The 104,003-nt window shown below is 39.2% G+C and overlaps 3 protein-coding genes across 3 annotated transcripts; 2 read left to right on the top strand and 1 right to left on the bottom strand.

Moving 5' to 3' along the window:
- Positions 1 to 12,891: 12,891 nt before the first annotated feature.
- On the bottom strand, positions 12,892 to 34,879 carry LOC135465590 (phosphatidylinositol 4,5-bisphosphate 3-kinase catalytic subunit alpha isoform-like). The gene is made up of 21 exons (XM_064742852.1): positions 34,744 to 34,879; positions 32,272 to 32,724; positions 31,545 to 31,754; positions 29,545 to 29,798; positions 28,957 to 29,074; positions 28,185 to 28,303; positions 27,635 to 27,820; positions 26,620 to 26,761; positions 25,564 to 25,736; positions 24,141 to 24,250; positions 23,098 to 23,179; positions 22,666 to 22,830; positions 22,199 to 22,302; positions 21,658 to 21,811; positions 21,007 to 21,122; positions 19,944 to 20,065; positions 18,820 to 18,898; positions 18,010 to 18,177; positions 17,535 to 17,652; positions 15,642 to 15,793; positions 12,892 to 15,235 (listed from the first exon to the last, which is right to left on the bottom strand). The coding sequence occupies exons 2-21, from the start codon at positions 32,615 to 32,617 to the stop codon at positions 14,965 to 14,967; spliced, it is 3,189 nt and encodes a 1,062-aa protein (XP_064598922.1). The 5' UTR covers positions 32,618 to 32,724; positions 34,744 to 34,879; the 3' UTR covers positions 12,892 to 14,964.
- Positions 34,880 to 37,623: 2,744 nt separating this feature from the next.
- LOC135465844 (uncharacterized) lies at positions 37,624 to 101,177 on the top strand. Its single transcript, XM_064743207.1, has 5 exons — positions 37,624 to 37,752; positions 44,202 to 44,965; positions 67,993 to 68,211; positions 68,927 to 69,123; positions 99,967 to 101,177. Exons 1-3 carry the CDS (start codon positions 37,734 to 37,736, stop codon positions 68,191 to 68,193), a joined length of 984 nt encoding a protein of 327 aa, XP_064599277.1. The 5' UTR covers positions 37,624 to 37,733; the 3' UTR covers positions 68,194 to 68,211; positions 68,927 to 69,123; positions 99,967 to 101,177.
- LOC135465493 (zinc finger matrin-type protein 3-like) lies at positions 68,379 to 100,244 on the top strand. Its single transcript, XM_064742732.1, has 3 exons — positions 68,379 to 68,401; positions 68,927 to 69,123; positions 99,967 to 100,244. Exons 1-3 carry the CDS (start codon positions 68,379 to 68,381, stop codon positions 100,242 to 100,244), a joined length of 498 nt encoding a protein of 165 aa, XP_064598802.1.
- Positions 101,178 to 104,003: the final 2,826 nt, after the last annotated feature.

Below are 104,003 nucleotides of genomic sequence, written 5' to 3'. Positions count from 1 at the left end.
GTGAGTGCTTGGGGTTTAACGTCGTGCTCAACAATTTTTCAGTCATATGACGACGAAGGAATCCTTAGGGTGTATGTAATGTACCTCCTCGTTGCAGGACGGATTTCCACCGCTCTTTTATCTAGTGCTGCTTCATTGAGACGACTTACCGAAGGCAAGTAATTGCCCCGCCCGAGCCATTATGCTGATATGGGTCAACCAGTCGTTGCACTATCCCCTTCATGCTGAATGTCAAGCGAGGAAATAACAACTTGCTCTTTTAAAGTCTTAGGTGTGACTCGACCCAGGATTGATCCTGGATCTACCACTCCCGAAGCGGGACGCTCTACCAACTGTGCTATCCGGGTAGTTGTCTGGCCATATTGGGCAGGTTCCTTAAATTGTCAGGGCTACAATCACATGTGGAAAAGCTGAATCTTCATGGATCTGGTTTTATGACAACTTCAGAATTAATTTCAACCAAGGACGCGCAGTTAGACTGGGTTAGAGATTTCCGCATAATATAAATACATTTTTCCCCATCCAAGGTGAACGAAATCTTTAAAATAAATTATCTAGTTAAGCTTGAAGGACTTCAGCTGGAATTTGACAGGTGAAAACTAAGAAATTTAGTTCTCCTTCGTCATATACAAGTTAACACACATGCTTACAATCCTACGTTTCCCAACGCCCAGTTATTTCAAGCAAACACCAATCTCTGAATTTGTATGAAATGCAAAATATAGAATATATTAGGGCAAATGTATTGAATTTATTTATTTATTTGATTGGTGTTTTACGCCGTACTCAAGAATATTTCACTTATACGACGGCGGCCGGCATTATGGTGGGTGGAAACCGGGCAGAGCCCGGGGGAAACCCACGACCATCCGCAGTTTTGCGGCAGACCTTCCCACTTACGGCCGGAGAGGAAGCCAGCATGAGCTGGACTTGAACTCACAGCGACCGCATTGGTGAAAGACTCCTGGGTCATTACGCTGCGCTAGCGCGCTAACCAACTGAGCCACGGAGGCCCCCAAATGTATTGAAATTTAGATTCCAGTTAAGGAGGACTTCGTATGGTGAGTGCCGGTAATTGTATTCACAGCCTTAAAATCTCTTTGGTAAAGCCTTTCATCAATATTTTGCTATCTGGGGATTAAAATTGGATGAACATCATCAAACAACATTCACCAGTACCAAATGACTTGAACTAAATGGGCTCTGATTACCGCCAGCATATTGTATTAAGACATTCCAAAACTCTTTTGGATAGATATGTCTAAAGCCCGGAGAATTATCAGATAAAAATTTTTGGAATGAGCCAACATTATATAATCTATGCGTCGAAACAGACATTCATATACCAACCGTCAACCAAAATGCACATTCCCGGTCAATAATCGCACGGTTAATTCCTAAAGCAACCTTTAACACAAACCACCGAAGAGCTAAGAAAGAACAAAGTAGGGCCTACGAAATTAGGACGGAATAAAGCAAAGAGAAGTACTCAATGCTCACGTGAGGAATGTACATTTAAACTGGTATATTGATATTGACAGACTTATATTGATATTGACAGATTTATATTGATATTGACAGATTTATATTGATATTGACAGATTTATAGTGATATTGACAGATTTATATTGATATTGACAGATTTATATTGATATTGACAGATTTATATTGATTTTGGTAGATATTGGTTCATCAAACGTTTTCACTTTCAGTGAAGTTTTCTCGCTTACGCTGAGATCAGGGAATACATGATATATATTGTGGGATTAGGAGACACGCAACAAATCAGACTATCAATTACAAAAAAACGTGAATTACGGGGTATTTCCTTATCAATTCTTCAGGGTACCGAAGCCAAATTTAATACTCCATTAACGTAATGAAAAGGAAAGGATTTAATGGCTTGAGGTTAGTTGTCTATATTGAATAATTACTCACTCAACAAAGTAACCGTGCATACATACAAATGTGCTCTTCTTCCATTTTCGAATACGTACTGTTATGTTTTTTCTATTCCACTCTATAGAACAACCTATTGTCAAAGAGCAGATACTTCTATTGGAAATCAATTTAAAGCTCTGAACAGTTTCATTTATTCCGAGATACGTAAGTCACGTACATAAGATACATAAGGTCGGCCACTAAATCTGGATTAATTAATAAAGCAGTATTCCAGAAATACTTTAAAAAGTCAACACCGATTATCGATAAAATAAATAGCAAACCTTCGTCAGTACCTAGCCACTCATTTGGTGACGCCATTTTGCAATGTTAAAGCTATCTAGAGGGGCGACACAAAACCTAGGATCTCTCTCATACCATCGGTCTTAAACAATGTGACAATTAGAAAATACTAACAAAAACGCCTGATACCCAACCAAAGAGTGTCAGCTCCGTTCCATGTTCAAAGGCCCTATGTGTCTGTTAGCATGGCTGTCGCCCAGTGCTATTCATGGACAAAAGCGTCGTGTTTTAGCTGTCTTGCTCGTCCTCGACATGTGTGGGTGTAAGTATTTGGCCTCGCTGCCTGTACAGAGTTCAGGGAATTTACAAAATATAGCAGGACCCTCTGAATGATAACAGATTCTTTCATTCACATATTCGGGAAGATAAATCTGACTTTGCTAATGAAAAAAATAATGCAAAGACTTTATGTTCAATTTAAACTTAAAATTACTGAAATGAGAAGTTACGTGAGAGAAAACCACGATTGCTTTAAAGCTGAAATCTGGGCGTTAAAAATCGTTTAACTTTAACAGTAAACATTGAGAGACAGGGCAAATCTACACTCTAATTTACATAGCATATAATGAAGGACATGCAGAATAAAGAGTAAAACCAGAGCAGCGACGGCCGTGTCGCAAATGGCCACACGTAACCGGTGAAAAACGGCTTCTTGTCAGTTTACCTCAGTCAGGATTTTATTCTAACTGTTTAAATGTGTAAATGTATAAATAGTAGCATTTTAACACCTCCTTAGCGCCGTGGCTTACGCAGAATTAGTCAAAACAAAAATCCAAGAGATGTAAATTGCAAGTCCATACCTCACGGAATGCAGGTCCAACATAGAGAAACGACTGCAATTTTCTACTGAAGCTGTGTATATTTCAGCTAATTTCCCAAAATACCTAACAACCTTCAGGAGCTAGTAGCCCTCCGACATGCACAAAACAAATTTCAAAAGTTTGAAAATGAGTAAATTATCGCTGGACCAAGACACGTACCGATCCACCTTTCATCCCCTTACTTGAACCAATCAGTTGGCTAGTTAGTACGTGAACATCTCAAGTCATCCGAGATTCGACATAAAGTACCTGAGCCTATCTTAGTTAAAGTGCTCATTACTGTTCATATAACGATTTTTTTAATAGCCAGAAGAAATTCTCTGTCGAGCTTAATGAGAGATCCACAAATGTAGGATAATGCACGGAGGAAATCGACGAACCGTTGATCAAAGAACCTTAAACATCAGTTTGTGACCTGATATGTGATTTTTGAGCTGAAAGTTGACGTAGTTTGGCTGTAATCCGTCAGACAATTGGCGTCGTTCTTGGTCTCAAGCTATTGGGGAAAAGACTGCATAAACAAGTAAGTGTTTTATACAACATCGACGGTTAAACGTGCACTTGATGCCCTCGGGGTATCCTCTAACGAGCCGTTTGATACACTTCAAAGTAATTTGGTGGTCAGTCGTTATCAAGAGTTATACTAGCAAGGTTGTACCTAGAAATGGGACTTGCAGTTCAGGTCTGTCTAATTATCCACTCTGTAATTTACCTCAAGTTGAGAAAGAGTCTTTTCAAGAAAATGTACACGTTCATTTCTACATATCTATATACGTTCCGATCAGCTATATGGAGAATTACCTCCACTGGGGCAGTCAGAAATCGATGTACATCTAGGATTTCAAACATTCTAGAGTTTTTCCTTCTCTGTATTATTTACGATCTCCTGTTGGATTCCTAAGCCAAGATAAGATCTCATGAATCAATGATTATGGTTTTTGCATTACAACGCTGTATTTCAGCCATATCGTCACGAGAATAATTTCGAATAAGGTAATAGTGTATGGGTTTTCGGGGTGAAAAGGTTGGAATGATTAATGCTATAAGCCATACTGGGCATCCACTGGGCAGCTTGATGCCCCACACACGTCAAACCCACTTGGGTCTCTTCGAGACATACCATGTCAACAAGAATTATAGCTAATGGCCGGATGAATTCCATCCAGTTTATTATGGGCTTATGGGTCCCATTTACCCTGCCAAATGCGGCGAATATATGGTGGAATATTTGAACTATATATATATATATATATATATATATATATATATATATATATATATATATATATATATATATATATATATATATATATATATATATATATATATATATGCACCAAGAATATTGTTTAAATTCGATGTTGAGTACAATAATTGATTCAAGTTTAGCATTTATATATTACATCGTAAGAGTAGCATGTTAAGCAGCGATAAGACAATGTTTTTAGTTTAATCATATATATCTTATTAATAAATCATTACACTGAAGAATGCTTCTTACATCTGGATCAGTGTCTGCAATCTATGCCTCTAAACTGACATTCGTATACCAGCCGTCAACCAATAAAGACGTTCCAGGTCAATAATCACAATGCCAATTCCCAAAACGCCGTATAAAGCAAACCACCAAAGAACTAAGAAAGTGTATAAAGCACAAGTCCGAAAACTTCTAACCTACACGTTGCGCACAAATGGCTGTTGAGAAAGAAATGTAAACAATCCCCAGCGTGATGTCCACAGCCACAACATGCACTGTCCGATTTCTGTCTTGCAAACATGTGTGCTTTTAGCTGGCAACAACCAAGATGAAATTGCATTCGGATATTTTCTACATGACTCAGCCTATAGTAATATTTTGGAACTTCTCCTGGGTGAAAAGAATAGGACCTCAGTCCATTAGGCAAACTTGTCGTAAAGGACGACTAACCTACAGCTCTCCTGTGTGGGCCCGGGGAATATAATAGGCTCACACCTTCTTGTGTGAGAGAGAACAAGGGAGCGATCTGTTTTCCTTGGGTGGCGACCCATCATTTCCGAGGATGGGATACTGGTGGCTGAGGGTGTGTTGGTCTTGCGAGATCCTCACGTCCGACATGCCACTTTGGCCCTTACTTGGAGAAAGACGGGATGTCGGATGGGCTCTGTCCCATTAATCGGCTGGTCGCGTCAAGCCCAACACATGATCCCGTTTTCATTTCTTTTACTTTCTCTGATGTCAAGTTGGTTTTCACCAAATGCTCTTGTTCAGGGTCATTGTGGAAGGCGGTGGCTAATGGGTCAATCGAGTAGATTAAAATTAACCATTGGTGTAACTCAATTCGATAATACCGTGCGTGGAATCCCTGTTTCTATTTTCCGTTGGTCATCCGTTGGTTATTGAAACTTCTGATAAGTTTGGCTCGTTGGAGGCCGTTGATACTTCAACTTCTGGTGCAGACGTGATGGATACAACTCCCAAATAGGGTCGTCCCCAGTCCAAACGTAAATCACCCATACGCCTCCCTCCATAATGTCTTCCCTTAGAGAAAATTCTACAGTGGAACTGTCAAGGTCTTAAGTTAAATTTCACTGAAATAACTAAGCTAGTTCTTTAAATCCAACTGCCCTTTGTCTTCAGGAAACTCACCTGAAGACACCTGGCAAAGATAAAATAACTCATTATAATGAAAAGTTATACACTTTACGGCACTTATTCTAATGAGGCAGAGCGAGCTTGTGGCGGCTCCTCTATCTTCGTGAATAATAATATTATTCACAGTCCTGTTGCCCTCGATACGGAGCTTCAGACTGGGTGTTCGTGTTTCTTTATCGGAATCAATGACTTTATGTTCGGTTTATGTTCTTCTTCATTCCTCGTTATTTCTTTCGCAGATGCATAATTTAAGGGAACAGCTGCTAACTCCTTTTGTAATTATTCGAGATTTTAATGCCCACAATCCCTTTTCAGGTAGTAATAATATAAATGATAAGGGCAAAAGATTAAAAGATTTTTTTTATCTAAACACTAATTGTGTTATTTCAATGATGGTTTAACCACCTATTTACATCCAGGTAATGGTTCATATTCTGCTATCGAACTCACTATCACGGATACATCACTTGTCCCGGATTTTTCTTGGAAGGTGCATGACAATCTCTATGCTAGTGACCATTGTCCTATTGTCCTAGAACATCTCACTTCTAATTCTTTTAGAACGTGTAGCTTGGTGGAAGTTCGATAAAGCAGATTGGATGGCATTTCAGATGTTCTGTGAGGCTGACATCACTCCGGGGAACCTCAATGCCGCAGACGATCCTTTGTTATAATTTAACGAACTTATATTAACGGGAGCTGAAAGAATCATACCTGGAACCACGACAAAAGTAATCCCTGGTACGATAATGACTTTCGCAAAGCCATAAAGAACCGTAAAAAGGCGGAGCGCGGATGTAATCATTGTCCTGATAATAATAATAATTTAAACCAGGTTCGTGTATTTAGAGCTAGGGCTCGTCGATTAATTAAGTCCAAGAGACGATCTTGTTAGCGGAACTTTGTTTCAAGCATTTCGTCAAAAACACCCATGCGTAAGGTCTAGACCATGGTTCAGAAACTTAAGGATAATTACATTGGAACAAAAGCCCAACAGGGTGATAACATTCTAACTTCTCCTCGTGATACCATAAATAAACTGGCTGAAGCAGTATCTCAGAAGACGTCTTCTGAGAATTATTCTTCTAAATTTCATCTTAATAAAAACCACAAAGAGAAAATTAAATTACCCTTTACTTCTAAGAATTTAGAAGACTATAATCGTCGTTTTTCGATCAAAGAGCTTAAAACTGCATTTAAAAAGGCACACGATACTGGGTGCGACCCAGATAATATATATTATAAGCTTTTGAACCATTTATCATCTGAGCCACTTGAGATTCTGTTGGACTTACTTAATATTTGGATAACTGGATAATTTTCCACCGTCATTATTATCGTGTATTATCCCGGTCCTCAAACCGGGTAAAGATCATAATGATCCAAATTATTACCGTCCCATAGCTCTTACCAGCTGCGTGTGTAAGGCTATGGATCGGATGATAAATGATAGACTTGTTTAATTTCTTAAAAGTAACAAGCTTTTATCTAACATTCAATGTTGTTTTCGTCAAGGCCGAGCTACTTTAGATCCCTTGGCACGATTTGAAACGTTTATTCGTGATGGTTTTATTAATAATGAACATGTGTTGTCAATATTTTTTGACCTTGCAAAGGCATACGACACCATATGGGTTTAAAAGGCCACTTACCTCTATTTATATCAGGATTTTTATTTAATCGTAGTTTTAAGGTACGAGTGGGGTCAACTCTTTCTGACTCTCACGAAAAGGAGGTTGATGATTTCCTTATATGCTACCGCGCAAAAAAATATGAATAACATCGAGCGGCAAATGCAGCTTTGTCTTAGTAAGATCGAAAAATTTTCCGACGGTTTTAGATTTTCTACGTCTAAAACCATCAGTGTGCATTTTTGTAATAAACGGAAAATTCATTTAGATCCGAATCTTAAATTTTGTAGGGAGCCAGTTAAAATCGTTGGGCAAAATAAATTTTTAGGGGTTATATTTGATCGCAAATTGTCGTTTATTTCTTGTATAAAAATGCCTAAAGTTAAAAGTTCAAAGGCTCTCGATATAATAAAGTGACTAGCACCGACTGGGGTGCTGACTGATCTCTTTTATTAAATCTATGTCGCTCTCTGGTGAGGTGTAACTTGGTCTATGGGTCCATCATTTACGGTTCCGCAAGGAAGTCATATCTGTTGGATTTGGTCCATCACTAAGGTTTGAGGCTCAGCCTTAGTGCTTTTAGGACCACACCAGTAGAGAGTTTATACGTGGAGGCAAATGAGCCTTCTTTATATAGTCGACGTATAAAACTGAGCCTTCAATACGCTACAAAGCTTAAAGCTCATCCAACAAACCTTGCCTACGACTGTGTTTTCAATCCATCGTATGTAGATAAATTTTATAAGTCCCAATAAATCTCAATAAAATCACTTCGTTCGGTACTCGTATACGGCACCATATGGTGGAGGCTAACATCAAGCAAGAGGAAATAGGTTCGATGTCTTTTCCGGAGTCTCCTTCCTGGCTTCTTCCACAACCTAAACTGATATCTGATCTACGTAAATATAATAGACCCAATATAAATCCTCTTATAATTCAGCAACGTTTTGCTGAAATTAAGGCTAATTATGCTGATTATAAAGTTATATATACCGCTGGATCAAAGTATGGGGATAGAGTTGCGGCTGTCATAAAGCAGCGAGTCTCTTTTCGCCTGCCATTCTCTTCTTCAATCTTCTGCCGAGGCGAGGGCTGTACTCTTGGCCTTATTATATGTTTCTCCTGGGTGTGCCCATAAGGCAATGATATGTAGTGACTAGTTCTCTTGCCTTTCGGCAATACAGAATAATAAATTTAAAAATCCGCTCATTCTTGAAATTTTAGCCTTACAAAGAAAACATAGAAAGAGGTAAACATATTATATTCTGTTGGATACCGAGCCATATTGGTATCTATGGAAACGCAGTCGTGGACAGGGAGGCAAAAGCTGCCCTGAATAAATCCATATCAAGAGATAGACTCCCTTTTGCGGATTTTCGTTCTAATATTCCTACATATATTCGTCGCCTTTGGTAGGTGAATGGGACTTGCAGGTCCATAATAGACTGCATGCCATTGGCTACAATTCTTATACTTGTGGAATCTCTCGTAGAGACCATCTCACCAATGCGGTCGCTGTGAGTTCAAGTCCAGCTCATGCTGGCGGCCGTACGTGAGAAGGTCTGCCAGCAACCTGCGGATGGTCGTGGGTTTCCCCCGGGCTCTGCCCGGTTTCCACCCACCATAATGTTGGCCGCCGTCGTATAAGTGAAATATTCTTCAGTACGGCGTAAAACACCAATCAAAATCAAATCAAAATCAAATCAAATCTCGCAGAGACCAAGTAGATTCAACCAGGTGTCGTATTCTTGTCTAACACACAATTTCATCCTAAATGGGAGCAGTGCCCCAGAGTGTGTTGGATGTGGTGCCATATTAACGTATTCTGGTTGACTGCAGATTTTGCTCATGTTGGACAAAGTTTCTACACTGTCAGCTCTGTATATGATTTGACGACATGGCTGGCGATGCTGTCAGAAAATATTTAAATGCCAACAAAATATAAATTTTCGCTGTCATAAATATTTATAGATAAAAATATACATATAGGTTTCTAAAAAACTATTTTTAAAAATGTAGTGGTTTTCGAGTTTTAACTGCTTTGGTTTTTTCGTATCTGATTTTAAACATTTTTGTTCATGTCCGAACAGTTTTTTTTGTTCTCACTACCATCTCGAAAACCTGAACCGCCTCGTGTTTTCACCGTGTTCTCGCCACGATATGGCTGACATTGCCGATGTGGCGTTAAGCCACACTCATTCATTCATTCACAACAACTGTTTGTGTATGATGGAACGTGTATTCTAGTCCCTGTATAAAAATATGACCGACTCCTTGCTGTTGGTATATTACCCATATTGCCTCTAAGGGAGCGGCTATTACTTACATTAGACACTAGACAGAAAGTCAGCACGAGTTGAACAAGAAATATTATTCTGGCGTTAACCTCTTCTGCGTAATTAAAAGAGTTCACAGTGTATGAAGAGTTCAACATACGACATGAACTAGGATATGTGGTGGAAGCATATATTTATTCTACAAACCCCACTTTCTCATAACCCGCTTACTTACACATCAGTTGCATTTACAGGCATATTTACAGAAGTTTTTTTTACCTGATGCAACTTACCCAGAATTTCTGTACAAGGTGAAACTCATACACAACAGTTTTGTACATTTTGAAACTCATACACCACGGTTCTGTACTTTGTGACACTCATACACAACAGTTGTGAACTTTGTGAGACTCTACATTACAGTTCTGTACTAAGTGGAACTACATGAAATACACCATTCTCTACTTGGTAAAACTCACTGACAGAAGTTCTGTCCTTGGTGAAACTCACTGACAGAAGTTCTGTCCTTGGTGAAACTCACTGACAGAAGTTCTGTCCTTGGTGAAACTCACTGACAGAAGTTCTGCCCTTGGTGAACCTTCTGTACAAATCTTGACAACATTACAGTGTAAATCGCAGTCCTCGTAGCCAATTCTCCACAGCTGTACACTCAATCCCAGTTCTTGTAGCCAATTCTCCACAGCTGTACACCCAACACTGTGGAACCTCTTAAACAATACACAAGTTGGATACGATACTGTCATACATTTAAATCTAACAACGTTCCCTCCATTTTCATTTAACATGGCCTACATAAGAATTCTTCTTTTGTAACTTCTTGTTTTAATGCAAGATCATTCATTTAACCTGACCTATATGAGACTTCCTCTTTTTCTGAATTCTTATTTTAATGCAAGATCATTGATGAGCTAGATAAATTCCAGGAATACTAACCGCACAAAGTTTCCCAGGCCTGTGAATGGCGTGTGTGTAAATAGGAACTTTGAAGCAGCGACCTGCTGCAAATTACATGCTGATGTACATCCTAATTAAGTAATGTACATGTAACTATAAATGCTGTCAACCATACTTTGTGAAGACACAGTGAATCACAAAATGGCACATGAACATTCACTCAACATGTAGTTTTGGTGGTCAAACACAAACCTGATATTACACATGATTCATCCAGTGCATATGATCTTATCCCAATGCGTACCGCCGCATGGGAGCATGTACGTTCTATGGAGGTCCCGACACGATGGGTCATGGACACCACATTAAAGATGAACCAATCTCATGCAAGTGGGAATGGTCTGCGTCAAACACGGCATATAACATGCATGGTGTCATACAAAACAGTCATTGTTTGTACTATGGTCAACCTATCTGCTGTATTAGTTTTGAACGCAATCTTGAAACTGGCGATACTATATACAGCCAACGGCCTAGAAATAACATGTGCGTCAGTTATTAGATTTGATAGGACTGGAGTTTTACGCCGTACTCAAGAATATTCGTATTTCACTTACATGACGGTGGTCAATTACTGGAAGTACCAGCAAATCATTACACAGAACTTACAAGCAATTAAAATTCATCAACTTACAACGGCCAAAAGATGAAAACAATAATTGAGAAATACATCTGATAGAATTGATAAAAATGAAGATAGAGACATTTTAAATTACTACACTTGGGTAACTCAAACAGCCTGTCTTCTTCTATACTTACCAAATAGAGCTTAAAGAGAGAAAATGACAAGAATGAAAAACTAAATGTACATCAAACTTTCTTGCACTGGATGGACTCAAATGCATTTAAGTGTTAATTTTAAGTCCCTAAACCTTGTAAACTGGGCTGTAAGTACAGTTACTGTAGTATCAGAATCTCAGAGTTGCTGAGATCATTGTTCATTTTTCTTCAACTGGAAATCAGATATTGGCATACCTAGTTGAGAAGTACATGCATGAAAACATGATCAACTTCACTGTCAGTCACAAGAAAATAATCCATATACACGTTTTAAAGTATAAAAAATGAGAGTGACATCACTTGTACTCATCATTAACATGTAGTCATATACTTCCAATACTCGAACAGGTTGAGTTTGTCTGAGAATTGCTCATACACTGTTTCCATTGTCTCCTTTCCCTCTAATAGAAGCAAGATGAGATTATGATGGTTAGGGCCATTTTTGCTCGTAAATTTGAACAACCATTAACAGTTTACATAATGACAATGGTAATGTAAATATAACCTTTATCACACAAAACTTCAGTTCGACACCACATCTACATGTACAACAAAATCTTTGGGGACATCGAGTTAAACCTAACATAAGTCGTTAATGATGTCTGGTTGCCCGGCAGCAGACTTAAGGTATCAGCCATTTTAATGTGTAAATAGATCACTGCTTTCGAGCAAGAAGATGGATTTCTAACACCTGTAAATTATTTACTTTTCTTTATTGGCTTACCTTGATAGGTAGTGAATATTTACATTTACACACCCAAGCGTTCAGAAAATAGACAGGTCCTGGACGTTCACTTGTTTGACATACAGGTATTCGCCTACTGTAGTATTCTCACATACATCTAAGCATGCATGCTCTTGTACGTGTTAATATCAATAAATGCAGCTACCCAAAACTTGCTGGAGGGTAATTTTTGTGTTTGTCCACATACCACAGGCAACATGTTAACGTACAAATGCCCATTCTCGGTAATACAATGTACAAGTGTAAAACAGTGCTTATCTGCCAAAGCTAACATTCTAATAATGCTCAAAGAGCCATATGCCAAAATTGTTAAGCCTGAAATGACATTAAATGTCATGTATTACCTAGCCCTGAACAGAGATTAAAGGTGATATGGTACTCACAACAGTATCTCTTGGTCAAAAAAGGCAGTGTGTAGAGAACAAACCTTTCCACAATCAGCTAGTAGTACACTGACTGTATTTGCCCCCCAAACTCACCCCAACAGTCCATTTTAGAGGCAAGTAAAGGTGATAAAACACCTGTTTTGTGCTGAAGCTAAGCTTTCAAACAAACACCTAATATCAGTACAAAAATCTGACAAAATGTGTGACTTGCTGTAAATCTTCAACCTATTAAACCATACAGTGGAATTTATGTATATAATTATTATGAAAACGATTCTAAATACGATTTGTTTGTCCTACAAGTTTCACAAAACTATGCAAATTATTTCTCTACACTCCACAGTTCTCTCAGAATGTTACAAAACATTGGTGGCAGAGGTGGTTGAAAAGGCTAAAGAATTAGGGTAGTCAGGAGTGTTATTATATGTCATACACGGTGGATGATTTTGATTGGCCCCTGGAGTGTCACATGATCATGTTGAAGCAGAGCATGTCCATCGCAGTTTGCAGGAAACTATGCCTCGCTGACCCAAGATCCATGCTCACTGGACTGCAGTTGTACATTCTCAGTTTCTGACGCCCAAATGTCAAATTTTGCTCAAAGAAAAACAAGCTTTTGTTTATAAAACAATACTTGTAGAATTGTTCAGAGAAATACATGTATCGGAATAATGAACTCAATACAGAAATATGAAAAAGGCACAAATATAGATGTAAACCAAAAGAGAAAAGCAGGTGAGTACTGTGCAGCTTTAAGTACAGCAAAATGACAACAAGTCCACTGCAAAATTATTACATCAATTCCATTTCATACATGGAATCATCTAAAAACAAGATTGAATACTCTGCATACTGACAGAATAAAACGACCTATTTACACACGTAAAAACCTCGTGGAATTATCTGCTTCAAACTCGGGCTTCTTCTATATAAGGTAGGATATGTATTTCTTTGGACTTTCCTTTTAATATGGTAATGTTTTCGTGAACTAACAGTTAACAATGGAAAAAATACCAGTTTGTTCCTTAAAATGTCATACTTAACAAACAACAAATATTAAATGTAACCCATTTTTGCTTCTATTAACAGTATTTGTAGGTCCTTCGGTCAATACCACATCTTGCTCAAAATGTCATGTGTATATAAACTCCAAAATTTTAAGATCAGGACAGCTCTAAAAATAAGCCAAAAATGTGCCCCTGAGCCATGGGAAAAATGTCCTGTCATTTTCCGTACATACATGTACCTGTACAGGATAGCGCATGACTTATACTGGTTATTTTTTTTTCACCATACACAGAAAGGAAGCTACTTAACCAAATAATAACCACTAGCTCTGCTGAGTGTTCATGAAACACATACATGTATAACCCCTTTTTTGTGGGGTACAGAAAATCCAAAATACGTTTTTAAGAAAAAGCTAATGCCTCTTTTTCCAAAATTTAATGCCCACAATGAGGAGAACCTGTGTGCAAGTCCCAAATTTGGAAGCTCTAACTTGATTAATTTCTGAAAAATTGTGTCTAGACATGCATGCACACACACAACAAATCACCTGGATAAACAGCACATCAATGGTAAAGTAAACTGAAACTAACTTACAGAGAAAATCCACAAGTGTTCGAATGCGTTACAGGATCATCTATAGACGACGGTTTTCATGCATCCTGGTTTTCAGTTTAAACTATCGTCATAGTTAAGCAGAGAAGTGTCTTCTGGTAAACAGGGCTTATGGAATAATCTCGAATTTCATGAGTTATGATCAACAAAAGCTGTCAATTTTACTCTAAAACCAAGCCCCTGTGCAGGTACCAATCTACGATATGGTAGGTAATGACACAGTGTTCACAATGGCGTGAAATACAGAAGTGAACAGTGTGCACCATACAATCAATGTTCACAATGGCGAGAAATATAAAAGTGAACAGTGTGCACGATACAATCAATGTTCACAATGGCAAGAAATACAAAAGTGAACGATGTGCACGATACAATCAATGTTCACAATGACAAGAAATACAAAAGTGAACGATGTGCACGATACAATCAATGTTCACAATAACAAGAAATACAAAAGTGAACGATGTGCACGATAAAATCAGCATGATCAATGTTCACAATGATCTGGAGTACATAATAATACTACAGCCACATAACAAAACTGTACACAAAAAGGAAAAAAAATGATGCTAATGCTCAGTTCAAAACACATGGACATGATATTGTTGGAAAGACTCCTATAAATAAGATGAATAATGTCATAATTAGGCCAGATTTCTTTTCACAGTAATGAAAACAACATGATAAATTTGTCTGACAGTCTGACTCTTTCCGACAATGACAGAAGTTACTGTGATGACAGGATGAATAATAGTGATATGTACTTAGGAAAACCTTTCCACAGAAGTAAACTTCAAATCATTCCGCTGGAGTAAGCATGTCTACGGTGGTCATATATAGATAATTGCACAGGTTTAGGCCTTGAGAGACTGTCCTAAAACATGGAAGAGGAAGTTCAACTTGGTAGACCAGGCCCCCTTGTGGGCATCTTGCAGTTGTTGATGAAAGTAACTCAAGGCCTCTTGCTCTGTTTGTTCTACTGCCAACGTCTTGCGTAGGTAGCTGATGTCATCCAATGACTGGAGTTCTGGAATGCCACATGATAGCATCATGGTGAAGAGGACGATGAAGAGGTTAGCGTGTTTCCGTAGACACAGATACGCCTGACCGCACAGGCCCTGGAATCTAGAAACAAAGAACAAAGGTCACTACTTAAGCCAATAAGGTCACATGAAAGCATTCAAAGCATTCTGCTAAATGGAACCATCAAGAGGTTAGCATGTTTCCCTGAACAAAGATATACCAGACCACAAAGGCTCTCGAATCTAGAATCTGTGGCTGTCTACATGTCTATCAGCACACAAGGAAAGACCTGCTGAGACAGATTGACCTAGCTGGAGTAGGTTTGTGTACAACACCCTAATGTCATCATTTTGAGGATACATTCTAGAATGTGAGGGTACTGGAGTTTGTGGGTGGAGGAAATCATAAACCAGAAAGGTTCTGGAGGGGTAACCTATGGGGAGATAAGTGACTGTAGCTAACAGAATTAGAAAGTCTCACAGCACCAGAGGAGGAAACTTTCACCTACTTTTTAAACTCTTCACTTTTTTCCGGGTTGTCAGCCCCCCTGGCAATAACCCTTAGGAAATCATCTGTCAGAACAAAGGGAACACGCTCTCTGTTGATCCCAAATTTCTTCTTCTTGTGATTAAGGAAGTGACCAAAATCGATGTGGAAAACCTGTAGCCAACAACAAGACAGTGGTATGTTAGGGAAGCACATACAAATACACAAGTATCTTCTTGAACAATGTTGGTACATGTAGTTAGCCCATTCCTTCTAATTTTTGGGACACCTGGTCTGCTCATTTTAGCCAATATATATAATCATAGTCGGAATATTGAATTTCTTTTTCTCACATGGTTAGACCATCTAATGAACAACACATTCATAAGAAATGTAATATTCTACTTTCAACATATCTGTCCCAAAAATTAGAAGAATTCAACTAGCCAGTTCAACACAAGTGTGTATGTAAGTGTTCAAATAAAACAAGTTCATGCATGTTTGTTTCTATTAGACTTTTCCAAGTTCATAAAAATACCTATAACTACAAAATGGTCCACAGATACATATTTATGTGAACTGCTAATTTCATTTATTTAATAGCTGCTTAACACCAGATGTAGATGTACTTGTATGAAAGTATTTCTCTATTCATGAAAACATGAGAAATGTGGAATATGGAACAAATCCTGTACAGACATGACAGATGAAGGACCTGTCTCTTACAATTCCTTTGTGCGAGTAGCGTAACTTATTTGACAATCGATTTACAAGTCCATTGTACGGTATACAATCTATTGTGGATATAAGCCCTTTGTACAAGTGGCCCTGAATACACAGATTTTGGCTTGTTAAACAAGCATTCTGTAAGTATTGCTTTTACAATACACCTCCCCTCCCGAGCCACAACTCAGACCTGATCAATAACTTGTTGTGGTGTAGATATGGACCAACTTTTCATCCAAATCTAGAAAACTGTTCTTAACAGGACAAACTAAAATCTGGGTGTCTGAAATATCCCCCCTTCAATCCCCCAACATTTGCAAAAATAAAAGAAAAAAACTAAGAAAACCTTCTGTAAGTATTGCTTTTACAATACACCACCCCTCCCGAGCCACAACTCAGACCTGATCAATAACTTGTTGTGGTGTAGATATGGACCAACTTTTCATCCAAATCTAGAAAACTGTTCTTAACAGGACAAACTAAAATTTGGGTGTCTGAAATATCCCCCCTTCAATCCGCCAACATTTGTAAAAATAAAAGAAAAAAACTAAGAAAACCAGAAAATAAATGAATGGATGTCATGTTGCTTAGTTTGGCGTCATATAATGTAGACTGTTTAATGGGCCATTCGTGGCGTGCAGTGAATGCACTACTGGTACATCCAGCTTGAACTGAGAAATGTAGCAATCAGACGAGAATATAGTGTACCTGCACATGAAAATCCATTACTGCACAAAGTACCTGACCGGCAGTAATTATGAGTATAATAATAGGTAAAAATTGGTCAAAAATGGAGCGAGCTTTATCTGCACATGCAAAAGTCATCATGGTGAAGATCTGTATGACATTTTCACTCCAGGTCATACTGAGAAAACTAAAACTACAAGTGATTTGTGACGAACTGCCAAATGAGGTGTAAACCTATAGCCCCTATGGTAATGGTAGCAGACAAATCTTCACACATGTATGTTAATATATATATAGATACATATAGATACCCCCAAAATAAAATCATAATTTTAACCAATCTAAATGTGACAATCTGACCTTCATGCCTGAAAAGCTTTAGCTACATGTAAATGTATGTGCAAATACTACAGTGTTTTCTGAGAGTCAGTGGCTGTACCTCATAATCATTACAGATGACTGAATTCACAGGGGTTTATACACATAGATGAGTATCACGTACCCTCCCATCCTGAGTTACCATGATGTTCTCTGAATGTCTATCTCCAATCCCAAGCACAAATGTAGCCACACAATACCCTGCACAGGACCGTGTGAATGCCTCTATCGCTGCGGAATACCTGCGAATGAGAGGGTACAACAGATGACATGCTTACTCAATGTGAGTTTTTTATTGGACACATCTACAACAAGGCAGTATTCAACTGTGCAATGCCTTGTTCTTGTTTTGTTACTCAATATTCTGTGCTCGTATTAATGCTACCACATTACTTCATAACCATAGCTTTAACACAAAAAAAGAAAATAAAACAGAGACCTATTTTGAGGGTGTTTATCACAGTTTTATCAAGTTTAATAAGAAAACAAATACATGTATATCTTGTCAAGGCCTACTTGTACATTTGTATGGGTACGTATTTACATTAACAATAGCCGGTTTCTCTTTAGTCTTGAAGAATTAGCCTTTGAGTACTCACTTCTCCCCACGGTTATGTTCTTTGATCCACTTGTGCAGCTGGGAGCTGTCCACCTGCATAGCACCCCCTAAAGCACGCTTCTGAATTGCCATGACCGTCTGGGAATTTCTCACCAATTCTATAAGACCAACATCTTTCCCCGTCGACAGACATCCATACGGAATCAACCTAGCAAACAGAAACAGACAAGACTGCATGTGGAATTAGCTCAAAGTGAAAAACAGAAAAGAATGGATATGGAAATAGCTCAGAGTGAAAAACTGAAAAATAAACTGTGAAAGGAAATATCCTAGAAAAATTGAAAACAAGCTAAAAAATTGTACATACTGTTAAACAATGCACATCTATATTAAACATTCGCCAATCTAGACTCACCTTATCAAGGTTTGCAACATTGTTCTCTGTGATACATGTCTCACCAGTATTTTATACAAGAACAAAGCATTTATGAAAGGAGGCCAGCATTTGCAAGAGTCAATCAAATAAAGAATTAAAAACAAATGTAACTTTTTCAGTACATGTACACGTATGTTCTCAGCAGCTGAAAACTCTGAATTGCGCTGACTACCTGCAAAGTATACATGTGTAATTTATCTTGAAAACGTGGAATACTGTGCGTGAGCTGTACTGAAATACTGAACTGCCATAAATGCCTGAAATGTTCAGAATTCCTGAAAACTCTTGCTCTGTCAAATCAATAAGGACATCTTTTATTTTCGATAGTTAAGAGACAAATCGTAGACTTGAGCCGTATGAATACCAACAAGCTGCTATTTCTGACACAAATGTAGCAATGGGCCTGAGACATACCGGAGATCTACACCCTCGCTCTGCCATATGTTGTCCATGATCCGCAACACCTGAAGAGTCAGCATGTCCTGACGCAGGTCTGAAATACAATGAAACATGGATCAATACTCAATAAGTTATTAACTTGATCAGAAATGTTTATATACCACAAATCAACTCAGTAAACCTAAAACGCACAGTATCAATCAACTTGCCTAGTTGAGGTGATAGGGTCAATTCTATCAGAACTGGGAAAATCTTCGAGGGTAAAAACTCAAGGCCAGTCTATAATGCTGATCCCAAACATGCAAGCCTTCACATAGATCTACAGTACAGACTAACATACAGCTGTGAGTCAGGAACAAGTTTATGCACAAAACTTAGAGCCATGTGAACTACAGGCCTGCTCTGAATTGCCTCCCTTGTTAGGACAGAGACTATGATTTTTTTTTTTTTTTTTTTTGATTGGTGTTTTACGCTGTACTCAAGAATATTTCACTTATACGACGGCGGCCAGCATTATGGTGGGTGGAAACCGGGCAGAGCCCGGGGGAAACCCACGACCATCCGCAGGTTGCTGACAGACCTTCTCACGTACGGCCGGAAAGGAAGCCAGCATGAGCTGGACTTGAACTCACAGCGACTGCATTGGTGAGAGACTCCTGGGTCATTACGCTGCGCTAGCGCTTTGACCGACTGAGCCACGGAGGCCCCCAGAGACTATGACAAAATGCGACTAGTTTTTGAGACATGAAACCACCATGCAGTACGTAGGTTATTTCACGACACAGACAAATATTTTCTAGGCAACAAAATGTGAAAAAAAGAAAAGATATCAGCCTTTGGGAGTTGCAGATGTCAAGACATCTTGAATGAAGTCCATTCAACCTACCCACAGGTTACTTCTAACACGCACCTTTAACGAGAGAGTTACCTCAAGAGAGGTCATTCAGTACAGCCCTATTTAGACTACTTGATTTCATAAAATGACCTAAATGACTTGAAAAAAAAAATAAATGGGGTTATTCCAAATCCCAAATGTGAAAAAAATGATAAAGGAAACATTTAGCTACGTTGTACATACGGTAAGTAAGTCTAACTGCCAAACACCAATCACAGGAATGAATTAAAACTTGACAACTCACCATCTCCATTTTTGAACATGAGTCTGTAGTCTGAGTACCAAAGGTCGGCCATTGGGTCTGGGTTGTGCCAGACTAAAGACAGGGGCCTCTTCTTAGACTGGTGAACCTTGCATTTGGGAATACTGTGTCATAGAAAGCATATGATTTGAAGAATAAAAGCTGTAGTTTTCTACAGGATCAGACAGCACTTTGAAAAAACAAATTCTACAGTCTACAAATGATTATGGGTGTTCAATAAAGCTTGTCGCACATGCATGTAACTGACAAACCAGAAGACTGTAGACAAGGGTGAAAAATAATACCTAGTATAACACATCACTTTCTCATTGGTGTTTACTGCCATAAATCTTCTAATTTTTAGGACAGATATCAGCAGTGTTTAAGGCAAAGAATTAGATTTCCCTCCCAGTTGTGTGGAAAAGTAAAGCATGTTGTTCATCAGACGGACTAACCATGTGACAAAAAAAGAAACTAAATATTCCTGCTACAATTACATGTATATTGGCTAAAAAGAGCAGACCAGGCGTCCTTAAAATTAAGAGAATTAGCTACTGAAAGATTTTTTAGGCGGAGAAAAGCCCCAGGCCTTCACCAAGTACATGTATAAAAGCACCTGACAAATCTTCTAGCTTAAAGCTGAGCCATACAATCAAAAGCTGTGTAGGCTTGCAAACTCACAGGTTAGAGGCCAACTGGGTGTAGTCAGTGATCTTGTAACAAAGCTGATAAAACATTCATTGTTAAATTCCCTTCAACCATGTTTTTGATTTTATTTTCAACAAGACAACGTTTGACTTTATAACTCTTGGTCATAAAATCAACTAAGAAAGGGCCTTTTAGACAAAAGCTATCCAATATATGAGTGACATTTGTCACTGAGCTACAAATATTTCACTTCTGTGTAAATTTATGGTTAGTATTATGGGTGGAGCGATTAGCAAGAAACTGATGAACGTTCTCACAAAGAGAGACCTGTCAAATATCAATGTTCGCAAGGGACGACAATATGAGGAAGTTATTTACTATCAATGACTGTCATGACCTAGTCCAAAGCCTGACTTACAAGAGGTCGCCGAGAATGTGCGAGTTGTTGAGAGGTGATGTAAAACTCTGCAGAGCTTCCTGGTAGTCATTCTGTTTCATGTGTTCTAACAACAGCTTCTTCTGTTCTTCTAGGTTCTGCAACAAGACAGTAGAGAATGAATGACAACACACGAAATATTAGCTCCGGTTCTATGTGAGTATAAGCTAGCTGATGCGTAAAAACTGTGGCAGTAGCTTTACCAGTCAGAAATGGCATAACCTGGCTAACTACAAGCAGATGTCATAAAAGCAGGACCGAGTAGTGCATCATGTCATCATGTGAAACCAATGTAATAGCCAAAATGTTCTACATAGACTAAGGTACATGTAATAAACCTGGGTAATAAAACTGATATATTTATTCGAATGTTGATCAATGCCATGGATGTAGAAATGTTTCGCTTATATGACAGCAGTCATACACAGCCAACAAAAATTAAATAATTCATCACGAATACCCTATAATGAAAGCCAGTGAATCTTTAAATTCCTTGTCAAAGTGAAAATCATGAATTAAACCCATGCATCATGTACCAATGGTTTGAAAGCAATGATAAATGACATACTAAATATAAAGCAATAAGACCTGCACATATCTGAAGAATCCCTCAACCATTGTAGTTCTACTTACATCTTTGCCCTTGAATGTATCTGTGAGGTTTGTGAGTTTGTCCTGGGCCTCCACTTGTCTGATCAGGGACTTGATGTACGCCCCGCACCCCCGGCAGTACGCCTCCAGTATCAGACCAAACCGTATCCGGATACTTGTCTGGTGAAGCTCAGACCTGTACATCATCATATACACATATAACCACTGCACAGGTTTTAAACTAAAATGCTATGCGAAAAACAACAGTTTCTTCACAGCAATATGTAAGCGGTATGTACTGTACTTCTTTTTACAGTTTTTAGGACACATAGAGTCATATAGGACACATAAAATGGAATCAAGAGCCAATTTTATTTCTACAATAAAGACACAAGAGTCTGAATGAATGATAATGGATTATTACCACATCATCAATGTTTCAGCCACAATGTGGAGATCAAGAACTGGAACGGATCCACAGTAATAAGCTGGAGATGCCATCATGTGTACAGTCAGCTGCTATACTCCTCAAAGTTAGAAAAGTAACTTGAAAAGTACATGCTGATGACAGTAGGTTACTTACTTCAAATGCCAGAAGAAAAAATGCCCTATTTTCTGGTTGAGCAATGCCCTTTTGATCAGGAAACGTGTTGTGGGGTTGTCCAAATACGGCTCAAATTTCAGTGCCTGTAAAAACCGACGTGGTAGAGCATGTAACCACTAAAGTTGATCTTTCTAACTGGCCTAACAATTACTGTTTACTCCTACCAGGTAGGAAAAAGATTGGTGGCAGAAGCATCTACAAAATTTCCAGACCAAACATGGGAATGAACCAACACCTTGTATGTGACGACTGACAGACAAGTGTATTCATCATATGACAAAAGTTTCCACCAGGACTAAGAAACAGATTCCAGGTACATGAGTTCACAAGAGATTCTTAAGATACATGTATTTATTTGACTATGTTTAATGCTGTGTTCCAAGAGTTTTTCATTTATACCACAGCAGTCAGGTTCACACATAGATTCTTCCTAATGAGCACCCTACCTGCACCAGTTGTAACAGATACTGTGACAGCTGATCATCTGTGAGCACCTGCTCCAGCGACTCCACGGCAAACTGGCGAACCCTCAGGTCAGGATAAGAACAGTCCAGTAGCTCCAGAGAGGTCTCCAGGCTCACAACTGGCCACTCCTTCAGCAGTCTATACAGCTGTTAACAACAATGACAATTTGTCTCCTTATTTCATACAGGCCAGGTAAAAAAAAATTACACAACACTGGATTTAAGCTGTCTATTATATGATGCGGCTGTTGAGTTGACCTGTTCTTTTTCATGTGATTGCAGCATTAGGCAAATCCCACCATCTGTACATGAGTTCTGAGGAAGGCTTTCCACCAGTCAAATTCAACAAGTATGTATGGAAATCACACTGTGTGAGTGCAGCAGTCTTTTAAGTAGAATAAGTGTAAGACTGACCTGTGCCACTTCTTCGCGACTGTTCCACTTCACAGCAGCCAGGATTTTGGAAAGGGAATGAGGTGTCTTGGAGCAATAATGCCTACAGTTATCAGAAAACAAATATGATCATTGAAATAAACATTAAAATTGGAGCACTGAGGTCCATGTCCCTCACCTGACATATGAGAGCCAGGCAAACCACTGCACTGTGTTTCACAGTCATCACCAGGATTCAGTAATTCTAACGCCTGAAATATAAGATGGCCATACAGGCAATTTTGCTTTATAAATGAAATATTCTTGTACACGGCATATAAACAAATTAAACGTAGAGCTGAAATACCAACCCAGTCAACCATATTACGGGGCCTCCGTGGCTCAGTCGGTTAGCGCGCTAGCGCAGCTTAGTGACCCAGGAGTCTCTCACCAATGTGGTCGCTGTGAGTTCAAGACCAGCTCATGCTGGCTTCCTCTCCGGCCGTACATGGGAAGGTCTGTCAGCAACCTGCGGATGGTCGTGGGTTTCCCCCGGGCTCTGCCCGGTTTCCTGCCACCATAATGCTGGCCGCCGTGGTATAAGTGAAATACTCTTGAGTACGGCGTAAAACACCAATCAAAAAAAAAAACAAAAAAAAATTTTCCATATTACTGGCTTGCCACAGCAGAAATACTCTCTTAAATGAGGAGCAAACAAGACAATACCAGTCAAAATTAAACAGCGAAGAAGATTTTTATCAGCCATATTTTAGAGAAAAGATTAAATGACTCAAGTTTAAATGAAATGTGCATAGCAGCTTTTCAGACATACCTTATTTTTGGTAAAAGTGTGGTCCAGAAGTTTACAAAATCTGAGTTTTAAAGAAGTCTGTTAATGACTCCCACATGTTTGTGGAAGTATGTTTTCATTGGCAACCTTCAAACTAGATTAGTTCCCCTATTCTACATTGAAGTTTCAAGGTGAACTTGAAACATCTAATTGATAATTATCCAGAAATGATATTAGCTGGACCTAAACTCTTGAACTTAAACAAAGAACAGTTTGAATGGGCACATCAACCTACCTGTATTTCCAGAGCAAATCTTTCTCCTGTTCAGAAATCTCAGACAGTGGATCCATGGATATGATCTTGTTGAGGATTTCCAGTTCTTGGGCCACATGGTCTGGGTCATCCTGCAGAAGACAGTCATTATACATGTAGCTGTTAGGAGTTTCACACTTTACTAAAACATTTTTATTTTATTTCACAGCCCCTATTAAAGCTGTAAGTGGAATCTAATGAAACTTGGGAGATGCATTGGGCGTAATATGTACAACTGCATGAGATTTGATTGTGATTCTTTTCCTGGTTACTGCCATTTGATTGATTTATTTATTTATTTGATTGGTGTTTTATGCCAAGAACACATTTACACTCATGAATATTTCACAAATACCAGGGCGGTCAGCATTATAGTAGGAGGAAACCGAGGAGAGCCTGTGGAAAACACATGACCATCCGCAGGTTAGTGTCAGACCTTCCCACATACGGCTGGAGAGGAAGCCAGCATGAGCTGGACTTGAACTCACAGTGACCGCATTGGTGAGAGGCTCCTAAGACATTACGATGCATTAAATTTTATATGCGACACCAGACCTTGTCAATTCAACTCCTTCCAAAACGGTTTTTCATGAAGCCTGGGTAATGTGCTGTAGGCAATCATGGAATATTTTCCAGATTTGGTTTTCTTGGTTCAAAGAATAAACTTCATTTTAAGACAACCTCAACAACCCAATGGGTGCTCTGAACCAATACTGCCTGAATGCCCCAGAGTCAGCAGAGCGTGGAAAATTTTGCTATGATTTATTTATTTATTTGATTGGTGTTTTACGCTGTACTCAAGAAGATTTCACATATATGACGGCGGCCAGCATTATGGTGGGTGGAAACTGGGTAGAGCCCTGGGGAAACCCACGACCATCTGCAGGTTGCTTGCAGACCTTCCCACGTATGGCCGCAGAGGAAGCCAGCATGAGCTGGACTTGAACTCACAGCGACCGCATTGGTGAAAGACTCTTGGGTCATTATGCTGCGCTAGCGCGCTAACCAAATGAGCCACCGAGGCCCCAATTTTGCTATGAAATGGTAAAATCATGCATCATCAAATACATTCGCACTCACATATCATTCTAGCATTTTGTAGAAAATTCGTGTTGAGAAATGAGGTTTCATATAACATGACACTGTATCCCCAAAACTCTCTGTCACAGAATGAGGCTGACCCAACACCTCATGTATCCTGTGATCCACAGATAAGCATCAGAGCTAAGTTTCACAAAGTGGCGTACAACACCGTTTCATTGTACATTTGTCGTACAATATTTTGTACATCACTATTGCCGTATCCTTGTCCTGTATGTGTAATTATCGTACAACATCTTTGTGAAACTGGGCCATGAGCTCTTCACCCATGATGCATCCTCTCCAGGGCTGCTGATAGACTCACATTAGGGTAGATTGGAGCTGTGGTCCCTCTATGGTAGAAACTATTTGCATTATCATTGTTGGAGACCCAAGCAGCTAGCTCATCTATCTGGTACTCAGGGGGATAAGACACAGGGTGAGTGAAGCGGTCAAATCCGATTTCTAAACATGGGCAGTCATGGTCTGGATTAGAACCTGTCAGGGAAACAATCACAGAAATACAATTATGTGTCCACAGCACACATTTTAGTACAATGTACTTTAACAGGACTTTTTGTTTTACTTTTGTTAAAGTGTATAAAAAAATTAAATTATTTGTCTTATCCAGTAATACACGACATGCTTGCATATTACTTTTTAGCTGCGTAACACGGTACTGAAGGGTAATTAAGTCTGAATACTGCGATCGGGTTGTCGGATGGAGGAAATGAAAAGCATCCCGGCCCATCACCGAATACTACATACCTCACCTGACCCCCAAACCTCCCAAGCCCCACCCCTTTCCCCTGACGTACAGCTGCCACTCTACAGACCATAGTGATGATGTTCAACAAACTACATGTACCATGTAGTGTGCAGTAAATAACCTAAAATTTCGTGGACAGTTTCAGCCACTAATCGCCTTGCTGTCCGACCCGTAGTACATAAGGGTTAATAAATCATGTATGTATACTTGGGGTTTTGCGTTGTACTTAACAATTTTTCTGTCATATGACGAGGAGTCATCATTAGGTGCGTGTACATATACTGTGTTCTGATGGCAAGGTGAGTACCATGCTGAAAACACCAGACATGACACTCAACCCAGTCACATTACACCAACACCGAGCTAAGCAGTCCTGTTTCCTTACTCTAACTTCCCAGTGCAGAGCGCCAAGAGAGGCTGAAGTTTTTCGTATAAACCGACCAAGGGCTTGACCCCAGATCTCCTGACTTTAAGAAAAAATGATGTGAAGTTAAACATGATTTAATTTAAACCCCTTTAAAAATCTCACATGACTGTCAACAATTTAGTACAGAAGAGTGATTTATGTGTGGAAAAGTCAATTATAGGTCAGCCACATTAATGTGTAGATACCTGGAATTCCAATAGGATTGAGCAAGTCATCCATCATCTGTGGCATTGGCCAGAGATGGAGGCTGATTTTGTCTGATAACAGACGATCATTGAAGTCAAACAATTGTAAATTTCCCCAGGCTAGCGCACAGTGCTGCTCATGCTGAAAACAAAATGAGACAAGTTTTAAACTTACGATTTTTAAATTCATCACATCCTCTTAAAGTGTAAAGTTTTTTTATGCTTGAATGTGTTAATGAAAGGCATAATTCGATTTATTTGATTGGAGTTCTATGCCATAATCAAGAATGTTTTACGGCTGCCAGCATTATGGTGAGAGGGAACTGGTATAATTTAATGGAAAACACAAAACAAGCCGAATACACAATCAAAGAATGTGAGTAGCAATGCTCCCCATCCAAGGTGTCGGTAAAAAGTATTAAAGGATACTGAGTTTTTGATAGGTGTTTGACAGACACATATATACATGCACAAACCACAGGCATCTCAAATTCTCAATGTAAGCTCTCACTTTTATGATCTCTGATGAGTTTTCCATTTATGAGCCAATTACAGAAAACCTTCAGCACAGAACCACAGAAGATGCTACTTGTATATGTCCCTCCTATTTTCAAGATGTGTGACAACAGTTTACATTCAATTATATGAAGTGTACAGAAGAAGCTATTATATATATAAGCCTTTATACCTGGTCAATTTGTCAAACTGGGCCCTCTGTAGTTAGCATGCCAACGCCGCGCAATGACACAGGAGCCTCTCTCACCAATTCAATTTCAAGTCCAGCTCATACTGGTTACCTCTTTACTCGTACTTATGAAGGTCTGTCAGCAACCTGCGGATGGTCATAGGTTTCCCTGAGGCATGACCCAGTTTCTGCCAACTGTAATGCTGGTCACCGTCGTATAAGTGAAATATTCTTGATTACAGCTTAAAACACCAATAAATTAAATAAACGTCAATCAGCCTACATAACTTTGCCTTCACACAGAGCAGGTAACTAAGACAATTCACCTACCCTCCTCTTCCGCACATTCACAGTACATATAGAGAAACAGAGCCGGGCGGAGCGTGGAATGTCTGGGATATAGAGGTCGTACTCTAGCCATTCACTCCAGCGAGGGTTGGACGAATCTACCCGTGCCGTGTCCTTATTCGGACACAGTGACTCTGTACCATGATAAATACCAGTCTTCACATAGATCTGAAACAATAAGGACAACTGTGTACAGCCATAAGATAGGTAAACGTTCCATTCAATATCTATCAGATACAAATACTTATAACAATACAGACATCTTGATACAAAAACATCTGCCAACAGCACTTTAAACCTATGCCAGGTTGTTAACGTGTGGCCATCAAGCATACATTACAGTAACAGCTATACTTAGTGAGAATTAGAGAAAAGACGTCACACCGCAAAAGGGCATCTCTTCTCTGTCATGTTGTATTAAACCTGATGACCCTATATTTATGTACAGATCTGAACAGGGAACAACTACATACTATTGTTTCAGATCAAATTATAAACAGTGTGCATAAATGTGTACAAAACAGGTGCCAACCTTGCCAACCTCCCTCACGCTAACATGAGTGGCACAATTCACTTGGATACGTAGCTGTGTGTGTAACTCCCACAGGGACTTGGTCTGTTGGTTGTTGATGTCTGCTAAGGCATATTTTCCTGAAAACAAACACACACATCACTACCAATCATTCTAAACTATGTAACACATTTTAACCTACTACTCCTTGGGGTCCGGTTGTTCAAAACTGGTTTAAGATTTAATACCAGGTTTAACTTTAAGTCCAGTTTTCAATTTTGTACTAAGCCTAAAACAAATTGTGTCCAAGTACATGAAATATAAACTAAACCTGCTGCTTTGGTAGTTTGACTTTGGAGAATTCCATTGGCTCCTGACTTTGGCTAAAATCTTAAACATAAAATATGACTTTATACCAGTATTAGCTAATATACTTTCGAACAACTGGGCCTTGTACATCAAAGTCACATTAAATATTTATTTTGAGTTTATGTACACATGTGAGCTTGGGCTTATAAAGGCTAATTGCAGACACGAATTACAGCCCAGAAATTGTATGTCACAGCTCTCTAGGGAGTAAGCGGAGTTTACTAATCTATTTAAATAAAGCCATACTTCAAGTATCAAAGATTATGTCTAGGTAAATGTATAGATGGCTAAACTTAAACCTCCTAATGTATTAGAGTCAAGTTATGCTTATCAAAAATTCTGAACTACATTTTTTATGTTCTACCTAATTTTTCTCTTTTTGAAACAGATACTATTACTGAAGCAATTATAAAACTACATCTACCTTTTTCTGCATAACCAGGCATTTTGAATACATTGTTGGGTAAACTGTCATAGACACTTTTCTTGGTCATCAGCATGAGCTGAGGTATTTTCTCCTGTGCAATGCAATGGCGAACATACTGAAACAGAACATGAGAGACACGGCATTTAAAAAATATCCCCTTCATTAATGTTGTACCATCACACTGGTTCTTTGGTCACTAAAAGATAACATAGTTCTAATAACATAACATACTTTGGTAATTTGGGATCGTCATGATTTACTCCGAACAAAAAACTTTACTTTGTAGGATTGGATTATGTGGAATATACATCTAGGACTTACTGATTTGATTTGATCACTTGAAAAGATCAATATGATGGGATCAATAACCTTAAGCTAAGGTGTACATGTATATTTTTTTTGTATTCAATTAACTGATTTTTTTTAACAAAGTGTTTCTTGTGGGTTTAGGCAAACATAAATGTATTTTGGCCAACATTTTGGTGAAATGTTGGTATATTATAGCTCAGGTTAATACTGGTTCAATATCGCTGACACATTACATGTAGACTCTGTCTACAGCCACCATGAGCTGGTGACATGTACCTTGTACTGACTAACAGGATACTGTGCGAGGAAGAACTGGTCACAACCACAGACTTTGAGGACGTAGGTATCTCTGTGCTCCTGTATACACTTCTGCTGCTCCTCCACTGTCAGCCCCATGGTGCGTGTCCTCCGTCGTATCGCCTCCGCTATCACCTGCTCAGGGGTGCAGGTGTGGTGGACTTGTACAGAAAACTTCTCCCTGCTCTTATCAGCTGACATAACCCAGATACACACAATAATGCGATCAGCATCTGAAACCAAAAAGACATCAAGGGCTCACACACTTATCTCCTGCCTTTCCTAAGCATTATTCCTTTTTCAAAGTGAACATAAAGTCAGTCACTAAATCTGAATTAATTAATAAAGTAATATTCTAGAAATGTTTATAAAAATCCTACACTGCTTATCAACAAAAAAAATAGTAAACAATCAACAGTACCTAGCCACTCATTTGAGGATGCCATTTTGCCATGTTATAGCTATCTAGAATGAAATCACAAAACCTAGAACTCTCTCGTTCAATTAGTATTAAACAATTTGAAAATGAGAAAATACAAACAAAAACACCTGGTACCCAACCTAAGAGTATCAGATTTGTTCAGGGCTGATGTTTCTTTTAGTTTGGCCCTCTATCAGGGCGTTGTTCATGGACACAAGTGTTGTCTTAGCAATCCTGATCTCCTTGTCCTGCATGGGTATAAGCAGTTGGCCCAGCTGGCTGTACCGACTTCAGAGAATTTACCAAACATAGCAGGACCTTCTGATTTATACCAGAATCTTTCAATCAGATTTTGGGAAGATATTTTCGTAATTTGCTAGGAAAAAATAATGCAAAGTCACAATATTTTTCTTCAAGCACTGACTCTCCCAAGGCAGTTTTCTTGCCAGCTCACCCTGACAAATGACTGCAGTCTCCTGCCCAACATGTACACATTGTGACACGGGCAGTCATTCTCAGTTCCCCGCCCATGATTGCGTGGTCCAAAATGCACCACCTAAACACTTAAACTAACCACTAAATCCAGTTTATTGTATCGATATCTGTCTATCCACTAAAAGAACCCACACTGACAATCAACAGTTAATAGGTTTTTTGACATGACAGCCAATTATCACGTGACACTTTAAACATTAGTGATTGGCCAAGTTCATAAGGGCTTCTACAACAAGGCTACTTGGAGTGAATTATCAGTCAGTGCTATATCCCCAATGCTGACCTTCATCTTCATAGACTTTCAAAACTTCATAGAATTTTTTACATATTTTTCAGTGATAACTGTGTCTGATATCCTTTCTTCTATACATATATGGAAGACTTTATGTTCACTTTAACACTCTACAAGTGACACTTCATGTTTTTTGTTTTTGTAATTATTTGTTCTTTTACACTCTATCATGTTACTCCATTTTACACAAGTAGAGTTTTATTTTCAATCCCTAATTTCATCTTTGAATTTAGCCACTACGGTATATTCATCGCGGAGAAAGCACACGCAAATTTCATGTCCCCACAGTTGTATACATGTAACTATAAGGAATTAATCTGACCAGTGAAGTAACATCGATCCCCACTTGACACACTGATACTAAAGGCTGAGTCCAAAGACCTTTGATACCCCAGATAACGGGTATTACCGATAACGATACATGTAGTTACATGTACACTGAGCAAACACCTCAGGCAATCTTAATAGGTTTTGTGACATTCATATATCAATGGACTTTTATTGTCTGATCCTGCAGATATACATGTAGACAGGTTTTATATTTGTCTACAAATACATGTACATGGATACGACCAACACATATATATATATATATATATATATATATATGTATGCATGACAATAATAACAGTCAAATACTATTATGCCTTAGTATGACACTCCTTATGTATATTCACATCTAAACAAGTCCTACTGGGCTCATCTTGTACATGTTACTTGTACAATACAGGTATATGTATTAAAATTCTAGAGTTATCACACTTCTCTGACCTTTGAGTAGTTTCTCCTCAATGTGGGGTGGGAGATCAGAACTAGACTCCACCTCAGGGGGGAAGGAGTAAAGGGCCTGAGTCTTCCGCCCCTCAGATTCCCGCTGGGCCACAGCATCTTGACACACCTGTAGGATGTTACGTCTGAAAGTCATTGTCTCCAACTCCTTAATCTCGTTAAACTCTGTCACTGGCATACCCATCGCTAGACCTGTAAAAATAATTCAAGGAAAAAAACAAAACATTAACTATATATACAGAGATCCTTTAATCAGGACATTGATGTCTTTCTGTGACACTGTACACATGGTGGACACATGGGTTTTTATTCTGGCTACAGTAAACGCAATTCAGTTTGGCTTATTGGAGCCTTTGGCTCTGTCTATTACATGACAGGAGAGAATGATGAGCCATCTTCGGCCCATTTTACTGGATTTACGAAGAAAGATTAAATTCCCATTTCCATAAACTTGCAATCATGCATGCAAAATCAAGGGGCATGGATTGTGAAGTTTATACATTATCATAGATGTACATGCACCAAGTTTAGAATTATCCAATCATCGAAAATATGAATGGCTGGTGGCAGAAGCACAGACTCAAATCACATTCCCTTGAAGATGCAGCTGTTTTCTACAGTAATTTCTCTTCGTGACATTCTTCAAGGTATAGGACACAATCATGATTCAGTGGAAAATTCTGCCAACTTTTTGTTAAAGCCATCTTACCAATTTCATAATTGAGCATTTTCTCCTCACGGTTTCCTTTGGGCTCCACGACCTTGAGAATTGGTTGGAAAAGGCGAAGATCACAAAGCCGTCTGGTCTCGTCATAAAACTCTTCTTTCTCTGCATCCTGTGTAATGCTGACAAAAATGTACGATGTGGGTTCGGACATCAGATAATGGAGAGGATACTTCTTGGCCTCGATGAACAGGTCTGTTTTGATGCGTTCTAAGGTAGCATCTCTTGCACAGCCAATGGGGATGATGACACCTGTTGGCATGAGACAGTCCACAGAGACCTGTGGGGGCATCAAGTGGTGTCCCCATAACTCACCAGAGCTGGGAGGCATCGTCACCCACTGACAACAGTGACTAAGTTAAACAGCCCTGAACCCACAAAAAGGGAAATGTGCCCTGCAGGAGGTGAACAAGTACTTTACTTCATCGTCCTTCACTTCTGAAAAAAAAAAAAAACAGAAGAGAAAAACAATTGTAAAGAAAGAAGAAATGGAAATAGAAATAAGTGAACAGTTCAGACAGTTTCACAGTACTTACATGTACCCTGATTCTCCAGCTATTAATAGTGTTGAAAGTGGAATATTACATTTCTTTACCAGCCTTTTGGAAAAGTGAAGATATGAGGATATTTTTCATTAGATGATCTAAACATGAAAACAGAAACTCAATATTCCTGCTACAATTACATATACATGTATATTGGCTAAAATGAGCAGACCAGATGTCCCCAAAATTAGAAGAAACAGGGTATACACCTCACACAAAAATACAGAATTTTATAATTCAATTAGTTTTTAAAATCAAAACTTCTCATTCTGGGAATCCGAGAGAAGTAAAGTTCTGTGTAAGTATTATGGTAGGGTTCGACATTTACCATACAAATCATTTACAGTTAAATGATTACAGAAAGTGCACCTATAAAGGGGAAGGCAATAAAAATTTTAAGCAATGTGAAAATACATGCATGCTGGATTCAAAGTTTTAGACAAACTTGTAATTACTTTATGTTCACATTTATGATGTCTATAAACCACACACAAGTAATAAAAAGTGTCTCCTGTTACTGACCTTGCAAAGGTATGCTACATGTACATATACTTACATGTGCAGCTGACAGGTTTTCTTAAGTCTACATAGGTACATGTACACTTGACAGGTTTTCTTAAGTCTACATAAGTACATGTACACTTGACAGGTTTTCTTAAGTCTACATTTATGTACCTGTTTCATGAAACATGTTCTTTAGGCTCCTTATGCACATTAAAAATTGAAAAATTTTCATCATATGTATATGTCAAAACTGCTATTAGAAGACATGGTTTGTTTGTGACTTTTTGATAGATGCACCGTCTCATCGTTCTGATAAGTGCATATTATCTGACTACTATGAATAAGTGAAGGACTGACATTTAAAACAGAAAAGATGATGGTAAGTATTTACATCAGGATCAACCTAACTGCCTCTAGGTCAGAGGGGTTAAAGTGTTAGGGAAGTACAATGACTCAGGAACATTTCACTGTGAGTTTAAGTCAACACCATGCAGGTATCCTCTACAGTTATACATCGGAAGGTCTTGCAGCAAACCTGCAGATGGACATTGTTTGCTCGCCACAATGATGGCCTGGGCATCTAAGCGAAATATTCTTGAGTATCTTCATGTGATTTGTGGGCAGTTGCAAAGACTAGGTTTATCCTTTTGATTGTCAAAGGGCCCATATGATGATTTCCAATGGCAGTATATCTCTTGAACAACCTTATTTTTTTCTGCGCTCACACCAATCACATGATTCATATGTACGACTATCAGAATGAGATGACGCAACAATGGGTGCAATGTCTGAAAATGCATTTATTTTGTGAATTTGTGTGGTTGTGATGGATTGTGTCTGGTTCGGCGATACTCAGAACAGGTTAGTTGTTTATGGAGAGCACTCAGTTGACATAGATCTAGGGAAGATTTAATGTGCTTGTGCAAATGCGGTAAATGTTCCTTACCGTGCATCCAACACATTAGACGCAGTTTCTCCCTGTAACTCTCGCAACACAAGTTAAGACTTCCATTTTGCAACTATGTATGTCTGGTTTCGCTTTGGGTTAGAATCATTTAGAAAAAATTTACCGAGGTCGTCATGAAACAATTAACCATAGCTTTCCCCTGCAGTCCAGTATAAAGAGGAGAGGTGAAGTAGTCACCTGGGCATGACAAGCGTACCGATAGATTTGACATCAGTTTATTTAGGAATCTGTTTTTCACAATCGACATAAGGTGAGGTAGCTCTATGGGACCTGAACGACAAACAATGAGCACCGACATGAAATTCCCAACTCCTCTTACGAACTTCTTAATTCCAGTGTACTACCCGCAATAATGACTTCAGAACTGAAACTCACTAAATGTGAGGCGGGGGTATGCCATTGTTTATGGCGAGCTTAGGAACCTATAACACAAGCACTTACCTATGGAGAGTGAGAAATCGAGATTATCCGTTTGTTATACATGACTGACTTAAAATTCCGAGCGTTACAAGCTTCCTTAACCTGAATCAGGAAGTTTGCCCTCCAAAAACAACTGTTCGGGCAGATTGTTTACACTCGCTTTCATTGGTTGATATCCTACTCTCAAAGCATCTCGTACATTTACTCATTTGTCCGTTCGACAAAAATGTCATTTTTCTGCGGTTAATATCTTAAGAGACACAGTTCTGGTCTTATTTCAGAGGTAAAATACACCTTTGCTCAATTTTTTCGCCGTTTTCTTACAAACTCCTCGACGACTCTGTCACTGTCACCAACTCACATGTTTACGTTTCAGCCTCTTCACTAGCGGCCGTTGTGTCCTTTCGCGGGTCTATCATCAATTTTCATGGATACGAAATACTACAACCGTTTATTGCATTTACGCGCTGCATACTTTGGATGAATAGAAACGTTAACAGAGACAACAGAAATGGGTGGGAGGGGTTTGACATAAGGGGAGGGGGTTGACTTTTAATCACCTCGTTTTAACTGCGCAAGGTTCTTTGCAGTGACTTTCTACCAGCAGAGTTAGTAATGTTCAACAGACTAGAGAGAGATATGAGGAGTTTGTTGAGCAGACAACTTCAAGAAACACAGTCGCCTGGTAATCACCGCCATCTTGCACAGTGACCCGAGGGTTTTCTATCATGGCTTAAAATCATGTCATAATTTCATGCCAATTTTTTTGTGTGTGTGTTCAGAGTTAATCAGTCAGTTGGGTATTTTTTCACAGAAAAAATGTGGATTTATTATCCTCCGTAGAAATAGTTCTCAACTAATAAAGCCAACATCGTTTGTAAAATAAATTGTTCTGTGTGAAAACATAAATGCGTAAAAAAAAAATGAATATATATATATATATATATACACACACACACACATGTAGGCCTATATCTTTCTTTCTAACCTTTTCTCCACAGTGACATCAACAGGTTTCCTTAGAGTGTAGTATAAGAACGATCAGTCCAAACGTTTACCAGACGTGGTCCGACGTCTATCCATGATGAAAGAGTCTATATAAAGGATTTTTCGTCTGCAAAAAATTCACACTCGTTAATGTAATCAATTTTTCTGCGTTTTTCACGAGTATATCAAATTATTGCCCTTCAGTAAGAGCCAGACTCGCACCTGTATCGGCATCCTATGTATGGTGATCAAATGATTGTAAAATTTGAAAGGCTTAATTATAATGCGTCCCGCTTTATAAATTTAATTTTAGGAACTTTATTACCGATTTAATCTGAACAGAAGCGCATGCACGTATATGTTCGATATTTTGAGGCAGTTAATTATTTGAGCTATATTCTAAAATAATATAAAAAATTGCATTTGTTTTACGCTGATCGCGTTTTTGTAGAAAACCCCAGGTATACACGTGACCGCTTTAATTACGGGACAGCCATAAAGGTCACGATTCCACAAAGCCGTTTCAGACTCAGTTCAAAATTTAGAAACTCATCACAGTGTATGCTTACGCCTATACCCGAAGCAGAAATCTTGGCACATTTGTTTCGATACAGCATTTTTTGGTCGAAATTTAATTTCTCTCGGTCTAATTAGGGTTTTATAATAAGGCCTGAAACCGTCAGAAACGCATGCCTATAGGCTATATATATACATGTACACATATATGTGGCGTCAGCCTCTACGGCAATATCGGGATGAGGGAGGGGCTTTTTCTCCATCTTTCTTAATGCAGCACCATTTTGTATATACAATCAACCATTCACAAAAGTGAGCTTTACGATTTTCAGTTATAATTAAGTGTATTCACGTGTATTAATGTTGAGTGTAACATGTTAATTACAACCATGGGCACGAGATAAAATTATTGACAATACTTTTTGTGTTCTTAACATGCGGGTAGATTGCTGTATATATAGGTCATTTTTGTGTTCAGTACCACAAGTGTACCGCATGTACCAAAATTCTTACCATTTACTACATGTAGCCCCTATAGGAACATGCTTTTTTATTTTGCCGGAGATATATTGGCGTATGACTGTTTGGTTATATACAGCTTGAATATGCTCGAATATAGAGATGGCGAACAAACTATAGGGCCTAATTTTTCTCCCCAGTAGTCTGTGGCGATACATTTCAAGTATACATGTATACTCCATTTGCAAACTAATGTATTACTTCAACATTATTGTATGCTAGAATAGATTATGTTACTGCATCCTAATATTATTTCATAGACAACATAATTATAAAACATATAAAATCCCAATAGACAAAAAAAAAATTTTCTGGTGAAATATTTTGTCGATTTAAACGAGAAGTTATTCTAGAATGTAGGACTATAGACACATGCATCTACAAATTGCATTGGGTTGTATATATATATATATATATATATATATATATATATATATATATATATATATATATATACCTAAGGGACTCACTGCTTGTATAGTGCTGTGTGTATAATCACGACATCGGAAATTGAATTACGTTACAGATCTTGAATAAGGCCTATTTGAAGTCTATAAAGGTTTTCTAGAATCTGTAATTTCTCAGTTGGCACCTGTCATGGTATTAGGTCCTTGTGAATTCAGATTTGGTAGTCCTATACATACGCTATTCGGGAGCTCATATGTACACCTAGGTTGTTTTCCCTTCAAACTCTAAGCTATTTTCATCCTTTTTAAAATAACTTTCAATACATTACGGGCTATTCGATCGATACATTTTGGACTGATTATAAAGCTGAACTGGTTATTATTACAAGGAAAGGGACACAAGCTTCACTGAAACGTGCCTGACCTGTTTGTTGATGGGCTGAAAATTCTGGTGCTGCTACTCTAGGCTAAACACAAACTTATATGGCGGCAAGTCCTTGGGTGTAGGAGGCAAGTCCCCGGTAATTTTGAAGTGTTACTGAGCGTGACAAGGCCCCGAGCAACGGTCAGCTTGCACGAGTAATGAACCACAGACACAGAGGTACCGATTTTAAATTTACGAAAGCATACGTATCGTTCTTTGCGATTTGTGTAGTAAAACATGCAGTTGTCAGATTGACATGTGAGACTGTTCGCTTAGCAGAGAAGAAAATATTATTATATGAGGGTGCATAGGGGTGGGCGCGTTGTGCGGCATTATACATGTATAGGTAGTGTACTCGCAAGTAATATACGTAACACTATGCGCATTGCCCGTCATTGTCAGTGAATGTATTGTTCTGTTACAATTAATACAAAAGGTGGCTAATATAATAGAATAAAAATGGTAAAAGAGAAACCAACCAGTTGTCAGGATGCCAAGTGAATCCCCTGTTTTAACATGTGACATTGTTTTTTACACTCAGTTTTTTTAAAATGATACTCAATATCTACCATATATATATATACTTTTTACTCCATTCTCTTCGAAAGCTATGACATCATAGAAGGGTTAAAATTTTGTAACAGTTAAGCGTGTGGCAGACGATATGTACACGCCTGACAGCAGTACATGTTCATTTAAAGATGAGAAATGTGTCAAGTTTACAAACAGATCTCTACACCTTGAATCTAAAATAGTAACCTGGCCCAACCTGACTATAAAACTGCCGCTAGATGCACACAGACATGAAGCAGGAACATTATTTCTCAAAGAACATGGTACAGCAACTTTGAAAGATGGAGGTGTGCGTGTGTGTGTTCAGGGAGGGGGGCTCTGTGGTAAGCGTTCCAGTGTGGTGCATTGATTCGGGTGCCTTTGAGCTGTGAGTTCAAATCTAGCTCATGCTGGTTTCCTCTCCGGCCGTACATGGGAGTGATCATGGGTTTCCCCGGGTTCTGCCTGGTTTCCTCCCACCAGAATGTTGGCCGCCATTGTATTTAGTAAAATGATCTTAAGTATTACATAAAACATCAATCAAATAAATAAAACAAATCAAGAGATGGGCCAGGTGTGAAATTTTGAATTACATGTACTGTAATCCTTCAACCTTTTTGCATGTTTGTAAGGTGTTTATTCAAGCATTTTCTGAGATCATAATTCTGCATGGACTGATAAAATTATACTTTTTGTGAATGTCTGAAATTTTTCAACTCAACCAGTGTAGATTTGTCTCTGAAAGCAAAAGAAAAAGGTGCACAAATTTCATTGAAAGTTGCTTTTTCATGTATGTGAAGAGGTTTGAAGGAATTAGGGTGCCGTGTGTAAATTGTGTTACTGTTTGTAGAGGTAGGCAGATCAGGCCCTGTATGGTCAGATAAATAGTGACTAAGTTAAAATGAGGTTATGGTCACTGATGCTATACAGGCCATTTAGTCAGCCTGATATATTTCTACTGTGCAGTGTATATAGAAGTGAATACTGTGATATTATAAGATGACTTGCTATCATCAGCCTCTGTGCCCAACTTGAAAAAGTCATCTAGATTGTGATTTCATTCACTGTTTATATCTGTCATGGATCAGCACTGTTTAGTGTTAGTAAACTTGATCTTGTGGCTATATAAAGGCTCTTCATGACCAATCAGTATTGGGCTTCTGATAAACAGAACACTGGACATATTGTCAGGTTAAGGTTGTGCCAGTTCTGATATAAAATATCAGCCACAAACCTTACAAACACCTTGAACTGATGAGTGAAAAATGTGATGCATTTTCAATGTGTCACTAGGACAGCCAATTTTTTGGTTTAATTCTAGCCTCAAACAGGAAGTCATGGTCAGTTCTGTATGTACGCTAGCTGTTAGTGTGGTTGTAGATGAAGTTTGTTGGTGATCACTTACACATCAGTTTGTGGCATGTCATGCTACAGACAAATTAAGGGACAATACTTTGTACATTGTCAGCACTGCAGAATTGTTACCCTCACCCTTACCCTCAGAAGCCATCAGATTTAATGAATTCATTGTTCATAGCGTAAGGCCAACCTTTGTGGAAAGTTTCATGCAAAGGCCTGTATTGTTACCTTTCTGACAGACAGACCGGCCAACAAATGCTGGCAAAATCTTAACCTCCGGGCGCAGATGTAGTAAAATAACTGGAAGGAGATTTGGATGTGATAATTCTTTGTACTTTCATAGATAAAGGAAGCTTTGAATACAGATTTGATGGAGAAATCTATTAAATTATTTTGACTGCCAAACATTTACGAAAGGAATGGTTGAGGTTTGTATTAGATATGTTTGTGATTTACCTATTGCTAAAGTGTATGGTATGGTTGAGATTTAAGATAAATGATGGATACATTGGCCGGTCATAACAGAAGATGAAGTAATGGAGGAGAACATTTCTATACCTTGTGACCCAGTTTTCTGGTGCTGTTTGAAGGCATAATGACTACACTTCTGTCTGTGAGTACCCTCCTCGGTACCCTCTTTTACTAGGTTATTCACTTCTCTGCATTGCCAGACAGAGCTTGACCTGGCTGGGCCAGTTTGCCCTCTGGTCTAGCTAAGTGGCGCAATAAAGGGGAGGGAGGTGTTAGAACATTTAAAGAAATTGTTCGAAATTGTCTGAAATTAGCCAGTTTTAATTCTATTTGCATGTTTAGCGTAGTTAACTGGTTGAGGTCAGGCTTATGTGCATTTCTGACATATCTTTGGTTCCATTTTAGTATACATGCAAGTTTACGGTTCAAACAATCAGTGCAAAGGAAAACAGGTGCCAAATGACTTGACTGAGTTGTGGTAAATGGCAGGCAGATACATGTAGATTTGCATTATGTGGTGAATGAAAATAAAAATATTGTTGTGTTCTTTGCAATAACTAGAGCTAGGTCTTCATGCTTTCTGATTATGCTTGGGAAGATGGACAAGCATGTTGAAGATAAAACACCTGGTTCTCATTTTACACCGTGTTCTCTGTTGAGACAGTTTACACCTTGTTCTGTGTTTAGGCATTTGAAACCTTGTTCTTGAATTTAACACCTGGTGCTACATGTATGTTGAGGCAGTTCCACAATTGGTGCTCAGAAAAACCATACAGTGCCCTATTGTTAAAGTTAATCTTGTGCTTTCTTATGAAAGTTAACCACCTGGCGCTGTCTTGGAAAGGTTAATCTTCTTGTGCTTTCTTGGAAAGGTTAACCTTCTTGTGCTTTTGTGGGATGGTTAACCATCTGATGCTCTCTTGGGAAGGTTAACCCACCTGATGCTCTCTTGGGAAGGTTAACCCACCTGATGCTCTCTTGGGAAGGTTAACTATATGCTGCTCTCTTGGGAAGATTAACCACCTGGTGCTTTCTTGGGAAGGTTAACCATCTGGTGCTCTCTTGGTAGGGTTAAACACCTGGCACTCTGTTGGTAAGGTTAACCATCTGGTGCTCTCTTGGAAAGGTTAATCATGTGGTGCTCTCTTGGTTAGGTTAACCATCTGGTGCCCTCTTGGAAAGGTTAACCTCCAGGTGCTGTCTTAGAATGTTGAACATCTGGTGCACTCTTGGGAAGGATAAGCATCTGGAGCTCTCTTGGGAAGGTTAGCCACATGATGCTCTCTTGGGAAGGTTAACCCACCTGGTGTTTCCTTGTGAAAGTTAAGTTGGGAAAATTTTTCATCTGGTGCTCTCAGGGGAAGGTTAACTATCTGGTGCTCTCATGGGAAGGTTAACCATCTGGTGCTCTCATGGGAAGGTTAACCATCTGGTGCTCTCATGGGAAGGTTAACAATCTGGTACGCTCTTGGGATGGTTAACCACCTGGCACCATCTTGGGAAAATTAAAATAACTACCTGGTGCTCTCTTGGGAAGGTTAACCCACCTAGTGCTGTCTTGGAAGAGTCAACCACCTGGTGCACTCTTGCAAAGGTTAAAGGAGAACCCCAACACCTTCATTTTCACACTATATGTTTTCTAGACGAAATATTACTATGTAAACTGCATTAAAAAAATATGATGTTATGTAGTTCCACTTAAAAAAACTCTTTAAAGTGCCTATCTTGTGGGACAGGGATCCCTAGCCGGTGATGTCATACATTCACCATTAAGACATTCCAGGATGTTGTATTGAAAAGCCCTGCAAAACATTGACAAATCCACTATGCACTGTGCGCTTTTCAGAAGCCAAGGTGTGACCTAATCTATAATAATCCTTACGTGTGCACCTCTTAATTAGAACCCTGGAAATCATATAATTAAAAAGTTTTACAAGAAATATTTTGGTAGGTAACGGAGTTGCATTAGATTCTTGAAAAGCATGTACAGCATATGCATGTGTAGTAACTACATGGGTTACATGATTTTCACAATTTTCATACCCATGGGACCAATTTGACATCCATGGACTGACAGTAGTATGGGTTTGGCATGGGTCTGTAGTCCACAGAGTATACATTTTATAGGCAAATGGCGTGATACTGGCTATGACACAAGCAACCATGCAGTAGGGTCACTGGATTGTGAGTTGCAGTGATGAGAACAGTTGGTCGCTGAACACTAGTGGAAGTAACAAGACCTTATAAGTATCACCAGTAAAGGTGAATAAGGCTTGATTGGAAACCATGATCATCAACTCATGGAGATGCCAGTTTAAAGGACAAGATAGCACCTGGCTAAATCATATTTCAGTCGAAGCAGGGTATTCAAGCTTTCTAAAAAGTATCATACGTTATTTTTTGAATGAGATTTCAGCAAATATTGTGTAGAATAAGATGACAGTACAAATGGCTGGTGTGAATCCAGGCAGCCATCTTGAGAATTTTATCCAATCAAACACACTGCTATCAGATTGTGCGACCCAAGTTGTGACGTAGACTTTACCCATTCACTCCATGAAGTGACATAATATAACACATGGCTACTGCATAAGACATTATTTTGAGATCGTTAGCAACGATTTATTTAGCTGTAGCCGAAAGACCTTTTCACACAGTGTTGTGGAACAGGTCTGTATCATTTATGGACAACCACAGACGTAAAATCAGTTGATTTACAAGCCGTGTAGTATTCACTGACCGTATCACAAATATTGTCAGCAGTATACAATCTCGGCCCAAACTGCTCTCAGCAGTAGACCGTAGGCCTACTTAGACATGCTGGTCAAATTATACAATATATACAATTTTGTTGTTCATGTTAGGGTTTAGATAGCATGCAGGTGCTAAATAACAAATATAAGAGTCCGTGAAATTTTCATAAGGGATGCCGAAGGTTGATGGGAATGAGAAGACAGCATCTCACCGGACAGCTCTTAAAATTAATTAAATTTTTTTTCTCTGAATTCATTAAAACTGAAGAATTTAAATTTTGCCTTTTGTCTTCTTCGCATACAAGGGATGTTTTTTCTGTTTTCTTTTATAAAATACAGTAAAATTACTGAAATGCTGTGTTCAAGCCAAGGTGCTTTCTCAGATGTCCACGATAGTTAGGCAACACTGCTTTCATCTTAGAAGCCACCACCACAAAATAGAAGCAAAAAAAAAAAGCGACAGTCGAATGCCTAGATCAGCATTAGTGGTGCTTAGATTTATTTCCATTTGAGTCAGTATTGGGCATGAGTGCAGTTATACAAAAACCCATTGTAATTTTGTAAACATTTAATATAGGTCAGAATTACTGGTACCAGTACAAGGCCTCCAGAGGCTATGGCCTGAACCAGGAATACCCTGGCCATACATCTGCAGATTACTTGTAAACTGTATAAATGATATAGTAGGCCACCTTTGTGAACAGTTCAAGCAGTGGAAGAAATATCCTTCCAGTGTGTCCAACTCCGTGGAAACTATTTATCATTTGGTCCTAGACTGTTATAAGGGAAGTATATTTCACGTTGGAGAGCTAGAGTAAATGTCACCTTGCTGTCGATAAAGGTGAAGCTGTAAGAAGACACTAAAGTTTCACTAAACTTTTATTGCATTGAAAACAGATCAAAAATTTTGCCTGGGTTCCCATGAATGGCTTCAAGGTACGGCATGTAGTGCACGGCCTTTTACATGCCTGCAGGGAATGTACCACCATGACATCACTGTGACAGATTTTCTGATGTTTGATCATCAAATTCTACCATTATTCTTCAACTTTCAATGTTTTAAATCGTCCAGGGACATTAAACTATCTGTCTGCAATTTAACAAGCCCAGCGCTGGAGATCAACTTTAGCCATTTTGTCATCTCTTGTAGTTACTGTTCTCTATTCAGTCTGGAAGGAAAGGAAATCAGGCACTCATTCAAAAAAAATGTTTGTTGGGTGTGACCATCCAGTATGCCTTAACAAATTTTATTAGGCTTTTGATAGAATTTTTTAAAACATTTTCTCCCCATGTTAATTTCTATGAAACACCTATTTTTCCTGTGGTGGAATAAACTGATTTCTTTTTGATCAGTTCAGATTATGGTGAGCAAAAAATGTCTGAAGAGCGAGAGTCAGTAATGGGACTGGATGATTCAAACGTTCCTGGTTGTTATGGTGATATGTGTACCGCTATATAACATACAACTTAATATCATGTTTCTGTCAACAGAATTTGTGCTCAATGCCGGACAGCAGGGCCAATTTATTCAAAGCACAAGCGGGTTTGATTACCAGAGCCACCCTCAGAGGACCCAGCCATATGGACCCCCATCAGACCCCAGACCCCCACCCCCACAGCCTTTAGCACGCCCACCATTCACCCCACAACACTGCCCAGCTATCCGCCAGCGCTATGTGCCTCCACCACCACCCCCTGGGGTGGGACAACCGTGTCAGCAGGAGAGGGCATCCCACCGCAGCTCCTTTGCTTCACCCAGACCACTACCCCTGAGGTCACCAGGAAATGGCTTTTGGCTTCCTCCTCCTCATGATACCACTGACTTCAGGCAAGGGCAGGTGACTGAGGATGGAGGGTCAAACACCTGTCCTAAAGCGAGAGAAACAGGGGATTTGCCAAAGACCAGCACCATGTCAGATCACTCTGAAAAAGAAAACTCGGTAACTCCTGTTGTCCTGGACCTGGACATGTCCACAAATAATCTTCCTTCAGAGCTTGAAAAACTGCTGAAGAGCTTAATGCAACCATTGTTTTGCAAACTTTGCAATGCTTTTCTTAATGCTCCAAATCAAGCCCAGCAGCATTATAGTGGTAAAAGCCATGCAAAGAAGGTTAGGCTGTTTGTTAAAGATGCTGAAGCAAAAAGCACTGATCTACCCAAATCCAAGCTGGTTGACTCTGCCACAGATGCCTCTTCCAAGACCCTGATAATGGATGATGAGAAACTTGCCGACCAGTCATCTGCGTCAGAAGAGGTAAGGCTTTGTCTTTTTTTTTTGTCTTTTTCTGTCAATAGTTTACACACAATCTACAATTCCTTCTTGTTGCTGCAAGAAAATACATGTGTGTTAGGTTTCTGCCCAGAAATCTCAGGTCATCCATGGTTGTAAGTTTTTGCACAGGTCTGATGGATTGAGAAAAAAGGCCTTTTTTCGTTCTTTGTTAACCCTTGGTCTTGAATGATTTATTTATTTATTTATTTGATTGGTGTTTTAAGATGTAATCTGACAGTTTATACAATTGCAGCCAGGTTATTTATTTGGAGAAACTGGAGAACCCAGAGTAAACCAGTGCCCCTTTTAGGTTTAGGAAGTGGAAAAACCCAGAGTAAACCAGTGCACCTTTTAGGTGAAGGAAACTGGAGGACCCAGAATAAACCAGTGTCCCATTTAAGTGGAGGAAACTGGAGAACCCAGAGTAAACCAGTATCCCTTTTAGATGAAGAAAACTGGAGAACCCAGAATAAACCACTGCCCCTTTTAGGTTGAGGAAACTGGAGAACCCAGAGCAAACCAGTACCCCTTTTAGATGAAGAAAACTGGAGAACCCAGAGGAAACCAGTGCCCCTTTTAGGTTGAGGAAACTGGAGAACCCAGAGCAAACCAGTACCCCTTTTAGATGAAGAAAACTGGAGAACCCAGAGGAAACCAGTGCCCCTTTTAGGTAAAAAAAACTGGAGAATCCAGAGTAAACCAGTGCCCTTTTTAGGTCAAGAAAACTGGAGGACCCAGAGTAATTCAGTGCCCTTTTAGGTGGAGGAAACTGGAGAACCCAGGGTAATTCAGTGGCCCTTTTAGGTGGAGGAAACTGGAGGACCCAGAATAATTCAGTTGCCCTTTTAGGTGGAGGAAACTGGAGAACCCAGAGTAATTCAGTGGCCCTTTAGGTGGAGGAAACTGGAGAACCCAGTGTAATTCAATGGCCCTTTAGGTGGAGGAAAGTGGAGAACCCAGTGTAATTCAATGGCCCTTTTAGGTGGAGGAGTGGAGAACCCGGAGTAATTCAGTGGCCCTTTAGGTGGAGGAAACTGGAGAACCCGGAGTAATTCAATGGCCCTTTTAGGTGGAGGAAAGTGGAGAACCCAGTGTAATTCAATGGCCCTTTTAGGTGGAAGAAAGTGGAGAACCCAGAGTAATTCAGTGGCCCTTTAGGTGGAGGAAACTGGAGAACCCAGTGTAATTCAATGGCCCTTTAGGTGGAGGAAAGTGGAGAACCCAGTGTAATTCAATGGCCCTTTTAGGTGGCGGAAATTGGAGAACCAGGAGTAATTCAATGGCCCTTTAGGTGGAGGAAAGTGGAGAACCCGGGGTAATTCAATGGCCCTTTTAGGTGGAGGAAACTGGAGAACCCAGGGTAAACTCGATATTCCAACCCGTGTCTGGTAACTCTAAGCAGGAAACTGCCCTAGGTCCCTCATAACTTAAAGCAGTGAGCTACCCTAAATGATCTTACATTTCGTCCAAGACTAACCCATTTTTCCTGATTCTAAGAGATCTATTGATCTTAGAAACGTGTGTTGAGATTTGCTTGGAACATGGGATGATATTTTGGGAAATTGTAAATTTAAGCACCAAAAATAATATTTTGTTATTTATTTGCCTCTAAGAATGCATCTTTGTGGACGAAATTTTAGGTCATTCTGGGTGCCTCAAATTTCTCATAACCTTTACTTTTTATTTATACATGTATGTGCTGTGCATTGTATCTCTATTGTTAGACTAAACCCTGATCATTATAGAGAAGGGACAGTATATCTATGTTTTAAACGAGGGAGCATGTGTATGGCTTACATACATGTACATGTCATTGTATGTGTATAGCCAAGGTGGTTAGCACGCCAATGGGGGCGCAGTGACCCAGGAACCTCTAACAAATGTGGTCACTGTGAGTTCAAGTCCAGCTCATGCTGGCTTCCTCCCCAGCTGTAAAGTAGCAAGGTCTTTCAGCAACCATGCTAACCTGTGGAAGGTTGTTATTTCCAACCATAATGTTGGCTGCCGTCGTATAAGTGAAATATTCTTGAGTACGGCAAAAGCCTCCAATCAAATAAATAAATAAAAAAACCTTTTTTATTTATTTGATTGGTGTTTTATGCCATGCTCAAAAATATTTCACTTATACAACGGCGGCCAACATTGTGGAGGGAGGAAACCGTCAGAGCCCGGGAAAAACCCACAACCATCCGCAGGTTGCTGTCAGACCTTCAATAAATAAACAAACATGTACTAATTAACCTACAAGTACAAGTAACACACATGCTTACAAAATTACATAAACAGATATAGTAGACTTTACATTGACTTCACTATTCACAGTTGTATGTCTTATCTGTGCCACAGCCTTTGTTCACCCTAGTTTTCATGGCTACGACCTTCATGGCTATACTTTAAATGTTTCTGTGCAAGGATGTAAATATTTGCCAAACACTTCATAGCCTAACCTTTCTGACTTGTCATTAAACGCATAACTACATGTAGGTCAATAGTGGGATCTATCACTAGGTTTGAGGCAGCCGATTGTGTTTGTTAACACAACCAGGGCAATAGTGGAAGCACTGGTATTCCATTCAAGAAACTTATGGTGAATAATCGTACCTAATTCAGATGATGTTTGACCTAGATATGTGGTGCTAAGAAATCGGTCAAGATGCCTGATGACCACATGCATGTTATGAAGTATATAACATCCTAAAGCTCTTCTGTTGTGTTGGCCAACTGGAATCTACATGTAGACGTGGATTTGTTAATCAAAATAATGCAACTGTTGGTTTTATCACTTGATTTGTTCATAGGATATGCCTGGACTTTGGAACTACACGTAATACATTCATAGACACTTAAAAACGTGTGGATCCTTCAATAAACTTAGCATATGGCGCAAAAGCATAGATACTTCAGAAAACACTGAGAAGTCGAATATTTGAGGTTTCAATATTTCGAGAAAATTGTATGTGTCATCTTCAGGACACCTTTTGCAGTATGCATGGACACCTGATGACACCTTTCCCATCATGCATTGACACCTACATGTATGTATATATCTGTAGTGTACTGTTTATATGAAGTTCAGATTCAGAATGTATGTGTAGAGAAATTTTCTACTGCGGTTAGTCTGTGTGAAAAGAAAGTCATAACGCAAGAAAGAAAACAGTAAGATAACAGAAAATCGATAAAAGTAAAAACAATGTAAGCATTTCACCGGTGTATAAATCAAAAACAGTATTGCATTAGTAATAGTTATGACCAGTATAATTACATGTAAGGTGCAATCATTGTTTGGACTAACAGCTCCATGGCATTGTATATATAATTACACTGTACATGCGTACCCTACATATCCCACAGAGCCACTAGTTGACAGTCTTGTCTTGACGCACATACCTGTACAAACATCTATCAGTGTTATTAAATCCTTCTAATATTTTTTCAACAGTTTTGGCGCTTGTACATGTACAGTATATACGGAGTTTACCATAAACCATAAAAAAGAGACGAACGGTACAGTTTATTAATTGAGGTTTGTTTGAGTTTGCTAAACTAGATCCTCCATTTTAGATATTTTTGTAAGTTCTTCAAAACATAATAAATGTAAGCATAGGCAGCATGTACGTGGGTAATATTGACCCTGCACTGGGGAATAGATGTGAGAGCTACATGTGCATATAGGGCACGATCAGACAAGCTGCATGCAGCTGTAGAACGGTAGATCTGTAAACAGTGGAGTGGAGGGTGTGTACCCAGTCAAACCTAGAGTTCCCTATTATTTGGGGCACACAACTTCTAGATTTTGTATGTTTAATACATGCACTGTATTGGCATAAAACACAGCCCTGATTGCCTGGCATATGTGGAAGGTCAGACAGAGTGACAACCCACCAGCGTCCTTATAACATTCTTTTTGTCTCACATTGTGAACTGAGACAAACACTTACTTGTTCATGTAGCTGAAAAAGTGATATTTTTCTCTCAAACCCTGATTACTTGCAGTCATAGATCTGCATTGCTTTTATTCACAGCTAATAGTTACTTGTCAATAAAAACTACCACATACATGTACATTGTACGTGTACGTGTAGTCTACTGGTATTGATGAGTTAATCAGGCTACATGGAGTTTTAACAGAGAGAAATAAACTTTAAACTAATTTGTTCATGTTTAGTGATGATATTTACATGACTGTGTGGATTGGTACAAATATGAGCAAATGTACATTGAGGGAGGGGGTGACTTAATTCATTGATGCAATGTGGACAGGGGTGTGCAAATATGGGCTGGAGTAATTTGTGGATTGATGTGATTGTGGACTAGTCCACATTTGTGTGTGGATGTAAATGTGGACATACTGGGGTAACTTGTGGATATATGTAAATGTGGGCAGGAGTGATTTGTGCATTGATATAAATGCAAGCTGAAGTGATTTGTGCATTGATGTAAATGTGAGCTTGACTGGAGAGACTTTGGCATTGATGTAAATGTGGACATACTGGAGTGATTTGTGCGTTGATGTAAATGTGGGCCTCGACTGGAGAGACTTTGGCATTGATGTAAATGTGGATATACTGGAGTGATTTGTGCGTTGATGTAAATGTGGGCTCGACTGAGAGAGACTTTGGCATTGATGTAAATGTGGATATACTGGAGTGATTTGTGCGTTGATGTAAATGTGGGCTCGACTGGAGAGACTTTGGCATTGATGTAAATGTGGATATACTGGAGTGATTTGTGCACTGATGTAAATGTGGACATACTGCTCTGCCTTTTCCATTGATGTAATGTGGACACACTAGATTTGTGCATTGATGTGAATGTGGACATTTGTGGATTTATTCACCTGTGGACTAGAGTATAATGAACAACTGGATTCTGTGAATGTGTCCTGGATTGATTGTAAATGTCCCCACCCCACTGGAGCCTCCCAAACACTGGTCTTCATTGACTAGCTGTAAGCACATGGTGAAATCTTCCACAGACAGATGAGCACACAGTTGTAAACCAAATTTGCTTACATGCCAGTGCTTTAGGAGTCTTCACACTCCATGCATTTCAGGTTATTAACACAGCATATCTGAGAACAAGAACATATGGGTTAATATATGCTTATCACAACGTGTGCTGGCCTGTTTTCTTGAGAAATGTACCTTGTGTTTATATCTGGGGTTGTTAAGGTGTTGACTGTAGTTAAAGAAGAAATGCCCATTGAGCCCTTTCCTGTCTCTCTGTGGCAGATGTAGTGTAGTATAAATCAGCCAAGTTGATTTGGCCTGACCCCAAAGGGCATGGCTTTACGTCAGCAGGTATGTGCATAATTTATTCTTACTTATTCCTTTTTGGTCTGCTCATGGGCTGAAAGCACAGCCCATTTTCAACACTGAGATTTCTGACAGTTGTAGATGTTACAAGCCAGTGGTTGGCAGATGTAAATTTTCATTTTGTCAGCAAGTTGTTGTTGATACTGTGCTAATACAATTATGTGTGATATGGGACTTTTTGGACAGAATTTTAATATATTCAAATTATATGTAAGGATTTGCATCAGTCAGAAGTCAGTTCAAGCCACAGTTTCAACAGTGATCCACAGTCACTCAAATTCATGCAGGCACTCTAATTGTAACCTGCATCAATCCACACATTTCCTGCAGTCAAAAATTCCAATCAGTACAGACTCATTTGCATGAGTTAATATGTCACTCCAGTCCACATTTACTTTAGTCCATGCAGTCACTCCAGTTCACATTTACTTTAGTCCATACAGTCACTCCAGTCCACATTTACATCAGTTCATGCAGTCACTCCAGTCCACGTTTTTACTTTAGTCCATACAGTCACTTCCATTCCACATTTGCATCAGTCCATACAACATACAGTCACTCCAACAAACATTTGCATCATTCAGACAGTTAATTTTCAGTTCACATTTGCATCTGTCTACACAGTTTCTCCAGTCCACATTTGCATCTTTCACACAGTTTCTCCAGTCCACATTTACATTAGTCCATACAGTCACTCCAATGCACATTTGCATCAGTGCATACAGCTACTCCAGTCCACATTTGCATCAGTCCATAGTCACTCCACTCAGTCACTCCAGTCCACATTTGCATCAGTCCATACAGTCACTCCACTCAGTCACTCCAGTCCACATTTGCATCAGTCCATACAGTCACTCCACTCAGTCACTCCAGTCCATGTTTACATCAGTCCATACAGTCATTCCAGGCCACATTTCCATCAGTCCATACAGTCATTCCAGGCCACATTTCCATCAGTCCATATGGTCACTCCAGTCCACATTTGCACCAATCCATACAGTCACTCCATTCCACATTTGCATCAGTCCACTCAGTCACTCCAGTCCACATTTACATCAGTTCATACAGTCACTCCACTCAGTCACTCCAGTCCACATTTACGTCAGTCCATACAGTCATTCCAGTGCACATTTGCATCAGTCCATACAGTCACTCCATTCCACATTTGCATCAGTCCACTCAGTCATTTTAGCCCACATTTACATCAGTTCATACAGTCATTCCATTCCACATTTACATCAGTTCACTCAGTCTCTCCAGTACACATTTACATCAGTCCATACAGTTACTCCGGTCCACATTTGCATCAGTCCGCTCAGTCACTCCAGTTCACACTTACATCAGTTCGCACAGTCACTCCAGTCCACATTTACATCAGTTCACACAGTCATTCCATTCCACATTTGCATCCACATTGCACACATTGTATTTCACCTTAAGTTTAGTCTGTTAAAAATGCACCTTTAAAGGCAAATAGCGGTCTTCAAATGATACTTTGTGGACAATTACGATTTTCTAATACGGAAATTAATCAATCTTCAGGAAAAATTCTTCCGTGCCCACATTGAATCAGTCAGTATCAAACAAAATGTATAACTTGTATTTGTAAGCTGTATTATATACAGATTCTTCCAAACTGGATTCCAAGCATATTCATGTGTAAAACTGATCAGATTTGATGTTCCTTTAGATGTAGAAATTATTCCTTAAGGCAATTAGCTAAAATTTTCGGTTGTCATAGAGGCATTATACGTGTACATGGTACCTGTAGGTAAATATACTATTTTTACTATAATGTCTATTATGTACACCTCCTGTGAAAAAGCTAAAGTTTAAAAGCTACATGTATGTAGGCATGCTCCTTTCAAGCTAAATTTTACAGGTACATGTATTACGATGTATGCCTGTATATGGTGACATGCTCTGCAAAAGCTAAGATTTACACACATTACAATAGGCATGCATGCCTGGTGCTGTGTAAAAGCAGAGTTCTCTGATATTACATGCACATGCAGAAATTCACTGGCGTTACATGAATGTACAAGCAGAAATTCACTCGTGGTACATGCACATACAAGCAGAAATTCACTGGCATTACATGAATGTACAAGCAGAAATTCACTGGCATTTCATGTACGTACAAGCAGAAATTCACTGGCATTACATGCATGTACAAGCAGAAATTCACTGGCATTACTTGTACATACAAGCAGAAATTCACTGGCATTACATGCATGTACAAGCAGAAATTCACTGGCATTACATGCATCTACAAGCAGAAATTCACTCGTGGTACATGTACGTACAAGCAGAAATTCATTCGTGGTACATGTACGTACAAGAAGAAATTCACTGGCGTTACATGAATGTACAAGCAGAAAGTCACTGGCGTTACATGAATGTACAAGCAGAAATTCATTCGTGGTACATGTACGTGCAAGCAGAAATTCACTGGCATTACATGTACGTACAAGCAGAAATTCACTGGCATTTCATGCATCTGCAAGAAGAAATTCACTGGCCTTACATGCATGTACAAGCAGAAATTCACTGGCATTACATGTATGTACAAGCAGAAATTCACTGGCATTTCATGTACGTGCAAGCAGAAATTCACTGGCATTACATGTACGTACAAGCAGAAATTCACTGGCATTTCATGCATCTGCAAGAAGAAATTCACTGGCCTTACATGCATGTACAAGCAGAAATTCACTGGCATTACATGTATGTACAAGCAGAAATTCACTGGCATTACATGCATCTACAAGAAGAAATTCACTAGCATTACATGCACGTACAAGCAGAAATTCACTGGCTTTTCATGCATGTACAAGCAGAAATTCACTGGCATTACATGCATGTGCAAGCAGAAATTCACTGGCATTACATGCATGTACAAGCAGAAATTCACTGGCATTACATGCATGTACAAGCAGAAATTCACTGGCATTACATGTACATTCAAGCAGAAATTCACTGGCATTACATGTACGTTCAAGCAGAAATTCACTGGCATTACATGTACATTCAAGCAGAAATTCACTGGCATTACATGTACGTTCAAGCAGAAATTCACTGGCATTACATGCATCTACAAGCAGAAATTCACTAGCATTACATGCACGTACAAGCAGAAATTCACTGGCATTACATGCATCTACAAGCAGAAATTCACTGGCATTACATGCAAGTACAAGCAGAAATTCACTGGCATTACATGTACGTTCAAGCAGAAATTCACTGGCATTACATGCATGTACAAGCAGAAATTCACTGGCATTACATGCATGTACAAGCAGAAATTCACTGGCATTACATGCATGTACAAGCAGAAATTCACTGGCATTACATGCATGTACAAGCAGAAGTTCACTGGCATTACATGCATGTACAAGCAGAAATTCACTGGCATTACATGCACGTACAAGCAGAAATTCACTGGCATTTCATGCATGTACAAGCAGAAATTCACTGGCATTACATGCACGTACAAGCAGAAATTCACTGGCATTTCATGCATGTACAAGCAGAAATTCACTGGCATTACATGCATGTACAAGCAGAAGTTCACTGGCATTACATGCATGTACAAGCAGAAGTTCACTGGCATTACATGCACGTACAAGCAGAAATTCACTGGCATTTCATGCATGTACAAGCAGAAATTCACTGGCATTACATGCACGTACAAGCAGAAATTCACTGGCATTACATGCATGTACAAGCAGAAATTCACTGGAATTACATGTACGTTCAAGCAGAAATTCACTGGCATTACATGCATGTACAAGCAGAAGTTCACTGGCATTACATGCATGTACAAGCAGAAGTTCACTGGCATTACATGCATGTACAAGCAGAAATTCACTGGCATTACATGCATGTACAAGCAGAAATTCACTGGCATTACATGCATGTACAAGCAGAAGTTCACTGGCATTACATGCACGTACAAGCAGAAATTCACTGGCATTTCATGCATGTACAAGCAGAAATTCACTGGCATTACATGCACGTACAAGCAGAAATTCACTGGCATTTCATGCATGTACAAGCAGAAGTTCACTGGCATTTCATGCACGTACAAGCAGAAATTCACTGGCATTTCATGCATGTACAAGCAGAAGTTCACTGGCATTTCATGCACGTACAAGCAGAAATTCACTGGCATTTCATGCATGTACAAGCAGAAGTTCACTGGCATTACATGTACATACAAGCAGAAATTCACTGGCATTACATGCATGTACAAGCAGAAGTTCACTGGCATTTCATGCACGTACAAGCAGAAATTCACTGGCATTACATGCATGTACAAGCAGAAGTTCACTAGCATTACATGTACATAAAGATATGCTGTGTTACAAGCAGAAATTCATCAGTCCATACAATGTCCAGTCTCTCCAATAAACATTTGCATCAGTCCATGTATTCACTCTAGTCCACAATTGCATCAGTCCATACAGTCATTCCAACGAACATTTGCATCAGTCCAGACATTCAATTCCAGTGTACATTTGCTTCTGTCCGTACAGTTGCTCCAGTCCACATTTGCATCAGTCCATACAGTTACTCCAGTCCACATTTGCATCAGTACATACAGTTGCTCCAGTCCACATTTGCATCAGTCCATACAGTTACTCCAGTCCACATTTGCATCAGTCCATACAGTCACTCCAGTCTACATTTATACAGTCACCCTAGTAGACATCTGCATCAGTCCATACAGTTACTCCAGTCCACATTTACATCAGTCCATACAGTTACTCCAATCCACATTTAAATCAGTCCATACAGTCACTCCAGCCTACATTTACAGTCCATACAGTCACCCCAGTACACATCTGCATCAGAGCATAGTTACTCTAGTCCACATTTACATCAGTCCATACAGTTACTCCAATCCACATTTAAATCAGTCCATGCAATTACTCCAGTCCACATTTACGTCCATATTATTATATGATAGGCCAGAAATTCACTGGTATTACATGTACACAGACATATGCTATGTTACAAGCTGGGATAATTACAGGTACACCCATGCACATGTCAGGTATTGCTATTTTACAATCCAGCACAAGCTGGAAATACGGTACATGTATAAGGTGTACACAGGCTAGAATTAAGTTCCACACATGATGTAGACACTGTACATGTACACACATATAGCTGCGTGTATTAACATGTACACGGACCTCAGGCATACACAAACTAAAACTTTCAGGTATAACACAGATATGTGCACATGTTGGGCAAGCTTGCTACACGTGCAGGTAGCAGACTGCTGACAGGTGGAAGATTTGTTGATTCTAAGCCTGCTATTTTGGAGATGGTTTTACATTCTCCTGTTACAAAATAAGCATTTTTATTACTTAAAGCCTGTTGCATTACAGCAGACGAACATGTACATGCTAAGGCACATTTCCCAGCTACAGAATATGCAAGTACTTGTGTACTTCAGGCTGTGTACATTCCTTCAGGCTGCTTGAAACCATTGGCTTTGCTAATGCTGATGAACTTCACTCAGGTCTTCACATAGTCGGTGGCTCAAATCCAGGTCTTGGTGAAATGACTCAGGAAATAACTCTAGAAGTTTGTCAGATACCTGATAAAAGGTGTACTAGAGGTACTTCTGTTACTTTGCTTTCTTCCACCAATAAGTAAGACCATCATCATCATAAAGTAGAAAATTCATGAAAACTTTATAAACACTGTCCAAATAAATAAATAAATATCTGTTTGATGTACATGTAGGGCTGCTATCCTTTCTCACTTTTCTTGTTTTGGGCTTCTGGGCTCTGAAATGCCTTCTTTTTTCTTTGTTTAAGCATCTTTACTGGTTCTGTATTAAATGCTGTACTTTTTATTTTGGGGTGTCTCTATGTTCTGAAATACTTTTTGTTTTGTTTTGTGCTGTTAGACTCTTAATCACTTCTGTATTCTGTTAACAGTTGCTGTATTGAAGCAACATGCATATCCCCACTTCTTTTTATTAAATTTTGTTTTCTGGCTCTTTTTGTTATTACCAGCATGTAGCCATTACATACTGTAACACACACAGTATACCAGCATGTCCCATTACATACTGTATCACACACAGTATACCAGCATGTAGCCATTGCATACTGTAACACGCACAGTATACCAGCATGTCGCCATTACATACTGTAACACACACAGCATACCAGCATGTAGCCATTGCATACTGTAACACACACAGTATACCAGCATGTCGCCATTACATACTGTAAGACACACAGTATACCAGCATGTCGCCATTACATACTGTAACACACACAGTATACCAGCATGTAGCCATTACTTACTGTAACACGCACAGTATACCAGCATGTCACCATTACTTACTGTAACACACGCAGTATACCAGCATGTCACCATTACTTACTGTAACACGCACAGTATACCAGCATGTAGCCATTACTTACTGTAACACGCACAGTATACCAGCATGTCACCATTACTTACTGTAACACGCACAGTATACCAGCATGTCACCATTACTTACTGTAACACACACAGTATACCAGCATTTCACCATTACTCACTGTAACACACGCAGTATACCAGCATGTAGCCATTACTTACTGTAACACGCACAGTATACCAGCATGTCACCATTACTTACTGTAACACGCACAGTATACCAGCATGTCACCATTACTTACTGTAACACACACAGTATACCAGCATTTCACCATTACTCACTGTAACACACACAGTATACCAGCATGTCGCCATTACTTACTGTAACACACACAGTATTCCAGCGTGTCACCATTACTTACTGTAACACACATAGTATACCAGCGTGCTACCTTTGGCATCAGTCTTCAGTTTTTTCTACATACCAGTAACAGATACAAACTATGTACATTAATACATTTTCTTGGTATGGTTACAAGTTACTAGAAAGTAATAAATGCAACATTTCATTCCTCATCTGTGACAAATGCAGAAACCATTAGAAGAAATCAATACCTTAGCCATGCATTTCTAAGCAGGAGCTTGTTAATAGTTAATACAGTTGCTCTGAAAACAGATTTCGCAATTTATTACAATGTTTTCATAGAGTAGGCTGGTGTGATTGGTTCAGAAATTTGAGGTAATGTTACATGTAGGTGCGATGAGGCTGATGAGTATGAGAATATCTGACAGAGAGCAAAGTGAGAGAAAGAGTGACTTAACACTTGGAGTGTCTGCAGACTCTGTGGGAGCAGAGGCTCCACAAGGCCAATGTCTGGAAAATAAAACTATCAAGCAAGGTTGGGGCTCCATAGGATGGACCATCTTACTTTTGCAAAATTTGCACAAGCATTCTCGCAGGAAGTTCAGCAGACATAGGTTAATTGTGGAACTGTTGTATTCAGTATATACTGCACTTGCTTTCAACAAATAGCTGTACATACAACTAGACCGATGTAAAACTTAATGCTTGTGTTATACCACATTACAGATGAATTTTTGTGGTTTGAACCATTTCTGCATCACACCTGAATTTATCTTTGGTCCTGAAGGCGTTTGTTAGATGGTATCTTATGCATGGCGCTGGCAGCAGTGGGTGAGCAGTTATGTACACAACGTTATGAAGTTCGACATTCAATCATAGACTGCCATAGGCATCATTTTGCTATATATACATGTACATGTACTTAGACAGGTGCATGCAGACATGGCAATGGTAAGATATCACTGAACTAAAAGAGGGATTCTGGTGAAAATGTCTTATCGTAGTTGATCAGTATTTAATAAAGATATAGATCTACACATACGTGAACGCCCACACCTCACTTCAGTAGCGACGAGGATAGAGCATATTTCCCTTTACAAGCAAGACCCTCAGGTGCAAGAGCAAGCTGGATCTTAAATGACTGGATCACAAAGGTACCGAAGACTTGCATGAAGATGAATATCTAATTTGTACTTTTACATTCCCCCTTGAGCATAAGGGAATAGATCAAGTAAGCCGTCTGATCAGCTAAATGTCTCCAGGAAAATAAAAACTAGCCATTATCGTATTTTACTCGTAATTTACACATCTATTGTTGTATGGAGGCTTAATTGGTTCGAAATAGTTACGTATAAAATGCAATTCATCCTACTGGAGATTATCATCGACTTTAAGAAAGTCTGTGTTGTCATCCAGGCTGTAATTGCCGGCCTTATGTTGGCATTGTGCAGTCTTCAGAAAGTTTACTCTCTCTGTGATCTGTTTTTTAACTGGTTCTAAACAGTGGCTGCCACTTTCAAGTTTTTGAACTTAACCAGCTTACGTTAGTTCTTAAATTTACGACAACTGCTTCTTGTTGGATCCAAAAGAACACATGAATACAGGTATGTCATTTTATTGTTTGTGACCGTAATTATACCTTGGTAGTGGACTTCAAACAGGTGATAATTCCAGTGGCATTTCAGATTTTGTATGAATTACTTGATGGAAAAATGTTATACTATACTTGAAAAGTTAACAGATAACAAGATGGGGGATGTCTTGTCTGGTGTGTTTATATTAGTGGTATGGTGTATGTTCCAGAGAGTGAATGACACCTGAGTCTGCCAGACAGACAGTTACAGTGTTGTTCGTGGTTCTAGCTGTTATTAAACCATAAGAAAGCATACATGTAAGCAAACTCAAAACTGTCCAAGCAAACCATTCACCTGGATATGCAATTGTTCACCAAGCTGAAACTACATTGATAAGAATGACAAATATTTGGTTTTGCCTAATTGATGGACATCCCTATACCACGAACCCAATGAACTGTCATGTAAATACATGTAACTGCATGTTCATACACTACATTTAGATGTGAACAAGATAATTATACATACAGGTAATGTTTCTGGTATTCTAAATTGATCCCAAAGGACAACCACATTTTTGATGTTCAGCCACGTACACGGATGGCACTATATATTTATCCCTTGCCAGTTTGTCCGTCATGACGACATTACATTTTGCACACTTTTTTGAACACAACTAGTTCTTCATTCTGAATAGTAAGTTTGATACATGTAATTGAAGCTTGGTACATGTAACTGATGAGCACTTTGTCGTTTACATGAATGATACAATGGCTGCTGGATTTAAAGTTAGGCAGAATCTTCTGTTCTGTCTACAGACGAATGATCAACACTTCAGCTTTACATTTACTTGTATACTAGGATTGGTGACAGATGAATTTTCACACGGTAGACTTCAGTGCATTTGGCATTTTGCTGGTAAACATTGTATAACTAAGAAGTTAATACAAAACTCTGTTTCATTGCCTCATAAATCCAAAACTACGCTCTTTTCTCCTTCACACTTCATATGTATTCTGTGTAGTTTGTTACGTAAATGTCAGCTGTAGCTCTCAAAATGAATTGTCCATTGTCATGCATTACACTTTACTTTTCCCCATGTTATCTTTCACCTGGTAATGTGCTAACCACTGCTGCAGGTGAGTGAAGTTGGAGGTATTGAATGCTTTATGTTCTACATATATGCTGGCTAGATATCTAGATCCTGTACATCCTGTACATGGTAGATTTCATACAAACTCCCATACACCAACATGCACATGTACTACCTGTTTGCATCACACGTGTCTGTATGCTATCGCCGAAGTGTAACTGCTGAGAAAAGCTAAAATACCAGTCGTGAGATTGCACGTGTATTCATCAGAAATGTATGTGCCTGAGGTTAAGTATCTGGACAAGTGGTACACAACATATTAATGTCTGAGTTAGTTCCCATCCCCTACCCTCCCCTGCAACCCCCCATCCCGGCTTAAAAGTCCAAGGATGACACAAGGTCAGACATGTGTCTTACACCATATCTTCCAGACCCTCTCCCCCCAATCCCAATCCCACTTCCATTGGCTCTATACACCTCACTGAAAACAAAAGAAAACATTGTGTTGGAAAGCAAAGGTCATGTGATGAGACCTGAGTAGCACTGCATCCATGTGCCTGCATGATTGTTGGTATTTGCTCTGCACTCGCTACTTGTAGTCTGAACTGTAATAAGGACATACTTGAGCAGTGTCTGAAAATTTCCAATGTTGGTATCTGACGAATAAGGAATGAACAGATTTTCTGATAGTTCTAGCCATGAGATCAGTTAGGCACATGTATCTGCTGAAGGGCACCGTTTGCCTTTGGGCGCCGGTTGCCTTTGGTCGCTCCAGTTTCCCCACCCCCGAATCTGACCACTGACTGGCGTATATGGGAAAATTTCTTCACCAGCAAAATATTTCATGATCTGAAAATTTACCAAATTTAAATGCCAGATTTTAGCCATTTTTATGGATGAAATATTGTTATTAAAATCTGGTGGCAGATCTCATGAATTGTATGTATAGTATTTAAAGTGTAAAAAACATTACACTTTCAGTATTAATAATAATGACTACTTTATCTTCGCACAAAAACAACGAAATTAACTTGGAAACATCAAGAATGCACATTTAACATTTTCATCATTTGCATTTAAAACTTATTGTTATACACTTTCGGTGTTTAGTGAAGACAGTTTAGGGTGTTCAGTGAAGAGAAGTAGACAACACAGAATATAGGCTGTAATCCTATATGTAGTTTTATTGTGTGTTCACAAAGGGAGATAACACCCCTACTAATATGTACAATTGTACCCAGTTGTGTGACTTGTTGCTTTAGTTTTTTACCTATCAATCAATGAAAGGATCCTTCACAACAGATTTCCCATCACCCCTTCTCATGACAGCATTACTTTTCATTCCATTCCCAGTGAAAGCAGTTGTCACATCATGACAGTATAGAAAGATTAAACATTTGTAACCAATGTGTGGAACACCCTGTTGACCTATCTGCAACAGTACAGCTTATAATTGGTGAACTGGGTGTTCTTGATTGACATTTCGAGGAGGTCATGTTCATGTTTATCACATACTTTTCCATGTTGTAGATAACATGGTAGAATATGTTGTATATGTATGTTGCCAGAGTTGTACAAAATATATTTGTGTTTTTGTCCTGTTTTTTGATGAGACTGGAATGCTTAAAGTAAACCACTGATCAGATTCGGTGGAGGAAACTGGAGCATCCACAGTAAACCATTGACATAGGTGGATGGAGGAAACTGGAGTGTCCAGGGTAAACCATTGACATAGGTGGATGGAGGAAACTGGAGTGTCCAGAGTAAACTGTAATGCCCAGAGTAAACCATTGACATAGGTGGATGGAGGAAACTGGATTGTCCAGAGTAAAACCATTGACATAGGTGGATGGAGGAAACTGGAGTGTCCAGAGTAAACCATTGACATAGGTGGATGGAGGAAACTGGAGTGTCCAGAGTAAACCATTGACATAGGTGGATGGAGGAAACTGTAATGCCCAGAGTAAACCATTGACATAGGTGGATGGAGGAAACTGGATTGTCCACAGTAAAACCATTGACATAGGTGGATGGAGGAAACTGGAGTGTCCAGAGTAAACCATTGACATAGGTGTATGGAGGAAACTGGAGTGCCCAGAGTAAACCATTGACATAGGTGGATGGAGGAAACAGTAATGCCCAGAGTAAACCATTGACATGGGTGGATGGAGGAAACTGGAGTGTCCAGAGTAAACCATTGACATAGGTGGATGGAGGAAACTGGAGTGTCCAGAGTAAACTGTAATGCCCAGAGTAAACCATTGACATAGGTGGATGGAGGAAACTGGATTGTCCAGAGTAAACCATTGACATAGGTGGATGGAGGAAACAGTAATGCCCAGAGTAAACCATTGACATAGGTGGATGGAAGAAAGTGGATTGTCCAGAGTTAACCATTGACATAGGTGGATGGAGGAAACTGGAGTGTCCAGAGTAAACCATTGGCATAGGTGGATGGAGGAAACTGGAGTGTCCAGAGTAAACCATTGACATAGGTGGATGGAGGAAACTGTAATGCCCAGAGTAAACCATTGACATAGGTGGATGGAGGAAACTGGAGTGTCCAGAGTAAACCATTGACATAGGTGGATGGAGGAAACTGTAATGCCCAGAGTAAACCATTGACATAGGTGGATGGAGGAAACTGGAGTGTCCAGAGTTAACCATTGACATAGGTGGATGGAGGAAACTGTAATGCCCAGAGTAAACCATTGACATGGGTGGATGGAGGAAACTGTAATGCCCAGAGTAAACCATTGACATAGGTGGATGGAGGAAACTGGAGTGTCCAGAGTAAAACCATGGACATAGGTGGATGGAGGAAACTGTAATGCCCAGAGTAAACCATTGACATAGGTGGATGGAGGAAACTGGAGTGTCCAGAGTTAACCATTGACATAGGTGGATGGAGGAAACTGGAGTGTCCAGAGTAAACCATTGACATAGGTGGATGGAGGAAACTGGATTGTCCAGAGCTAACCATTGACATAGGTGGATCGAGGAAACTGGAGTGTCCAGAGTAAACCATTGACATAGGTGGATCGAGGAAACTGGAGTGTCCAGAGTAAACCATTGACATAGGTGGATCGAGGAAACTGGAGTGTCCAGAGTAAAACCATTGACATAGGTGGATGGAGGAAACAGTAATGCCCAGAGTAAACCATTGACATAGGTGGATGGAGGAAGTTGTAATGCCCAGAGTAAACCATTGACATAGGTGGATGGAGGAAACTGGAGTGTCCAGAGTAAACCATTGACATAGGTGGATGGAGGAAACTGGATTGTCTAGAGTTAACCATTGACATAGGTGGATGGAGGAAACTGTAATGCCCAGAGTAAACCATTGACATAGGTGGATGGAGGAAACTGGAGTGTCCAGAGTTAACCATTGACATAGGTGGATGGAGGAAACTGGAGTGTCCAGAGTAAACCATTGGCATAGGTGGATGGAGGAAACTGGAGTGTCCAGAGTAAACCATTGACATAGGTGGATGGAGGAAACTGGAGTGTCCAGAGTAAACCATTGACATAGGTGGATGGAGGAAACTGGAGTGTCCAGAGTAAACCATTGACATAGGTGGATGGTCACCAGCACACAAGAGAAGCACAGGAGTTCTGTCTGTACCCAAGTGTATTTGGTATCACCAAGCTTTGTTTGGTCACCAGCACACAGAGAAGCACAGGAGTTCTGTCTGTACCCAAGTGTATTTGGCATCACCAAGCTTTGTTTGGTCACCAGCACACAGAGAAGTACAGGAGTTCTGCCTGTACTCAAGTGTGCTTGTCATCACCAAGCTTTGTGTTGGTCACCAGCACACTAGAAATACATGTATGTGTACTCAGTGATAAGCATTGGGGAGGTCTGACCAGTCAAAACAGGTTCTGTTTGACTTTCGACCGCAACAATAACACTGACCCAAATAAATACCCTCATTTGTCTAAAGATATGGCCAGATGAAAATTTGATATTCCAGCATTTCCTCCATCTAACAAACAATGTCTAACAGTTGTTATTCTATACATCTGTTCATGCTTACTTACAATATACCATTGTAAACTGGGTTTGGTAATTGTATACATGTAGTTATTGATTGTTATTGGGTGTGTTTGTCATCTTACAGGGTGCACACAGTCCTTGAAAGTGCTTGAAAAATACAATTTCATTTTCAAGTACTTGAAAGTCCTTAAAAAAGGCCAATAGTCCTGGAAACTCCTTGAAAATCTTAGTTTATCCCAAACTTCTGGGACCGCTGAGTCTATAAATTGGGAGCTCGCTGATAAGTCTTCCATAATCAGGGCTTCCGCTGGCACTTGCCATTGTTGCAGATTTAGAACAATTTTTTGAAATGGAGATAAAATTTGAATAAATGCGAATGTTTTTGGCAACAAATCTATTTACTTGAGAAAAAATGCAAACATTATACAAAATCTACCATGAGAGGTTTCTGGGGTTTTTAGCAGATTTTCGCAATTTTTCTTATGAAAAGAATCCACTTACTTTTATTTCAAGCCTCATCTCCGCAAACAACAACAACACAGTTGTATGGCGATTACTTGACAGAAATCTACAAATGGGGTTCAGCATTGTTGTAAGTTGACTTACATTAAATAAAGCTTTAAATCATTTTTGTTAAGTAATGAATGAGAATCATGGCATTTTGGGGAATTCCTTTCATCGCCAATGGTAGAAAAAAAAATTATCAAGGGAAATAAATCAAAGTAGAAATACACCTGTAAATGAAGTTACCTCCCATGAAAAATTTAAACTTTTCCACTTAATAAACTATTTTTTTTGGACCTGAAGTAAATTAAATGTTTCAGAATATGTGCCGTTGCATAAATGTGTACACCGTCTGGTTTTCTCCTGTCAGGCTGTGTTACTCCAATGTAATGATCATAATATTTAAATAAACTGAATGTACAAATTAATTTCGTAACAAATTTTTCTGATAGAGGAAATTGCATTTTACCTGGATCCTACATATAGGTTGAAAAAAGGATTGATTTTTTTTTTCTTGAAAAACAAAAACATGCTGCCAAGCGTTAGTCCATTATTTTAAGGGCAAGTGTTCCAAATGTAACGTTTGATAAACTCCAGATATAGCTGAAAGAGACCAAACTGATTCTAGCAGCTACACCAAGGTAGATAAAAACAAATTACAGAAGGAGACCTGTACAAGAGTCATGGCCGGTAGGGAAGTATGGCTAAAGAAAAATAGTATTTACTACAAAATCTGATGAGTGGCTAAAGTGACTGGCTAAAAAAAATACTGACCCAGAGGAAGCCCTGCATAAAGATATATGGCGTTCATGTTTTACTGAGCCAAGGCTGGGTCAAAGATTGCGTCATATTATCATTATACCTCCATAAACTGGGGTTAAAGTGAATTATGACCCCTCACCCCACTCCACTCTCCACCAGAATAATGCCTGCAGAATATTTCTGAATAAACACCATGCAAACATGTGAAAAGATTGAAGACTTACAGAAGACCCTTGTACTAGGTTGTGCACACCTGTAATTAGGATATCTACCTGCCACCTGCAGACAGTAGCTCTTCCCCTGAGATATATCAGTGTATATATCAGTGTCGTTTGACCTCCTGGCAGTAGTAAGGGTGTAGTATAATTCGGAAGCACATTACTGAAGTTATGGTACTACAGTAGTAATACTGCAGATCTCACAAGTGCTACTACCCTGTGAGCTTGCATTGCAGCTTTGTCTAAAGGCTGATTCTGTATTAGAGGTAAGCAACTTCAGTATAAATACAAATTCTTTATTTAGAAATTTTTATGCTATACTAGTATTTGTGAAATCAGTTTAATACTGGAGTAGACTCATTGTTTGGCTGAATTCTGGTGGCTTTGGTATTAAACCAAAGTCCCATTACATTTCAGATGCCAAACGGTATTTAATTTGACACCAGCGTGAAGCACGAATTACTCTGAATCACGACAAAGACTTGATTGATGCAAGCATTGAAAAGTTTTGACATTATACTTACCAGTAAAATCTATATGGTGTACTTTTTGTGAATGTGAATCTGCCCTGACTTGTACACGTAGAGACAACTAAATCAAGGTACGAAGTCATGTGGAACATTTCGAAAGCGGGAAATAATGATTCCATGAATATGGCCAACAGGCACCTGAGGAAAGACTCTATATATATCACAAACATTGTACACTACTGAAATAACACTCTGTAATCACTGATGATATTTCTCTGATCTTTAGATGTTCGCCACAGTCAATTAATAGGATTATTCATGGTCATCAGCATGATGCACTCTTTGTAAGGATATAGCGAGACCAGTTTAGTATGGACGGGTTTTCAGGAAATGTTTGTGATTTAGCTTATCCAAACTGTTAATGTAAAGAGTTATTAAACTGTTAATTTTTTTAAAGGGGGATGGGGTGGGGGCATGCCATTTGTTTTGGTTTTTTTGAGCGAATAATTCTTTATCGGGATCTTATATTAGCATGTGTTCTGTATTATAACTGTAGCTATTAAGTGAGGCAGCACTGTCGAATGGCTTTGCCAGAATAGGCCTGATACAGGAAAACATGATACATTATGATGCTGGTGAAACAGCATGTTGAAAGTGACATTAGAGACAGCATAAGCCATTGAAAACTCTAAAAATATGTTTACTTATGTTTTTTTTAGAAAATGTTTTGCAGAACAATGTTCGAATGGTAAGGTGGGCTTAATGGACTATACTGCCACCGGCAAGGTGCTCTGATCACAGCACCTTTTTTTTTTTCAATATATTATAAGCATACATTTGAGAATATTATAACAGCTGTTCCATGATTAAGAGCTGCATTTAAAATGGGAAGAACTCAGATTTATGATGTTCGAGTACCTGTACACCAGTTATGTGGTTCATTAAGCCAGCGTTTAACTCTCGTGAAAAAATATAAAACTGTTTTGAATTCATTCATATTTTTCATTTGTCTGTCAGTTGAGCCTCACTTCACAATTTTTAACTTTCTTTCACTTTGACCTTCAAGGGAAAATCAAAGAACTGCACAATGATGGAGCACATGTCACAATGAGTGGAGCTAGAGGTGAACATGTCATTGTTATTAAACTGCATGTAGCTGTTTATCATCAAGCTCGGAGAAGAATGTACAAAATGAGTTGTGTTGGTTGCATTCCTTTCATTTAAACATTTTAAATTTCTATTGGCTGTTTTCTGACAGAACTTCCAGTTTCTGAACAGTTTGTAGACATTTTTAATGTTTAAAACAATCCTAGATATTCAGCACATTGCTGAACTGTTTAAACTTGTGAAAATGGAAACTTTCATTTATTATGTCATTACATGTATTTGCAAGTAGCAACAAGTGTGCTAAAGGTGTACACGTATGTGTATTGACACAGAATCCATTTTAAAACCCATCAGCTCAACTTCTTTGTTATTGTTATTAAACTGAGCGATTTAGAAATGAAATTTTTCTATCACTATGTGTTGTTTTGTGACTTTCATTACAGTCCAAAAAAGATGTGTGGTGCACTGGTATCCCATCTGTGGGGATCTGCATAGATTATGCTGGGACATGTGCCACATTTAAAATTGGGAAATCTGGTGCCAGGGGTCTACCATAGATAGAAGTGTGTGTATTTGTATTAGATTTAGTGATAGTAGGCTGCTGATAAAGGACATTGCTCCATGTAGGCTGTGCTGGTCAGTGTACAGGTATCTCTATCAAGACCAGCTGATACCAGAACTGACCAGTTGGACTACCATGCTATGTGAAGGTCAAGATGTTTACTGTCTGAACTCTTATTTACTGTTTCTCAAGGTTCTATATACAGAGACTATATGTAGTGGAATTAATATTTTGAATTTAGCATTTATTGAAGATAAAGTGAAAGGAAGTAATAGTCAATGCAAATGTCAGTGAAAAGTTAATCTGCGGGTAATTTTATTTGTGTGTTTTGTTTTTTTAACAAATGTTTTTCGAAAAAATTAATTTTTTGTGAAACATATATTAATATGGGTCTAACCACCTGTCTTTTTTTGTTTTTTTGTGAATATTTCTCTAAAGTTTGTCAACTTTATTGCCCATCGTTGGTGTTAATAATGTCATTAACACCATGTTTAATGTTAGAATAACTTGTTTATGTGTATAAGTATCAAAATTATGTACACTAGTAAGAATTTTTGTTGATTTGATCTACAGATCATCTAATCTTTTGGTGCACACATTTAGCCCAATCTGATTAAAAGTCTTCAAAAAAACAATGTCTTTTATATTTGCAGATGAAGCCTCTGTTGACTGAAACCAATTCCGTGGACTGCAGTAGCTCTGGCAGCAAGCAGAAGGTGACAGCAGAGGAGTACTGCGGACTATGTGACGCGTCCTTCAACTCTCCCAAACAGGCAGAGCAGCATTACCACGGCAAAAAACCATGCCAAGAAGCTTCGGTTGTCAGCCACCGCCAATATTCCCCTCACCTGTGACAGCTCAATAGCCGCTGGGTACAACTGCACTTAGATTTGCTCTCACACCTTATCCAAAACAAATCACAAAACAATTGAATCCTCATTGTTTGAAAGGGAAAATAATGTTCCCATCACTTTATGAAGAATGTGTACAAGTGATTGAAGAATGTAAGAATGGATACCTATGATTGAAGAATGTAAGAATGGATACCTATGATAGAAGAATGTAAGAATGGATACCTATGATTGAAGAATGTAAGAATGGATACCTATGATTGAAGAATGGATACCTATGATTGAAGAATGTAAGAATGGATACCTGGATACCTATGATTGAAGAATGTAAGAATGGATACCTATGATTGAAGAATGTAAGAATGGGTACCTATGATTGAAGAATGTAAGAATGGATACCTATGATTGAAGAATGTACCTATGATTGAAGAATGTAAGAATGGATACCTATGATTGAAGAATGTAAGAATAGATACCTATGATTGAAGAATGTAAGAATGCATACTAGGATTTAAGAATATGTAAGAATGTGTACATGTACATTTGTACCTGTGCTTGAAGACTCTTTTACTCTTCGTAAGAACGTGGAGGTGTACTTACATGAGCAATCTGGGAATCTATGAAAAAGATGTATACAAACATGTGTAACCTTGTAAAAATAACTTTAAATGTGTCAGTTTGGCATTAAGCAACAAGCAATTAAATTAAATCTATTCTGTTTGTTTTTTTCTGATAGGGAAGGATCAAAGTTCACCTGTTTTGTGTGTAATGTGCATGTTACGTCCCAAGGACAACTGACGAGTCACCTGAATGGCTCACGTCACAAGACAAAGCTGAGGATCCAGCAGAGAGGGGCCCAGTCATTGAGGGGACGCTGGTCTAATAATAAACAAGAGGCTCGATGTTTTACAGGTGGAGGAGGAGGAGGAGCAGGTATGTAAATGCGTCAATCCTAGCGTGCGCATTGCAGTTGTCTCTCTGTATCATTAAAACAGTAGGAACTAAAGTGAAGCACTCAGATATCGCTGCCAAAGCTGTGTGCATCTCAGAACTAAGAAATCCTCTCAAAGAATTCCTCAAGCTGCAACTGAGTCTAGTTCTGCACCAAAGTCTGGCAACACTATCTGTAGGCGGTGGCCCAGTTCTCACCATCTGTTTTCATGGAGGCCTGTAACACTGACTTAGGACGGATGTTCAAGGGGGATAACTCCTTTCATGGAAGTGTGTTTTTCAGGCGTAAGGAGCTATCTCCCATGGAAGGTGACTAATGCACATAGCTTTGTTCTGTTCTGGTAGGAATTTTGATGAGATTTTTAGTGTGTTTTGGGAGTAGTTACTTTCAAAAGACCTTAATTTTAGCATGCTGTGATACAAGAGAGATTCACTTGTTTTGAAACAGTTGAGCATGTGTTCATTGGATAAGCTGTTAAAGTCAGCTTTCTAAATGCCCGTAAACATTCAAAGTTAAGTGACATAAAAATACACTGTGACAGATTCTGACAATTTCAGTGAAAATCTTGCCAAAAGTTATTATATACAACGTGCATATATGTGAAGTGACTATGAAACCCATTGATAACTTCAGTTGCTATCGGGCATGAACTTAGTGCTGAATCTCAGGGTTATTTTTGACTTGCTTAAGTATATCTGTAGTTTGTAGGACTGACAGCTGAATATCTGTGGTGTACATGTATCACATACTGGCTTCTTAAGTCAGGTTTACGAGACAATGTAACTGAACTTGTACTATATGTGCTTTGAGTTCGAGTTCAGTTTTGTAGGAGATTGCACACTATAGCTTAACATCTGTTGGATATCTGTCAGTGGCTGAAGATATTAAATAATTTATATGAGTCAGGGCCATTATTCCGAACTAACTGCACAGTAATTGCGGAACCAGGAGCGTCTAAGGCTTCAGCTCACCTACCACCATCATCATACTGGTTAGTCCAGAGTAGCCTCCCCTTGTGTGTGAGATTGGAACCGCTGATTGGAGCCAGGAATGTGCCCGTGTTGTGATAATGCAAGTTTATTTCAGTAATTATGAAATCACTCATTTTACGAAGAAATGCTTTGTCAAGTCAGATGTCTAAACAGACAGCTACATACACGTACATGTAGTTACACCAGGTTTAACAATTGAGGGGCCTTCCCCTGCTGATGCCAGCAGAGTTGAGCTGTTTACCAGAAACTTAGGCACCTTGCCCTCACTTCTTCCTTCTTTGACCAGTGGTCAGCAGCTGCTAGAACTGAGCAGGCATCCATTAAATCCACAGCTGACCTCACTGCCACACACATTAACACTGATGTTTGTGTCAGACAGAGAACTATTAAGATGTCATGTGCTCTTCTGCAGCTGCCAGCAGATGGACAGCTTTATTGCAAGTCAAGAAAAGTTTCTTTCTTTCTGAGAATTTGAGCTTAATAGTTCTTCCATCTGAAAGTTTTGACAGCTCTGCTACACTGTACATGAAGGCCTACATGTATACTGATGTGTTAAAACATCAGTCTCTAATTAAGAGAGGAATGGATGCAGTGCTGTATCAGGATCATGCTTTGAAGACTTAAGTATAAAGGTTGGCACCTGTGGATAGACCAAGTACAGGTCATACATTGTATGTCTGCATGATCAGACTGATCATGTCTGCCATCTTTGGCATGGCATTTCAGTGAAGCAGCATTCTAAATATTTTGGCATTTCAAGCTTTGTTTTCTGATGAGATATCTTAATGATGATGTGAGACCTCCGAAAATAAATGTTTTGGATAGAGAATTATATCCAATTTTTTTTTTTGTTTTTTTTGTTAATGATTGTGTGATATCTTGAATTACCCTTTAAATGCTTGTCTGTGTGTTAAGATTGCTGTTTTGTTGAATACTAGTGTATGCAGCTTCAGTGTGATTAAATCTTTTCTGTTTACCTGACTACTAGCATGTTTTACCGTGCGGGTCACAGTTCATTAATCATGCCTGTAGATATGATCAGTCTATTTTTTAAATCCAATTAATTTTGTTAGACAAATTAAATGTGTAAGTTCCATGAAGTCATCTTTCCTCTACTTTCTAGAACAAGAAGTAATAGTAAGTAGTTCAAAAAGTTTTAGTGGAAATGTTGGCTAAAAACAACATTTTGTGCTCCGCAAGGCTTAATTTTAGGGACACTGATTTATATTCTACCCAAATGTATGACTGATTCTCAGAATGAAAAGCTTGCTGATGACACAACCATTCATAACATTGATGAAAGCTTTAAAGCTGCTACAATGTGATGTTATGAAAATGATATGTATTTAAGTCCAGATAAGTCAAGTTTATTTGACTTTGTTCTTGACAGTGCCTGAGAAGTTGATGATAAAAGTCAAAGTTTCATCATTTCTGTCATTATTTTCAAATAATCATCAAGTATTACCCTCAAATAAATGAATTGAAGTGTCATTTTTATGACAATTATTTTATGTTTTCTTCTCTCTCAGACTAGGGTGCATGTCCCTTCTTCTCTCAGACTAGGGTGCATGTCCTTCTCTCTCAGACTAGGGTGCATGTCTTCTCTCTCAGACTAGGTTGCATGTCTCCTCTCTCAGACTAGGGTGCATGTCCCTTCTCTCTCAGACTAGGGTGCATGTCCCTTCCCTCTCAGACTAGGGTGCATGTCCCTTCTCTCTCAGACTAGGGTGCATGTCTTCTCTCTCAGACTAGGTGCATGTCTCCTCTCTCAGACTAGGGTGCATGTCCCTTCTCTCTCAGACTAGGGTGCATGTCCCTTCTCTCTCAGACTAGGGTGCGTGTCTCCTCTCTCAGACTTTCTCAGCCATCCCCCTCCCTCATCCCTTGTTCAGTATGACAAATTGACAGAATTTTTTGTAATCATAAATGGATGGTTGATATCATCAAATCTCAATCCTTTTGCTGGAGCTCACATTGCCAGAAAACGTGTCACATTTTTCTGGAGGCGGTATGTTTTCAACTGCATATTATTTGAGTTTTGCATATCTGCACAGTGTACATGTATGAGAATAGATGACGAGTTTGTTTCAACACTGGGAATCAATACTGGCTTTTAGAGGCCCCCTGTCCCTGTGGATGCGAAGTGCCTGTCAAGTCGCTCGCAAAATGTGCGCTTGGCCACCCACATTTTCTTACTCTGTCCAGTAGGACGGCTTCATCGCAGTATCGTAATTTTGAAATTCTTATCTGCTGGTTGTCAAGTTCAATGGCATTGTGATGTGTGTTGACATGAGAAAAAGCCCCTCTTCTGTAGAAACGGGCTAACAATGACTCAGGCCACTGAACAAATGTTTAAACTCCTCTTCCCTCTTCGAAGGTGTTCAGGGGGTGGAGAAGAAAGATTTTTGTCAATATAAGATCATTTTTTTTATTGTGAAAAAGAAAACAGGAGAGACATGAACAATTTTTTGTCAGAAAGACTGACACCACATTGAGCAAAAAAGATGTCCTGATCTCTCCCTTAATCTTACAATTCTTTTCAGAGAAAATGTTGACCAAAAAAACATCCACAGAAAGAAAAAACTATAATATGAGACACATACCTGAAAAGTTTGCTGCACTTGTCCCGTTTCTTTCAGTTGGTTCTGTTACAAGTTTTTTGATGGAAAGAAAAATAATCAGAACATGTGAAACCCAAGGTGTTTTTTGATAGCCATATTGTTTATGGTTGATTAAGTAAGAACATGTCCATAAGAAATGCCCGCAGTCTTCTGTAACTATCCAGTTCCTAAATTCCTCTGACAAGAAGATATCATTTAAGAACTGTTTTTGAGTGTATTAAAGGTGTACATGTAATTTAATGTGTACGGGACAGTCATATGGTTGGAAGTTTATAGAGTGAGATCCCGTTATTACATTCGCCAGTTTTAATGTCAGTATAGTTGGGCGGCATTTCAATGTCGATATTTATAATACGGCTAACTTTGATAGATCTGATGATAAATGGTTATACAAAGGTTGCATGTTTGTACAGAGTTTTAATTTCATTATCATTTTGGGTAAAAAGCCATCTTGGAGAAGTACATTAATTTAGCATAGCTGGCAAAGAATTAAATGTAGTAACATGAGGCTGTGGTCAAAGACGCTGGCTAATTGCTCAAAAGTGTCAGGCTGGTGTTGCTGGTAACCACCATTACATAAACCCTCTGATGTTACTACATACAATGAGTGATGTAACATAAATGCAGAACTATTTGAAAAGTACCGGTAAGATATACCCGAAAGACTGATGCATGATGGGAAGAATAGCTGGTTTGATGACTAGAATTGTTTGAATTGTTCTCCCTCAAATAAGTACTTATACATGGACTGAAAACTGAAGCACAACTCAATTATCAAAAACTGATTAGTGTCGCCAATTAAGACCAGCTCTGTCCTTTTTTTAATTTACTACATTTAGAAGTGCATGAATGTTTCTGTAAGCATAGGTCAGTGCATTTGTCTGTGCACAGGGCCAGTTGTAAGACAACCTGAATGTATATACCCTGATTGGTCTGGCTTAATTGCCTAGGGATAATGGAAAGGCTTTGGGCAATAAATCTGTGATACAGCAGTCTGTTAAATGTTCATGTGTGAGGGAGATTCCAGTGTTCTGAAGGTTAAGTGCCTAAGGTGGCATGATAAACTCTGCTAGGGTCAAGTTCTGCCAAGAGAAACCTGACCTTAAAATGTCACCCCCACAGCCATGACAGCCCTTGGGCCTCCCCCCATACAGCCCTGACAGCCCCCGTACAGAACACAGAGACAAAGTCAGTAACAAAGCTCTTAGGTTTATTGGTCAATAAAAAAGACAGACACACATATGGCAGCCAAGGAAAGTAGCTTTCCCATGTGTAGATTGTGGCATTTAGACCTTTTCACTTTTAGTTGTAAAGGAAATATTCTTTTTATATGTGTTTTAACTCTTTGTATCAATTGCTAATGGGCGGTATTTTTTCTTTATCTTAATCCCATTTTTAGGCCTATGATTGTCTTAAGATTAAACTTTTAGGAACCTCTCTCATATTGTGACCTGACTAATTACAGTGTAATTTGTGATGTTATAAAGTTGATGATTGATTTAGATCAAGTTTCTCCAGTCCTTGGATCAAAACAGAAACTTTTTAGATGATGCAGTCTGTAAGGAAATTGAAATTGATATATTTTTCCATGTCATACCAGCATGTATATGTGGTCAGTTGTCATATTTAGCCCAACACAACTAAGTATAAGCGCTCAGTTGTCATATTTAGCCCAACACAACTAAGTATAAGCGCTCAGTTGTCATATTTAGCCCAACACAACTAAGTATAAGCGCTCAGTTGTCACATATTTAGCCCAACACAACTAAGTATAAGCGCTCAGTTGTCATATTTAGCCCAACACAGTTTATATGTTAAATGAAATGTTTTTTGCTGATGAGGCTTCTGAAATTTGCAGTAAATGTTCTGTGGATTTGCAGTTGTAGAGATATTTTCATAAAAATTGATGGTGATTGATGTTTAAAGAGGTTGTATGGGAGATTTTTGACTTTCAGAGCAGAGCTTCTTGAAATTTTTCATTCGACATTCTAACACTATATATAGCACAGGTTGTGCTATTCTTCTTAAATTTAAAATATTTGAGCTGATTAGTGAATATGGACTTTGCTGAAAAAATGGTATGTGTAGCCTCTAGAAGGAAATAATACACATTTGTAACTAGGTGTCTGCCAAAATGGACTTCTTAGGTCAAACATCTAACTTCCAATTTCCGCACCCATGTTGAACAACAAAGCCTAAAATGAGATACATTTACCTACATTGCTATCAAATTTTTTTTAAATACATGTTTATATATTGTAGTGACTGTGTGGTCAGTCACAGGGAGAACGCTGTCCAGACAGCCCATACAATGAGCTGTGGGAGAGAAAGCTGGGGTCAGACAGATGACTGTTCTACAGCATTATGACTGATCACCAGAATCAGGATAGTCTCCGAATACCGTGCTCTTAGTGGCACGGGTCACATGGTCAGTGGCTAAACTAATATCCTGAGGAAGTACTGAACAAGTTTCCACATTAGATGCTGACCACCATCGGTTAAACCCAGTAGTGACAGCGCGTCAGTCTGTCAAAGAATTTTCACCCACAGAATTGCAAATATATGACTGAAAGTTCAGCAGCTCCCAGATATGTTCTTCTTCAGGTTAAAAAAGATTTTGGTTTTAGCCCGTTATTGTAAAGTGTGGCCCTGTATGCTGTGTGTGAGAGATATATAGAGGGAAGTGAAAGTGTAGTGATGTGTGAGTGCTTTAAATGTGTGGATTTGTGTGAGAGAGAGAGATATATAGAGGGAAGTGAAAGTGTAGTGATGTGTGAGTGCTTTAAATGTGTGGATTTGTGTGAGAGAGAGATATATAGAGGGAAGTGAAAGTGTAGTGATGTGTGAGTGCTTTAAATGTGTGGATTTGTGTGAGAGAGATATATAGAGGGAAGTGAAAGTGTAGTGATGTGTGAGTGCTTTAAATGTGTGGATTTATGTGAGAGATATATAGAGGGAAGTGAAAGTGTAGCGATGTGTGAGTGCTTTAAATGTATGGATTTGTGTGAGAGATATATAGAGGGAAGTGAAAGTGTAGTGATGTGTGAGTGCTTTAAATGTGTGGATTTGTGTGAGAGAGAGATATATAGAGGGAAGTGAAAGTGTAGTGATGTGTGAGTGCTTTAAATGTGTGGATTTGTGTGAGAGATATATAGAGGGAAGTGAAAGTGTAGTGATGTGAGTGCTTTAAATGTGTGGATTTGTGTGAGAGAGATATAGAGGGAAGTGAAAGTGTAGTGATGTGTGAGTGCTTTAAATGTATGGATTTGTGTGAGAGAGAGAGATATAGAGGGAAGTGAAAGTGTAGTGATGTGTGAGTGCTTTAAATGTGTGGATTTGTGTGAGAGAGAGATATATAGAGGGAAGTGAAAGTGTAGTGATGTGTGAGTGCTTTAAATGTGTGGATTTGTGTGAGAGAGAGATATATAGAGGGAAGTGAAAGTGTAGTGATGTGTGAGTGCTTTAAATGTATGGATTTGTGTGAGAGAGAGATATAGAGGGAAGTGAAAGTGTAGTGATGTGTGAGTGCTTTAAATGTATGGATTTGTTTTAGTTGATATTTGAACACAATGAGGACCAGTGTAGGATTTATGTTGAGACAATAGCATCCGAAACTTTGCCATTGATCAGGATTTATAAACATTAATTAAGGAAACTGATCTATTAGGTTATTAATCTATTTGATTAATTTGATCTGTTTGAGTTTGACTCGCCAACTTGATCCCCCTAACATACTGTATACTGTATATATACATCCTGACTTTCATAAACTACTTGTAGCTGCAGCTAAATCATTGAGATTTGGATTTGAAATTGGAACCTCTATATTCATAGGGTCAGTTGGGTGACCTATGGTGAAATAGTCAAGTCAGTGAGATTATAAAAATGCTTTTACCATTTACATGTTCGTGTGTAGCTCATTTGATCTATTTATTTGATCAGTGTTTTACGCCGTACTCAAGAATATTTCACTTATACGACGGCGACCAGTATTATGGTGTGGTTGGAAACAGGGCAAAGCCCGGGGAAAACCCACGACCATCCACAGGTTGCTGGCAGACCTTCCCACCTATGGCCAGAGAGGAAGCCAGCATGAGCAGGACTTGAACTCACAGCGACCGCATTGGTGAGAGACTCCTGGGACATTACAGTGCGCTAGCGCGCTAACCAGCTGAGCCAGGGAGGCTCCCATGTATAGCTCAGTAGGCAGATTGACATCATTAGGTCAATGTCCCTGAAGTCAGTTTTTTTGTTAGATTTAACTCATTTTACATGTGTCTGTTGTTCTCACATTTGACAGATGACATATTTTTCAGATTTCAGATATTAACAGGTTATTGTTAATGAATGGAGAAGTGTGTTTCACCGGTGACTTCTAAGTTCCTGGAAGTTAAGTCTGAATTCAATCTGGTAACCCAAAATGTCCCTCTTAGTGAACATTGAATTCAGAATTGCTTTCATAGTTCATTATTTGATCAAAATATACTTCAAACATTATAGAAGTTTTCAAACAGCTTTAACTCCATTAAAATGTTGGACCGAGCTAGCTGAGTATATTTGGTTTGGAGGGAAGGGGGTCCATATGGAGCCTCAGAGCTAGCAGGCCATGCCGACCCACATCCCCCTCCACATCCCCCTGGCCAGGATAACATTCCATACATTGATCTCTCAATAGGCAACTGTCAGGCCTGGTTAGTTAAGAGCCTGATTGATTTCCTTGTTTTAATTATCAATAAACAAACACATCGCTCAACATGACACGTGTTGATCTGCATGGGAAGCTATGTAACAATTATGGACTGTCAGAACCAGGATGGTGAGCTTGAGAGATAGCATTGTCATGAGCAGTGTGATGTTCCTATTAGCTTTGACCAGAAGCATACATGACTATAGAATACATGTATGTATACACATCCACTGATAAACTTATACTGTCTCTGTTCTGCACAATTCTTTTGAATTTTGGGTTGCTCTGGCAACTTGTATATAAATCAACCCACTTTCAGCCGCCTTGGAAATTTTGACTTATTTGGAAAGAATGCTTTCTGAGTGCTTTGTTGATACTCCATGGTGTGTTTGCAATTTAAGTATTGCCAAGTTCGGAAACAAGTCTTTGTTGATTCACTGGATCACACAATTTGTCATTGTACATGTTCCTATCGGGACAATTTCATTACTTCATCACCAGCATTGATTTTTGATTTTTGATTTTGTTTTGATTGGTGTTTTACACCGTACTCAAGAACATTTCACTTATACGACGGCGGCCAGCATTATGGTGGGTGGAAACCGGGCAGAGCCTGGGGGAAACCCACGACCATCCGCAGGTTGCTGGCAGACCTTCTCACGTATAGCCGTCAGCATGAGCTGGACTTGAACTCATAGCGACCGCATTGGTGAGAGACTGCTGGGTCATTACGCTGCGCTAGCGCTTTAACCGACTGAGCCACGGAGGCCCCCATTGATTTTTGATAGGCTGATAAATAAATCATTCAATCCATCCAGCCCATTTGCTTTAAAGTTCTTATTTCCAATTATTCTATCATTCTCAAATTTAGTGCACAGCTTTTACTTAACGAAAATATGCAAAGATAGCGTAATTCATACATTCTACAGGTGATAAGCATGTTTAAGTACATGTACGTGTTCCTTAATGAGCAGTGTAGTAAGTTAATGTATTGGATAATGTCATATAAAGGTGAATGAATTAATGTGAGCAAGACAGATCACTCTCTCAAATGTTAAGATATGCCGTAATGTCAAAATCAGACCACACATAATGGTACAACATGTATTGAGACCAACAAATGTAACCAACAAAGGAATTAAATATCAATTACCAATACCTTATTAAATATATAATGTATATGTATTTTTGGCAGCTGTATGGAAATTAGTAATTGTGGTACTGTTTACACAGTTAGCATCTTTGACTTTAAATTTCATATACTAATTGTCTTCCTAATATGCTGGCTTAAGCTGTGGTTTATTTTTGTAACTGGGAAGGATGGGGGAGAGGGGGTATTCTTTAGCATAATCTAATTTCATAAAAAAATTCAGTTAGACATATATTTAACAACTTTGAATTCAAGTAAAAGTTTGTTGGTATAAAGTTTGTTGGAAAGTTTCACTTTATCATTTTCATGAAAGCCTGAATAATAATAATAATAAAGGCTCATGGTGGCCCGGTGGTTAGCCAGCTAGCACAGCAATATGACCCCAGAGCTTCTTACCAATGTGATTACTGTGAGTTCAAGTCCAGTTCTTCGTGGGTTTGCTTCAGGCTCTTCCTGATTTCCTTCCACCATAATGCTGGTCGCCTTCATATAAGTGAAATATTCTTCAGTGCGGTGTAAAAAGCCATTCAATTAAATAAATACCCCATCTTCTGGAGCCCCATTTCAAAGATAAATGGCGTTATGGCTGATGAAGAAACTCACCTCGTCTCTCTTCACAGCTCAGTCGTAATGATGGAGGGTTCCCTTCACCTCCACTACCCGTGGTCATTCATCTTTATTGTCGCGGACAAAGCTGCAGTAATGCTTAGGCTCACCTGTTAGATGTTAGAAAAGTATGGGAGACGGGGCAAGGTGTAACGCTCCAAAGGGTAATCTGCCCCTTCAGAACTGGGATCTGAACCGTTTGCTAAAATTTCTTTTATTGTTTACTCCAATGACATTATGTGTCCTACAGGGACTGACTTGGAAAATTGATGCAATAGTTTGAAACCAGAATGCAGGTAGTTTCCACTGCTGGAGAACTCCCCTGTCATGCATAGAAATGATGGCCAATGCCTCTCTAGGGAACCGCAAAGTGGAGACTTTTAACACTTTCCTAAGATTGAGTTCAGGATGTTTAAATAGGATGCCAAGGTACTTTGTTCTGTCCATTTCATCCCTTCATTGGTTCAGTTATTCTTGACATTTGTCTGTGAAGCAAGAACGGTGTGTTTAAATTTTTACACTTATTTTATTTGTTCTGGTTCAAATTCATGCCATGATGAAATCATGATCTCTTCAAAATTTATTTAGTATGTGGAATCAGTATTTATAGCTGATATCAAATTATCACTGTTGTTATCTAAAAAAAAATTAAAATTGGCAACTCAGAGTTTTGATGATGATTTAAAGGAAAACAATCAATGACAATCAATCATATGTACCTATCAGGTGTATTCCCCATAAACATGAATCCCCAGAGCAGAATGACTTTCCAGCCCTCAGGATAAATGGGTTGTATCCAGCCATTCTCAGTGTGAATATTATTTATGGTGTGTGTATCTGTGACTTAATTATGTTGTAGGAACATTATGGTTTATTATTTATGTAGCTTTGGAATATGTGAGTCATTTTTCATAGACACAGATATTGAATTGAAGAGATAAATTTACATAATACAGTTTATGTGGTAAATACGTCCCTCGTAATATTTTATGTCATGGAGCAAACTCTTGGATGCTGCTATGTGTGAGAATTAAAATCTCTTTAAGGCCATATACTTTGGGGGCCATCGTGGCAGCTAGATGTAGCTCTCTTGTGTGGTCTTACATGAAGTTCACTGGAGAAGGCTTGCCTATTCACCAGTATGTTGTGTGACAAGTGTAAAGATTGCTAGTAACATGCCAAAGTCTGGTGGTTTACCCCAGGCTAGCATACATGTAAGTGAAGTGAAAATTGAGGATAGCAGTTATATACCAATCAAATAATTCAATAAATCAAAACAATTAATCTTTGCATGAAACTTGCGCTGCATAAACAATCGAAGATGCATATAAAGATGCATGACGGGTGTGTAAAGCAAGATAGAGCATACCTCCGAGACATGATCATTTTAAGGAGTCCCATACAATTGGGAAAAAGTGTGTTTTGCAACAGCTGTGAAGTCGTGGCCTTGTTTACTCTCAGCCACATCTCTGCCATATATTGCCTCACCCCCCTTGTTTTTAGTTCTGGTCTGAATGGAGAAAGAAAAACAGCAGAAGGCGAATGAAATCAATTCTGGGGGTTTTCCTTGTATTGATCTGTTGTTTCAAGATGGACCAAGAAAAGCCCAAACTTTTCCTCTCTGACAGGATAATGCTGGCTGGTTGACATGCTGCAGTGATCACAAATACAATTAGCTACAATAAATTTTGATGAAAAGATGTTTCCTTTACTTGAGGGCAAATGTTTTTTAAAGATACTTTTTGTTACACTTTAAGAACACAGTTCAGTGCGTTGTAATTTGATTGAACTTCACATCCACCCAGTAACACGTGTTTTTGCTAAAAATGCACGTTGTTATAATGATGATGAACACAGTTGAAATTGAACAAGACAAGACAAGGACAAGATGGATTTTGCTGTTAAATGTATGTAAAATTTTGCATAGGTACACTAATTTCAAACAATTTTTTGGGAGATCGAGGTTAAATTTTCAGCCACTACATCAGTTTTTTGTGTATACCATTTATTTTCGTATTTAGCCCATTGTTTACAAGGATTATGAATTATTCATTTACATGTATTTATTTATTTGGTGGGTGATAAATGAGTGGCTGAAGAAACTTTCCCTGGTACAGAAGTGGTCAGATGTAGGGGTATAGATGAAAGGGGGAGTAAATCATTAACTACACAGACCCATGACTCCTGACTACAAGAACCAGCCAGGAACCATTTATATTGTGTCATTGGAACTACCATGATTACACATTTCCAAGTGAAGTACAGTGGAAAGTTCCACGAGACCTAGGTGTGCAGAGTTTTGAAGAGCCCAGATTGAGGCAAGAGGATGTTTAATGACATTCCTGGGGGTACTTTGCAGAATGTTCGCATTCATCAACTCAGGTCCAAGTGCTGAAATTTGTTTATCTTTGTTTGGGAAAAGTGCCCCCTAGAGTGTATCTTAAAGTAAAGCATAAGAAGATTTGCTCATCCTTTGACAAACCTATAATTGACTTCAACTTTACGGAGATAAATGTTGATTTGACAATTCTAGAACTGATGGAAGGTTGTAAATAGCTTTATTTAATGTTGTCAAGAAAAAGGTAAAACTGGAAAGTAATTTGGATAGCTTGTGTGTGGCCTTTTATTTTGATTCTTACCCAAAAAAATGTGAATAATCATCAAATCTTGTGTAAAATTGCTTATTAGAAACTGTTTTTTTGAAGAGGGCAAAGGATAATTAATTCTTGCTATATTTTGTGTCCAGTATTGTGTACTGAGGCTATCCTGGAATTCTGTTATCAGGGCCCTGTCCTTTAAGTGTATATCTGGTCTATAGATTTGTGAAACGACTGATTCGGTTGCTATCTGTATTTATATTATATCCTCAAATCGAATCTTTTCTATGGAGTGCACTTCTTACAACATTACTGTTTATTCTAACAGCTCCCACCGTCTTTTCAAGTTAAAGTATGACCTAAGTCTAGTGGTATGATTGAGTTAATTGAAACAGAGAGCCCGAAGTGTATTTAATCCTTCCTTCGGACAACCCTGCCCTCTGAAGCAGCAATGCTCGTCCAATTCTAGTCATGACCAGAACTGAAGGCAACGGGCAAAGATCCGATTTCCAATTTCCTGTCTTGCTGGGGATATCCACTGGGAAGGTTGATTTCGTTGGCTGAAGACAGTATCGTAAGCTGTAGATGCTTGCGGAAAACATGCACCATCCCAGCCTTAAAGGTGTAGAGATCAGGATAGCCCCTTGTAGCTTCAAAATTAAAACACGGCCGTAGCAATAATGTGGAGGATTTAAGCATTTCCGGGCCAGCAGGTTTTCGACTCACCTTTGGCAGAAAGGAGCTCTTAAAGTGAATTCTCCGCGGTCTTTTCTGTCAGTCACGTAAGTAATCGTGGCAGGCCCAGACGCAGACATAGCTGCTGCTTCGATTTCTTCTCCTTCCCACTTGACTGTGAATCGGTCATCTGCCGTTTATCCTTGCAGAGTGTCGGAATCACGACCCTAATTACTAGGGGGATTATGCCACAGAATCTCACAAATTACATTTGCTTAAATGCCGCTCAGTTTGAATATAGGGGTTCTATGCTTGAACAAGACAACATATCTGCGGCCAGAAGAAGTGATTAGGTTGACCACCAGGAGCCTCAGTCTCAGACATCTTATTTGATTACAGCAAATATAATAGAGCAGTTCTCGAGCCATTCCTTTAGTTTGGCAGCAATCTTTAGTCAGTATCAGTAAAGAAACAAAGCCAAACCAAATTTGTGTGTAGTCATGAAGTTGTCTACAACACTGGATTTATAAACAGTATTCGTCCATGCCCATGGGGAAGACCTGCCAATAAGGCACCAGATCTTTTTTCTGATCCTATACTGTAATATTGTACAGGAGAGTACTCCAATACTACCCCACCTCATGCTCGTGTAGTTTTTCCCCCCAATAAGGCAATGTTTATTATACCCAGTATTCTGAAGACCATGATATGAATAAAATTAATATGAATAGTCCAGGATCAATCCTTGATCGAGTCACACCTAAGACTTTAAAAGAGGAAGTTGTAACTTCCTCGCTTGGCGTTCAGCATGAAGGGGATAGTGCAACGACTGGTTGACCCGTATCAGTATAATGGCTCGGGCGGGGCGGCTTACTTGCCTTCGGGAAGTCGTTGTCTCAGTGAAGCAGCACTAAATAAAAGAGCGGTGGAAATCCGTCCTGCAACAAGGAGGCACATTACACGTACATGCACCCTAATGATTCCTTCGTCGTCATATGACTGAAAAATTGTTGAGTACGACGTTAAACCCCAAGCACTCACTCACTCACTCCTGAGTGTCGTAAATATGTAAATCTATATAACAAGTGTTCACTTTGTGGGATGGTATCGTATCAGGTGAATACTGCATCTGACCCAAACATTTGTCCAAAAAGTGAGTTTCTGCATATACAGGTCATCAAGCATAACTTTTGGTGCAGAAACGTATGTTTTTCTACGACGATATCATCTTATATTCCAAAAACCCTGAAAACACATTTCTTGAAGTTAAGAACTCACAAAATGGGGCAAATGGGTATAAGTAATAGTGGTATAAGTAACAAGTACTTTGTGTATGTCTTGAAGGCAAGTGAGCACCTGTAAACTTTATGTATTAAGACCATCTAAAAAAGTCTTTGAGAATTTCCTGTCCAAAGTTTTAAAGAACCAGGGCCACATGTACTCAAAGAGTGGAAGAACAAGCATCCTAACTGCCCTTGTCTAACCTGAAATGTTGTTTAATATAAAGCTATATACACATTGCTCTGTATGATTTACCTCGTGGTAAAAATAAAACATTCAGCTCTGTATTAAATAATTAAATAAGGACACCATTAAAAGAGAACACCACTTGTGATGTGTAATGATATATCTTCTTCAGTCCAGTGTTCTATGGACTGGATCCATTGTTTTCAAATAAATCAGCCTCAGGATTGGTCCCGAATGTTTGAAACCCTAATAAGTGCCTGCTCCCCTAATAAATGCCCACTCTTATAAAGCTGCTCTGTCAGCTACAAGCTGCTTTATTGCTTCTTGGTTGGCGTTTCAGTTTCATGCAAACCTGTCATATGTTGTACCCGTCATGGATATGTTTCCAGCGTCTTCGTGTCTAAGAGAGTTCCCTGTGAGATGGATGGCTGCGAATATTGGTCGACCCAATCAGTGATGAATGGAGGTTAAGTGATCTGTGCTCAGCGATGTAAAATACCTGAGGTGCAAAGGCATTTAATCCGATCAATGCAGATGACTGGCTGTTATAAAGGGAAGAAACACATTGAAAAACGTACCTGACATATCTTTGAATGGAAAGTATGTATACAGTATTGTCTGTTTAGCATAAGCACCATTGTGAAGGTCAAGTTGAGTGCAAATGGTCCTTATCTGGACGTTGTTGGATGTATGACAAGTACATTGTAACACATACATGTATGTAGAACTGCATTGTAGAGATGTGTTACATCCTTACAGAACTATTTTTAATATTCCTTTAACTTTAGCAGAAAGTTTATGTTCATACCAGAAGGAAGCTTTGTCAGAACAGTTTCAAGCATCTTCCCTCAAGCTGATAGGTTATAAGTCTCTGTACAGTAATGTCAGTCTGTCTTCCAGAAGTTTGTAATCTGCCTTCCACGATTGACAGACAGGGTGAAAAAGAAATTGCCAACAAAATTAACTGTACAAAGGGGGTCCAATTTGATGCGCTCCGGTCGGCAAGGGAGAAAATCCAATAACTGATCGCTATCCAAAATAATAGATGGTGCTGAAGGCACGATGTGACAGAGGGGGCCAGGCCTGCTAAATGTCTAAGTGAAGGGAGCAGCATTGAGGGACGCTGGGCTCCAGCTATCAGCCTCCATCGCTAAGATCGATCCGTTGGGCCATACATCAAACGGACAGGGCACACAGCTTCAGCAGACTTAGTAGGCACTTCTTTAATAGACGGGGCATTTCTGTGCCCAAAACTGTCAGATCCATGCGATATAGGTGTCGCAAGGCGACTCTGCTTCCCTGGCTTCTTCCACCAAAGTTGGCTGTTTATTCCGTCTCAACTTCGATAAAGCCCCTTTGAGTATTTATCGCTGCTATCCGTGCCAGGCCAATTGTTTCGTATTGGTCGATTTCATCACAGCCACTTTAATGGATTGTGGCCAATTCCACGACGATTGATTCTATGCGACTCTGACTGCTCACCTGTAAATAGCAATAGAGAAGGGTAGCAATAACTAAGCCAAAGTGCCCATCATTATTTTTTATTAAAGTCCCACTTTTTCATTCTGCGTTGTCATAAAACTTCATCTTTTGACAACTTTCAAAGGCCTTTTAAATTTGGCAGGAATAAATACCATGCCTTGGGCAATGTACATCTTGTTAATGCTAGAATTTCATATGGACAGTATCTAGTTAGTTTCTGGTGTGAGAAGTTAATAAAGTTCTTACTGTAAATAATATTGGTGGTTATTATTATATTCCTGACAAGACCAAGAAAATCGCTAGTTTTACTGATCTCTCACAATATAATTCTAAACTTCTAAACTTACTCAGTGAGAATTATGATAGTGTGTGCATATTGTGTAAGTTAAAAATTGTTAAAATGGTTAAAATTGAGCAGAAATAGCCATCATTTCATTGTAGCCTATGAGTATTGATGTTATTTCATGTACATGTAACATATATATATATATATAACATATATAGAATTTGCACATTCCCTGCATGTTCATGTAGCATATACCTGGGATTTGGGCTGAGAATTTGCACATTCCCTTCCCCCTCCCCCCCCTCCCCCCCACAATGTTCATGTAGCATATACGTGGGAAAGTGGATTAGGGCTGAGAATTTGCACATTCCCTTCCCTTAGGATTCTAACCCCCCCCCCCCCCCCCAACCCCCACTTCCACAGAAGAAAGGCCATTGATTTGACATATACCTTCGTTTTTGTATTAAATAATTTTGTATGTTTGCTTCTATTACATGCTGAACATAGTGCTTTCTTAATCTCTGCAGATGATGGCAAACATGTAAATATCAGTTGAAATGTGTGCTGTTAATTATCATTGTTGTTGACAAGGCATTTCTGGATTAAGCCATCTTAATCCCAGCAAATCCTGTAATCCATTTTAATGGACTTTAAAATAGTCCCCAAAGTTTGTCCCTTGACTTATTGTTGATTTTCATTCTCATTTTCCCGTAAAAGGGAAATTAATGTGTCCACACTCTGACCTCATTTGATATTCATTAAACTGTTACCAGCCTGCCATGTCGACCCCCAGAAGACACGCAGCTTTTTTGCCTCCAGTTTTTTTCATTGGAAACCTTTGTGAGAGCCTGAATGAAATTTGCCTTGTCGCGAGTCAGTGTTAATATTCGGCTTGCGTCAAATTGACGAGTGGTTATCTCGTCTTTGCGCCCTCTGATGACATTCGTCTCTGTCATCGTCACGGCAACCGAATGCAGCGACATGTCCCTGTGCTGTCGTCGCAGCATCTTTGTTAATGAAGTCCCTAAATTTATTGCCCCAATTTAAAGCACGTTAAGCATCCGGCCGTTGTCTTTTGAAAAACTACAATTTGAGAGGCCTGTGACTCTGGACAGAATTCTTCCCCATGTGCCTGCAGAGGTCAAGATAAGAGGTCAATCCCGTCCCTTGATTATAGCATGTTTGCATACCTAATCTTTCCTGGAAATAACAAGACGTTATTTTTGAGGAAATTATATCAAAATTGAATGATTATTATCGGAAAATTTGGTTAAATTTTAAGTTTGTTATGGAAGCAGATTGCATCGTGGAATGGAAGGTGATTATGATTTGGCACATCTGTGAATTGGTTCTGGCTGAGTGAGTGTCCTGTGGGTAAGGACAATTGATTATTGCCTATTAAAGTGGCATGGGGGTATAACCGGTTATTTGCATAGCACTTTTTTCTTCAAACCATAATTAGTCCCAAATTATTCTAACATGAATGTGTCTAAAATTTTTGAATGTTTTCACCTGTGCCAATTTTCTCTTTTTTTTGGAAAATGACTTGCACTCAATATAAAATCCCAGAGACAAATATGCCATATGACACCTTGTCTTTATAGGGGTTTAGGTAGGCATTTATAAATATAGCTTCTTTCAGAGCTAGATGTAGTTCACTCGACAAGCTTGCATAATTAAACCCTTCATCCAATTAAATGTGGTAGTTTTACCTGAGTTACATTTTTTACCTGCAGGGGTCAAGCTGTGGGCTCTCTCAGCGAACAACGTTTACCAAAATCTTGTGGACATGTTAGGGTTAAAAATGACCTGACTTTACACAGGGTGTTCCAGAAGTCGTGCACCATTCTGATTTTCATTTTTTTTTTCTCTCTTTCAGAGTAAATTATGGCTAATAAACTAACAGTACAAGAAAGAGTTGAATTGGTTTTTATGTTTGGAAGAGATGGGGCAACACACTGCTCTGTGGCTCAAGCATTCAACCTCGACCTGGATGGTATGCGACTTCTGGGACACCCTGTATAATTCTCACACTTCAAATTTGAGGTTAATTATAGTTCTCTTTAAATACAAATCTGGCCGAACTGTAGTTCTTTCAAACTGCAATTTGGTTCAGTTATAGCTTTGCCCATCCAAAATCTGATGTAGCTATAACTGGCACACTCCAAAATTGGTTCTAACTACATGAACCAAAGGCTAAGCCTGTACTAACTACAGTACTTCCACAGCTAACATGAGACACAAAGACAACATTAAAAGCATTCAGAAGGAATAGCGTGAGGAAGATGGAGGCAGTGTTCTGTAGGAATTAAGTCAAACCTCGGGAGACTGGCTCTCTCTTCAGTCTGAACAGAAGGCAAATATTTGGTTATATTGTCCACAGCAAGGAGAACCAGCCAGGATATACAGACTGAATTCAGGGTCGATCATGTCCAAGCACTTGCTGCCTTTCATCTTTAGGAACGTGATTTGTCCATGGAAAATCTGTGTTCAATAGTGGAGGTGTATGTTCTCCAGTTGTCTCTCCACACCAGTAGGGTTTGAGGATTTTGGTGAACTTTTCTTGTACAAAGACAGTCTGCCTGTTGGGCTGACTCATTAAACTGCTCTGTTCCCGACTGCCTTAGTTGCCAACTTGTACATGAAGGTAATGCTACCCTTTTAACAAATGGCAACAGTTTATTAGGGTATAGTGGGTTATGCTGATGGAAGTAATTTCCAAGGCAGTGAAGTTGATGTGGGCATTCCCTGGCCTGGCTTCTCTAACTGATTCAAGTCCCCTAACTAGACTGCCCTGACTGCTTCAAATACTTTGACCAGACTACCATAACTGCTTCATGTTTGTTGACCAGACAGCCCTGATTGCATAATGTTCCCTCACCAAACTACGCTAACTGCATCATGTTCCCTCATCAGACAGCCTTGACTGCTTCATGTTCCCTGACCAGTCAGCCCTGACTGCTTCGTGTTCCCTGATCAAACAGCCCTGACTGCTTCAGGCCTCCTGACCAGACAGCATTAGCTGCTTCAGGCCTCCTGACCAGACAGCCCTAACTGCTTCATGTTCCGTGACCAGACAGCCCTGACTGCTTCAGTCCTCCCGACCAGACAGCCCTAACTGCTTCAGGCCTCCTGACCAGGCAGCCCTGTCTGCTTCATGTTCCCTGACCAGACAGCCCTGACGGCTTCAGGCTTCCTGACCAGGCAGCTCTAACTGCTTCAGGCCTCCTGACCAGACAGCCCTGACGGCTTCAGGCCTCCTGACCAGACAGCTCTAACTGCTTCAGGCCTCCTGACCAGACAGCCCTGACTGCTTCATGTTCCCCGACCAGACAGCCCTGACTGCTTCAGGCTTCCTGACCAGACAGCCCTGACTGCTTCATGTTCCCTGACCAGACAGCCCTGACAGCTTCGGGCTTCCTGACCAGGCCGCTCTAACTGCTTCAGGCCTCCTGACCAGACAACCCTGACTGCTTCATGTTCCCTGACCAGACAGCCCTAACTGCTTCATGTTTCCTGACCAGACAGGCCTGACTGCTTCATGTTCCCTGACCAGACAGCCCTGACAGCTTCAGGCCTCCTGACCAGACAGCTCTAACTGCTTCAGGCCTCCTGACCAGACAGCCCTGACTGCTTCATGTTCCCCGACCAGACAGCCCTGACTGCTTCAGGCCTCCTGACCAGACGACCCTCCTGACCACACTACCATAACTGCTTCATGTTCCCTGATCAGACAGCCCTGACTGCTTCATGTTCCCTGACAAGACAGCCCCAACTAGTTCAAGTCTCCTGATCTGACAGCCCTGAATGCATCAGATCTCCTGACCAGACAGCTCTGACTGCCTCACATCCCTTGATCTGACAGCTCTGAATGCATCAGATCTCCTGACCAGACAGCTCTGACTGCCACACATCCCCTGATCTGACAGCCTTGAATGCATCAGATCTATTGACCAGACAGCTCTGACTGCCACACATCCCCTGATCTGACAGCCCTGACTGCTTCAGGCCTCCTGACCAGACAGCTCAGACTGCCACACATCCCCTGATCTGACAGCCTTGAATGCATCAGATCTCCTGACCAGACAGCTCTGACTGCCACACATCCCCTGATCTGACAGCCCTGACTGCTTCAGGCCTCCTGACCAGACAGCTCAGACTGCCACACATCCCCTGATCTGACAGCCCTGAATGCATCAGATCTCCTGACCAGACAGCTCTGACTGCCTCACATCCCCTGATCTGACAGCCCTGAATGCATCAGATCTCCTGACCATACAGTTCTGACTGCCTCACATCCCCTGATCGGACAGCCCTGAATGCATCAGATCTATTGACCAGACAGCTCAGACTGCCACACATCCCCTGATTTGACAGCCCTGACTGCTTCAGGCCTCCTGACCAGACAGCTCTGTCTGCCTCGCATCCCCTGATCTGACAGCCCTGAATGCATCAGATCTCCTGACCAGACAGGTCTCACTGCTTCACATACCCTCATCTGACATCCCTGAATGCATCAGATCTCCTGACCAGACAGCCCTGACTACTTTATGTTCCCTGACCAGACAGCCCTGACTGCCTCAGGTCTGCTTCAGGCTTCCTGATCAGACAGCCCTGACTGCTTCAGGCCTCCTGACCAGACAGCCCTGACTGCTTCAGGCCTCCTTACTGGACAGCCCTGACTGCTTCAGGCCCCCTGACCAGACGGCCCTGACTGCCTCGGGTCTACTGACTAGACAGCCTTGATTGCTTCATGTCCCCTGAACAGACAGTCCTAACTGCATTAAGTTCCCAGATCACAGACAGAGATCAGTGCTTTTTTTTAACTGCTACTGTTAATTGTTTGGTAGTTCCAAAACGAATCACCAATTTTGATTGTAATGTATACTGAGAATTGTTAGAAGCTAGTTGAAATTCTGGGAAAAGCTGAAATGTTCATTACTTAATAAGCTCACCTTCCAAATGTAAGCAAAGAGGTGCCTTTAGTTGGCTTTTTTTTTTACCTTATCTCTGGATGTGGATGTGGCACCATGTGCATGCCTTTCATCATGTATGCATTTCACCATGTGTATGCCTTTCATCATGTGTATGCATTTCATCATGTGTAAGCCTTTCATCATGTGTAAGCCTTTCATCATGTACCTTCAACTAAAAATATAGGGCTGATGAATAATCATCATATGCATGCATGCATTGTAAACTGTTGAAAAAAATCACCAAACCAATGAATTTTTTCACCTTGAAACTATCAGAACTTTAAGTTTGTATTGGATGACTAAGAGAGTGATTCTTTAATCTTTGTTGGCTAACCCACTTTTAAAGGAGGCCAGCACATCTTTGATCAACTACATCTGACAGCTACAAAAAAAATTGAGACTAACATTGGAATGTAAATGGTTCAGAAGAACAGCCCATCGACCTTTTGCAAATGTCTTGTGATCAGTTTTGAAGAGTTGAGGATGGTGCACATACTAGCCTTGGTCAACATTTGGCACACACTGGGATTTCCATAGTCAAACTCCAGGAAATCCTTAAAGCCAAAAAAGTGCATACACCAGAGAGTCACAACCATTGATCATGTCTTCACTGCTAAATGCTTTTTAGTTTGTTTCAGTTTTTGTGTGTCATGCAAGACAGAATGCTCCATCAGGACTTGGTATTTTCAGTTCAGTAGAGTTCTTTACAGACTACCACAACACAAGCCAAATGTTCATGTATTCAAGCAGTTTTAATGGATTCACTGCTAGTTTGTATCTGGGTTTTACTGAATTTTTTTGCTAAATATTTTGGAATTAATCATGCTTTCTGCAGAAAGTGTGGTATCAAGTTGAGCAACAGACATGTGTAATCCATAAATTTCTGACATGACTTTGACTGAGCAACAGTTTACGGGAAGAAATCAATTTTTGGCCAAAAAATTGACAAGGTCTAAATCAAGTATTATTTACCCTGAATTTTCTCTCCCTTTCGGGATGGGGAGGGTGATGAGCAAGGCATGTGTTACAGATTATTCTGTACATACTATGTATTATATATTGTTCAATCACACAAACTCATCAAGTCTGCTGTAAACGTCAAGTTATTTTTGATGCATCAAAAGAGGGTTTTATGTTCTCCACTGCATATGGAACTATATTTAAATTAGCTTAGCTTAATTTCAAGGACTGTAACATCGACTTGTGCACTGGTTTCTTAAAAAGTAAAACTGAAACAAGTTGTAATTGGGATTCATGTGTTCCCTTGTTTTGAGTGTTTTTTATCATGATAGGCAGCTGGGGGCAAATACAGGATGCATGGATGCTACTATCTAGTGTCCCTCATCCTTCTCCTGACAATGTCCTGTTTCATTGGGTTAATGGTTTAAGCAGGTGTGATACCTTGATGTCAAAGAAGGAATGAACATTTATAACCAGCATGTTGACCTTATATTTGTACCAGTACTGAATATGATGGGTTAAATTTGTGTTCTTGATTGGCAGCTTTGAAAAGTTCTAGTACTTTGCCTGAATCAGCCAGCAACTCCCATGATTTTGTTTATTTCAGAACTTCATTTGCATATCTGCATGAATTTCAGCATTTCGGAGAAGTTTGAATTTTCATCATGCTGCTTCTCTCATGGATGAAATGATGAAATGAATCAGGATTTAGTTGCCATGGTTACTTTGTGGACAGGCTTTTCCTTTGAAATGCTGATTTTTATTTGAAGGTTTATGTAGTTGAAGAAATTGTCTTTTTTTTTCCTGGTTGACAGAACCATTTATTGTGGCACATGACAGACAATGAATTCCTGCCATGGCTGGTTACTATCATTGGTCACCCACTTGCTGTGGCGTTTGTAATCTAACAAAACAATCTGTCATTTTACCTTTGACAGATTCTCAGGGGGAGACAAACTGGAAAGCTGTTTCAAAAACCTGTCTGTTAGGGATGTGGTAATTAATTGAAATTTACAGACATCCCCTTAGTCACTGTGGTAGAGGGTAAAACAAAAGGTCAGATGTTCTAATGATGTCATCATGGTGCCCTGGGGTGACATTTCCAAGCAAGCACAGTTGTTCTTGGGTCATTTTTTTTAAGCATCTCGCCAAATAAGTACAGTTTAGAATGATGTTTCACACCCTCCGTGTGGTTGGTTAAGTCTCAGTAAGTCACTTCACACTGTGGTAAACAATTTAGAGCCTTTTAAGTGGTTAGTGATTAAGAGATTATCCTGAATTAACAGCTCAGTTCACAGTAATGAGCATGTAAACATTACAGCTGGCATGGCTTAAGATGGTTGTCTGTAGAAGTAATGACACCGCAGTTGTAGTGGTTATGACCCGGCTTGGTCAGTGGTACTGTTGCAGTTCAGATGGTTCATGTGAACTTCTGTTAAGGTGGTTATTGACCATTATCTTTGTGACATCCATGGCAGTTGTAGTGGTTATGATCCAGCTTGGTCAGTGGTACTGTTGCAGTTCAGGTGGTTCATGTGAACTTCTGTTAAGGTGGTTATTGACCATTATCTTTGTGACATCCATGGCAGTTGTAGTGGTTATGACCCGGCTTGGTCAGTGGTACTGTTGCAGTTCAGATGGTTCATGTGAACTTCTGTTAAGGTGGTTATTGACCATTATCTTTGTGACATCCATGGCAGTTGTAGTGGTTATGACCCGGCTTGGTCAGTGGTACTGTTGCAGTTCAGATGGTTCATGTGAACTTCTGTTAAGGTGGTTATTGACCATTATCTTTGTGACATCCATGGCAGTTGTAGTGGTTATGATCCAGCTTGGTCAGTGGTACTGTTGCAGTTCAGGTGGTTCATGTGAACTTCTGTTAAGGTGGTTATTGACCATTATCTTTGTGACATCCATGGCACCAATTATATGTTTTGTTCTCTGGGATCTTGAATGATTGTAAAAGTGAGTTGCTCTTCTTTCAGCTTGAAGAATTTAACACTGTCTTGCTTTTTTCTGACTTTGAATCTTTCAAAAGCATGTGTTTCTTTATAGAAAACATGTGTCACGGCAACTGTACTCAAGAATAAAATAAGATGAATTGTCAAAATCAGAAAATAAATTTATAAAAATGAATTCAATTTTCTGTGTTTTCTATCTAAATGTATCAAATTACTTTGGCTACCTAATGACTGACTCTTACTCTCAAAATATTCATTAAGGATTTTCTTCCTAAAGTTGGGAATGATAAGTAGGGCCTAACCATCTCGTATGTTCAGTTAAAATATGAATGGGGACAAAAACAGCGCTAGGAACAGTGTAGTCCTGAGATAGTACAATATGAGGTGAAATCAGATGTGATCAATTCTCCTAAAAGCAGTAGGCTTGGTGACAGTTTATGAGTCATTGTCGGAATTGCAACTGGATTTAACCCTAAAGTCTCACAAACTGGACATTTTTTTTTGCCGAGACCCTCCTCTACCTCCTGTCCATTTGCCCAGGAATCCATTCTGATTAAGGAGCTTTCTCTCGAGTGTTTAACTGCAATAACTTGCGCAGAGTTTCTCACTCCTTGCTATCTAGCTCATCCAAGAAGGATTAACAAAGTTCTTGCCCCAACACCCTCTGTATTAAGTGGCATTATGCTGGCATCGGACCTGACCACCCTTGCCACTCCAAACTGAGCTTGAGTCTGAACTTCTGAATGACTGTATGAGTCAGTGGCCTGACCTCTTCCTCTCTACAGGCCCCAATACAACAACACAGCTCTGAGACATCTTGAATCATTCCGTCACACACACACATACTTGTAGAACAATTCACTGCTCTTTGCAGTTTACTTTTGCTGCTGTTTGAAAATTGATGTATTAAAGATATGCTTTGCACATGTAAATGTATATGTACAATGGAATTACAGTGAGAGGCACTGTATAAAGTCTTATGATCTTTTTTGATGTAGGTGTTTTAATACAGCACATACAAGTATTTGAATATCCAACTTCCCAATCAGAATATTGTAAATCAACATGCAGCTTTTAGTTATTTTTTGGTGTTATTCTTGATGTTTGATCACAACATGTATTGCAATAATTTAGTTTCTTTCTAATTTTTTTTATAAGTCATTGGATTTATGTCTGGATATTTGGAATATTTGAAATTTATGGTATACATGTACATATATTCATTTACTATAAAGTAAGTCCTTGTACACAGATATATTGATTTACATGTAACCAGTAAACTTGCATTATAAATCATGTTGTATTTTTGTGTTAATGGCCAAAAATAAACCATGAAGCTTTGGCAAGTTATAGTTACCAACTTCTCCATATGTGACATGTCATATTGGTGAATACTACCAGTCTCCTTCAAACTGCATGTAGGACTACACGAAACAGCATTGTCAACTACATAGGCTTTTGTTACTAAGACTGCTAGAATAACGCAGATAGGGGAATCTTGAAAATTCCTTGTCCAAGAATGGTCCAATTTGTTGGAGACAGAAATATAATTTCCGTGCTAAGCAATTGAGGGACTATCTATTAAAATAAACTTAGTTTTAAGTATACCTGAATATCTTGTCAGGTGTATATAGAGCGGTTCTAATTGTTACGCACTCTGCTCTGTGGAGTAACAAATATCATGAGTGTAAATTCACACTGATAATTTTTAAAAGGCTGTATCGTGTCAGGTGTCTTTTACCATCATGACTTTGCATTGTTTTCTGAAAATGAGATGTTTGCTGCAGAATTCTACTGCAACATTAGAGTTTCTTCCCAAATGTCAAAGAGTTATGTCAAGTGGATTGTGGAGGAAGGATAATAGAGAACAGATGGCAGGAAACGGACATTATATACCAGGCAATAAACACTCTTTGCTAAACCAGCAAAATATTGACATATCTGTCAGATACCATTCCCTGCCGACAAGCCAGAACACAAGAGGTAGACACTTATTAGAGGCTATGTGTCTCACAAATGTAAGATTCTTTAGTGATTGAAGTCTGCAGAAATGCTTGTTCATTTATTTACAGAAAGCTTTCTGTTGGTGTACTTATAAGTTACCAAAGACTGTTTGGCTTATTTGTGTAGGAGTTCTGAGAGCTACTGTTACATGTAGATGTTACAGTGGCAACTATGAAACCAGTTCCTCAAGCGTGCATCAAGCACCCACACACAAACAGTTTAGGGTTTCCCTTCGAACATCCACTCATTCAAGCCGCTATAGTTTGAAAAATGGCAGATGACTGACCTTTTGGACTGGGTTACTTCCTCTTGTTGTTTACCTGATGGGAGATCTTCACTTTGAAATGTAAGACAAGGTACTGCATTGTAATTGTGTGGCCTGCCATGTAACTTCAGTTCTACCATGCAGATAGTTGAGAATTAGAAATACTTTGTAATACATTATCAATAGAAGGAAAAATTGTTTTTGGTTTATTAGACGTATAATTGGCTCTCAATCTATGATTCTGTTTATATGTGGGAAAATGGCATTGTGGGAGTATTTGCGCTGCCTCATTTGCATGTTATCTCATCGTGCGGACAGTTTAGACCAGTGACAAATTTCGCCTTATGATTCTTTTTTGGAAACTATAGGCCCAGGAGTCACTTTGTAGTTTAGGCCACACCAAGTCAGCTATATGTTTTACATGCAGAATGAATCTTTTTTCAAAGTCAGAGGCTGGTATAACAATAAAAGTGAAAAATCATCTAATTTGTGAGAAACTTTGGACTGTCCCTGCAGTTCTTTCTGTTACAGACATATTTACATTGTACTTGATTGGAAACCTTTAAAAAAGGACATTCAGTAAAAAAATTATTAAGGTTGGACAAAGTAACAGGCAGATATTCAGTTTTTCTTTAATTCCATTCTTCAGGAGATTATTGGTGTCAGCTTGCTCATGAAACACACTGGTTTTTAAAAAAACTCAAAAATTTTTTAAAATTGTGGTTCAGTTCACTGTTAAAAACTATTGACCAATTGTTATTTTTGTGAAAGAGGAAGAGAGCTGAAGTGGGAAAATGAAACTTTTCTTACAGCCCATTCTCAGTATAATGTACAAGTTTGTTTGTAGAAAACTTATTTGAATAGAAATAGTATAAGAAAAACTTGAGAACATAGATGAAGGAGTACTTGTACATATGTACACGTACATGAAGTTACAGCTAGAGGAGTAATGTCAGTCTGTTCTTTTTATTGGCTAGGTGTTGCTTCTAAAGAAGAACTTTAGTGTTGGAAATATTCCAGTGGCGGAATGTTGGAGTCTAAAATAGTTCCCGGTCTTTTGATTCGGAGTAATGTGTTCTGAACCAGAAGAGCAGATAAGATTGCCTTTATAGATAACGCATTATCGCTGGCCATTTTTTCCTGTGGTACAAAGATATTGTAAGGAAAACATCAATAAAATTGGAAAGAAATTGTATTTTTATGCAGTTGATTATTTTTTACAGCCCATCTGTGTCTTGGTGAAGTAGGACCCTGTTCTTTTTCTTTTGTTTTGCATCTGTCTTATCAATCCTTAATGCGACAGTTTTATTGAGCGGTTTCTCTTTGACCTACCAGTCACTGAGACACCAGCCATTCAGCTCTATTTCTGCCTGATAAGGCAGTGCCGCTTTCATTTAATTGTCTCCCTTTAATAGACCTCTCTTTTGAAGCATTGGGTGGAAAGTATCAATTGCTGGAGCCTTCTCTAGCCTTTGAATTACTGCTGTGGGTATAGGCTGTGAATCAATAGGCTAATGACTGGGAGGATGGAGATGAGAAACATGGCATGGAAGACTTAGCATAAACAGTAACACTGGGGAGCAAACCTGGACAAGGTAAACATGGTACCTAAAATCAAAATAGTTCAGTACAAAGTAACACCCCCCCAACTATACATTCATGTATACATACTGTTAATGACCCCCAAAAACCCTTACCAAGGTGCACTGAAAGTTGTCCTATGATATAGGAAGAGGTTTAAGAATTAGGGTATGTGTTTATTTGGTATGTAAAAACTTGCTTGATTCTGATGAGCTGTTGTTTTCCATTGAATAACTAATTAAAATGAATCTGCTCTCAAATTTTATCAAAATGTGACAAAATTTGGAGCTGTTATTTTACAGAAAACAACAGCCAGTCATCTGGTTACAGGAGATTCATGGTTTTTGGTGGTGGTGTGCATCATATGCGCAGAATACCCACATCAGGTCAAACCCTGCCTATCCCACATTAAGTTTTCAACACTTTTTTCAGTTCCGTTTAGAACTTTACAAAAGTGTTTAATGATGATTATTATTTTTTGTGAAGTTGAATTTTTTGGGATTAAGCCCATTTGGCTTTGTCAACCCCTGGGAACTGATGGACAGTACTATACTTTCAGCATACTTGTAATGTCCAAGCACCTGAATACTGTACCTGTAAGTTTTCATCATTGCCACCTCCAAACTGATGACGCTTCATTCTGACATGGCAGCTTCTGGAGCTTATTCCACAAAGCCATGTCTAACTTAAGTCAAAATTTAAATTCTTTCCAAAACGTTTTTGGTACTGAATGTTGAAATTTGGATACATTTGGCTTAAGATAACACTGATGAGATGCACAAAGTTTTACTTTATAACACCGTAAAAAAAAAAGCTTTAAAATGGTATTTCCAATTTTGACTGAAGTCAGAAATGTCTTTGTGGAATTGGTTCCAGAACCATGGATGTGTCCATGTAGCTTGTTTATGTGGGGTTGTGCTGAAAGCCATAATGATGAATCTTCCCTCCCCCCCCCTCCTCCTTTACACAACCCCTTTCTGGTTGTCATGGTCATGGGATCAGTCCACCAGACACTATGACTGACCATTCTCCCCTTCATCTTCATCAGGATTAACTAGAGTGATACTCGCTCTGTCCAGCACTCGCCAACAGGCACTGGGTATCCGGGACAAAATTTGATTGTCTGTGTCAAAATTTGACAGTATTGATGTGAAAGGTGTAAGAGGGAACTCGATGTCTAGACATTGTCGGGTGTGAGTTAGAGCCGTAAAACATGTCTGCTTGGCAGACAAATGTGTGGAGCTGGTTCGTTAGTTAGGGTCTCCCCCCCACAGGGTTTTAAACATTCATACATACTGTATCTATAATTCTAAGAGCGTACATTATTAGTGCTTTGGTACAGAGACAGCACACGTTCTCAGGTGACCATCATGGTATGGACACAGTTCACAGTCCCAAGTGACCATCAAGTTAACCACTATTATAGAGCTGGTGGCATTTGTAAGCATGCATGCTTAACAGGGTTAATCCATCCAAACTGTGACTCCAGGTAATATGTTCTCTGATTTAACAAAGTTTACCAGATTCTTAAAACAAATTTTGTCATTTGAGGAGACATTGCAAGAATAAAGTTGAAATTTCATTTTGAAAATCCTTCCGATGTATAAATTTAAGTTTGTGTTTTTTCTCTCACTATGGAATTTGAGTTACCTTCAGGAGAAATTTCCCAAGTTTTGGAGCATATTCCTCAGAGTGCATGCTTCGCTCTGTACTTTTCATTTTACATCACTGCCACTACTAGCAAATTTTGTGCAGAAATCTTCAACAACCCCGAGTTCACTCGGGTCAGGAAGTGATGTCAGAAAACACAAACACTCTGTCTCAACCTTTGTCTTTATGTATACTTGATACACGTGTATTCTCTGTATCTAAAGTATGCACAACATGATTTTAACACTCACCTGAAACAATTTTATTGGTGAATACTGATTATAGGTCCAGGTTTAAACAAACCCAGGCTTGAAGCTTCTGTCTTGTGAACATGTTATTAGAAGGTATCGAGGACCTGTGAGTAACTTGAAAAACTCACACAAATATGAGGTCAGTTTTTCGTTGTTGTTGAATCATCTGATTTACATATCCTGTGTAGCCAATGGACATAAAGGCTGCAGTACTTCAGCAAAATGAAGGGATCCAAGAGATACAAGATCCATTGCAACGGAGGTCATTTTATTTATTACTCGCTTCATTGTGATAATGGAATTGCTGCAATGCATAACTTAAATACCACGTGGGGTCTCCGTGGCCGAGGTGTTAGCAGTTACCCAGGAGCCTCCCACCAATGCGGTTGCTTTGAGTTAAGTCCAGCTCATGATGGCTACATGTACCTCTCTGGCCCTAAGTGGGAAGGTCTACCAGCAGTCTGTGGTTGATCATGGGTTTACCTCGGGCTCTGATCGGTTTCCTTCCTACATAGTGTTGGTCACCAACATATAAGTGAAATATTTTTTGGTACGGCCTAAAGCACAAGTCAAATAAATAAATACCATGTTTGTTTTTGTTGTTTTGTTTTAGGTGAGGGCAACAGCTTACCAGCAGGTATAAGGTACGACTCTCCTGGAGCTGATTATCAGCAAGGAACTACAGATTCCAACTGGTACCAACCCAGCCCAGCCAAAAAGTCGCGCAGAGATTTTTCAAACTACCGCACACCAAGTGGCAAGTATTACTGCTCAACCTGTAATGTTACGCTTAATGCCGAGGGCCAGTTTGCTCAGCACATTGACAGCAAAAGACACAAGTCCTCCAGCTCTCTGCAGCGCAATTACTTAGAATCCGCCGATTTTACATAAATGATGGTGTGTTCGGATATATAGTTGTCAAAGTTTTAACAACGCTCGTCTCTGAAATGCAGTTATTGTACATACATATTTATGTATGTAAATACATAAATATACATCGCTAACATTTGTATTCTAGCTAAGTGTAATACACAGTGCCGACTTGCTTTCGTAATTAGTGAGAAGACCTACAGCACAAAGTGCTACAAATTACGCAGAGCTTCGTAATGTGATTACAGGTGTTCTGACATCTTTTTGGTAACCTAATTGTCTTATTGAGCTAGGACACTAAAATTGATTGATTGATTGATATATCATGTGTTCCATCGTAGTGTTTGTTAGTGTTTACATGTATGTGACGATGTGTATGATGTGTAAGGCGCTCCTCGTTAATACAGTGGTTAGCTGATAGCTTGTTTAATATTTGTGTTATGTTTTTGTAGTGATTTATTGCAATTTAATCACTGTTATGTGTGTCAGCGGAAATAGTTAATTTTATCATGCTTTGCCTTTGCTCTTAAAAATAAGCAACAGAATTGAGTATAATTTTAAAGATCAACCCATTCACTTGATATAAAGGCACCCGGTCTTGTACTAAGTATTACCTGTCTATTCCGTCTGTCAAGATAATTGTACTGTATATGTGTGCTTTTTGGTATGAGTTGGATAAGTATGTAATATTTTCATGGAAAAAGCTTGTTAAAATGTGTTTTATTTTTTTTTTTGTTTGTTTTCTTTTAGTTTTGTTTGGTCCTTTTTTTGATTGTGGACAGAAACTAACTTTAGGGCTATGTAAACGTTGAAGTTTTATTTGAATGGGTTGGTGTGTGGGTGTACAGAATGTATCATACAATGTATTATAATATAGACTCTGCCAAAATAAGTACAGTATTCATTAAATAACATGGCGGATTCATTTCAGACTCCCATTGGGGTACTCTTCTAAATTGAAGATCTAAATAGGATGAAAATATTACTTCATACATGTATCTGTGGAAGATCTGTGGATGGGTTTTCCTGAGCTCTGTATGGTTTCCTCCCAACATAATGCTGGCCAACTTGTCTTGAGTATGGAGTAAAATTCCAATTAAATAAATGAACTTGAGTATTACTGAAGAGGTGTAAATAACCTTACAGTCTGACTGAATAGCCCTGCTAGATTTACCACAAAGTGTCATGAATTCAGGTACATAATTGAGCCATGTGACTCATTTACATATACAATTTGTAAGCAGTTGAAGTGAAATCTACATAGGAACAACAATAACAGTTCATCCAACATGGAGTACTTTAGGACTGTCATGTATTAATTAACTTTAGGTGATGTTAATACATATATAAACTGTCACTTATGAACTGAAAGAATAACAGCACTAGTTTTTACTAAAAGAGCCAGATTTGAGATGAACGAGTATTGAAATGGTTCATTGTTCACAGAATTAATTAAGCCTCATAACATCTTGGGACTTTTTGAGCTGGTCTGAGTTTTATAGGCTTGAATAGAATCTGAATGATGAGATGACCTAAATGTACTTCAACCTGTCAGTTGAAGTCTGTAAGACACTGCAAAGTGAGTGAAAAACCAGCAGTCACTGTGTGACAGATGACGGGTGAGGAGAGGAAATATATTGTGAGGAATGTGATCCTGAGAATATGAGGAGACTTCGTGGGACACTTTGACAGCTAGGAGGATGTCAGTAAACAACCTCGGTGACATGCAGTGCTGGAAAAATGAAGATATTTTGATTTCTTGACAGTTAAGCTAGATCATAGATGTGCTTAAAGTAGGACATGGGCCACATACACGGGCCACATACATGGGCCACATACCTGGGCCATGTACATGGGCCACGTACATGGGCCATATACATGGGCCACGTACATGGGCCACATATACGGGCCACATACATGGGCCACATACACAGGCCACATACATGGGCCACATGCATGGGCCACATACATGGGCCACATACATGGGCCACATAATGCCTGCTTATCTGTACAACACCTTTGATGTACATACAGCTGTATAGGCCTGCTCTAAGGCTATTGAACATCGGCTTATTGTTACCTTTCAGTCACTTTTGTTGTGTAATCTTGTAATCAGTGTAAAAATCTGTATGTGGGAAGGTCTGTCAGCCACCTGTGGGTGGTCGTGGGTTTCCCCAGTCTCTGCCTGGTTTCCTCTCATCATAATGCTGGGCGTCATCATTATATAACTGAAGTATTCTTTACGGTGTAAAACACCAGTCAAATAAGAAAAAGTAAATAAAAAAAATAAATACAAACTTCGGATCAGTACCACTCTGTCACTACCCTACTGAAGAAAGATACATATCTTTACAGGGTCGCTGTGAGCTCAAGTCCAGCTCGTGCTGGCTTCCTCTCAGGTCGTAAGTGGGAAGGTCTGCCACCAACCTGCGGATGGTCGTGGGTTCCCCCTGGGCTCTGCCCGGTTTCCACCCATCATAATGCTGGCCGCCGTCCTATAAGTGAAATATTCTTGAGTACGGCGTAAAACACCAATCAAAAAAAAAAAGAAACATATCTTAACCACCAACTCTTTTATTTAAGTTTTGGTTTTCTGGCAGACAAAAAGTACATTGAAGATACTGGTATATAACAGTAAGTGAGTCAGGAAGTCATGATAGTCGGCTGTCATATAACTAGTTATAATAACATGGGACTTTGTCAGTTTTCAAGTCAGTTGCTGTATTTTTTATTGTCAGTTTTTGCTGATATAAGGAAACTTCATTTAGCCTTAAAATGCCGATCAGATAAATATTTAACTGAATCGTGAAGATCATTTAATTTTCACCGTTGACCTAAATACAGAATTTAGTCATTTTTACATTCTAAAAATCAGTATTAAAGAAAAACGTTAAATGTAACTGATACAGTGCAAAAGTGGTTTTCATCGTGGATTTGTTTTAAACTATTAACATATTGACGTGTTTTTTTGGAGATTATGAAAATCATAATAAAAGTAAGCATCAAGAAAACAAGTGTATTGTATCGGGCCTATGGAAAGATATTTGTCCAAGTGTAAAGCTGCGAATGTTTTCAAAACAACTTACTTTATGATTTGTCAGGACTTTCTGATGAAATACTGCGATAATGTGACATTTTACGGCCTGGGTCCTCAGTCTCTGGTGATTTGTACATTTGTTTTCGCTCAAGTATATGACTTGTGAGCTTTTAAAGCTATGAGTATACACGTAAATAGCATGTACACCGGGCACGTGTACATGTTATGCCATTATCCAAGAAGAGGAGCCAACTGCACAAAGTAATTTTTGGCTGAGGACAAAATTTCGAAATTGAATACATTGAATAGTAAAGATAATAAATAAATAATAATAAAGATAAAGAAGGTTCAAATTGTGAACCATTCGTCTTGCCACAACGCTTACTATTTGCTGCCATTTGTACTCAAAGAATCCAGTAACATACAAGTGTTCATATAAAATTTTAAAATTGGATTTTCGCGGATGTCAAAACTGACTTTGTGGAATTGACCCTAGGATGTTAAAATAACTTACATGTATTTCCATTTGTGGTATATTTATGTGAGAACCTTATTTTAATGTCATACGTGCGTCTAACACTCTTTAATACCAGACTCTGTGAGAAAGACATGAAAGAGAAATACCATCCTCTGACAGGTAAAACCCTTGTAGTGAGCGTTCAGGGTTCGTGTACTTTTAATTGGAGGAATGCTCTGTCAGCCTATGGTGGTCTGTGTATTAGGGTATATCTGTTTTAAGATAT

The sequence above is a fragment of the Liolophura sinensis genome, chromosome 5 (assembly GCF_032854445.1).
Source record: "Liolophura sinensis isolate JHLJ2023 chromosome 5, CUHK_Ljap_v2, whole genome shotgun sequence".
Taxonomy (NCBI): domain Eukaryota; kingdom Metazoa; phylum Mollusca; class Polyplacophora; order Chitonida; family Chitonidae; genus Liolophura; species Liolophura sinensis.
Note: the sequence above shows the minus strand (reverse complement) of the source record. Positions and strands in the feature narration are given on the sequence as shown.

What these genes read in the sequence shown, in the direction of transcription:
- LOC135465493 (XM_064742732.1), top strand. Translation starts at nt 68,379, where the DNA reads ATGGATACCTATGATAGAAGAAT. An exon ending in GATACCTATGATAGAAGAAT is followed by an intron (nt 68,402 to 68,926) that starts GTAAGAATGGAT and finishes TTTTTCTGATAG; the next exon opens with GGAAGGATCAAAGTTCACCT. An exon ending in TGGAGGAGGAGGAGGAGCAG is followed by an intron (nt 69,124 to 99,966) that starts GTATGTAAATGC and finishes GTTTTGTTTTAG; the next exon opens with GTGAGGGCAACAGCTTACCA.
- LOC135465590 (XM_064742852.1), bottom strand. Translation starts at nt 32,617, where the DNA reads ATGCCTCCCAGCTCTGGTGAGTTATGGGGACACCACTTGATGCCCCCA. An exon ending in CAATCCTATTGGAATTCCAG is followed by an intron (nt 25,737 to 26,619) that starts GTATCTACACAT and finishes TTTCCCTGACAG; the next exon opens with GTTCTAATCCAGACCATGAC. An exon ending in GAACATAACCGTGGGGAGAA is followed by an intron (nt 17,653 to 18,009) that starts GTGAGTACTCAA and finishes TCTCATTCGCAG; the next exon opens with GTATTCCGCAGCGATAGAGG.
- LOC135465844 (XM_064743207.1), top strand. An exon ending in AGTCATCTGCGTCAGAAGAG is followed by an intron (nt 44,966 to 67,992) that starts GTAAGGCTTTGT and finishes TTATATTTGCAG; the next exon opens with ATGAAGCCTCTGTTGACTGA.